At 37.0% G+C, this 144,179-nt stretch overlaps 1 pseudogene; it reads left to right on the top strand.

The window, feature by feature from the left end:
- Positions 1-67,467: 67,467 nt before the first annotated feature.
- Positions 67,468-86,283, top strand: LOC131922880 (collagenase 3-like; annotated as a pseudogene).
- Positions 86,284-144,179: the final 57,896 nt, after the last annotated feature.

The following is a 144,179-nucleotide window of genomic DNA, read 5'->3' as shown; positions in this document are numbered from 1 at the left end:
ACAAAGTTTTTAAATGATCATCCCTTCCAAACGCCTTTTTCGCCCATCTCCATCCTACTGCCAAATCCATATTATTTGCCCCCTCTATTGCTGTATCACATGTGACTTACTATCTCACTTTCAGCCCCTCTTCTACTCTAATACTCCTCTCTTGCTTTCTGGCCTTCATAACCATTCACTCTAACTTAGCACAGAAATGTAAAATTTCACAAGTAGAATCTACACATGAGAGAAAACATAGAGTGTTTGTATTTCTGGGCCTGGATTATCTCACTCAGTATTGTATTTCCCTGTTCTTTTCATTTTCCTTACATTTTCATATTTTTTTTCTTTGTTAGTGCTGAATAAGATTCTACTGTGTAAATGCATCACATTTTCCTTATCCATTCATCTGTTGATGGACATCTGGTCTGGTACATGGTGCCACTTCCTTGCTATTGTGAATAGTGCAGTGATGAGCATGAATGGGTATCTCTGTGGTAGGTCGAAACAAAGAATCCTTTGAGTGTATGCATCTGAGTGATACGACTAAAGCATATGGTAGTTTATCTTTTGAAGGAATCTCCACAGTGGTTTCTGAAGTGGCCGCTCCACTTTATAGTCCTACCGACCATGAGAGACAATAGCTAGGGAAGCCACAAACTATGTGGAACAATTTATTACTGATGCTTTACTAAATGAACCTATAATAAAATTGCCTACTGAATAATTATATTTATGTTTATAGACTAGTGAAGCTCTCAGCCTTAGTCAGAGAAGTCTTATTTTACAATGGTCAATGGCCGAAGTAGAGAACATAACCTAGTAAAGTGCTGAGCATAAGGGGCTGCTGAGTAGTCAGTTCTATCATCCACATCAAGACACAGGGCCTTTCAGGAAAGAGATGTGGAAAGATTGTAAGAGCTAGAGGATCGGGAGGAGGACTTTAAAGATGCTGCCTTCTGCATATGGCGTGGCTGTTGCAATAGTGAACGTAGCAGCTGTGACAACCAACACAGGATCTGCACAGATGTGAAAACAAGGAAGGGACTAGTAGGGACAAAGCATGAGGTCGGCAGGAGTGGGAGGGGAAGAGTGAAGCTGGTGGGGAAAATATGATCAGAAGGCCATACTCAGACAAAACTGTCCAAGGAAAAAGAGAACCTTGGTTTTATTGTTTTGTAAGTTAGCACGTCCTATCTCCCAAACATTATTGTCCTATCTCCCAAACATTATTTCTCTTCTTGAGAAAGAGTTGGTTGCTTGGAAGTTATTTCCTTCTACCCTGGTTCAATCCCTTTCAAACATGAAATGCTGAGTTAAAAGTGGGAGCTTCCGCCGGGTGGTGTTTGAGTTGCTCTTCCATAAACGAGCCTCAAAAGTAAGGGCACCCTATACTCACAGCTGATGAAAGTCTGTCCTAGTAAAGAAGATGTTGGTGATCCCTTGCTTTTAAATAGTAATTAAAGATGACAACACAAAGTGAGGCTGCTTATGCTACTTCTTCTTTCTTCCCTGTATTATGTTGCTAAATAATCCTTGCCCCACTGAATCCTTTGTGACCCCAATTGTATTATTTATTTATCAACCGCAATCTGTTTTCTCAGTAATATGTTTTTTGGAGTTGCTGGCAAATCGATTTTGTGTAAATAATTTTTTTCTGGCTAGTTTTATAAAACCTTTATCCTTTACTTTCTTTTCTTTTCTTTTTTTTTTTTTTTGGTTTTTCGAGACAGGGTTTCTCTGTGTAGCTTTGCGCCTTTTCCTGGAACTCACTTGGTAGCCCAGGCTGGCCTCGAACTCACAGAGATCCGCCTGGCTCTGCCTCCCGAGTGCTGGGATTAAAGGCGTGCGCCACCACTGCCCGGCCTATCCTTTACTTTCTAACTTTAAGCACCATAATGTTTTGGTGAATTTAATATGTTGTATTTTAATGAAGGTTTTGAAACTATATTCACATGAAGCAATTAATATTTGGGAATGGCACACATACAGTGCATTTTGAACATACTTTCCTCCTCCACCTCCTATCAGGTCCACTTCCATCTCTCTTTTTATTTTTTGGTTTTTCGAGACAGGGTTTCTCTGTGTAGCTTTGCGCCTTTCCTGGGACTCACTTGGTAGCCCAGGCTGGCCTCGAACTCACAGAGATCCGCTTGGCTCTGCCTCCCGAGTGCTGGGATTAAAGGCGTGCGCCACCACCGCCCGGCCACTTCCATCTCTCAATCCACACAACATCATGTTCTCCCCACTACCCTCCCTCTCTTAAACCCATCCATCCCAGTTTGTGTTGGCCAACTACTCTACAATGTAGAGCCTGCCCTGGGGTGTGGTTGATATACCAGGAGTCACACCATTAAAGAAAACCGACTCTCCCCTTCCCAGCACCTATCAAATGCAACAGCTCCTCAGCTAGTGGTGGACTTTATACCCACCTCCTTGCCTATATTCTGTCTTTTTCTGGCTTGAGCTTATGGAGTTCTTTTGCATGTCATTACAATCTCTGTGAGTTCATATCTGCAACTTCCTTATTGTATCTGAAAAACACCATATCCTTGAGGGCACCCATCACCTGTTATACTTAAGATCCTTCTGCACTCTCTTCCTCATAGATTTCTGAGCCTTGAGGGGAGGGGTGTAATAAGATGTCCGATTTAGGGCTGAGCACTCCCAGATCTCTTATTCAAAGTTTCTGCCCTTTGATCAGATGGAGGGGATGGTTCTATGCTAATTACCTTCTACTGTAAGAAGAAGCTTTTCTGATGAGTGTTAAGAGATGCACTGATCTACGAGCAAAACAAGAGGTCATTATGAGCCATTTTAATGCTATGTACATTTAGAAGAATAATAGTAGGTTCTCTTCTAGGGTCTATGGCCTCATTGACAGTGCCAGGGATGGGTTCCGTGTCGTGGAGCAGATCTTAAAGCAGTCATAATGTTGGATACTCCCATAATATTCATCACATTATTTTGTCAGTGGCCAGGCAGGTTTTCATTGTAGCTTTGCATAGTTCACTTTTTGGTGAAACTAATGATTACTTTTATCATCCAATAGTGTGAATAGCATCTTCCCAAACTGTGAAAGCTAGCCAGTAGAGATGGAGCTCCTAGATGAGTACCATCCAGATTTTTCTGTGTTCTATGACTCAAGTACATGGTGTCTTTAGCACTAGTGTCCTACAATCAAATTCTAGAGGGTAACAAAGAGCAATAGCAAAGATTAGTACTTGGAAGTGTATGGGACCCCATGGAATAACAACACAAAGAGAGGTAACCCATTCTTGATGTTGGAACTAATATTTCTATTTTCATTAATTAAAATAATGTATTGTGGAGATTTATCAAGGAAACTCCATGCAGTTAAAATGGAGGTATATTTTGGGGTAACTCACAGACAGTAAAAAGGTTGGTTACAGGATCTGAGAGAGTTGATGTGCAGTCCAGCAAGGTTCTCTGGAGAACTCTGACTCAGTCTGTCTTCCAGCACCCAGGATCGCCAGGAACCAAGAGAGCCTGCACATCCGGATCTCTGGTCTTAAGGGCTCCTGTCTCAGCCCCTGCCCCAGGATGCATCATAGGTAGGTGTGGCAGTTACCAGAAGCCTCACTAGGGGTAGTACTTCCAGGTCAAAGCTGCAACAGCTATCCACAACAATAATGTGCATACAATGTATTTCAATCATATTCTTTCCCCTTAACAGAAGTCCTCCCAGATCTCAGATCTTCCCAACCTCCCTAACAACCTAAATTCGTGTTTTTATCTCTCTCACACAAAATAGACTCCATATTTGTTATTGTTATTATGGTTTGGCTTTTTTTTTTTTTGGTCTTTTTGGTTTTAGCTTTGTTATCTTGGAGTTGCTATTCTTAATAAGTGGCTTTAAAACAAGTCACTGTGACAAATATAAAAATTCTTATATTTATGATATGAAAACAGTTTTTTAATGACTATTGAGGTTTGGGGCAAGTAACATTTTTTGCCCTTCTTTATCATCATGTACAAAGTAGAAGTGATGATATTACATCCCTTACAAATACTATCAACTGTTATTAGTTCTTCTTACTGAATTTGTGTGCTCAGTCTCTAATCCAGCCAATAACATTAGCATTGACTATGGCCAACGTTATAACAATTAAAGAAACACTAAAAATAACAGATTTTTCTCTTTCTTTTGTTTTCTCCAAACAAAATTATTTTGTACATAAGAAAATATTGTATGGCTTACTTTCATTCCTAAATTATAAGAGGCACCTTGATTAGGGAACATTTATATTTAAAATCAGCTGGTAGTTATATACTATTATGGGGAAATGAGTGTATTTTTCTTTAAAAATGACACAATTTTGAAGGAGAATCTAATTTTTAATGTACCATGAAGTTTCTGATTTTAAATGATTTCACATCAACACTGACAATTATACAATTTTCTTTGTTCAGACGCAGCAGATAACATGTGTTTATAGAATGTAATTTTCATACTAGATGAGAAAAATCAAGAAGGGGATTATTTTTTAATATAAATAAAAGTTTGGTTTTGATTCAATTTTATAACGAGGTGCCTAGAAATATAAGATGGTAAGGGCATATTTTCAAAATATTTAATTGGGGGTATGCTATTAACACCTGACCAAAATATTGATTACTACAGGTTGATCCTATTTAGGTTCAACTCAATTAAATAACTGTATTTTTCTATCTAAATGTGTTACTACTCAAATTAGTATACTCCCACTAACTATTTTGGCTGGGAATCAAGAATAAATATATTTAATTAGGTAAAATTATCAAATGGTTTATGAATGCAATAAATTGGCTAGAGAATATTCCTGGGGCTAGTGAATATATATGGACATTTTTGATATCCTACCAGTATAGCCAATTTAAACAGATGTCACAAGGACATCATTGTTTTTCTTTCAATTTTGAAATCTATAGAAAGAATACCCTTGTTTTTGTCAACCTACCCAAATATTCTGTCTAACTCATTTTGGAACCATATTTCTCTACTAAGCACAGTTCCCCAATAACTCTGTCACGCAGGAGTGTTCTGTTATTACTACTTTCTTCTTTATCTCTTACATGAGACTCCAAGTCCTGAGCATAGATGGTATCCTTTTTTTCTGACATTTCATGTTTTTTAAATACCTCCTCTCTTACAGAAGTTCAGTGTCTGTTAAGTACATGCTATCAGGATCCAGATGAAAGCCTTTAGTTGTAGCCATGTACTCCCCTCTCAATCATATCAATAGCAGCATCTTCCTCTATATTACTATGCCTGGGCAGATTATAATTTCTTTTATAATGACATATTGTTATTATAGAATGTCTTAATGCCTTATTCTTCATCCACTCTACTTTTTGTACATTTCACAGAAACATTTGAGGTATTTCCTTTAACAATATTTGTATCACAGCACACAAATCGATTTTAGTCATTGTACTCTGACCATCTACTTCTAGCTCACCTACACTTTCACAACATTCAGAAACTTGTAGCCTTCTTCAGTGTGGAGAATTCATGGGTTTTTGTACCATACAATCCAGAGGCAATCTGTAACATGTTACTAAAGTACCACCAGTAAAAATACCTTATACAGTTGTGCAATTTCTTTCTTTCTTTGGTCTCTACTTTCTACTGAAATATTTTGTAACTTACTTAAATGTTTATCTGCAGCAGTGGTTGGAGAGATGGCTCAGCAGGTAAGAACACTGGCTGTTCTTCCAGAGGACCGGCATTTGATTTGCAGAACCTACACAGATGCTTGCAACTGTCTGTTATTACTGTTCCAGGGGGTCTGTTGCCATCTTCTGGCCTTTCCAGGCACTGCACACATATGGTACGCAGAAATACAAGCAGGCGAAACACAAAACACTATTACATGTACAACAAAAATTGAAAAAAAATATTTAAAGTATATCTATACAGTTATATAATTTGTCAAGTGAGATCAGGCTCAAGTGAGTAGTTTAAGAACATAACTGTGTATTCGGCTACAGGTGGCTGATTGTTGACAGAATCCAGTAAAGAAGTAAGCAGTAAGCAGTTGTCTTTAAATATACTGAGAATAGGCCACCATCAAAAGGTGGACTGTTGAATCACCCTAGCTGGAGCTTGGATCAATTTATGGTAAATTATAGGAAAGAGTGCAAAGGAGTTGTGCTTATAACAATGAGTTGCGGGATATAATTAATTAGAGAGTTGAGTGAGCACATGAGGTTGGTGGGTGGAGAGAATGTGGACAGAAGGTCCCATTGGCCTGGTAAGTTTTTAACCTGATTTCTTCAGTTGTGCTTTGTGGGCAAGCATCAGAAATTTGAATGATAAGGTCAAGGATTTAGATGTGTGAAATCAAGATTGTGGATGCCGTGTAATTATCATTAACAAGGTTTAGTGAGCAGTCATAGGAGAGAAATGGAAAATAAATACATTTCAACTGATCTTTAAAAGCCTTGGTTTGTGAAAACATCTCCCTGACAACAAATGATTTAAGGAGCTACATGCTGTTTCATACCAAAACCTCCAATGTATTTTTTACTTTAATTATCTTGTACATCCTAGGGTAAACGATCTGTATTTATAATCTTAGTTGCTTATCATAGACTGTGGGAATCTGCTCCATTATGCACAATGCCCTGCAAATTGTGATTACATACAAAACAAGCACATGTAAAAAATGGGGGGATTTGTATCACTGAAACTTACTGTTCAGTCTCTTGAGATAAGTATCAGCTGTAGAAATGGCTCCTGTTGCATTTTTTCTAGTACCTTTTAGCTTTTGATGAACCAGCCATTTTGGTTTTTAAGCATCCTATGTTAAGGTGATAAAGGCACTTTGTGGTAAAAACCTCCAAATGAGATAAATTGCTCTATTTAAGCCATCGTCTCTTGATGAGAGTCCCCCTTAGAGACAGGTGTACAGTGAAACACATTTTCCTTTTTAGCTCCACATCGTGGAATTCCAAACCAAACTCAACTGCATAAATGAGCATTAAAATATCACTGCCAGACTCACAAGACTTGGAGCTTTTCTATTTCAAGCCTAACTCATATACATCCTTTACTTCTGAACTAAGGGTTTTGGTAGGTTTCCTTCCTTTCCTGTGACTTACAAAGCAGGTAGCTTCTCTGAAAATGCTGTGGGCTGTGACCTAAGAGATCTACGTTGTAGTCCTTTATCTTTTATAAGTGTATGTGTGTGTGTGTGTGTGTGTGTGTGTGTGTGTGTGTGATCCTGAAAATTCATATTTCATTTTATTTTTCTTAATAGTTATCACATTTCCTATTCCACCTAGTGAGTCTGAAAGATAATTAAAATGAATATTTAACATAAAAGTTCTATCATACCATAATGACATTGTTAAATAGTTTTCTTGATAATATACTGCCCATGGTCTGCATGCCATGAAAATATTATAAATGACATCAGTATTGATTATCCAATGCTTCCTAAGACCTCATCGATTTACCAACAGAAACCTTTATAGTTAAAAGGTTGAACATTGTTCAAATAACTAGTGTTCATATTGTCTCCATCATTTATTATGTTTAAGTTTAATTAGTTGGGTGACTAATTGCAAATGATGTTGAACAAGCTACTGATCCTCATATTGTGACTACATTAAAGATAAAGTATAAGTCACTGGATACATTTGCTAAGTTCTTATACTGTGTTGAGTGCTGTACTCTGTAGACACTGTCAGAGATACAAAGATGGAGAAAAAAATCCATGTCCTTAAATAGCATATGATCTATCTATCTGTGATTAAGTGCAAAATTATGTTCTTATATTTTGTTAATGTAGACCACTAGTTTTATTTAATTTACTTATATTGACCATGTTCTCAGGTTTTCAGGTGATGTGAATTATACAAGGCTATTTCAATAAATCTTTCCAGGAAAGATTGTCCAGGACAAGAGTTGTGCAGAGCTGCATTAGTTCTAAACACTCTATCACCACACATATGGGGAATTCAAACAATACATTTATAATATCCTAGTTTCCATGGGTCAGAAGTCCAGGCATTGTAAATGTGTCCTCTACTACAAACCTCATTAGAGTTGAATTCTAGAACTGGCCAGATTGCGTTCCTTTCTGGAACTCACAACTTTCTTCCCATCTCACCTGGTTGTTGACAGAACTCAGGCTCCCAAATTTGCAGGCCAAGAACCCTGTTGTTTTGCTTTCTGTAATGTCATGGCTATGCAGAGCTCTTAGAGCACCCCCCCCCCATTTTTTGTATCACCTTGTGCCTCAGAAGCTCTTTTACAAGGCACATCTCAAGTTCTAAAGGCCAGTGGGTTACTGTTCCACAGCAGTAGGCTAAATCAGAGTCCAATACTTAATCATTGGAATAATAAATCCATTATTCTTGATTGGTTAACCACATGGAAGAAATGTCTAATTACCGTGTTCTATAGGTGAAGAGCAACTCTGGGAGGACTGAATGCTGTGGGATTGTGACTCACTGGAGATTGTGTAAGATGCTTCCTATGACAAGACAAACAACAGGGAGAGGCAGTACAGCATCTCCCAACAGACATATTTAATGATGGGAAGCTTCATTTCACTGGTCTTCCTATGTATAAAAAATCAATTCGTAAACTTGATAATTAATAGTATTTTAAAGTGACATATGTGGGAGAAAGAAATGCACAGAGAGATAGAAAGGAAGGGATGGAAGGAGTGATGGATATAGGGAGAGATAGATAAATAGATTGATAGATAGATGGTAGATAAATAAATAGATGATAGATAGATAGATAGATGATAGATGTAGATAGATAAATAAATAGATGATAGATAGACGATAGATAGATGGTAGATAGATAGATGGATGGATAGATAGATAGATAGATAGATGATAGAGAAAATGGAAGAATAGTGGAATAACCATAATAAGTTTTATAAATTTGTTACTGAAAGACAGTGACTTTTCTAATGAAACTATCGCAAGTGAAAAGTGACAACCTGAATAACAGGAGCAGATTCAGCAGATTAGTGAGTATCTGAGGAAGGGACACATTGTTGGACGCTGATATTCAGACAACAGAGTTGGAGGATTTAGTGAGAATTTGGACCAGTTGAGCAAAGATCTGGAATTTATGACATAATTTATATTTCTGGATACTGAATAAGCGGGTTAGGCAAAGCTAACTAATGATCATATTCTGTGTAGTACTATCTAATTTAATCTCAGAAAAACTCAACAGTGACAACATCACTGTTCTTGAGGCAGATTATTATATTTTATTTCATGATCACACATTCTGAGAAAGGTGGTTTCTTTTCTGGAAGAAGAAAATCAGGCAAAATAATTTTATATTTATTTTGTGTATGTCCATATGTGTGTGTTGGGGGATGGGTGTTCACATGCCACAAAATGAATGTGGAGATTTGTCTTAGTTAGGGTTTCTAGTGCTATGATAAAACACCATGACCAAAAGCAACTTAGGAGAAGTTTTATTTGGTTTATTAGCCCATTGAGGAAAACTAAGGCAGGAACCTAGAGGCAGGAACTGAAACAGAAGCCATGGAGGAACATTGGTTACTAGCTTGTTCCCCGTGGCTTGCTCACTTTGCTTTCCTATATAAACCAGGACCACCTGTCCAGATGTGGCACTGCCCCCCCACTAAGCTGGGCCTTCTCACATCAGTCATTAATCAAGGCAGTCTTTAAAATTTTCAGTGTTTTAACAGATCAGCTTTGCTTTAAAAATTTAACATCTCCTTAAAAGTTTCAACTCTCTCAATTAGGGGCTTATTCTTTCTTCAAAAGAGAAGAAAGAAAGCACAGTCATAACCAAATGGAAGTGAAACCAAACTCTACCCATGACAATACTGCCCCGGCCAGCGGGGTGTCAACGGGGGCGACCCACCTGTGGGAGAGAATGAGAGGGACGGGGGAGACACGAGAGAACGACAGCAAGACAGTGTGTTCTGATCAAGCTGCAAATTTTATTCTCCTCAGCAAGGCTTATATAGCATGGGAGGGGGAGGGAAGGAGGGAAGGGGTGCACGACGTGCCGGACGTGCAGGTGAAGGGCTACGTGCAAGTCGTGCAAGTCGTGAGGCTGCTAGGTGGTAAGGTCACTGGTCAGGGCCCATTGTTCTGTTGCTATGCTACCTGGCCTGCCTGACCTGTTCCTTATCTTTGGTTTAGGGTAGGGGCTTGTTCTCTGGCTTAGCTAGTACTTTTCCATGGTCCATGTTTGGTCTCTGACACAATACCTTAATGGCTGAAGTCTGGGATGCTTTTCTGGGTCAGCCATGCCTTTTTTGGCTCCAATGTGCCCCATGTCTCCAGCTCTCCTACCCATAGTACACACTACTTGACTTGTAGGCTCAGGTGGGCTCCACTCCACACTTGCTACTGCCTTTGGCAGTCATCTCATGGTACTGGCATCACCAATATACTGGAATCTCCACTCCAACTGAGGTTGTACCTTCATAAATAGCGTCCCCTGGTCTCTCTTCAGGGGCTGTAGCTCTGTCCCATACTAACTCCAGGATCTCTCCATGACCCCTTTATGCCTTCAAAACCCCAACTACCTGTATGATATGTAAACATTACCAAGTTAGTCTACCAGCATGAGGAGCTTTGCTCCCTGAGTTCAGAGTCTAGTCAATGATTTCTGTATGCTGACCCTGGGGAAACAGTTACAGGAGACTTCACCTCAATAATACTGGTCTCTTTATAATCACTGATAATTTCTCAACTCCAGCTAATTAGCATCAATTGTCTCAGAAAATTGAAGGTTTCACTTCAATGGTTCTGGTTTCTTCTTAATCTCACCTGATTTTTCAGCCCCAGTTGACAAATCCCACAGAGTCTTAATATAAAATAGCAAATAAATGACCAAAATAGAGTCTTTATTTCCCTCTGAAACTTTACCAGCCAGGCCTCCATCATCTGCACTGCTCCAAGCATTAACTTCTTGGTTTCTACAACAGCTCATTAAGCTCAACCTTCCAAAATCCTTCAACAATCTTCCCTAAACTAATCCCACATCTGTCATAGCAATATCCCATGAACCTGGTGCTAATTTCTGTCACAGTGAGGAGATTTCCATTGTTGTAATAAACACCATGACCAAAATCAATTTGGGAAGAAAAAGGTTTAATTTCACCGCTTGGGTTATAGTCTATCACCAAGGGTAGTCAGGGCCACAGAGGAGCTCTGCTGCTAACTTGCTCTTGATGTTCGCTTACACCAGCAAGATCTACTTGTCCAGAGCAGGCACTGCCCACAATGAGCAGGGCCCTCCCACGTCAACTACTAACCTAGAAAATGCCCAATAGTTGTCTACAGGCCAAATTTATGGAAGTATTTTCTCAATATTCCCTTTCCCCAGATATATCTAGGCTTGTGTGAAATTAACAAACAAACAAACAAATAAAAACAACAGCACAAGTTTATATAACAACTTGTAGCTCTCTAGCGTGTAGGTTAGGGGCATCAAACTGAGGGCATTAGGTTTGGCAGCAAGCACCTTTATCATCGGAACGATCTTTCTGGTTCCATAACATCAGGCTTATGATTATGCTATTTGCTTGTTTCCTTCCAGATGTTGTTTCATGAGTGTTTCCACTTAATTTTAAAGAAATAAGTTCCATAACACAGTAGAATCGACTCCTTCTAGGACTAGTTTTTTAAACTTTGAAGCTTGTTTATATACTATACCTTCAGCATTTTTCTAGTGGAAATCTTTGATACATCCATTTAAACTAAATGCAAATTGGATAACATATATAGACAATTGCAAGAAGTCTCAGACAGATCTTGTAGTCAGTCGTCACTGTGGGAATGAACATCTGAACATCCCATTGAAAGGAAACATCACATCCCTTCTTATGAAATTACATATACAACTTGGTTACAGTTTTAATTTTAATGTATGCTTTCTAAACATCTGGAACAGAGTTACTTTCTGCTGATTTAGCGACTTAGAGTTTTTCATCATTCTTAACTGAACTATTGACATCTTTGCCTTATTGGTTCTGTTCATGCACTGTGGTTTACAAAGCAAATATTGCCTTAATTATACAGAATGATGAAACACTTTTCTTTATTCATTGTGTAGGGTGGTTATATTCTTTTGTCTTAGTACAAGTTAGTGTGGTTTTTATTTTAATTTAGTTTTAATGTTTTTATTTAAGTTCTACGTATTTTTAAATCTAGCTTAGAGTGTTTGTGTTTTATTATTGCATAGTATCCTAAGATCAATAGTTTTTATATTTTAAACATTAATTTTATTTGAATTGTTATATGTGTATCCTTGCAGCCACAGCATCGAAATGTTTCTTTAAGTTAACACACAGGTTTAACTTTTTCCATGCAATGAAACAATGGTGATAAAATTTTCAATGGAAACCTCGCTTCTGTTTAGTGAATGGAACCGGACCTTGACAAAGATTCATTTACCAAGTGAAAACAGTTGTGATTCAAATGTCCAACCTGTATTTTAAGAGACTTTCTGACCCTTGTGTGGGGAGGCTATGGTACAGATGTAGCTAGGTACATTTAGGGCTGAGCATTTCATATACACCTACTCTCTGTAATTTTGACTAGTTGTAAGTTTGTTGGTTTCTGCATTAACCACCAGCCACTGAACAAAAATCTTTTTTTTTTCAGACATAGATTAGCCAATCCTGTTCTCAAAGAAAAATTTAAGTTTCTTTAATTCCTGTGAGGTATGGCATCGTCTTTCTTTGGATATCCCTTCCACATATTTATAACGTAAAGGTCCACCCATAGTCATCTGTGAGTTCTATGATGACTTTCAAGTAATCTTTCTTATTGTTACACATACAAAAATTTAAAAGATCTTATATGAAAAGTATTGGAAATGTTTGCATATGTTATATCGACAATAATCTGCATTTCAAACTTGTGACTGGCTTGATTACTACTTTGACTTCAATTATTTGTAGGGGGACTAGCAGGGGACTTTCAACACTGAGAGCGACAAAAGGAGAACAAGGGAAGCTTAGAAAATATTATTCATGTGAATTACTTGGGGGGGAGTGAGTGGACTTCATATGTTTTGCTTCCTTGATGTCTTCCTTCACTCGCTGCATAATTTGGAAACGGCCACTCTCCATATTGATACTCTACTAAAAGTGTAGGTAGGTAGGTATCACTTCTCCTCCCAGGGCAGCAAAATGCAGTCTTACATTTTTGTTTTATGTTTAATGCTTTCCTATTTTTTATTCTCTGTCTTCTGACATCCTCACCAAGCCTTTCTTATTTGTGATCAAGAAAAGCTTTCACAACCAATGTTTGTCCCTCTACAGTTAAAATGTTGATCTTTCATGTGTCAGAGACTGATTGTACCTGATAGAATTAAACACGTAAGACTTCTTTCTTAGTTAGGGTTACGATTTCTGTGACAAAGCACCATCACCAAAAAGCAAGTTGGGTGAGGAAAGGGTTTATTTGGTTTACACTACCATATTGCTGTTCATTATTGAAGGAACTCAGGACAGGAACTCAAGCAGGGCAGTGTAAATGGAGGCTTTTCTGACCCTCCCAGTCCCACAGCCACTTTAAAAATAATCACTCAGAAACTTAATGTTAATTACAAACCATTTGGTCTGTTGTTCAGGCTTATTACTAACTAGCTCTTTCAACTTGAATTAACCCACTTCTATCAATCTACATTTTGCCATGTAGCTTCATGACATTACCTGTTCTCTAGTACATCTTGCTGCTCCAGAGGCTCGCTAGTATCTGCTCCCGACTCCAACCTTCTTGTATTTCTGCTTGGATTTCCTACCTGGCTCTATCCTTCCTTGCTATAGGTCAAAGCAGCTTCTTTATTAGCCATTGGTAAAACATATTCACAGCATACAGAGGTGTTATCTGTGGGAGGCCACAGAGGTTTCCTAGTGAGACCTTACTCAAGGTCAGATAATCTGAGCTTGCTTTACCCAGCAGGGCTGCATAATGGGATGATTTGACCACGGGCATGGTTAACAGGTATTTGGAAGGGTCTACACTTGGTTATGTTTTGATCTTGCAAGGGGGAGGTCTTTTGCCTCTCCCCTTGACCTGTTATAAAAAACTCTTTTCAATAAAGGATGAGGCTGTTTGGTATTTATCCAGGATCTCCCAAAGCAATCCTGTGTTTCTCTTTTTTTCTCATCATCTAGGTTTCTCTTTCTATCTTATATCTTCTTATACCTTTCTCCTCCTCCTAAGAACCCTAGAAAAGGTGGAAAAGGTAGGAGCTGGACTCCCACAGTCTCCTACAGTTATCCCACATCAGGGAAGGATCCTGGAGGCAGGAGGTGATGCATAAGCCATGGAGGGGTGTGACTTACTGGCTTGCTTCCCATGGCTTACTCAGCCTGCTTTCTTATAGAACCCAGGACCACCAGCCCAGGGATCGCACCACCCAGCATGGGCTGGGCTGTCACTCATTGATCACTAATTGTGAAAATGTCTTATAGCTGGGTGTCATGGAGGCATTTCTTCAACTGAGGAATCTCCCTCTCTGATATCTCTAGCTTGTGTCACGTTGACAAATAAAATCAGACAGTATTCCTATTTATTCAAGTCTCTTGCAATAGGAGAAGACTGTCCCCCACACTATTGACAGCAAAAGCCAGAGAGTATATAGAGATTCTATGCAGTCTTAAGAACTAGGAAGAAATGGTGGGAGTCAGCCCTGATGCTCTTGGTAATTCTTAAACACTAAGGTAAGCTACTGAGAAAGCATCAAATGACATTTGGATGAGACTGGTCCTGTATATAAAGTTATTAGTGTTTTCTCATTGATATTCATGGTAGTGGAGCTTCCACCTCCCCACAGAAACGAGGGCATATGGACTGTGAACATTTTTAATGATTATCTATCAAGAGGATAGATTCTAGGTCCTTAAGAAAGACATAATTGCCATGTAAAACTGGAAAGAGACATCTTATAACTTCATAGGGGCAAACAATGAATCTACAGTCACAAACGTTGTGAAACAAATCCTCTGATAAATGGGACATCTAGGGTCAGGCAGAAATCAGTCTAAACTTTAAACATGCTGAGGGGAATCATGAACTTAATTACTTTCTGTGGCACTGTGAACACTGGAGAGCTGAAGTGAAAGCTTGCCTGGGTCTGGGTTATAGTGACAAGTCAAGTATGTGTTGTCCTTTTCCTAAATGTCAGGTCTCTTTCAGTGCCTATGCTAAAATCTATGTTAAAGCTTTTTCTTAATAAACTCCAGATTTGCTTCATTTAAAAAAAAGAATCAGTGAATTAACTTAAGTGTATGAAAGTAAGTGGCCCTAAGGAGAAATTAAGCCAAAGAGGTTTTGGAGGATTTTTCTGAGAATGTTTCCTTAGGTTAGGTGAGGCTAAGCACCAACATCAGCAAGCCTAGTTTGGGTGATCTGCATCCAAGGGCTCTGGGCTATTTTTGCAAACATTTAAAATATCTTTCACTTTATTTCCTAGAATCCAGTTTTTATGTGAAGGCAGTAAATTTTAATTACTGGCTGTAGGAATTCGGCATTTTATTGTGCATATACTATCCGGTAGATCCACATCGTTTTATTAGCTGGCATAGGGCTGAGAGGTGTGAGTTAATGGTCGGTTAGGACTTTTCCTTTGTAGTTTTGTTTGCAGATGGATAGCCTGGCCTGCGGCTGCACATTAGATAAACTGTGTTCTAACCTTTGCTTGAAATGTTCATTTCCAGTATTTAGATGTAAATATTTTCTCGTTTGTTGGAAAGAAATGAAATATTTAAAATAAGGCTTTCCTAAGTCGTTTCGAAGAGAAGCCTTAAGTATAAAATCACTGAAGTTTCGTAGGTCTGTATAGTCTTTAACTGTGTGTGTGTGTGTGTGTGTGTGTGTGTGTGTGTGTGTGTGTGTGTGTTTGGTGATATAGACAATTATTCAAATAATGACAAATTTAAACACTGGAATTCAACTTCAACTAGATTTTTCTTTTATATAAGATGAAGTGCAAAATTCCTTGATCCTCTTGTCTTCACGAACAGTGCTAGGTATGTTTGAAGCACATTACAGTTCTGCTAAGGGTTATGTAGAAGATATGAATTATGTGGTTGCAGTTGCAAAATATTTTTCTTCTACCCTACTTGCTTGAGAGGCATTAGTTTTAAATTCCCCCTTTTTGAAAATCAAGGTTTACTTAGAAATTATTATTTTTATTTCAAAACAAAAGTCAATATGGCTAACTGTGGTGTTTTATTATTATGTGTAGGGGGATTGATTTACCTCCTTTGGTAGAAATAGCTTGGGTTGGTACATTTTAATTCAATATTAAAACATCCCTGATAAATATTATTGCTATATAGGCAAAGGTGCATGAAATAGCCTATGGCCAATGAAACCGATGAAGTAATTATTTTTATTGATAAAGCAGTTATTTTTATTTTCTCTCAAGTGACATTTCTTCAAAATAATAGCACATTCGTTTTTCTCTAATGACATCACTAAAACAAGAGATTCTTAATAATAGACACAGTCTCCCTTGGTGACATTAAAGTGGTCGTCCAAGGAAATTTATTGTGTGATTTTAGTTTTCTATGAAATATTTAAGGGTTTTTAAAAATAAACTCACTAAACTGTCTAGGAAATTGACACAAACGTACAACTAATGCGTTAGAAAGGACAAAATGCAGCAGCACTAGAAGGACTTGGCTTCTGTGGGAGCCTCAAGCATCCATCACTGCTTGTGTGTCAGGCATTTTATTGCCTGCAGGAAAGCTGGAACCTCAGAGTGAAGGACTTTGTCTGACCCTGTAATCGGTGCGGACCATTCAGTCAGCAGGGAAATGAAGTACAGTTTTCAATGTCACTACTTTCACTTTTACTTGCTCTTAATTATGATGCAAAATATCCCATCTTCAGTGAGTAAAAATAACCCCAAAGAAATAGTTTCAAAGTGTTTTCTGGATTTTTTTTTAAGTTGACAGTCACTTTATATCTGGTGCTATTGGTCTACTGAAGTATAGGCCTTCCAAGTGACTGATCCATAGGCTAAAATTGTAGTACAGGTGCTCACAGAGAAAAATATCCTAGTTAGCATTCTGAAGGCTCATCTGCATAATGATGCTGATGTGAGGATGTAGAAGGATGCAGATAAGCATCCTAATTTCAGGTAGTATTCCGGTTTGAAAAGTAGGCCAGTTCCTGTCATCTGAAGATCCTAAGGAAGTGGGAAGATTTGGCTGAATTTAAGATGTAGGCACTGCTGAGAACTTTAAAATAAAGAATATCAGCTTACAAATTCCTAACCCAAAATGTAGTTTCCCAAGTTAATAATATTAAGCTACTACAAGTGATGTGATAGCTTCTGAGAACTCAAATCACCTGCAGAATATTCTAAGCAATATGAACTAATTTCGTATTCTACCTCATGCTTGGCTTATAGGATAGGATTCCAATGAACTTATAAATACATATACAGTTGTTACAATTAGTATTGTAGAGTAAGCTGCATTTCCATTTTGTAGTTAGAAAGCTATTAGTTTCATTCATTCTTATGAAACAATGTTCAGATAAAGAAAGCATTAAAACTGTTCACATTTGAATTCTTATAAATTTTCCTGTCATGTCCTGCTTTGTAGCAACTCTTGGAAATACCTTTCTTTATTTTCTATACTCCTAATTCATGTTAGGTGATGCATCCTAGATCGCTCTTGTATATCACATATTCATATTGTTAGATATATTTGAATTTGGAAGCTTCAGAATTTGCATCTGTATCTCATTAATCAACTTTCATCTTTTCAGGTGTTAATGATGTAATTACTGCCAGGTGCACAGCCTGGCTTCATGGACTCTTATTAGTTGTGCATCACATTATCACCTTTACTATTTGGCTCTAATTGCATTTTCTTGACTACCTAGAATTCTATAGGCCTTCTTATTGCATTAGTATTATTATATACACTGTAAATTGCTGAAACTACATAAGTGGGTTAAAAGAAAATGTTGGAATCACATATCTCCCCAGAAGGATGACAACACAGTTTCTTTTGTATATCTCACTTTATGATCTCATCCCTGACTTTCCTCAAATGGAAAAAAAAAGACATCGTTACTTATTTAGAGCTTTTATGTGATTTAATTGAGGTACCTTGTTTTTTTAAGGTAATTACTATTTTCTGAAATAAAATATTATATATATATATATATATTTCAGATATAGCTTCAGATATAGAATTTCAGATAGAGTCTCACAATATAGCCCTGGCTGATCTGTAATGTGCTATGTATGTAGATCAGGCTGGCCTTGAACCCTTGAACTCTGTCTTTCTCTGCTTCACAAGAGCTGGGATCAAAATTAAGCACTACTACAAAAGGCGTAAGAGAAATTTTTGAAGATTTCCTCATCCATGGATGCATTTCTTTGATCCTAGTTGTCTTTATCTCCAATGTCAACCAATTATTCATGTAGAATTTACCTACCTAGTCATACACCTATCTCTTCATCCTTTCACTCATCTACTTCTTTAGGAATGTTCAACTCATATTGCCTTATTTTGATACCCATCTATTCATTTACTTGAGTATGGAAGGCATAAATGATTGCTAGAAAACATTCCATTAGAAAGTAATATGCAGTACACATTTGTCCTATGAAGTTCTTGCAATTATATCCATACTCAGTGTAATAATAGCTTCTGAGTCTTACTTTTAATCATGATATTGAAATAATGTCAATCTTCATTATTGCTTTTTCAATCATCAGTATCTCATTCATTTTTCTTTTCCTTGGAGTATGCCTTGGGAAATTGAAATGAAGTCACTGCTTTGTGTGGTGTTTCTGACAATTTGATATTAAATTGTTGTGTTCTGGGAGTAAAAATGAAACAAAGGAATTCACCAAATTAGAATATTTGTTTGATTCATCTATCCATTTGCATTTTAAATTTTTCTTTCACTTGTTTTTAGGACCAGTGCATTAGTCTCCAGACTGATGTACTCCATACCCACTGATGTCCTTTATCGTCCCATATTGACTAGATTCTTTTCTAAAGGCAAAACATCTATGTTCTAAAATTTACTCAAGTCGAAAGTTAATCATAAGTGTAACCATAATTTTACATCAAAATATTTAAATGAACTATGCTTATTATCACCATTCTATATGTTTTTTTCTTAAATATTCAGTAGCAATCTGAAATGAGGCAGAATCTTTACTTTCTATCTTCATGTGGCATGTTTTGTGATTTTGGGTGTCTCTCCCATGCTGTTGTATGAAATTGACAGTTTGGAGGAGCACTGACGCCAGATGTCTCTCCCTCTGCTGAGACTTGCCTGTCCTTTTCCTCCTCTTTAGATTGAGGTTATGGGTTTGGGAGAAAGGTAAAACAGGATTTCATCACACTTAATCGAGGTTGTGCTATCAAAATGATTTATCACCTTAGATGTTGACCTTGATCTTGTATCCGAGCCAGTGCCTATCAGATTTTTCCACTGAAGTTTTCTTTTTTTCCTCAACACACTGTACTCTTTGAAAGGACAACATGCCATACAATATATTTGTAAGATGTCTGGTGTTCCAATCAACTTCTTTAAAGGTGGAATAGCTGCATAAATAATTTGGATTCTGCTTGAGAAAATCATCTCTTCCTCATAATTCATGCAATTATTCATCATTTATTTATGTAGATATGGCCTCAGAGATGTTTGGTTTTTATTTTTATTTATTTTTTTGTTCTCGTGTCAGTCTTGACTGATGAGAATACTTTATCTTAGCCCTTTGTCCCTTGAGTTCTCTTATTTTATGATGCTATAAGATGCATCAGACTACACTTATGTATTTTCTGTCTAATCTGTAGAGTTAGCTACTACTCCAAGGAGCCCTTATTTCTCTTTCTTAATACTCTACAATTATAAATCCACTATATATCTGATGAATGTAATGTGTAGTGTTTACTGTGCTTTATCTAATCTGGTTTCCCCAAGATACTTTGACAGGCAACATTGTCTAGGCTGGTTTCTAACTCAACTGATCCTCCTACTTCAACCTCCTGAATAACTGAGACCATGAGCTTGTTCCACTGTGACTGGGTTCATTATTCTTTTGAATGAAGGTATTGCTGTCAATCCTAGGGTATATAAATTTCTTCAGGAATACAGAACCAAACCTTGCAGTCATACTGAAACCATTCTGGCATAAATGAAAGTATTCAAAACAGATACTTGTGGCTCTCACCTTGGCTATCAGCCCATAATGCAATACATCCAGAAGAGCCTGTGATTTCCCCAGGAATGGTACACTAGGAGAAGAAAAAGGCTGTAAAGCAGAAGGAACCTTTGGTGCCAGCCAGGAGAGGAACTAGTCTCTTGGAAAGCAATTCCACACTATTCTGATGGCTTCTTAGACCAGGAGGTACTGGAAACTAGACAATGTTATAAATGGAAGTCCTTACCAGACCACTTACGTGTTCATAACTTTCACTTTCTGTTTATACCTAAACCTCTTATCAGGACCTTAGAGATGGATTTAAGGAGTTAATGAATCTGTTACTTTACTCTTCTCAATGTGGCCACATTGCATACATTTTTTTTTTCTGATTTTCAATACTGCTTGTTTAATTGGCCTGCTAAGGATGGATGGCTCAGCCTGGATTGTTGGGGGGCTACTAGGGCCCCAGCTCTGATGTAACAACTTCAGCAACATCATAGCATCCTTTCTGGAAGGATGTTGCTTGAACATTCAAGAGAGACAGATATCCACAGCCCTCTTGATCTTTTTTTTTTTCCTCAAGATTTAATGAAAACTTCTGAGAATACGATAACATATGCATGTTTGGGTAATTAAAAAAGGAGAATTGTCATTCAAGGTCACTGCATGGAGAAAGTTACCTTGTATAAAGGGAGGGTAACCCGCAAGGAAGTTCCCTGGGCTGGAGATGGGAATTGGACTTTTCACAAAATTAACACTCCAAATCACACTTTGAAATTAATAGTCTCATGAATACTCCATAACTGTCAGATGTGGAAAAAGCTCTTGTATAATGATTAAATTCTCAGAAAACAAAAAATTAGTTATGCTAAAGGAAGAATCTACTTATTCTCCATTTTAGAAATAGCTCACATTAACTTTGCTTGAAGAAAAGTTTACACCTTCTATCAACTTTATAAACACAAATTCATCCAATAAAAAGCAAAAACTATAACATTTAGCATATGCAGGTATAGAACCAAATGAATTTGGAATATTGATGTGTTTGGAGAATATATATATATATATATATATATATATATATATATATATATGTATTTTAGAATTTTATAAACAACAAAAATCTGGTTTAAAATATCAGATATAACATTTGTGATGACTGAATAGTATAATGGACATATAAAACACAAAATCTAAGGTTTTTGCTTTACTCCTATGTTGGAACTCAAACCCAGGGCTTCACTATTTAGTAAAATGTTCTAGCAATGTTCTATATAAGTCTACACTAAAATATTGTTACAATATAAGTAGGTGTAGATTATTTTATGAGTGAGTGGATATATTCTTCCATTTAAAAACTACTGAGTTGTAGCAGGTTGTCCAAATAATGGCAACATTGATTGCACAGGTTTAAATAATTGAATGTACTCAAAGGACTCCGCTGAGTACACTAATGTACGGCCTCAATAAAAATGAATGATACAGTAAAGAAGGAGAAAGAAAACAAAGGAAGGTATCAGGGGATCTAGAAACTTCCAGGTGCAGTTCCCTAGGTTCCTCAATTAGTCACATGGGATGGACTTTGTTTTAGGATTGCAAAGCATATGGTCAGGAGTCTGAGTTTAAAGATAGCTTAGGCAAAAGTTTCCATCTGGGTTTTCCCATATCACTGGTGTAGCTTTACTGGGATGTGTAGTAGGTTTAACTGGTATAAGTCATGTTTCTGGTGATCTCTAAACAATATAGACAAGTTAGACCCCACAATGGGGAATTTCAAATGACATACACAGCACTTTAATTTGCTAGCTAGCACAGCAGTGCCCTTGGAGAGAAGTGAAGGCAGTCCCGGGCCCAGCTGTACAGTCACTCTACTGTGTGCAATGGCTGGCAACAGTCCCTGCTGTCACTGTCTGCAGGCCATGTCTCCTCAGGAGGAACACTTCACTTTGCCTTGTTCTGGGTTTTTGTCCTGTCTCCAGTAATGAAAGTAAATGAAAGTGACATCGTCACTATATTATTAGAGAGGGCCCCTAGCTTCTACATTTGCTTTCTTAGTCTGAGCTTCTATTGAGAAAAGTCATGCCTAACTAACTTCTTACAAATAGATGTCCTATGGTGCAGTTCTTGGCTCTAAAATAGATTTGTATTACCACACCCAAGGCTCAGGGAACTTCACCAAAGAGGGGGGAAAAAATGTAACGGCCAAAAGCTGGGAGTACTGCTGGGCCACAGTGACTTCTGGACACAGCATGGCTGCGTGACTTCTCTACAGCTGCGGTTACCTGCAGAAAACCTGAATAACATGGGACATGTGTCTATTTCTTCATGCACAGGGGAGGCGCCCATGTGTCACACCCCTCTCTGAGGGAGAAGGTGGGACAGCCACTTATATGTTGCCCATGTTCCAGTGAATAAGCCCCGACTCATGCCAACCAATGTAGTTAAATTCAATGGGGAAAAAAAAAAAACTGTAAAACTCAGAGTGGACTTGTTTAGATGAAGCAGGGTTCCAGCAGGAGAGAGGGAGGGATACAAGATGATGAAAGGAGAAAATCGTCCTAATTTAGTATATATGTTATATGAAATGTGTACGGAATCATCAAATCATTTTGTTTTATTTTTTTGAGACAGGGTTTCACTATGTAGCTCTGGCTGTGAGTTTTAGCTCAAACTCACAGAGATGCGCTTTCCTCAGCCTCCCAAGAACTTCACTTAAAGGCATGAGCATTATGCCTGGCTGTCACTTAACATTTTTAAAAAGAAAATGTAATAGATATCCTAGAAAACTAGAAACCCTACAAACAAAGAGATCATGTGGAGGAAATCCCCATAAACCTGTGCTGGCTGCCAACATCATTACCCTAGGCATGAGAAGGGACTTGGAATTCTTGAACTACAATCATGGACCAAGGTCCATCCAATGTTTGTTCCAGTGATACCTAAGTGAAATCTAGAATATTCACATACAGTTGTGCTGATTTATAAACTTTATTTAGCATTGACTTTGTCCAAATTTAGTTACTCATAATTACATTCCATAGAATGAAATTTTGTACATTCCATAGAGCATGTGGTGGTACTCAATCATAAAATTTAGTATTTGTGTACAAAATTCTATCATTTACATGGGGATTCCAAATTTTTAAATAAGAGAGCTTTTAGAAGTGTCTTCAGAAAACACACATATGTGATTGTTGGAATAAAAAGATATTTAGATATAAAATCAAGAGTATTGAGATCCAAATAACATTGGTTGGAATTGGGAAGATAACTTTTGGACTACCTAGTTTAGTTTAAACCTGTCAGTTCATGAATTCTTTCTCCCTGGTTTATACAATACTTTATAAACATTTGTATTCTTCTTACACTGTTAATGCAACTGTAGCTGGAGAGTTTCTCTCCAGCTCCCACCAACCCCCGACAGTCTGCAGCCCACTTATAAAATAAACACACAGACTCTTATATTATTTAAACTGTTTGGCCTAATGGCTCAGGCTTCTAGCTGACTAGTTCTTACGTCTTAAATTAACCCATTTCTATAAATCTATTCCTTGCCACATGGCTTGTGGCTTACCAGTATCTTACATGTTGGTACTCATGGCGGCAGCTGACAGTGTCTCCTGATTCAGTCTTCCTGTTCACAGAATTCTCTTCTCTGCTTGTCCCACCTATATTTCCTGCCTGGCTACTGGCCAATGAGCATTTTATTTATACAGAGTGATATCCACAACACACAAACTTTCTGTCTTTCACATACTTTGTTTCTGTACAGTACATACCAACTGTCATTGAATTCTTAGTGCATTTTCTTTTTCAAGATTATTATCACTATCAATTAATAATACAAAACAATGGGTTTCATTATGGCATTTTCATGTGTGTAAATAATGTACTTTGATGATATTCATCTCCCATTCTCCTCCCATATGCCTTAACTCCCCCTCCTGTTGGTCTAGTTCTGCTTTCCAAGTAATAGTCCCTCCTTTACCTCCATTTATTTTTAAAAATTACGTATATTGGGCTCAAGAGATAGGTCCATGTATCAAGGTAGTTTCTGCCAAGCCTGACAGCCTGAATGATCTCTGGGATATACATAGTGGAAGGAGGAAACCACTCATGCATGTTGTCTTCTGATCTCCACACATGGGAATTCATACACACACACAATAAATAAATAGATGTGAAAAATATTAATTATAACAAATACATACACTATATAGAGTGTTTTCAATGACCATTTAGTGAGTTTCTTAATAAGCAACTGATTACTGTATATTGTTCTATGTACTTGTCTGTAAATACAGAAATTCTAAATCAGATTTCAACAGGAGTAGATTTAACAAAGCCTATCATCCCTTTTGGACCATTCAGGTGAATATGTAAGCCTCTCATCATGAGGGATCCAACAACACTCAGGAATACTGTGGAGAGATAGCCCTTCCAAGGTAGCCTATGTCGGACACACAGAAATAAATATTTGTTTATTACAATGATGATGTAGTGTTGTGCTGGTTAATTTTATAAGACAACTTCATGAGGCCAAGGGATATACTGACATCTGATAAAATATTATTTCCGGATGTGTGAGGGTCATTCTAAGAAAGCTTGGCAGGCTATCCGTCTCCTGGTGGCAGCCATTATCTCATTGTGGATGGGCCTATGAGACCAGCAGGATATGGGGGGGGGGTCTCTCTGCCTGGGAATCTGCATGAATTGTAACACTGGTCTTCTTTTGCCCTCCGCTGAAACTTGTAACAGTTACTTCCGGTTTCCACATCTTTGAACTGAAGAATTACCAAATAACAGCCAATAACGTATTCTGCCAGCTTCCGTAACTGAAACAAGCACCTAGAAGCTGCCTTTGCTTTAAATCATTGTCTCTCCCTTGACTTAGAAGACAACTAAAAGTATGATAAAAACCTGACATCTCTGCTCCAGTCTGTGTCCATTACTTTGGGCCACCAGCTTCCTTCTATAGGCCAGCACGTTAATCACTCAAAGGGTGCCTGTGTATCCAATCTCATGCCCCCCTAGAATGCTGTCCCCTTTTCTCTTGAGTCATCTTACATTCCAAAAGAAGAAAAAAATCATACAGAACAACACCCATCTTTCCAGGTGAGGATAGTTATCCATGGTGTATAGGAGAGCTATACCATATGTCAGAAGTAACCATCTTATAGGAACCAGATTGCTTCTCTTGGGTGATGACAATGATAAACAGATTAATAATTTACCTCACACCCTTGCAGGGCCTGGCCAGAGACCAAATGAATAAAACCACACCTTGACCAGTTTTTAAATCTAACCTTCATGTCATTACCGCGAAGATGGATAGTGTCACTAGACTCCTTATTTGTTTCTCTTCCCAATGTGGCCACATTGAATCAATCTCCTTTCTCTGCTTTTCACCATTACTCATATGGTTAGTTGGTATATTGTAACCAGTGGCAGAGCCTCATTTGTTGGCAGTGCCAGAACCCAGGTTTTTGCTTTAAAATATCATGCTACACAATTGGCTGAACATATTCCTTATGATAAGTGTCATGTTGAGGGAGAATCCTAGTATAAGCACTTTCTGTCTCCAGCTTCACTGGATGATACAGATGGATTATTTGCTATCACAGATTCAGTTCAGTCAGGGTATGGTTATTTCACATTTTATGTGATCAGGTTCTGGATATTGGTTTCTTTCATAAAACTATTGAAACTTTTGGAGAAACTTGTCAATAAGAAGTTGTGAAGATTCTGACACGTTTTCAATTTTCCAGTATAAAGAGAAATGATCTTATAAATAATTATTATAAAGTAGATGAAGAGATAACAGCAGTTTTCTTATGTGAAAAAAGTGAAATCGCTCTATCAGAAAAAGAAAACATTAAAAAATTGTGATATTAGTAATGGCTGTAGATAAAATATTTTCAAACTGAAAATCACTCCTTGGTGAATTTTGGATTTTTAATTATAGGCATGGGGTACTGTGTACTCAGTACAGATGGATTCCATGGAGAACAGAGTTTGATCATTATCTTAGCTACTCTCATGCCTCCCCCCCTGATGGTGTGATCTATTTGTTTGTCCCTCCCTCCAGTTGGCATGTATTTATTTTGTTTGCCAAGGGAGAAATCACTGGGGCTGTGTTAAGGCTTCATGGACTATTGAGTGACAGGCACACTGAATAGTGAGGTCTAGTCATGGTTTGTAATGATTTTTTTTTCTGCTGCCTCTGCTGTTCCTTTATGCACTCTATGATTTAAAAAATACTGAGCACAAACATTTCTCTGTTTCTATACTGTTCACTTATGCTAACAGTGTTTTGATGCAAATATAGCCCCATTGCAATCCAATAAATAAAATGGATAAATAATTCAAAGAATCTATGTATTTTTCAGCTTTTTTTCATACAATGACTTTATTATTTTCCTGAATTGTAGACAGAACAAATTTCTTCCCTTATGGATGGAAAGTAGCTTTACAGTTGTGTCATAGGGATTAACTGCCATGGAGGTCTTTTTTCTCACTGTTGACTTTGGACACCACTTCTTGTTTCCATGGTAACACTAGAAAAGGAAGCTTATATGGAAAAACTGGAGGTATCTGATTTTTGTTGATGCAAAGTTACTTCCTCCTGATCACAAGAATATTTCCTAAGTTTTATCCCTTGCCTTGCCTTTGGTAGAGACCAGACACCTTGACACCCTAACCTACTCAAAACATTACATACTATTGTCTTCTCTTAAGAACTAAAAAATAAAAATAAAAATAAATAAAAATAAAAAATGTTTTAGTTCAGATGAGTCTGTCAATCACGTGTCCAGGAGCTCAGACTCTCCAGACCCTGAAATCTGTTTTACCTGAAGATCTAGTAAGAAGGATGGAGTATTTATCATATCCTGTGATACTTGCTGCACTTCTTTGGAGCACAGCTGCAGAACCTACTTGTTTTCTGAGTCCTAACTCAAAAAGGGTGACTTTCCCTTTTCCTTCTATCACTTTGTCTTTGAGATACTGGCCCAAACCCTAAGTATGCTCTGGGCTATCTCAGTCTTTTTCTGCCTTCCCCTCTGCCATGCGGCTGCTTTCCAGTCTCCATTTCAAAAAGCAAGACTTTCTCTCAGTGCCCCTCCTCCTGGCAACTGCCAAGACTTATGTTTGCCCACCCTGTGGTTGGTCTCTCCAACTGGAAATCTGTCCTAGAACTTCCTCCCAAGTCTTTTAAAAACTTCTTTTATTAACAAGACTAAAAACCCAAAAGGGGAACCTTTGATTCCCTAGTAATAGTTGTTCCTATGATTTGAAAGAGAGAGGGAGGAACAGAAGGAAGGAAGAAAGGAAGGGGGGGGGAGAGAGAGAGAGAGAGAGAGAGAGAGAGAGAGAGAGAGAGAGAGAGAGAGAGAGAGAGAGAGAAATAGAAAACAGTCAAAGTCTCCATCTAATATATAGTGTGAAAAAAATCAATAAGTAAACGTACTTTACTCTTGCAGTATACATCAAGCAAACAAACCATGTAAGTATAATTCATTTTTCTCTCACTTCAAAAACTGTAGGATGATCTATAAAGCCAGAGTGTTTGAACAGGAAGAAGTATATGTCCAAAAGGATGCTGAATTTGCATATTGCTAAGTCATACTTGGATGAGGGCGGTGAATGTATTTAGGGTGCTTTCTGGATAAAGGCATCATGTGTGAAATGACGTGGATTGACTTTCTAGGTCTGCCTCCCTGCTGCTTGCAAGTAGGCAGTAATGCTACTTGGCTGATCTCCTAATAAACTACAGGTGGCTGGGTGTTGAGGTTGTGCCATTACAAATCATCTTCTGTTAGATCAAAGTGCAGAGAGAAGGACAGCAGGTGTGTAGTATTAATAGCTACATTTATCTCTCCAGTCATTTAATAATTGGTTTTGGTGTGGCTTCCTTGTAACAGAGAATTGCATGGCCTCCAAAAGCATTTTGATGAGTTTTAATGTGCTCCATGCTGGCAGAGGTCTCCTGTGCTGAGTGTAGGGGGTGTGTATTTCATTTTCTAATGAGGCACAGGGTTAGCAAACAGATACGGGGAGCTAAGTGTGACTTCTCATTCATGCTCCTCTTCTGAGATCAAATACTAGGGAAGGCCATTTTGTTCTTCACATTTGAAAATCAAAGCTAGTTTATGAGTTACATTTTTATAATTTTTTCTGATATTTTGCAATTGCTGACCTATATCAAGTGTTTTCTGTATGCCAGCCAGATGCTTTCTTAGTTTCTATATACTTACGTACTTATAGTTTCTCTAATTTTTGTGTCAACTACTTTTAATTGAAAGCAATGCTATCATGAGTTATAATAGTAATCAGATATTGAAGACCAACAGGCTAAAAACATTTGCCGTTTTTTTGTCTTCTTGAATAACTTAAAACTTACATTGCTATGGATGAGGGAAGTCTTTTTCAGAGACATGAAAAATTTTTCTAGACTTTCGAGTACTTTCTAGTTTTATGTGCATGACAAATCAATAGCTGAGTTTTACAGCGTTTAATATGACTCTGATATAAAACTTGGGTGTCATTTGACTATGTTTACATGTTTGCATATGATTTTGTACATTATAAAGCTAAAGACAGCCCTGGCAGGTGAAAGGAGATGGAAATTGCAAGACGTGTACTGTGTGTATTTCCGTATACATAACTACAGCACAGCACTGCTGTGGTCTCATTGATCTCCAGTGAACAGTGTTTGTTTTGCTTGTGTTCCCTGTTCCCCATTCACGCTAAGTAGCCATGGATTCACAATTATGTTCTGTCTTCCTTGTTGCTGTTTCTCGGATAATGACTTTCTTGGCTTTGGAAACAGCAAGCCAGCTGTCTCATTCTAAGACACAGAGATGCAGACATTAGAAAACGTGGAGCTGAAATGGAAAGATAGTAGATTTCTTCCCAAAATGTGAAGTGATAGAATGTCATTGAAGAATTTGTTAAATGTATAAAAATATGAATTCTGTTAGTTCTTGAGGGGACAAGTCTATGAATATGTTTAAGATGTGAGCCGTTTTTATAAAATCACGAATGATGGATGTGTTTACATCATTTCATTTTCTTCTACAACGTTAATTGAATAACTTTAATGACTAATTTTTATTCTGCTCATTACAACAAGAAAATCCATCTTATTGGAAACTTGAAGTCTTCTGCGTTTGCTAGTAACATTTCTAGGTTATTTACATTTCTCTACATCACAGCATGAAAAGCAAATAAACTTTCTCTGGGAAGAAAAGATTATGTGACATCTTTATCTTTATGAAGAGGGAAGCGTGTGAGGGGTAATTGGAAGGAGGTGACCCACTCTCATATAATAGAGATCCCTACTTGGTCAGAGACAAGAGTTTAAGAATCTCGGTTGAAACCAGCACTGTCTCAACTTTTATTACCCATGAGAGAAGAGACAAGACCAAGGCTTGGGAGAGAATGGTTTTAAGATGTGTGCAATAATGTAAGCATGTAGCTATGGTACCCCAACCTCTGATCGCCTTCATGTAGAGTCAGCCCTCCTATTATTATTGGATCCTTTAGGTATGGACAGCAGGAATTAGGGGGACTCCAGCACTTCAACTTTTACCTTTTTTCGAGCCCACAAATGTTTATTTAAATTTCTAGTTATTCTTTAATATCACGGAAGAAGAAAACAAGCTTAAAAAGTATGCTTGAGATAGCACCTCAGAACTTGAAGAGCAGAATGTAGAACTTTGTTTGTTTGTTCTTTTCTTCCTTGTGGTTCCGGACATGAACACCAGAAATTTGTCTCATCTGCAATTTGGTACATTTTTATTAGTTGGAAAAAAATTAGAGTGTGGATTGATATTTGCTTTTGGAACATATATATATATATATATATATATATATATATATATATATATATATATATATCCTGTATTGATCATGGTTTCATAGAGTAATTTCTGTAGTATCCAAATAAAACAGTATATATGGTGCAAAAGTTCTACATTGCCCTTTCTTTCTTTTTATATCTAATCACTAAATGCTTTGTTTATTTGTACAAGGAATCATGTTTTCCAAATGTACTACAAATTAGCTATAATAGGAAATATCCTTTCTATTATTTCATTGCTTATACTCAGAAACATATTTATTAAATTTGTGTGTGTGTGTGTGTGTGTGTAAAACACAAAGCAGAAATGGAGGTCAGAAGACAACCTGTGGGAGTCAGTTATTTCTTTCTACCATATGCGTCCTAGGAATCAAATTCAGGCTTTTCTGTTTTATGGTAGCAAATGACTTTACTCTCTGAGCCATCTTGCCGGCCCCTAGAAATGATTTTATTGATAATTTGGTAAGAAGATAACTTCTAGGTCTTTTTCTTTCAATACCACCATTGCCATCTTTTTTTAAAAATTGAAAATAGATTTTTCATATGTTATATTCTGATTTCTGTTTTGTCTCCTCCAGGTCCTCCCAGATCTTCTTTGCTTCTCTACATACTCTAGTCCACATGATTTCTTTCTAGCTTTCATTAGAATAAAAACAGGCATCTTAATTGAAAATTTCTTCAACTTTAGAAATATAAGATTTTTATTTCAAGGCTCCTACAATAAAATAGTCACTTAACTTATATGTCGTTTTTTGTTTTGTTTTGAGGCTTGTGTACTTATTTATTGCTGATTATGTTTGGATTAACTACAACCAAAATAAGAAACAATAGAATTATCAGGCAAGTCATAGACACATCTTTTGTTGGCACTAGCAGATCTAGGTTTACTCCATATTTTTAGATGACATACTCTAGGTTTGCTCAAAGGGTAATTAAATTAAACTTCCCCCCCACTTCGTTTTTTTTCCTTCTTTGTATACTCCAACTTTTTGATAATATAAAGATAAGTCACAGTTGCTCATTAGTAATTGTAGTTTGTTTTCTCACACATCCACACTAGAGGTTCATGTGTCAATATCATGACAAAAGTTTTTTCTGCTAGGAATAGAAAGACAAGGAGAAGGAGCAGGCAAATGCAGGTTAGGATTCCGATAGATTTCTGGAACAGAAAAAGAGGACTAGGTACAAAAATTAGTGAAATTCAAATATGAGCTTAGATTTCATTAATATGTTAATACTGTGATCTTTATGTTTTAGTTTTACAGGATCCTAACACTTGGGAAAACAGTGTGGAGGATGTAAAGTGGGCTTTGTGCAATTTTACAACTTTCTTATGAATCTAAAATGAGTTTTCATGAAATTAAAGAAAATTAAAGTATTGAAATGCTTAGAAAACTGTCCTGACCTAAAATCATTTAGCATATCATTTAAAAAAACTTTTAAAGGATTTATTGATTTTATGTGGATGAGTGTCTGCCTGCAGGTATATATGTACACCAATTGCGTGCTCACGGTGCACAAGGAGATCAGAAGAGGGCACCAGTTCCCCTGGAACTGCACTATGGATGGTTGTGAACCACCATGTGGGTGTTGGGAATTAAAGCTGAGTCATCTATAAGGATAATCACTCGGCTCTTCACTTAAAAACTCTTATGCTTTTGATCTTCAAAGAAAACAATTCTAAACTATTAAAATGATTTCTCATATGCAGTTTCCTCCAAGGGACTCTTGGGGAAACAAACTAATCTGAAGGGTAGACTGCATGCCCAGTAGTAGATGACCCAAAGAAAGCAAACGTGGGGCATCTTTGGACGTTCCTTGTGTCATAATGTTGTGTCAGGGATTTCCTTTTTGAATTCTTTCTCTCTCTCTCTCTGTCTCTCTGTCTCTGTCTCTGTCTCTCTCTCTCATATATATATATATATATATATGTATGTATGTATGTATGTGAAGAAATAACCAACCGTCTTATTAAATAAGAAACACAGGCAATACAGAGATAAAAGCCAAGAGGTCAGAGCAATAACTAAGAGCTAAAAACCTTACCCTTCACTATCGCGGTGGTCCTACCTCTCCGAAAGAGACCTACTTCCTGTGTGTCTGTCTTTATAAAGACTTTCTGTTCTGCCTTCTCATTGGTTGTAAACCCAACCACATGACCTCCTAGTCACTGCCTGTCTGTACAGACCTCCAGGTCTTCTATGGTTGGTATTGAGATTAAAGGCGTGTGTCTCCATCTGGCTGTATCCTTGAACACACAGATATCTACCTAGCTCTGCCTATCAAGTGCTGGGATTAAAGGCGTACACCACCACTACCCAGCTTTCACTATGGCTTGCTAATAGCTCTGACCCCTGGGCAACTTTATTTATTAACATATAAATCACTTTTTGTACAAATAAAATATCAATATCAATACACACACACACACACACACACACACATTTTTCCTTTTCTCTTTTTACCCTACAGCTCCTTTGTGTGCATATTATGGCTTCTAGTTTAGTATGTTCATGGGAGAATATAGGGAGATAATAGGGAAATGTAGAAGTAGATGAGTTAGGGGACAGCAATGGTGACATCCCTTGTAGGGTGTGACTCTTGGCTAAACAAAGCTAGGAGGCTGAGTTTGCTCTAGGGAGTCTGCCAGTCGGGCCTTGAACAAAAGTCTGACTACGTAGTAAGGAAAGACTTGCCCCCGAGTCGCATGTCTCTAAGGGCTACTGGGCTGGTACTAGAGAGAACTGGCTTTCATATGAAAAGAGTGAAGAGTCATTGAGCTGTCACAGCAATCAATTTCAAAAGAGTAATTTGAAGAAATATATACATATATTATATATTATAAATATACAATAACATCACATATATTTATTTACCATATCTTTACCATATAACATCACATATATTTATTTACCATATCTTTATTTTATATATATATATATATATATATATATATATATATATATATATATATGACAAAGATACAGTAGACTTTCTTTGAGACAAGTCATCTTTTGAAGCTCATGCTGGCACAGAACTCAAAATTTTCCTGCCTGACCAGATATATAGATGTCTAAAAAGAGATTATCTGGTAAAGTCACCTTAGATTATCCAGGCATGTAAATAGGGTCTTGCTTGGTAGTGGTGCACTTTGTTTTCTTCCTGACCAGGAGAACATGAGCTTGTGCTGTCACTGAACACTGGTGGGTAGCCCATGAGCCCAGGTATCAGAGGCATCCTTCAGTACTGTACCCTCTGGAAATCTCATCTGTCTTATCCACTGTCTCTTAGAGCAGTGGTGTAAAAACCACTGTCCTTGGGCCAGGTATGTGACTAGCACCTGAAGACATATAGGCAATAACTAGACAGTATGAATCAGAAAGGGGTGGGACATAGTAGTTTTTCACCAAACTCTCTAAAGTGTTCTAATGCAGTCACGTTCCATAACCCTAGGCTACAATAATTTATTCCAGTCAACTATTCTCAGCTCACTAATTATTAACATTTCATTGGGTACCTACTGGGTCTTCTCTGAATTTCTTACCTACACGTTAATGCCAGGCATTCTTCAGTCTTGCCTGTTCATATTTCTCCCCTGAAAATCCTGACAAAATGACAGAAAACATTTTGACACTCTCTGTTGTTCTGGTAGAAAAACAAAATAATTGTGTTAGTGCAGGTTGTAAAAAAAAATAGGGTTATTTTCATCTCTTAAGTAACTGATTAAATTGAGGTCACAGAAAGCTTGCAACCAGGTCTGTGGAACACTAGTTGGATTGCATCAATTCAGGAAATAGTTGAGTCTTTCATGTGTAAGCATTCCTAGACAGACATGACTTGCACCTGTTCAGCTATTTCAAAGAATAAAAATGCTTATGTACTTGAGCCAGAAAATGCTACTCGTGGCCAACTCCACTGTGAGGTATCATATAATCTGAGACTCACAGACAGGGCAGTGGCCATTTCTTATCCCAAAGTGTCACAAAACAACTGGCTTTCTTTATTTCTTTCTTTTCTTCTTTTTGAATTCTCCAAACAGCTGTATTTACAGAAAGTAGCATACTGATTAGTTTCAGTCTTGATTTCTAACTGTGCAGTTTGGTGGTCTAATGATTTTAGTTTGTGGTACTCATAAAATCTGTATGCTAAAGTAGCTTGGACGTTTTTCCCTTTCTTCTTTTTCATGTCCCCATTATTTATAATGAGTCTTCCCAGAAAGTTTTCAGTGTGTTCCTCAACGGCATGGACATGGCCAAAGCAGGCGAGATAATCAACTCCAGGCTGGAGCCGCTCAGCAGCGCCAACAAGCTACTCATGACTCCTGCAGATGTTTCTGCTTGGGGGGGGCAGCAGAAATTTTATAGGGTTTTTCCTCCCTTTCAGGGAAAATTGCCAGAACAGTCAAGAAATGAGAAATATATAGGCATGCTCACATTTCCAAGTTGGGAGGGATATTATAGCCCATAAAAGGAATCCTGAAGGAAAGAATTTCTGAAGACACCATTTCATAATAACTATGTAAAATGTCCACCAGGAGGAAAGGGAACCAAAAAGAGTGTGCTTGCATCGAATTTCTCTGTGTATGGGAAACTGTGGGAGTGCTATAGTAGTTAGAAATGATATCCATTCATGGCCAAAACGCACCTGGGAGTCAGAAAGGATTCCCTCGTTCCACACATACACAAAACAGAGTGAAATTAAAACGAGAGGAAAAAGACACAGATGCAGAACTCTGAATCTCTGCCTCTTCTACTTTTGCCTCTCTTAAATTATTGTGAATTGTGAGTCTAGTGAAAGACAGGACACATGCAGCGCTCTGGGTCTTTATTGTAGCTTATCTACTGACTGTGAACCACACAGTATCATTTTACTCCAGAAATGAGAAAAGTAGCAACAATTTCTTTTTGAGTAGGAAGATTTGAAAATTTCAGCTACCCTAGAATAATTTCCTTGATTTTTGTGCTCTTTGGGATCTTAGAGGATGTGCTATGTGCCACGTGCCATGGTGTTGAATATCAGACAACTATTCACATGATATTCATGTGAGGGAATCCATGCAGCAGTACATAAACATAATTAGATAAAGTTAGAGATGCATGGAGGGGATGAGCGCTCCAAATTTTTTGTCTGGTTTGTGTAACAGGACATAACGAGGACTGGTTTGGAGAGCAGGGCTTTTGGGATTTCTGCTGTCCTTTCTGTGTAGAAAAGCTATCTGTATATAACGAGAGCACCGAGCAAAGCCATTCCTATAAACTCTTGCTACTGTGAATTCAAAATCACCCACAAACAATTAACACAGGGAATATGACTGATGAGAAAAGGTAGTCAAGCTTATCCGGTTCATCTTTCATATTTTCCCAGCTTATGCTTCAAACGCTTGACAGAATAAAAGTGATTTGAGATGATTCTGTTAAAGAATAGTACTATTAAGGAAATACATCAGCAGTCTATTACACTTCTGACAGGAAGGTGTCCACTTTAAAATCCATTAGCAATTTTATTGTGGGAAATGGAAATGCTAATTGAAATCTTAGCAAAATGTTAGGAAGCCCTTTGTGAGCTCCGAGAAGAGGCCACCTCAACCTGTAAGATGCTCTATCACAATAACAGTCTATACTTTTTAATGCAGTCCAAATTACTTAGCTTATCGCTGCACCTTAATTAACACTTGATGGGTGAATAGTATTTGGGTGACATTAAGGAGTAGTCTACCAAACTGAGAAAAAATGTGTAGAATAAAACCTAGAGTTCAAAAAAAATGAGATACTTTAAAACTAAAGTTAATACACATAAATATCACATATATTATAAGGGAGATGTGGGAGATGAAATGAATATTTTCCAGACATGAAATTTAAAATCTGACTTCCATTCCATAACAAATGCTTTGGTAGGAGAGAAGTCAGTTTCAATGTGGTGAGATTGTTCTTAACACATGGTATGTGGGGAAGTGGAAGAATTAGAGAGAAGCTTGTAGAAACAGAAGCTACTCAAGAGTTTTAGTTGACATACTTGGTCTTGGTCTTTGAGTGTGTGGAGAATGATTGGGAAGAGACCTCCTGGTTTGAACAATTGGTTGGGAAAGAGCCACCCTCTCAAGGATTTGCAGGTTTGAAAGAAATCGTGATATCCTTTGTGTAGTTTAACTGTAGGCCAATTATTTCCATGTATCCCAATTATGTGTATGTTCTACAACCCAGAACATACTTTTATTTCTCTCCACAGGCTTTCCTGTAGTTCAGGCAATTAATGGTCAGCTGAAAGAGAAATAACAGGGTCTTTCTCCTTAGTACCAGTGTGACTATGGCTGTCAGAATCTTTTTGACATACCAGTTATAGTTGCTGGTCTGTGGAGGTCTTGGCTTTTGTCCCAACAATTACTGAAGAAGCTGTTCAGCCTACCTCTGCTCTGCATTGTCACCAAAGGCCAGATTATCATAGATTGTAATGATGCTACTGAACCGTTAACTGCATGATCCTTTTGTTAGCATTTCAATAGCAGCTCAGGATTACAGACTGAAATATCATCTCATTCCTATCTTGCCAACATCAGCTCTTCTTGTGTGACTTTGACTTTCCTTCATTTCACACTAAAACAAAAAACATTGTACACTCATGTTTGTGTGGAAAATTACATATCCAAAGAGATCACTATTCTTTTGTTATACAGAAAGCTAACGCAGGGACTTTATTATGAGTTAATGTGGGCACTCTGCTCAAATATCAATCCCTTATGCTGTGTTTTCAGCCCAGCAACCATGGGTAATTGACAAAGATATTTTGAAGTTAATCTACATAGTGCAAACCAATAAATACAGCACTGTCCGCTTATAAACTAAATGAGAAAATGAAGATTAAAAAAAAAAAAAAAGAAAGCACAGTCCACATCCTTCTCACTATAAACCTGAGGATCCTTCCACATTAGAGTCTAAACAAACACCTGTTTCTCCCATAGAAACATCTCTGCAATGAAGATGATGATAGCCAACAGAAAAGAAAGCCATCTGTGATAGGAGTTTTATAGTTTCTCACTAACCAAAGCTGGTTAGATAACACTTTTCTAGTTGTCTATGCTACTGGATATGATAGTTTATTAAACCTTTATAAATGTATACACAACGCATTTCCTTAAACGATCTTAGTAGATGGTGTTTGATGTTCTGTATTAGTGATACTATTATTCAGCAATATGAGTGACTTCTCCTTTTAAGGTGTTTGCATAAAAATTACAGTATAGGGTCTGTTTTATTATGATTTTGCCATTTTCCCAGAAGGAAACTACTTGTTCAATTACAATACACTTTACTTTCACCTCCTGCCCTGGCAAAGCGATTCTACCCAGAAGAGGTCATGGGTCTTAAACCTGAGAGGAAAAGCAAAACTAGAAAAGTGACAACAGGGAGAAGTCAGCATCATTGGATTCTAACACTGGATGGGAGTGCACTCCTCCAACCCAACCATCTGGCAGTCAATGCATACCTGGATTTCTTTACATTTCATCCTTTCCCTGACCTTTTCCCTTCTTTAGGTTGCTATCCAAGTTTAAACAAATGCTGTCAGGGAGCAGATGGACTCCACTCCAGGATGGGGAAGAGCCAGTAAGACATAATGCAAGGTGTTCTCTTTTGACCTGGAGGTGACTGTAAACCTGATCAAAAGGGACCTTTCCCTCTAGGGAGGAGAGGTAATGCAGCCCTGCTGCTGGCTCAAAACTCCTTGCTAAAGGCAGCCAGTTCAGCTGTGGTTTCTAAGGGAAGTCCACCGGAGGATGTCCTGAAGCCATCAAATTCAGATCCCATGGAATGCCTCCCGGGATTCAAGCACTGGCCAGAGAACAGAAATGAAGTAGCTGTTTCCAGCAATTTACAGTTCTCTTAAATATGAGGAAGAAAATGCATGGAGACGTTTTAGCTCAGCAGGCTCTTCAGATGAAGACTTTAGAGAAGTTTCCATTGCTGCCAAGTGCATCGTATGACTCCACATGTAAATGGATGCTCTACCATCTGAAACATTTCAGGACTGCTCAACCCAGTCTGAAAGGATAAATCCATCCTGTGTTAAACAGCAACATGTAATATTTATTGAAAATCTTAAACTGTCTTCCCAAATTAATATCTGATTCAAAAAGGAGCCAAATGTGGAAGCAGCAGTCAGGATATATATGCATATATATTCTATTCATAAATCTCTCAAATAGAAGGGATTAAACAGCCTTCACCTCTATTAGAAAAGTTTGAGGGGCCTATAAAAATGGAAATGTATTAACTGTGTCTATGAAAATTTATATATACACATAGCCATGGGTTAAATCAAGCTCTGGACCTAATGTAGAATATAAAATACTCAATACTTACTTTCTCTTTTCTGAGCAACTTTAGTAAAGGGATCCATTCAGCATTTGGTAAATATGCTACTTTGGCTCAGACATATGAGTAGCAGAAAAGGGGGGATCAACAGTGGCTTTGAAAAAATGAAGACATAGCATTAGCTCATGGCAGTGGGTCCAATATGAAATTTTTTTTTACTACAGAGAATCTTAGTAAATAATCTGTGGTAATAAGCCCTTGCAGAAGGGAGGGAAAATTATTCTATCTAATAATTCATATACATAAAATTGGTATAATTTTTAAATATTTTGAAATATGAACACACTTAGAGAATATCTAGATCATGTTACTATTTGGAAATGGTTTCCTTTATGTGCAGGACCAGCCCCCACCTTTTACAGGGTTCCTATATGAGGAGAAGAGAGGAATAAAAAATATTAGGTAGAATGATAGGCCTAGCCGATGAGTGGAAGAAAGACAGAAACGCAGGATAGCTTTGGGAGGACCTGGGTCAATACCCAATGGCTCAGAACTTTACTCTAAAGGGCTTTTCATAACAATGCCAAGGGGCGAGGCAAAAGACCTCCCCCTGCTAGATACAACCAAGTGTAGACCCTCACAAACACCTGGCACCCAGGCCTATGGTCCAATCATCCTCTTAGGCAGTTCTGCTAGGTAAAGCAAGCTCAGATCTCACTAGGAAACCACTGTGGGCTCCCACACCTTTATAAAACTTAACTAGTTAGATCCATGGTGTTATCTCAGATGTCTTCAAACCTACCATATAATTTTAAAATCTGTGTTCTAGAAACTGTTGTGCAATTGTCCTGCTCTTACTAAAAATAGATAATTAAATAGGATTGCTTATTTATCTTTTTTTAGTAAGAGCAGCACAATGCCACAGAAGTTCCTAAACTATATATATATATATATATAAACACACACATATATATAAAATATATGTACACACACACACACACACACACACACATATATATATATACACACTGCAATTGTGTTTAGGTTTAGAAATTATTTTCTAGTTAATATAAGTTTTGATCATTCCTAATATTCTTATTCAGCTGCTTCACACCTTTAAATTACTTGCTTAGTCTGTGAGGGAATGTCAACTTGCCGCATGGCTTTGCTATCTGACTTCAAATGTTGTCGTCTTTCCCTTGATATTGTACACTCTTTGAAAGTGACATAGTACTTCCTTGATTTCCTTTAGCACCAATTATCACAGTTTCTTAGGAACTGGATACTTCTTTCCCATTTCTCGTGTGATCCGCAACTGTATACTGTGCATTTGTTCTGTTTTAAACAAGATTTATCTCGTTGGCTGAATGGTCATAAGCCAACGAGATAAATCCAGTTACCACTTTAATGAACTTTAGTAGTGAAGTGAGAGAAGCTTTGTTCTTTAGTGAATGAATTATAGCTGTATGAAGTCTTTTGTTATTATACCTTAGATCAGAAAAGGCATTATTATTATCATTCAATGAGTAATGATAAAAATGTATATGATGAATATTATCCCCAATATAGAGATTTTACAGCCTTCATGAACAGAAGGAGTTTAAATTCAGAGACAGTCTTTAAATAAGCTAAATGAGGTCATGAGGGTAGATCCTTATCCAAAATGAATATTTTTATAAGAAGAGGAAATTAGACACAGAAGAAGGACCGTATAAAGACATTAGAAAAAAGCACCCATCTTCCAGCCAAGCATAGAGGCCTCCAGAAAAACTGACATTCTTGACTCCTTGATCTTTTTTTTTGTTTTGTTTTGTTTTGTTTTTCGAGACAGAGTTTCTCTGTGTAGCTTTGTGCCTTTCCTGGATCTCGCTCTGTAGACCAGGCTGGCCTTGAACTCACAAAGATCTGCCTGCCTCTGCCTCCCGAGTGCTGGGATTAAAGGCGTGCGCCACCGCCGCCTGGCTGATGACTCCTTGATCTTAAGAATTGTAGATTCTAGAACTGTGAAGAAATAAATTGTGTTGCATAAGCAACTAAACTCATTTTGTGGAGCTGTGTTGATGATGGATAATAAGCTACATCGTGCCCTGGCCCTTAGTCTCAGGAACCTATGTAGTGGTTGGATATAAGGCCTTATTAAAAAGAAATACAAACCTGACTTAAGCAGTGGATTATAAGTTTATAGCTAAGTAGTCTGATTGCATAATTTGTGGAGACCTCTTTTTTGTACTTATTAACTAATTTAGCAGTCCTGGATTATCCAAAATAGACAAGCAGGGCAGGAACTGATTCTCCAATAGATATAAATAAATAATATGTAAGGATGCAGACAGTGACATTTGAATCTTCACTTTATTTCTAATATCTTACCTTAAGGACATTGTCAGATATTCATACAAAGATTTAGCCCAATGTTTTAATTATCTACAGAAGAGAATACAATAAAACTCTAGACTCCTGTCATTATATAACATATTATGCAACTGTATCTGTTGTATTGACAGATATTTAAAATAAAATCTTAGTGAAAATATGACACATGGTATATTTCAATTGTTTTTAAAATAATGCGATACAAATATACATAATAGCTAACAAATTTATGTATCAAAATATGCAGTGGTTATTATCTCTAGGTTATCATGTTAAAATACTTTTATTTAGTCATTCATATATAAGACCCAAATATGATCCAATAAATGTGTTATTTCAAAATAAAAGTCATTTCAAAACATTGTTTTATTAAGTGGAATTATAAATGCCAAAATTCCATTCTGTGGTTATATGTTTTTACTAGATCAGCCACAAGAAAATTTTCTAACTAACACTAGTTCTCAAAATATTATAAGTGGCCTGGCTTTCAATATTTAAAATGGTAACTTTGAAACTCTGATTGAAAGTCTATATATGCTTAGTCTATATGTGCTTAGATACACAAATACTTCCGGAAAACCCAAGGTGAGCTCCCAGTGAGTAAATAGTAGTGATTCCATTCTCAGTAACTGGTTGATACTCAGAAGATTAAAACTTCACCCAAGTGCGTGCAGACAAATGCTACCTCGGTGTTGGCTTATTATTGTGTTATTTTTCAAATTCAAAATACTGTGTTGTTTTCCTTTATAAACACTTTTTATGCAGTAGGCATCTGTTTAAAAATTCATTACACTTACATATTTATTTGTGTGTGTGTGTGTGTGTGTGTGTGTGTGTGTGTGTGCATTCATGCTAGAGTGTGTATGTGGAGATCAGAAGAAAAGTTGTGGGAATTAGTTGTTTCCTTCCACCATGTGGGACCTGGAGTTCATATTCGAACTGCTAGACTTGGCAGCACACATCTTTCTCCACTGAGCCACCTCACTGGCCCATGTAGAAGGATATTAAATCAATTTCTTAAGCATCTTTTGGTGGTTAGACATCAATGACTCAGATATACATTTACCTAGCTCCCCACTGGCTAAAACATGAATCAAAGATGAATAAAACATAATCACTGCCCATTCCAATATGTACCTGTGTGGTTAAAAAAAATAAAGACATATCCAATGTAAAATTTTATTTTCCTGAATTATTTTTGTAGTCAACTAAACCATGTACATGTGAACTATCTACTTCATTCAGATATATTGATGACATGCCAATTTATATCCAGCACATCTTTCTCCAAATTGTTCATTCCATCATTACAAAAAGTCTTGTCTCCCTACTAAATTAAAAATTAATATTGAACCAAAATATTCTATGGTGATATTTTATTTGTGCTGAAATGTGATTTTACTTGTATGTTAATAAATAAAAGTGCCTGGGGGTCAGAGCTAATAGCAAGCCATAGCAGAAGTCTGGCAGTGGTAGCACACGCCCTTAAGCTGATCACATGGCAGGCAGAGTCTGTGTGTTCAAGGACATAGCCAGCTTGGAGACACACGCCTTTTAATCTCAATACAAACCGTATAGACCTGGAGGTCTGTATAGATAGGCAGTGACGAGGAGGTCATGTGGTTGAGTTTACAACCAATGAGAGAGCAAAACATAAAGTCAATAAAAAGACAGACACACAGGAAGTAGGTCTCTTTCTTAGGGGAAGAATGACAGCCTCAGTGGGTGGTAAGAAGGCGGTCTTGGTCTCAGCTCTTAGCTACTGCTCTCTGACCTCTGAGGCTTTTAACTCTGCATTTGGCTCTGTGTTTCTTATTTAATAAAACCGTTCAGAATTACATCTACATATTCTGCTATATTTGGAGGTTTTTCAACAATGCTAAATCCTAAAATGAGTTTTTAAATGATCAAATAAATCAAAGAATCTACAGATAATAGAGTAAGAAAAATCATAGTAAAAATTAATCTATTTTTAAAAGCCGGGAGAAGACTTATTTAAAACTTGTTTTTTCAGCCTGGCAGTGGTGGTGCATGCTTTTAATCCCACTACTTGGGAGGCAGAGGCAGATGAATCTCTATAAGTTCACGACTGAGTTCCAGGACGGACAGGATTGTTACGCAGAGAAACCCTGTCCCGAAAACCAAACCAACCCAAGCAAACAAAAAAAAAAAAAAAAAAAAAAAAAAAAAAAGTTTTTACATTTAGTGTATGAGGATTGGTTTGGGACATGTGTCGTGGCATGCATATGGAGTTCAGAGGACAACTTAAGAGCCCAGTGACAAGAATTCAATCCCCAGGACATTCAGGGAAAGACTTTTGAGCTTTTGAAGGATGGATAAAGTTTCAGCTGAATAAGGAAATGATGATGTATATGGGTCAAATATCATAGGCAATGAAATAAAGGCAAGGGAATTTAGGGCAAATTATAGGCAAAATTAATGTCTTATTTTGGCAAAAGGAAGAATGAAAATGATGAAGCGTTGGTAAGAAGGTAGGAAATGTAAGCAGGAGATAGGAACTTGGGCCGAAACAGCTCCCTGGAGGATGCTTTGTAGAGAAGGGAGAGTCATGGAAATACTACTAATTTGGCATCATTTTAGAGCAGGCTCAGTTTGTGACATGGATACGTGAACAGTTCAACACACACATGATTTGATATGCAATTGAGAAAAACCATTTGTACAGATATTTTTGCAACAGAATCATGTTTAATTTTAATATGTTAAGTATACTAAAGCAACTGATACAAATTTATAGGGAATCATTTTGCCAATAAAAAACCCTTTAAGGAACTTTCCTCTATTTTATACAGTGTGGATTTTTCATTTTATATTTTTAACAAGTTTAATGTAATATTTGATTAATTTTGCAGATATTTAACATTAGTTTGTCCGTCTTCTTTAAAGATGAGAAAATTGTGAAAACGTGAACCTTGATGTTCAGACAAGCTTTTCTCTTTTAAGTTTTAAACTTTTGAATAGTGTGCAATTATTTTGTGGAATTAAACATAAGCATATATCCTAGATAGGGTTACTATTGCTGTGATGAAATACCATTGACGAAAAGCAACTTGGGAAGACAAGGGTTTATTACACTCCTATTTCCTTATAAGAGCTCAACATTAAAAGCAGTGAGGGCAGGAACTCAACCAGGGCAGGGACCTGGAGGTAGGAGCTGATGCAGAGGTCATGGAAGGGAGCTGCTTATTGGCTTATTGGCTTTCCTCTGGATTACTCAGCCTGTTTTATTATAGAACCCATGACCACCAACAGAGTGATGGCACCCCCAACAATGGGCTGGACCCCACCCCATCAAACACTAATTAAAATGTCCTTCAGGCCTGCCTACAGTCTGATCTTAAAGAGGTGTCGTCTCAGTTGAGTATCTCTCCTCTCTGATGACTCTAGCTTGTTTCAAGTTGACATAAGACTAGTCAGCGTGGCATATATTCTAATATAGAGTTATATAATTATTAACTTCCACAATATCTGGGGAATAATGATATCAAATAATGAACAACCTAAACATATTGCATTTTACATATAGGAATATCTGTTCAATCTGTATATATGAGACTAAGCAGATTCAAATGAAATACAAAAAGCTAAAACATTGTGTGTCTCATTCTTTTTTATTAGGAAAACAATAAACTTGACTGGACTTAGAAGAAAAGTAAAATAAAATAGGTTTCATTTTCCTGACAAGAAGGTGTTTAAACATCCTGTTGTCTAACATATGCTATTTCTAGATAATTCAGTGGTCATGTGGTAGCCATAGAGGAAAATGATTTCATAAGAAAATGATCAAAATTTAACTCTTACTTTCAATTTAGTCTATGTATAGAGCTTTATCTATTTTAGCAAAAATGGAATTTTTGATACACATGAAGTTCTTAGATTTTTTACAGTCTTTGCCATTCTCTAGGGTAAGTACACATAAAGTAAACATTACTTAGTTTTAAATTACATTTGATATATGTATGTGTGTATGCATCCCTGTATTTATTTGTGGGCAGGTGGTAAGCACAGCGTGTGTATGTGTAAGTCAGGGAACAACTTTCAAGTGTTGGTTCTTCCCTTCTGTTATGGGAGTTCACATGACAGAACTCAGGAGACCAGGCTTGCTAGCAAGTGTCATTATCCGCTTCATCATTTCACTTGCCCAACAACATTTGCTTCTAAACAGTATTTCACTCATGGCTCTAGAAATACTTTTCACTGCAACTTTTGGTTAAAATTATAAAATTGGATACTAAAGCACAAAATATGGCTTAATCAGTAGATGTTTACTATTTGAATTTTTTTAATTATTTCAAAGGGAAATATTTAACAGGTCAACCTGTTTTATTTTTTAATTAATTGGTTTTAATTCATTGGCAGTGGCAGGTGAATCTTTATGAGTTTGAGGCTAATTTGGTCTACAGAGTGAGTTCCAGGTCAGCCAGGACAGCACAGAGAAACCCTGTCTCAAAACAGAAAAAAGAGAAAGGAAGGAAGAAAGAAAAGATAAAAAAGAAAAAACAATAACCCCCCTTTCGCCAAAAATTAACAAACAAAACACCACAATACCTTCAAAATATTAACTATCACTCAAAATTTAGGACACCATTTTTGTTTTGTTTTGTTTGTTTGTTTTTGAGACATGGTTTCCCTGTGTAGCTTTGGAGCCTGTCCTGGAACTTGCTCTGTAGACCAGGCTGGCCTCGAACTCACAGAGATTTGCCTGTTTCTGCTTCCCAAGCGCTGAGATTAAAGGCATGCCCCATCACCGCCTGGGTAGGACAAATTTTTAACATGCAAAACGTTTTACAAAGACTTAATATACCCTAATCAGATTTTTAATTTTTCTTTCTTCCATATGTCCTTCAGAATTTATTATAGCTGGGCAGTGGTGGTGCATGCCTTAAATCTCAGCACTCAGGAGGCAGAGGCAGGTGGATCTCTGTGAGGTCAAGGCCGGCCTGGTCTACAAAGCAAGTTCCAGGACAGGCTCCAAAGCTACACAGAGAAACCCTGTCTCAAAAAAAGAATTTATTATAAATATTAATATGTTATATATAAAGATAATTATAAAAATTGCTATTATCTAACATTTTTGTACAATGCTCTTAGTTATTAAGCAAAGTACAACCTATTTAATTAAGAGAGAATGCCAGAATTGTACATATTTTGCTCTCCCTAAATTTCTAAAATTCTTATAAGTTTTCTCTGCTAAAAGTAATTTCTCTATAAATAAATTAGTACTTTCTTGCCAGTTTTATTTCATAGGTTGTTGGAAATACAATTGCTGAGCCAAAGATTATAAACATATCTAGACACACTGGTAAATCTTGTCAAAGAAAATTCCAAAGAGTTGTATCAATTTACACCAGTGGAGCAGAAAGTGAAGATCAGCTTCAAGTGATGTCGCTTCAGCATGGTATTCATTTCAGATGCAAAAAAATAATTGCTTTCACGACAGTTCCAAATGAAACTGAAAACCTGTCATACATTTATAAGCCATTTGCTTTTATTCCTCTATGAATTTTCCTTTTGATATCTTTTGCACACTTTTCTGTAAGGGCATATGTTTTCATCTTAAAGAGTCATATGTTCTCATAAAGGATTAATAGTGTCATTTGTCTGCCTTATATGTTGAATTCCTTTTAGGTTCACCTAGAAATTTTAATGGAGCTTGAGATTATTTTGATGCTCTAAAGTTTCAATTGTATATAGTCAGTTTTTTCTTTTTTCACATTTGATTAACATCATTTGTTTATGTGCTTAAAAGAACTTTTAGATAAATATTAATTTTTGACAAAGAAACTTCCATTAAACATTTATTGCACTAATTCTAGGTTCCCATTTAGTAATAAAACAAAAGAAGTTAATAATAATAGAGCAATAATTGAAATAGAGACTCCAGGAAAACCGAAAGTGCTTCCTCTTTCATGGACTCTCAAGCATTTGCTGTTCTTGTTATAAACTCATATCATATTATACCTTTAGGATGCCTTTTCCTAAAAACTGTAAGTTATGTTCAATGACCAAAAAGTTCTAACGATTACAGGACTACTCTAGGCTTCTGTATTGCCCACACTGCTTATGTAGTGTATATGGCAACATTAAACTCAAATATTCTGCTCTTGCAAGTGTTTTGTCAGGCCAGCATCTTATATATTAAGGCTGAACCGTAATTTCCTGAGCTTAGTCAGACCCATAGACAATTTCCACTGCATTTTTACAGTCTGTGTTATCTTGGTTGCATCTTCATTGGTATTTTATTCTTCTATGAGGATGGGAGTCCTGAAATATACATGATACATGCCAATTTTAGTAGAAGTACGTTTTCAAACTCATTGGCATTTTTCAAGGATCAAATTGACTATCACGTTTCTAGTAGACTCTAGAATAACAAATGTTAAAGAGAATGACCATTCAGAAAGCCATAGCCTTGATCTAGGAAGGGGATTGTTGTAGTTTAAGAGAGATCACAATACGAAACAGTAATGCAATTGGAATGTGGTTGTATTTTGGCTGTAAACCTAAAAATATCCTAAATATGATAAAAATTTCCTACCATCTCCAAAATATTTAGAGTGGCACTCTCTAAGGATAAATTGTCATTATTCTTATGGGAAATATTGGCATGATCAATTTATTCCATTGGAGTGATCAATTATTGAACAAGAAATTCAGTTTTGGACAGGATAAGCACAAAAAAAAAATCCCATCCTCTCTAGATATCTATGGGGACAACTAATCAGCAATGTGATAGTATCAGGAGGTGGACGTAGTTTTTCATCAGCACAGAGGCTGTGCTTTAATCTACTACTGTTTCAGCCAGCAATTGCAGCTCTACAGTTACTGGCCTGCTTCTCTGGCAGCTGTCCTGCCACTCTCGCCATGGCTGGGTGGGAATTCTGTTCCTGCAAGCACTGGTTATGTAGCTGTCGCCAAATATAACTTTTAATTAAATCTCTGTCATTCTATTTATCAATAAGACTCAGGAGTCGAAGGCTGGGGTGAAACCCCGCTGGCTCAGAGAGGTTGAGTAGCACCTAGCTGACTTTCTCTTTGCTGGTGCCTCTGAAAGAGCACGTTCTTGTGCTCTTTCATGGGTGCCAAAAGGAAAAAAACAAAACAAAACAAAACATGCCACACAAGTCCCTCCCTACTACTTCCTGTGCTTCTCTCTCTTGTCTTACAGACACCCTCTGACTCTTTATGGTTACTTTCTATCAACTGGTTGCTAACTCAGTCTCCTGACACAAGGTTGATTTTATTTAATTAACAAACACAAACTCAGGGTTCACAGTGTGATCAAATATCCCGCAACAGATGGCATTTGTGAGGAGATATTAACACATGAGGGTAGAGCCTTTATACATGGGAAAATATCTTGAGAAAAGGGACCTTAGGGGGCTATCATGACCTACCTATCGTTAAAAGAGACAGCTATAAGGAACATCTATGCCCAGAGAGTAGGCCATCCCCAGACACTGGTGTTAGCATCTTGGTTTCATTCTCTTTCAAATGCACAGCTGTGAGAAATTATCTTATTGCTCAGTCCCAGAGTTTATGGTATTGTGTTTCAACACAATAACAAAACATTTTAAATGAACTAAGAACAATAATATATTGATGTTCTGTTTTGGAAGTAAAATATTCCCTCAGGCTCATGTCTTTGATTCCTTTGCCACCAGCATCATTTGGGGAGGTCATGGGACCTTCAGTATTATGGTTACCCATGACAGAGGTTATCCAGAAGTGATAGCCAGTGGCAAAACTTGAAGGTGATATATATACCCTTCTTTTCACCCCAAGGTCTCTGCTTCCCAATCCACTAAGATATGAGGCGTGTCCCCTTCCTTGCCACTGGACTGATATTCTCTATAACTATGAGCCAGAAATAACAGTTTCATTCCTTATGTTGTTTTGTTTGGGTATTTTGTTCAAAGACAAGTAAATGAACTAACATAGAAAGTGGAGTCATGGCGACAAACCTGATAATGTGTTTTTTAAGCCTTGAGAGTTTGGAGATGTATGTTAGAGAAGCATTGCAATGTTGTAAACAAGGCTTAATAGGCCATTCTGGTGGGAGTTCTATAGGCTGAATGCTCATAAAGACTATATTCATAAAGTTTTAGAATACTTCAGTAACCCTTTTGTGAAATCAATAGAGGCCATTCGTATTACGTTGTGACAAAGAATTAGACTATGTTGTACCTGTGTCTCAATATTGAAGAAGGACTGATCTTAAAATTCATGGGTGCCCATTACACTGTGAAAATGCTTGGGTAAAGTAGGAAGATGCTTTATGAAATTAGGCTTAATATTGCCAGTTGGGCATAGTAAAGAGAAAAGAGCCATGGCAGTTAAGAAACCAAGGCAAAAGGCTACAAAATGACAAATCACTTGTTTAAACTAAATAAAAGGACGTGAGAAAACCCCTATAGCTTCACAGCCACCATCACGAGCTCTCTATGTCATCATGTGGGCTCCAAGTTAGTCCCTCTTCTACTACCCTGCCAACAGCATCACAAATGCCCCCCTTTGGGCCCAGCTTCCCTTGGTGCCTGCAGCTTTCCTGGGTAACAACAACATGGGTTCTCCCCTGCAACCTAGACTTCACCTGCACAATTCTGTCACTCTTAATTAACTTCACTCATAATTCTGTCCGGAATTCCGTATAGGAACTCCAATCACAGTACACTCTGCCTGATGCTATTATTTTTCCCTCAAACCTTGGTATAAGCCCACAACTCTTTCACCTGTAAACCCAAAACACAGCACATCATGGATGATGCCAGGTCCTGCTTCCATTTAAGGATAAGGCTTGACTGCCATGGCTGCAGAAGCCTCTGGCTTTCAAAGTGACAGGCATTGTTAAAGAGAAACATGCTGTATTCTGAATTGCATCTTTAAAATTGTTGTAATGATGGCATACATCAAATTAAACTTTGGTGCAATCAAAACACACTTGGTATTCTTATCTGGCTTAAATAAACCCCTGTACAAAAGGATTGTCTTACATCTTTTCTTTTGGTCTCAAACACAAACTAATTCTTCCTCAGTTTCCATTTTCAGTTGTTATCATTACATCTGATTTCCCTTAGATGTTATTAATACTATGAACGATAGACACCAAAAACAAGAACAAAACACACAGTTGTCACATGCTTTATCTGAGTAGATTTTCCAATTTAGTTCCCTCTGCATCTGGAGCCTGTTACATATTTTTTTTAACAGAACTGATGTATGTGCTGTATTTTTGTGCTAGATTTTATCCTTCTTGCTTTCCTAATATACCAGTCCTTCAATATATGATGTTCTGTGTTAGTATTTTCACATTCAGTGATAAATTTCAGCAACAAACATAGTCATACCATGCATATTCAAGGATATTCTCATGAATATACAATTAAGCAGACATCAACTGAAACAGTTGTATAACTTTCTCTCTCAAAATTCATCTCTCCCGTTCTTTCCTAAATTCATTCCAGTCAAATTCTGGAAGGAGATGTTTACCACAAAAGAGTATGTAGAGAATTCCTGAAGGGAGAGAAATGCCCTGTGTCTTATTCCTTGCTCCATGTACCTGCACAATTTGTTAAAACATTTTGCATTGAGCCCTTAAGAGCTATGGCTTTTATTATTTGAAAAGGATAACAAAGAAAACAAGAAAAAACGCGAAGAGAGGGCCATGGCCTCCCATGTGCTCTTTGCCTAAAAGAGGGCGCATATGGATAGAATCACTATAAAGAGGAGAAAAGCCAGAGAGAAGTGTGAGAAAGTGCAAACCTGAATAAAATTGACACGTGGCAGGGATAAAGCAACTAAGAGCAGAAACCTGTAATCTGCAGATATTCTAATTTCCAAACTATGTAATTTTGTCCTTTAGGGATTAATTATCTAAATTGGAGGATAAAGAGAGTAAAACATAACCACATTTATTCAGGGTAAAGAATTTGTGGGCAGTTAGGCAGGGGATGGACCCAATGAAATCCCTGAAATGATAGGGCAGTAATCAAGCAAAGGGTATTGTGTACTCATCCATGGAAAGCAGATGTACCAAGAGCACAAAGCCAGACTTCTCAAAAGAGGAAGCATTAGGATCAGAGGATAGAGTGTTAGGGCCAAGCTGTCCTCTATGGACAAACAGGAAGGAATGGGCATTAGCAAAGACATCTCAGATTCAGGCCATTTGCCAGCTCAGTTACCTTGAAGCCATGTTTCACCTGCCACAGCAAAGATATTTATGAACTCAAATTATGACAGTGACCAAGAGTAGTTACACTAAAATACTAGTCTATTGTGTCATGCATACATTTGGGGATTTCTGAAGGCATTTTTATTATCATCCAAAGCTTAAGATTACTTTTCTTTCATTTTTTTGAGATTGTAATGTAATTATGTATTATGTCCCTTTCCTTTCCTCCCTCCAAACCCTCACATATATCCTCCATTGCTCTTTTTTCAAATTCATGGCCTCTTTTTGTTAATTGTTCTTGCATGCATATATGTATACATTCCTAAATATAATCTGCTCCATCTGTATAATGTTACTTGTATGTATGTTTTTAGGGCTGGTCATTTGGTATTGGATAACTAATTGATGTTCTCTTCCTTGGGGACAGTCTCCTCTCTGGTTATCCTGTTCCTCAGTTGCCTGGAGTTTGCTGTGTAGAGTTGAGGTCTCTTGGGCTTTTCTTTACCAACTTTGGTATGTCACTAGTCTTATCTTTATTTAGTTCACAATTGGGCAGTCATGATGGTGATATTGTTTGTGTAACGAAATAATTCACTGCAACTATTTTGTCAAACCTATTTTTTTCTTTTTTGGTGTGTGTATACGTGTGTGCAAGTGGTTTTCACACATGTGTTCACAGGACTGTATGGCTGTGCATATGCTCACGGAGGTAAGAGGAGTGCATGGGTATCCTGCTCTGGCATTCTCCACCTTAATCTTTTAGACCAGGGTCTCTTGTTGAACAGAAAACAAGGCTGCTGACCAGTAATCCACAACATCCTGCCATCTCTATCCTACACAGAACAGACAGTGAACATCCAATCTCTAGCTTTCCACCTGGGTGTTGGGATCTGAACTCAAATCCTCATGTCCCCACAGCAATTGTTCTGACTTATTCTCAGTCTTCTACCCAGATTTCAAAGATCCTTTCCTCGGCTGCTTAAACCTGTCTTTTGAAATGTATTATGACACAAAGCCAATCACTTTACTAAGCCAATTGAAAACATATTTAGATTTTCATGAGAATACCTTAATTTTAAGAGATTTACATGAAAACAAGAGAAGCCAATGTCTTTTTATCCAAAACAGCACTTCTCTGCAGCAGTTCCTGAACAAAAGCCTCATGGCAGATGCTCATATAATCAAAATTGTGCTTATTAGAAAAACATTAACACACTGTATTAACTTGACGTCTTCTTTGATTAACAAGTACTCTCATAATCTAAAAATTACTCTGATGTTATTACCACAAATATATATGACATTTTTCCCTCTGTAAATGTAAGAGGCAGGAAGTGGGAGAAAATATTAAGCTCTTGATGGAAAAGTAAGCAACCTATAGACTATGTATTTCAGCTTTATCACAATAATTTGTCTTATTATGATTTACATTATGTTAGTCCAAATGTGAATCCAGCTATTAAATTGTTAGCTTAATTATGAAAGACATGGTTTCTATTTTGATTGTGTGAAAAAGGCACACATTTGTCTTGCTTAAAATACTTTTCGCATCTGTATTTAAGATGATTTGCTTTAATTGTGTTCTTAAGAATTCTGTATACAATAACATGATATTTTAAAAGAAGATACAGCAGATCCCTTGGCATAGATATTAATTTTTAGAGCTATTGTAACATACTTCTGAAAGCTGGGTGGTTTAAAATGAAAATCTATTCACACAGTTGCAGAGGTAAGAAGTTCAAAATCTGAGTGTGCCTCAGGCCATGTTTTTCTATTGGTGCCCAGAGGGATCCTTCCTTACCCTGTCCTGGTTATGAATGATAAATGTCACTCTCTGCTGTCTCCTAGTTTTCAGCTACATAAATCTGTTCCCTGGTCTGCCACCAGGTACTATTACCCCTCTTGTCTTTATCTTCCCTCTCCTTTTCTTTTGAGGTCTCCAGTCCTGTTGGGTTAGTGCCTTTTCAAACATTGTGTGGCCTCATCATAATTAGATTATGTCTGCAAAGAACCTATTTCCAACGGAAGACCCTACTACTCTTCTTCTTTTTTTCTGTCAAAGACATAGAAAGGACAGTTTCTATCAGGACATAGAAGCCTACAGTTTGATTCAAATTCTAGGTAGACTTTGAAAGTTCTCTAGGAAAGTCTGTAAGATGAGGGTCAGGAGGAATAATACCTGGCCTGCCACTTGGGGTTCAGCTGTAACATCTACTGTACAGATGCTAAGATGGACAGGGTGATTTTTAATCTTGTTTGACAGCAGTGATAAAACCATAGGTAGTTGAACAAATATTACAAGAAGTCTATATATATTTCACCTTGTTACATTATGCCTAATTATAATGTTCTATCAAAATTAGGAAGTTTATATTGCCACAATGGGTTAACTTCTGTGTTGTTTAATCTCATATGAAGATCCCTACAACCATTAATGCAAACAAGATACAGAACTGTCATCACCTCAAAGATCTCCCTCTTCCTATATAGTCCCACTGACCACCTAGCTCATAGATGATAGGATTCTAACACTTACAGAAAAACAGGATTTGGGGAACATCTCTGTGAACCAGTGTCTTTTGAACATTAAAGGACTGTTGCACTCATGAACTCAAGACAGCTGTGTTTGCCTATATGATACTTACACAAGATAAGTCCTACAAAATCCTAGCCTGCATGGGGAAGCAGTTCACAAAGGCAGCTGAAGAGCTACTGGCAGCTGGTAACTGCTGGGGGAAGAAGAGTCAGTTTTCTTCAGGGCAGTGTTTCCTGGTTGGTTTTCTATTCTATAATACATGGGCACATTCATATAGGCAGCATTAACTGGATTCAGTGGGTTTAGTAAAGAGGGCATGATATCAGAAGGGAATGTACTGGTGGGGTTCTGGGAAGAGTTTCGGGGAGAATGATTTATAGATATGATCAAAATACATTTTACAAATGTATGGAACTCTCAAGGAGGAAGTTAAAATGTATTTTTAGATGAATTAAATAAACAAAAAATATGATTTCTTTGAAGCACATAAAGAAAAGATGAAACAAATATATTAAGGGATGATGAGAGATAATACACAACTAATCAAATCACGCTAGGCCCAAATCCAGGCTATTTAGTCATAGAAACTTACTTAAACCAACCCTTGTTTTGTTGAATTTTAACCAACCCACTTTTCAGAATTATTGTGACAATGAAAATGGAAGTGTCCTCAAATTTAAATCACAATCCATGAACTTATCCTTTCTAGCAGTTGGCTAATGGTTGCAAGGCACCTTTCCTGTGGTCTCCACTCACCTGAGCTCATCCAGTTCAAACATGGAGCTTGAAGCAAATCCTTTTTATAGTCCCCATTCCCAACACTTTCTGATTCTCACCTTCACTGCCATCTCCAAATGTGTATGCACCGGTGGGATAAGAAGTGAACCTTGTGATAGTAACTTGAGAAAATGGGAATGGGAAGAGCAACAGTGCTTCAAGACATCACTGGTTTGCTGTTTTATCTTGCTATAAGTCAGTATCTCTTTAAAATAATCAAATATGGGTGAGACAGTTGATTGGCTTGATCTGTTTGGGAGGCATCCAGGCAGTGGGACCAGGTCCTGTGCTCATTGCATGAGTTGGCTGTTTGAAACCTGGGGCCTATGCAGGGTCGCTTGGCTCGGCCTGGGAAGAAGGGACTGGACCTGCCTGGACTGAATCTACCAGGTTGATCTCAGTCCTCGGGGGAGGCTTTGCCCTGGAGGAGGTGGGAATGGGGGGTGAGCTGGGGGGAAGGTGAGGGGAGCGGGAGGGGGGAGAACAAGGGAATCCGTGGCTGATATGTAGAACTGAATTGTATTGCAAAATTAAAAAAAAAAGATAATCAAATAAACAAGGCAAAGTTTTATCATATTGAAGGAAGTACATAGACAGAGATTGAGCATGAAGGACTAAAATCACCATGTTTCAGCCTAATAATTGATGTATTTAAATTTTATTTCTCTTAATTTTGAGATTATAATGTAATTAAATAATTTCCCCCTAGTAATAAATACATTATATAATTTCTATGTAGAACTCAATAAGCAAAGGACAAGCAGTAGTCTTTTCTCTTTCCTCATTTGAAAATGCAGGAATTAAAAGTTATTTTGTAGAGTATCAATTTAAAATAAATTAGACTGATACAGCCAGTCATGCATTGTGGCAGATAGAACATTTAATTTTTAAACCAAAATTCATAGTTTCCAGCACAAACTATTTCTTTGTCTTCTAATCCATTTTATGTGAATATCAGGTTTAGCAAATTTTTCTATGTTGACATATTCTTTCCTCAGAACTCTTGAAAGATACGTAGAAAATGGTGGGGAAAAACTCCAAAACTAAATTAAGAAGTTAAAAATAGATCTGTAAATGGACACAAAAAGACTCATTACTTAGCCATTTAAGAGAATCTTTCATGTCCCCATATCATTAATGAATGGCTTTCCCCAGAGAGTCCACAGACAAACAGGTTTCCTGGGTGAGTCTGCTAAAAAAATGTTCCTGCTTCCCTGAAATATCTAGTTTTGATCAATTTACCAAGGGAATATATAGTAAACCAGTTATATTTTATTCAAGTACACATTTTTTTTGTGTAGTATACATACTTCTTAGTTATGTTGTAGTGCATAATTATGCTAAAATAGTACTGTTCAACTGAAGTTAAAAGGTAAGAATGTCAAATACTTACCATCCAGCATCGTTTATAGGCTTCTTTTGGATCCCCTGTGAACTATTGTAATGAATTCACCTTTGTGTAGATTCAAAGCATATGGTATCCTTGAACTTGTCTCTAAAAGTGTCATGTGCCAAAACCCTGGGTGAAAAATGTTAGTGCTTCTCCAATAAAACTTCATATCTCTTTTCTTTGTCATCTTCTGTAACATAAAAAGAGTCTTAAATCAGACAGAATGTTCTCAAAACCAACCAACACATTTCTTACTATTTTGACATTTACAAGAAATGAAATAATTGTCATAATTGTCATGCTAACACAATTGTAGATTTAATTTAGTTATCCCTAGGGGTCCTTCCATTCTAACACTGGGTGTTTAGACTCCCTGAGGATGGGCTATCGTGCAATTAACCCATTTCTTAAAATAAATGTGAGAAAGAGCCTCACGATTTTGCTGCCGGTGTTGCTTTGTAGCCTTTATATTTTGAAAATAACTGAATCCTATTTAATTAATATGTGTTCACTGCTTGCGACTGGAATGTATGTATATGTGTCATTACATATGTGTGTGTGTTTTAAGACAGGCTTTGTGTTTAGTTTCACTTGCAAGCAAACTGGAATTGGGTTATAAATGTGCTATGATGTAAAGAAAAAAAAAACCTGTTAATGTGACATTTCTACTAGAGAAGCTCAGAGGAATGTATTCTTATTTGAAAAATAAATGCCTCCAATATGTGAAATACCCTCGTCACTTGTCACAAGCTCCTTCTGTGGTGTTAGAATATTTTTCCAGCTAATATTAAAAATGAAGCATCCCTAGTTTCTAGTTTCTTCTCTCAAGTTTTTAAGCACGAATGAAAGAAAATCAAACTTTCCCAAGCCTCTGCACCTCTGCCTTTTGTAGGACTGATCCTTATGACTCCATTGCCTGGTGCACACCCGACTCTCTTTCAATTTAAACATTAGTAATTGCGGTGAAGACTGAGAAAAATCATTTCCTATAATTAGAGTGAATTTCAATGTGGTTTAAAAATTCTCTGGATGTGTGACACACACACATGTGTGTGCATGTTAGACATCCTTATTCACACTCCATCTTACTTCTTGAGGTGGTTGTCACTGAACATGGAGAGCCTGTTTGAGCTAGACTAGCAGCCTCAGAGACCCAGGGGTCCCTCTGCCTCCACTTCTCCAGCCCTGGGATTATAAATATATGCTACAGTGCCTGATTTTCATATAGGTACTGGGTATCTGAACTCATGCTCTTATTCTTGCAAAGCAAGCAATATTGCCTACTGAGACATCTCTCAAGTTCCAGTATGTCATCTTACCCCTTGAAGATGATTTTATCCTTACTGAAACACTGTTTCTCTTTACTTTTGAATGCTGATTACATTTTTCCTCTCTCTCTCTCTCTCTCTCTCTCTCTCTCTCTCTCTCTCTCTCTCTCTCTCTCTCTCTCTCTTTCTCTCTCTTTTTGTTCTCTCTGGAAAAAAAGAAACCACATACCACTCACATTTTGTTTTTACTTCCTCCTCCTCTTCCTCCTCCTCATTATCATCACCATTTTGCAGGCCAGTTTTACTCAGAAATCACTAGGTAACCTAGACTGGCCCCAAACTTGTGATCGTTCTGCCTCATCTTTCAAATATTAGCATAATAGCTTTAAGCTACTATGCCCAGGAACACTTTGCTTTTATATGTAACATAGCTACATTAAGGTAAAATCCACTACAGAAATTGCTAAAATTGCCACATTTAATAATATATAATGTAAACATGCATGTATAAATATGCATTATTTGAGTCTATTATCTATGATGTGCAGGATATGAATATGAATCTGCCTTAGACTTTTTCATATGAAGCTGGGCATCAGGGTAATATGCCCAAAACTGCAGAATATCCATACCTAGTGATTTATAGACCTGTAGAAGGTCCTCATTTTAGAGCTAAAGGAAAATGAGCCAAACACCAACAGCACCTGTCTTACTCTGTCTGTAAGTTACCTGCTTTCATATAGCAGCTGTGAGGAATATGATCAAATATTTCCTAACTGGTCTTAGACATTTAATTTTGATAATTTCATGGTAATGAACTAATACAATTCAGTGTTAAAAACCAATGATTAGAAAATAAGAATAGGGGTACGATTTTTTTTCCGGAGCTGAGAATCGAACCCAGGGCCTTGTGCTTGCTAGGCAAGCACTCTACCACTGAGCTAAATCCCCAACCCCACGAAATTTTTTTATCCAAAGATGATATACAAATGACTAGCAGATACATGAAAAGGAACTAAACATTACTGATTATCAGGGAAATATGAATCATGATGATAATGAAGCTGTCACCATCAATCTATGGAGACAACTACTATCAAAATCCAAAAGAAAAAAAAATGATGAAGAGGAGATGGAGATAAAGGAGACTGAATTGTGTCAGAAGGAGTGTACATTGTGGTATCGTGTTCCCCAAAATATTGTGCATCCTAATAAACTTATCTGGGGTCAGAGAGCAGAACAGCCACTAGATACAGAGGCTAGAAAATGGTGGCACTCACACTTTTAATCCTAGCCTTCTGGAGGCGTGGATCTCTGTGAGTTCAAGGCCACACTGGAAATAGCCAGGCATGGTGACTCACGCCTTTAATCCCAGGGAGTGATGGCAGAAAGCAAAAAGATATATAAGGCATAAAGACCAGAAACTAGAGGCATTTGTCTGATTAAGCTTTTAGGCTTCTAGCAGCAGTTCAGCTGAGATCCATTCGGATATGTGGACTCAGAGGCTTCCACTCTGAGGAAACAGGATCAGTTGAGGAACTGGAAAGGTGAGGAAGCTGTGGCTTGTTCTGCTTCTCTGATCTTCCAGCATTCACTCCAATAACTGGCCTCAGGTTTGTTTTTATTAACAAGACCTTCTAACAACTCATGCTACAGTACGTTGATAATGGTGTAGGAAAGACTGTGGAGATGCCTTTAAAAAAATTAAAAGCCTGATGTGGGGAAGGCTTTACCCTGGAGGAGATTGGAATGGGGGGCGGGCTGGGGGGAAGGTGAGGGGGGCGGGAGGGGGGAGAACAAGGGAATCTGTGCCTGTATGTAGAACTTAATTGTATTGCAAAATAAAAATTAAAAAAAAAATTAAAAGCAAGACAACCATGCAGTCTATCAATCCCATATCAGGAAACGTATCTGAAAGAAAACACCATATCCTATTTATAAGCGAGATTTAAATTCCATTTTTAAAAGATCTTACTCTCTAATCCAGGCTACCCCGAACTCATGATGTAGTCAATACAATCTTCAAATTTTCATATTTCTGCGTTAGTATTTCAAGTTTTGGGCTTGTAAGCATTCATTGCCACATGGAGCTTAATGTCTTGCTATATGTGACAATGCTGATGAGCCTAAGGGTATACATGGTAATTGAAATACTTCAGACTAAAGGAATCAACAGAAACAATGCACCTGAGTAGGAAATGGTATCAGGAAAATGTTCTCCTTAAGAGACAGAAACATTTGAAGGTTTGTAGGTTGGTAGAATGATTCAGTACTGAGGTCTAACATGAAGTGGTCTGGTTAGTCATACCTTTCTCTAGGCCTCTTGCCAATATGATTTTGCTACCCCCAAGACATTAAAGTTCATTTTCTTGTCTCTTACCTACAACTTGGCCTTGGATTTATTTTGGCAATCCCACTCTTGAAGAAGTGACAGTCTAAGTCTTGCAGGTGCAGGTTTTAAGAAGTCTTGAGGTGTGCTTTCACCTCCTTTGCCCACTTTCTCCTTGATTTATGGGAGTCTTATCTCCCCTAGTGTTGGAGATGCCCTCAGTGGGGAAAAAGGCACGGAAATTCAGCTGACAGCCACACAACCATTAGAGACGTGAAACAAATCTCGCTGGGACAGTCCCATCCTGTCAGACTACCAGATGACACTAACTCCGTGAGTGTTCCCAGAAATGAGCTGCAATGCCGGTCTAGCTAATCTCAAATTGCTCAACCACAGAACTGTGAGATGTAAGGAATTCTTGTGTGTCTATCAGTAACTTTTAGATGATTCATTAACATGAATAGAGAGAAGAGAGGTGCCAAACACTTTTTAAAAAAACTTATACAGTTTTGATTTTCTTTTAATTGTTTTTATGCTCATATTAGATAAACTAAAGAATGTTTTATGCACTAAATTCAGTTAATACTTGAACATGTCTGTGTCATAACTAGATATATAATTTGTATGAGATACTTAATCAGTACATTATATGTGCTATAGTATAATGCCAATCACCGCCATCTATTTTAGGGCATTTCCCTACCTATTTACTATAGAATGAACAATTCAGGCACATATGGTCAGAGCTGAGATATTTCTCTGATAAGTCAGGTAGTAAAATTTACTTTATGAATATAATTTTGAAACTGATATTTTATATATGAGTGTTTAATAACAAAGAATACCATGTTCTAATTTAAATAAACATTTAACACTAGAGACCATGGAGTTATGATATGAAGGCTTAAAAATTAAAATTAAGCTACTGAAAATGAGTTATTTTGTCACACAATTTCATGATTTTGGAATAGAATGTCTTGATTTCTCATGGCCATGATTTTTCAAAAGCTAGGTTTGGTAAATAACTTTAAAGAAGGGTTACCCTATATTAAACAGCTTAAATGTTCTGACCAGTCACACCTTTATTTTTCTTCTATGTATATTATTTGAATTCAAGTATCTTCTAAACTTGCAACCTAAGCAGCAATAGGATTTATCCTCATCCATAAAATCATTATTACATTTAATTCATTTTACCTATAAAATATAAATGGATTTGGGGAAGTGCATTACAAAATGAAAGCTATGGATATTAGTTAATAGTTGTAGAGTGTATTGTCTTCAAAATAAATGTTTCTAACAGATTCTCCAAGAAACAAATGAAGTCACCATGTAGTGCTTTAGAGAACTTCCACTAAACTCTTGGGGAAAGGGTAGGAATGCATGGTTAATGATGACTAACCAGGCCCAGAGGAATTCATGACTTCATGTTGTCCCTATGCTGAGGTTGTACCACACATGTTACTGTAAGACATCTTGTGGCTGCTGTCCTAGATTGCAATTCATACTAACAGATGTTTGAGGAGGAAATTATTTGTTCAATTTGTTTATGAGTCAGAGGATTTTTGTCTGAACATAATTACATGAGGAGACCACAATTTATGAATGAATTGTATTCCAGCAGTCCATTTGTGAGTCAGTTGTTTGGGATGAAGAACATATATTTTATGTATAAACTAGTTTAAACATTAGTGCTTCCCAAGAAGATCACAAATAGCTGCTTTACTACATTACTTGGCTGACAGAATCTTGGTCCTGAGACCCCTGAGAAAGGATTTGGAGAGAAATGTCCCACTTCTTGCTTGACCAGTTTGTTTGTTTTGAATCTACACAAGAGAGACTTTTCTCTTTCTAGGTTGACTTTTGCCATCTTTTTATTTTCCCAAAATCACTTTGAATGACAAGTCAAATCTAACCCATCCATGACAAACTTTAAGCTATTCTAAAATAATGGGTCTCTCCTCAGTCACCAACAGGACCTGTTATCGTGAGGCAATAAAGAATGTGTCTTAAAAAAAAACTTAATGAAATTAATAACTATCCAAATAGAATTTCTAACTTTACAAATATAACATTTGTTCATGTAAATTCCTGTACTTGGTGAACTTTGTGATTTAAAAGGTGAAGAAAAAATCCCAGATGTTTGGAGAGAGGACATTACTTGGTAAAGGCTGATATTCAGGTCCTCCTATGCCCCAAATCCTGCTTAAGTCATCTCCTCTGATTAATTTTATGACTTACTATTTTTCCTTTTGTCCCTTTATGAACTAAGACATTCTCTAAAACTTTCACCATTCTATTTCTATTTTATAACGAAATATGAATATTTAGTTAAGAAAACAATGAGCAAAAAATGATGTTATTGGTCTATAAATTGCAACTTCTCTGATTGTATTTTTTTTCTTCTTACAACCCAATAGAGGCCACTATTAATTATTTTGTTTGTCTGCGTTCTAGGTAGTGTATTGCCATGATCAGTCTAGCACTCAGTATACTGGCTGAACCTAGTTAATCCTTAAAATGTATTTAAGAAATAAACTTTTAAATTGGTCCATATTTCAAACATATAATAATAGAGACATGAAAATACTTGAGTTAAAATATGCTCCTTAGACTTGCCATATATTTGAGGAGATGGACAACATGGTCCTTTGGCCATTTTACTCCAGGCAGTTTTTGTTCCTGTTGATAGACATAATAATTGACTTTAGCTTTTATGACAAATAATAACTATGCACTGTTTCTGTGCATAAAGTCATTTTGGTTTGCATCTGTAGCAGCAGAGAGAAGTGAAAAGTTGAGAAAGGAAACTACTATTGTTTTCTGAGCAAATCCCACATGTGTTTGAGAAAATTTGGCATGTTTGTAAAGACAACTAATTTAAATAGGGAGGAATACATGGAATGGGAGCTCCAAGCTTGCTTCCCACATGTGTTAGTGAAACTGAAACACATGAAGTATGGTTACAAGAAACCTGAGTTTACAAACGTAACCTGACATGAGGGCAACGTGAAGTTCTATCTAGTGAGCTAATGCCACACAATGCGGTTGCGATGAACTTACCATTTGTGCAGTCATGCTGCATCCACTTTTACAATTTAAACAACTCTGCAGTTTGCAAAGTGTTTGGGTGGCCCTTTCTGGTTTGCACGTGGACCCTGACATATAAAGCACGGATGTGTGAGGTCTGGTGAGGGCAGACAGCACAAGACACATGGAGTTACTTGTGTATTAGCAGGGATCGGTTAATAACATACAGCCACCGCAAAGCCTCGCTCTCCATGCAACCCTCTCAAGACTGTTTAATGTTATTAACTTCAGAAGTCTGTGGCAGATGTCAATATCTGGTAGATTCTTTTCTAATGAGATATCTGCTCTTCATTTCCAGTCATTGTTAAATTAATTCTTTAAATGCTGTTTTTGACAGAGCATGCTGTCTAAAGAACCCATCAGGATTAAATTCATTGCACCAATCAGTAGCTTATTTGTTCGAAATATTTGCATAAAATTTTGACCTTACACAATAAATTACTTGTAAACTAAATATTCCAGATTAAAAGCTGTTCTGTCCACACATTTTTATAACAAACATATCAACATTTGCTATGAAAAGTGAAGTTATTCTGGATTGGTCCCTCTAACAAATTACAAAAACCAGAATTTCTCATTGGAAGCATTTCTATACACTAAATATCTGCATGTGCATAGTTATGCATATACGTGTGTGTGTGTGTGTGTGTGTGTGTGTGTGTGTGTGTGTGTGTGTGTGTAGGTACAAATGCATGAAAGTCAGAAGACAACTTTCAGGAGTGAGGTCTGTTTTCCACCTTGTTCATTCATCCTCTCTCTTTTTTTTCTGTGATGTTTAGCTTGCTTCAGGCTCTGAGCCCAAAAGGATATTTCCCAGTCCCACCTCCTATCTTGAAACAGGAATGCTGGAATTACAGATGTTCACCATTGCATCTGGCTTCTCATATGGGCTCTGGGGAGCAAACTCAGATTATGAAGTTTTGTGGCTAGCGTGTTTACCCACTGAGCCATTCTCCAGACCATTGAGGGCCAATTTTAAATCAAAGTCTGAGACAATTCCTTTGGGTCTTAGAATGTGTAATTCTTTATGCATTCTACAAATCAAGAAGTATTCAAAGTTGTTGATCTGGGATATCAGTAAGAGCAGATAAGAAATATTTGTCTAGATCTATTCTTTTCTATCTGTAAATGTGTTTCACAGGAAAATCAGAACATGCACACATTAATTACCTACTAATATCTGAAGGTTTGTGCAAAATGATATAACATCCCTGTGCTGCTCATGCTACCCCAATTTGTGGCAGTAGGGCTGACTGTCCCATCTGTTTCATGGGTGGTAACATAGAGGAGTTAGTGAGTAACACAGCTAACCCAAAGTCACTATCAGTCATCATAACAATGAATCTGTATGGAATGAAATGAGGCTCCTTTATCCATCATAGTCGCTATTCTATAAATATCTGTGGTTTGATTTTCAGTCCCAACAATATAAAATTTATCTTAAAGTCTGATCTGTAATTCTAAGTTGACCTGGAATTGAACTCTGACCTGTCATCCAGTTCTAAGCTCCCTATGTTCTGTTACATTCAAGCTATCTGTGGAGCACACTCCTGTTTTTGTATAATACAATTACACTGTTTCTACCACTTCTGGGACCTTACTTCTGCAACTTATTTCAATATCAGAAAACAGGATTTTCTCATGCACTGCCATTGAATTAACTATGTGGTTTCATAAAATATCCAATTCCTTTGACAGGGGTATAATCTTGTGAGGCAAACCTGATCAATAGAAAGTAAGGTGAGCCAGGCAGTGGTGGCACACACCTTTAATCCCAGTGCTTGGGAGGCAGAGGAAGGTGGATCTCTGTGAGTTCGAGGCCAGCCTGGTCTACAGAGTGAGATCCAGGACAGCCAGGGCTATTACTCAGAGAGACCCTGTCTCAAAAAAAACCAGAAAAAAAAGGAAGGTGATGTCTGAGACCCAATTTCCTTGAATCTCCTTGCAGTCTTAAAAAGGAATGCAAACAGAGAGTCCCTTAATTTTTATACTTTTTTGAGTATTGTGAAGCCACCAAATGTTACTGACCCAAATCACACAAAGTTGTTACTTGGCCAGTCTGAAGGCATATTCTAGAATCCCTTTGTGTGAACTGATAAATCATAGATTGAAATCTGGTTTTTCAGCCTTTATTTGGATGAGTCTATGCAAAATGCAGACAAACTGCTTAACAAATGGTCAATGGACACTCGGTGATTGGAAAATATCTTGGTGCTATGGCTTTTGTATATCTAATAGAGTATTGCCACTTGGGGGAGTTTGTATATATCGTTCTTTCCTCGGTTCACAAAAGTGAATAATTCCTGAAGAAATAAAATAAATTGTTAGCATGAAAGAAATTAACAAAGGAAATGTCAAATGGGTAACTAAAGAGAAGTTTACATCAGTTGTTTATTACAGAATGCTGTGAGTCATTATAGGATCTACATAATAAAAGATGCATGTTTGCCTGAGATTTTGTTCAAATTGTAACATATGTTTCCATACAGAATGTTGAAAATTTATGATTGAACAAAGCATTTACGGTGATCACCAAACACGTTTACAGGGAAAAAAATGGAAAAATGCTCTTGAGGACTAATCAAAGCAAGATGGCCTTGATCTTGCTGCATTTACTTCCTTCCAAATACCAACTGGAGCTCCCTTGTTTTAGTAACTTTGGACTCTCAGGGAGAAGATGAACAAAGCAACCCCAGATTTGTGGATCTAGCGGATCTTGACAGGTTGCTGTGCACAGCATGATTGATTAGCAGGATGGGCATAGAATTGAAAAGCAGGATGAAATCTTGCCAACCTGTGGGAAATGAAGGCTCTATTAATGTTTTAATTAAGTTTTGAATACAATGAGCTGATTTTTGCTTTTTAGAGTTTGTTCATCACTTTGATAAATTTAAAACATTCAGCAAAAAAGACATAAAATTTGTTTAGTGTATAATCATCAAGTCTGCCCCATGGCTTATAGGACAAATACATTGCATTTTTCTTTGAGTTAGCTAAGCAATTTGATTATATTCCTTCCTTTATTGTAGAAAAGGAGTCCTTTAATTTCTTGCCCTAATATTCTTAAATTTTTATTATTTTTTCACTGATGGTGACATGACTTTGAATAAGTTAAGTCCTTGAGCTTCATTTAATGCATTTTCAAAATGGGATAATGTTACCTATATGTGAGCATAATTGTTTTTAAATTGCTACAGACCTGAGTTACCTCTTCACAGCAGGCCTCAAATCTGGTCAGAGTCCTGGTCAACCCACATGACTAGGCAAGTCAGAGACCCAAGAGGGGACCATATTCCTGTTGTTTTGTAAAGTGTAAATTTTGTTAACTGCCTTCTGAATATTTATGTTTATACGAGTAAATTAGTGTTGCTTTCAACCTTGGTCATTTGCAGTGAGATGCAGTTAGTGCAGAGACTCAGACGTGACCAAAGCGCTTATACTAAAACGATTGCTGATGGTCAAGCCCTAAATGGGATCTTGTGTAGCAGCTCCCATCCCCAAAGCTCAAGGAACTTCACAGAAAGGTTGTAGAAAGAATGTAGTAGCCAGGGCATAGGCAGCAGTGTGGTGAAGCACTGTTGTCGAGACATGACACAGCATTAAACTTTTACATTTATGAATTCACTTACTGTGGGGAGGGGATGAAGTTGTGAGTGAGTGTATATTATTCACATGAACATGGCCATGTCGAGGACCCTAATGCCATGGACCTATGGAAATAGCAAAGCCTTCCCTAGGTGAGGCTCAGAGCCATGGCAAAGCCTTCCCCTAGACCATGTCCACAAACAATGGACATTTAGCTGAAACTAGTGTATGCAGAAGCTATCACGAATGCTTCCTCTCCCTTATATCCATAATAGGAGATTGCTCCCTTACAGAGACCTTTACTGAGATCAGCTAACTGCCTCCTCTTTATGCTCCATACAATACTAGTGAGTTTCCAGGTGGGTGCTGGTGCAGCTCCATCAGAGGGCATGGCTCATCTTGTTCCCAGCTCATCTGGACATGTGTCTGTCTTTTATTTATTCTCTCATAGCCCCAGTGAAGTCAAGTCCTAAGCAGTACAGATCAGGCCAACACATCGAGCCTGTGAGTACCTATAAAAAAAACCTGTACAAGTTTGGGCCTGTCAATCTTCTGTCATGCGTGGGAGAGTGGGAGAAATATTCATGAGGCCCCATTCCTTTCTGAGGGTCTGTAGGCAGTTAATGGTTTCTGGGGGAGGGCCTGCCGTTTTCTTTAGTGTTATAGTCACTGATATATTGCCTGTGCTCTGGTAAATGACCTCAGTTTGTCCAGTTCGTGCAAACAATCATAATATAAATCAGCTAGTCAATACTATTCTAGTTTACTGTCCATTGCTGAGGTAAAATGTTGACAAAAATAAACTTGGGGAAAGAACATGCTTATTTCCTTTTACAGCCAACAACTCATCATCAAGGGAAGACGGAGTGGAAGCGCAAGGCGGGAACTTGGAGGCAGAACCCGAAGCAGAGACCACAGAGGACTACTGCTTTCTGACTGACCCGAAGCAGAGACCACGGAGGACTACTGCTTTCTGAATGACCCACTCCCTCCGGCTTACTCAGATACCTCTGTTTTATACAGCATAAGCTCACTGATACCGCCCACAGTGGGACTGGCCCTCTTTCATCAATTAGCAATCAATGAAATGTCCAGAGACAGATCCACAAGCCCATCTGGGAGTGGAAGCAATGCCTCGGTTGAGACCCCCTCGTCCCAGATGTATCCCGTAGACAAACAAGGCTAGTTATTACTCTCTCTCTGTCTCTCTGTCTCTCTCTGTCTCTGTCTCTCTGTCTCTCTGTCTCTCTGTCTCTCTGTCTCTCTCTCTCACACACACACACACACACACACACACACACACACAGAGAGAGAGAGAGAGAGAGAGAGAGAGAGAGAGAGAGAGAGAGAGAGAGAGAGAGAGAGAGAGGCTCAAAGACATTGATTCAAGTAGAAGGGGGACTTGGAAAGAAGAAGGCTTATACTGGGAAAAGTGATGAGGAGAAGCATAATGAAGAGTATGGGAGGGGCACATTAAGTATACGAATGTACAAAATTGCTACATTCTAATTAAAAAGAAAAGCTGTATTTCATTGTGTTTGGAAAAATGTGAAATTGACTATGCAAGATTTTTTTAATCTGATAAATTGATTATATGCTCTATCGTATTGATGCGCTTCATGGAAGCCAGAAGAAATACACCTTACATGGCTGCGGTACGAAGAAGACTTCCAGAAGTGAATGTTATAAACATGAAGAAAACTGTCACAAATGAGAACGAACACATGTGAAGTGAAATAGCTCATAACATGAAGAGTGTATGAAAAATGAAAGATATTTATATGGTTGGAGCTAAGTTTCTAAGTTATTTTTGTAGCAGATTATAGTCCAACATCCTCTTTTTAAAAATAAATATCAGCTTGTAGGTCCTGGTGGTTCAGAGGAATTACAGACAATGACTTAAGGACATTATGATCAATGAAAATCATGAAGCAACACCATAAAAACATATCTACTCAACCCAAGAATGATACTAAATGACAATAGAAATGCAATTGTCTTGTGTGGAGTAGATCGAGTGATCTTAAAAACAGTGTGAGTGGCTGCCATATCTCTGTGAGTTCGAGGCAGCCTGGTCTACAGAGTGAGTTCCAGGACAGCCAAAGCTACACAGAAAAACTCCGTCTTGAAAAACAAAACAAAGCAAAACAAAACAAAAACAAGAAAACAAAAAAAAGTAATTTAAAAATAGTGAACTTCTTTTAAAAATAATAGTAAATTTCTTTTTAGTTGTAACATACAATGTTAATTTCTATGGCAAATTATATGATAATGAGAAGCAAAGTGAGTGGGTGGTACATTCCTGCAGTCCCACTATGCAGGAAGCTAAGGACAGAGGATGGTAAATTTGAGATCAGCCTTGTAGACATAGTGCAGCTGTGTCTGAGAGGAAAGAGAGAGAGAGGTGCTCAACTTCGACTCTCAGTGAATGTGAAAAACCTGTAGCAAAACTGGAGTCAATGAAATTATCCTTTAATTATATAAACTGGTACAAGCAATGCCAACCCTCCCGTAAGCACCACATTGAGCTGTACCTTTTACTGGAGTCCAGGAAGGAGCAGAGATACCAAGTGAGAATACACTGTTGTGCAAAATGGGATCGATGAGAGCATTCTGTTCCTCCTGTGCAATGGATCACCATGGGGACTAAGGACGGGGCAAACTAGGGCCCTATGGGTGTCACTTCCGTTTTTTATACAACATGTGAAATGAAAACGTAGTCAAGGAACAAGAGCACGATCACACTCCCTTTACTGTTTTCATGGGAAACCAACATTTCTAGACAGGCTTTGTGTCTCCTAAGAACAACGTATTATGAAATAAAAAAGTGCTCATTTAAATTTTGCCAAGCTTGTTTGGTTATATATGATAAACTGTTATGGGATTTTATTTCCATGACTCATTAATGAAAAAGAAAACAGTAAGATACTGTTCAAGTACAGAAAACATGCTGGGGAAGTGTTGTGTAAAATCATGGTGCTCTCACATGATTTTTAAATGAAGGAATCAAAAATGATTGAATTTGACTTTTAAACAAAAAAGAAAGAGAAAGGAAAAAGGAAAAGAAAGAATAATTATTGATATATAAAATGCTTATCTGTTTCTTTGCTTTGCAGGAAGGGCTTTCCCCTGATCTTGTCTCTTTATCATCTAATGATGATTTCTGAACTGTAGGTATGTATACATATATACATACATACATACATACATACATACATACATATATGTATGTACCAATGTGTGTGTGTGTGTGTGTGTGTGTGTGCATGCATGCGCGTGCTCGTGTGCTTATCTGTGTTGACTGAACTACTAATTTGGATAACTGTACATGCAAACCAATTCTTTTCTTGAGAACCTTGTTGTTGATTTGAATAAAAACAATTTTAATTAAATGTTTGGCAAACTGATAATGATTATATCATATATTGCTGAAATACAAATAAATGTTAGATTTAGCATGTGCTGTTAACATTAAAGATAATTTTTCAATGATTTTTAAGTTATTGTACAAAGTTATAATAACAAAAGCCCCCCCCCATTGTCTATTTAACAAAACTCTATACGAAGAGAAATAATTATTTTTATTCCTATGGCCAAAACTATGACTAATTTGTCAAAGTGATATTATGGTTAAAAATAATTAACACTTCATTCAACTTAATAATCAAACAGACCACATTGTTGGATATTATCTCAATAGCTCCCATCCTAAATAATTTATTAAGTGACAATGATAGACGAGGAGGGAAACCAGATGCAATGTTCAAGACGTGTGTGCTGCGAGGAATCCAGAGAGCTTGTTCTCTATGCTTCCCCTGTAGTTACTGTGAACATCCTTTGCCATAAATCACACTTTACCTGCAGTATATCATCATCATTGTCATCCAAAGACAGTTAGAATCTACCAAACTATAAATTACTGCTCAAGAGAAAGTTAGCCACACTGAAAACTATCTTCATATTTCTGAGCTTCTGATGAAAAATTAACCAGATTGTACATGGTTTGAATATTTATTAGGCATTGGAGTGAATGGGTATCAATCTTCTGTCTTCATTTCTAAAGTGCAGATAAATTACTTGCTAGGTGCCTCCTACATTTAAGGAACTTTATTGAGAACAGATTTAATTTCTTTATGCCCTCAATATGAATTGTGAGAATAATAGGTATACAGTTTTTCTTTAAAGGGCATTCAAGAACAAAACAAAACAACAATCATGTAAATCTTTAATTCATTCAATAAATTAAAATCTATTGATTCATTAGGGAAAATATGTTTACTTGATCTTCAGAATTTAACATTTCTCCCTGGAAAGCATTTTTGAGTTCAATGCATAGATTATGTCTTCACTGTGCTTACCAGAGAGTACTGTGAATATAAGTATTGCTCATTTAATTCATGAAAATCCTTAAGACAGTGGGAAAAGATCTTTAGATTTTGCTTTTCAGACTCAAGGCAAATGCTATCTGGATTCCAGCCAGTATTTAATGAATGAATACAATGAAACAAAGATAAACAATATGCCCATTTTGATTCATTCACTCTGAACAAGTTTGTGACTAATACTGAGATTCATTTAAAGGAAACTCTTTATTTTGACCAATTTTAAATATCTAATAGAACTTGTTACTGAATTTTAATTTTAAAACATGCAGCAGGTGTGAATGTACCTGTGGCTTTTATTAAAACATATCCTTGTTTTGAATTCATTAGATAATGACTCACAAGAATCTAATGGAAACACACAGCTTCAAAATAAAACACTGTATCTTCTTATCTATTCTTACCTTGATAGCAATTTTACAATGACTTAAAAGTTATGTGGATAAAAAGCCAATAATCAGGACATATATGGAGGTTTCTGCCTGCAATCCTATCACTAGGAAGGTTGTAGGATGAATGTGAGTTCAAGGCCTGCCTTGGTTATAAACAATAAGAGATAATAATAGTAGTCAGAGGTCAAGACATGAGGCTATATATATAAGCTTATAAAATTGGGTTCTAATAGAACCATAATAAATTTTGCAAAGACCTTATTAATGCAGTGTGGGAAAACTAGCTGTTTCAATAAATAGCCATGGGAATGTTAGGTATTAACACATGAAACGTTGATATTAATCATAGGCTCTGATAGAAGAGTTGAACTATAAAGCTTGAGAAGTCAAAAGAAAGAGGAGATAAAAAGTGACTCTGAAGCCCGGTGATGGTGGCACATACCTTTAATCCCAGCACTTGCAAGGTGGAGGCAGGCAGATCTCTGTGAGTTCGAGGCCAGCCTGGGCTACAGATGAAGTTCCAGGACAAACTCCAAAGCCACACAGCAAAATCTTGTCTCGAAAAACAAAAACAAAACCCAAAACAAAAATAAGTGACTCTGCATTAGGTAAATATTTTTAAATAGAAATCCCCCAAAGCTATAAATTACATGAGAAAATACATTATTCTTTACCTGCGCAAAAACGGCACTAATTTGTAACGTGATGGAGAGTGAAGGAACAAGACAAGTCACAGATCAGAAAAAATACTTGTGAGACATACATCTGATATTAGACTTGCATATGAGGTATATGAAAAATTATTACAGCTCAAAAGGAAAGCATGTCTGCGCCAGGCAGTGGTGGCCCACATCTTTAATCACAGTACTCAAGAGGCAAAGGAAGGCAGATCTCTGTGAGTTCATGGCCAGCCTGGTCTACAGAGTAAGCTCTAGGTCAACTAGGACTATATAGTGAAATCATTTCTAGAAAACAAACAAACAAACAAAACCCTAAAAAACAAAAAACAAAAAATAAAAGAAAAAAATATTTGAACAACCACTTTTTTTTTTAACCAGAGAAACAATCAAATGACAAAAATCATTTAAAAATATGCTTTCTCAATATATCTCTTACAGCTGGGCAGTGGTTACTGACTCCTTTAATCCCAACACTTGGGAGGCAGAGGCAGGTGGATCTCTGTGAGTTCATGGCAAGCCTGGTCTACAGATTGAGTTCCAGGACAAGTTTTAAAGCTGTGTAGCAAAACCCTGTCTTGAAAAAAACAAAAAAAAATGCAAACAAACAAAATATATAACAAGATTCATTGCTCTCCCTCTCCATTCCTCCCCAAACTCTGCCATCTGGAACCACCTCCCATCCCCTCTCCTTTACTCATCCCTCCCAGTTTACCCAGGAGGTAAACTTTCAACTTCCTGGAGTGATCCATGTGTGTCCCTCTTAGGGTTCTCCTCTTTACCTAGCTTCTGTGGGGTTGTGGATTGTAGCCTGGTTATCCTTTGATAAGATACAAGAGGTTACTCCATTTTTTTGTTTGTCTATTGAGATTTGTTTTGTTACTGAGTGTGTGGTCAATTTTGGAGAAGGTTCTGTGAGGTGCTGAGAAGAATGTATATTCTTTTGTATTTGGGTAAAATGTTCTATAGATGTCTGGTAGGTCCATTTGAGTCATAACATCTGTTAGTTCCCTTATTTCTCTGCTAATTTTCTGCCTGGCAGACCTGTCCAGTGGTGAGAGAGAGGTGTTGAAGTCTCCCACTATTGGTGTGTGAGGTTTGATGTGTGATTTAAGCTTTAGTAATGTTTCTTTTACAAATGTAAATGCCCTTGTATTTGGGGCATGAATGTTCAGAATTGAGACTTCATCTTGATGGATTTTTCCTGTGATGAATATGAAATGACCTTATCCATCTTTTTTGATTAATTTTAGTTGGAAGTCTATTTTGTTAGACATTAGGATGGCTATACCAGCTTGTTTCTTATCCCCAGGAACTCACAAGGCAGTCCCTAGCTAAGACCCATAGTAATGGTGGAGTGGGTACTTGAACTAGCTTTCCCCTGAGCTCAGATTGGTATCTACCCTGATTATCATCATAGAACCTACATTCAGATGGAAGCAAATGCAGAGATCCACAGCCAAGCATGTAACCAAGCTCCTGGAATTCAGTTGGAGAGGAGGAAGGATTATAGGAGTAAGGGGATTCAGGATCATGATGGGAAAAAAACCACAGAGATAGGTGACCCGAGCTAGTAGGAGCTCATGGACTGACAGCTGGGGAGCCCGCATGGGACCATACTAGGCCCTCTGGATGTGGTTGACAGTTGTGTGGAGTGAGGTGTTTGTGGGTGCCCTGGCAGTGGGACCAGGATTTATCCTGGGTACAGGAACTGGCTTTTTAGCACCCATTCCCTATGGTGCAATGCCTTACTCAACTGTGATGTAGAGGCATGTGGCTTGGTCTGGCCCCAACTTGATATGCCAGCCTGTGTTGATTACCCAAGGGAGGCCTTACTCCCATGAGGAGGAGGTGGGGTTGGATCCGGGGGAGAAGCGGGGAGCGGAAGAAAGAGAGGGAGAGGAAACAGGGGTTGGTATGTAAAATGAAAAAAATATATATAATAAAAAAGGAAAAAAAATTACAAGTGAAAAGGGTATTAAGGTAAGAGAAAGAAAAAAAAGAATCCAATTAACAAATGTAAGTAAAAGTCTTGTGTGGTATGAGGAAGGCTAATATTTTTAAAGGGCAATGCCCAATGCCCCTTACAATTAGGAGCAACTAAAAATCTTTCATATTCAGAATGCTGAAAGCAGGAGAAATGGCCTTCTCCAGGGAAGAACATACCAAGTCCAATACCAAATGACCAGCCCTGAAAATAAACATACAAGTAGCATTATACAGACTAAGCAAGTTGTACTTAATCTTGTATATAATATACATATATGCATATAACATATTTTTATGAAAAAAAGAGGATATAAATATGAATAGAGCATGGAGGGGTATATAAGAAGGTTTCAGGGGAAGGAAAGGGAAGGGAAACATGATGTAATTATGTTACAACCTCAAAATTAAAAGAAATAATTAGAAGAGTAGTTTATAACCCTTCCATACTACTCTTAGTTCTTTCTTAGAGAAATGAAAATACGTGTTGACACAGAGGCCTGCATGGAAATGATCTTACCATATTTGTTGTTAGTAGTTAAAAAAAAACCATGCAAATACTCTTTAGACAAATTTTAGTATATTCATTTAATAGAATATTATTCAGCTGAAACGAAGATCATTTTCATATTAAAGAGGGATTGTTGTCCTAGCTTGTCCTCTTGGAATTTGAGAGCTGAGATCAGGAGTATCGAAAGTTCAAGATCATCCTCAGCTACCCAGTGAATTATGGGCCAGCTTGGGCTACTGGATAGGCCATCTCAAGAAAATAAACACCTTATTAATTTCTTAATATATCTAACAGCACAAATAAATCAGCCAAAAATTGTTAAGTAGAGGAAAGCAAAATACTGCATATTACATGATAATGGATATTCATCCTAGAAAAGTCAAACTTTATAGGGACAGAATATAGAAGAATGGTTTGTCAAGAATTTAAGATGGGAGCAGGAAATTGACTGAGAAAATTAAAAAAAAATGATAAGACAAGGAAAATGCTGTCAAAATGCGTTGTTAAAAAAATATATTTACTGTAGCTCAAAAAGTTGACTTTTTCTTTGAATCCATTGTGCTTTGTTTGGCTTGAGTTGTTTATGTTGGATAATAGGAGCGTGCAGGGTGGTGATATTCTGCTATGAACTCCAGGAGTGGTGTGCCAGTGATCAGGTAGTTGGAGGGCCTACTCATCACCACCTCTGCTGGCTGCCTGATTAAGGTTTTTCACACATTTCCTTCAGATTATAGCAAGTTCTAATGGAGGAAAACTGAAGGAGCCTTAGGACGTTGTCTTGCATTGTGAAAATGGGACTGAAGGGTCACTTGACACAATTGACTTAGCCCACTGTGAAGTAAAGTGGCCACCAATGTGTTCTAGGAAGTACCATGCCTAAGGATGCAAATGCTGTCACTGCTTTTGTTCTTTTTTTTTTTTTAATTTTTATTTTGCAATACAATTAAGTTCTACATACAGGCACAGATTCCCTTGTTCTCCCCCCTCCCGCCCCCCTCATCTTCCCCCCAGCCTGCCCCCCATTCCAATCTCCTCCAGGGCAAAGCCTTCCCCACAGACTGAGATCAACCTGGTAGACTCAGTCCAGGCAGGTCCAGTTCCCTCCTCCCAGGCCGAGCCAAGCGACCCTGCATAGGCCCCAGGTTTCAAACAGCCTACTCATGCAATGAGCACAGGACCCGGTGCCACTGCCTGGATGCCTCCCAAACAGATCAGGCCAATCAACTGTCTCACCCACTCAGAGGGCCTGATCCAGTTGGTGACCCCTCAGCCATTGGTTCATTTTGACAGCATTTTCTTTGTCTTATCAGCACCTGGAACAAGGCAGGTTCTCATTACCAGTAGCTCACCCTCAACTCTGCCTCTGCTCCTGAAGGATCTGATAAACAGATAGTCACTGTAACAACACTCTAGGGAGCAAGACACATGATTTTTGATGGAGAAAACTGTTGAATATTAACTAGCAGTGCTCAGTGAGACAATAGTTAAGAAACTTGCCCTGGAAAATACCCTACAGGAAACCTGCTCCTGGAGAAGGAAACGCTCGAGCTTGACCAAGGAGGCTTCTCTTGTTACAGTCTAGGCTTTCAGTGAACTCCTCATCATTAAGGTCCTGTCATTATTTCCCAATTTAAATGTCCCTCTTTACATTTTAATAAACTCAGAAAAAAAAATGTTTCTTTGGTATACTTCAGCCTAGAATTAGCAAGCTGATTTGAAGTCTATGAAGCTCTGGGCTTTACACTTCCAAAGAATTTAAGGTTTTCTGATTTATTTTACAAATTATTGTTGTATCTTGTTCTGATTTCTCAAGAACTCATGAAACTCATTGTATGTAAAGATAAAATTGATTTTTAATCTACATAATAAAGCAGTTCTTCTGTTCAAACAGCAAAAAAAAATGATTTGTGTAAGATAGTATTTCTATATCCTATATAACTGTGTTTTAGAACCAAATACATCTGTCAAAACTTGAAACTATATAAATAAAATATCAGACACACAATATCATCATTAGCAGCATATCCTTAGCTGGCATAATGAACTTGGTCCAGCTACCTACCCTATAGTAGTGAAATATATCCCCACCCTGATCCTCCTTATATGGCTTAACCTTTAATTAATTTCAGAGTACTTACAAGTTTATACTATTAATTTACTCATTTATTTGATTTGTAAACCACATCTTCTGCTAGAATTGATCTTTTAACACAAATACAAGTAGATGGTACCTAGCTTCTCCATATATGGTAGACTGACTATTGTAAAAATCAGTCTTTCTTTATGATTTTACCACAAACCCAAGAGACAAGTCTAGGTCCTTATCACAACTTACTTTTGAGGGAAATAAACATTTATTCATTTTTTTCAGATCAGTAAAATATGGCTCATAAACAAATCTGGTCTGAACACCCTGTGCATAGGACACTAAAGGTAAAAATGCCTCTGCTACATTTTTAATTATCATAATAAATAAAGAAAGATGACACAGAGGAGAAGAAAGAATATATGACAGATAATGGATGAGATAAAAAAAATCCTGAAATATTTAGTTTTCTTATAAGAAAAACAATATGTTAACTCCTGACCAAATGATTTCCAAGGGACAATGGACCTAGCCCATCACAGACACACAAGTAATATATTTATTTGTTTCTTATTTACTCCACTTATACATTATACTCCACTTATAGCAAGTGCACAGAATACTCAGAATCATACAGAGAAAGCAGAATGGTGCTTACTCCAGGCTGAAGGGAGAGAAAAATTGTTCTATGGTTAAAGTTTCAACTTGGTAAGTTGAGAAGAATTCTGAAGGTGGGTGGTGGAGATAGTTGACCAGCAATAGGAGTTTCTTTAGGGTCCAGGAATAGTATAGTAACAATGGTTAAGGAAATAAATTTTATGGATGTATATTTAGCTACAAAAGCTTTTGGAAAATTTTTCCAAAGCAGCATGGCTACCATGACAATAAAGAGAAGGGAAAAAAAAGGAGATCTTAAATGTCCACATGTATTAAATCTCTACAAAGAAACATCCGGTAGCATGATATCTGATAATGGCCTTTAGAGGAAATTGCTTATTAGTGACTTAAAGGGAGCCATGACATCTCTTGAATTACTTGCATTGTATCCTCTTGCACCTGGGTTTTCTTTGGAGGTCACCCTCCCCAACATTATCCAGAGTTGACCCTGTTGAGCTCCAGAGCTCTGATGAGCTCATTGCCTAAGGTGGTGTAGGTTTTAAGACTACATTGCAAAGGAGTTGAGCTGTCACAGAAGAAAGTGCTGGAGTGTATTTATGTCTTCATGTAATCCATACATTTCTACTTTATGAACTTAAATTTCTCCAGGGAGTAACACAAATTCACATAATGTTCCTATGTGTTACAATTTGTATTTTGATCTCTGCTTTAGCTGACAGAGGTTTTAATAATAACCAGAATACTCCCCAGTGAATGTACACATATAGACATTGAAAAAAAATTACCATAGTAATTCAAGTTAAGTATATAATTTCTTACTCCGAATTATTTTTTATTTCATTTGCTCTTATTATCACTGAAAAAATGAGTTTTCAATTTTTAAGTGTACTAGCTCTGGCCTTCCTGTGGCTTGATTTTAGATGAGTCACCAATGAGTTGCCACCTTGAATATTCTTGATTAATTCTCCACAGGCATGAACAATACAAAGGATATTCTTTTAATACACTAATATACACAATATGCAATAATAATTTATGTAATAATAGGATAACTTTCAATATCATTCTAATAGAGAGGTAAAGAACTTAGTGCAAATCAGATTGATAGGGGAGTTTGTAAGTAGAGCACCACACTGAGAGCAGCAAGAATTGTTCCAAGAATGCCCAATGAGCCCAGCAGATTATATGGAATAAACATGGGAGGGAGAATTGTATGAGTTGAATGCTTTGGCTCTGGGAATCAAAGCTCTCATGGAGTAGGTGGTGAAGGCTATTCTCAAGCTCTCATCACCATCAGAAGTTCCTGCAGGATCTACACCAACATTCACTGGTTCCTACAGGCTTTGCATCACCATCACATGCGGACACGGCCACATAATGTGTTGAACAAACCAGGGGGTAGTAAGGTCAGCTATATGATCACTGTAAGTGGTGATCATCTAGAATTCTTGAAAAGTAAAGTCCTTCCTGGGGTGAATGCTCATATTAACGTTTAGTTCCTATGCTTAATAACAAAGTCAACTTAGTGTTTCCACATCTCCTCTTGCTGTTAGCTAGAGATTCAGCTAGTGACTGAGGTGACCAGATACCCTTAGACATTTTCATAGCAACTCTGCTCATTTTCTCCCCAGGGATTTGTCTACTACATTCCTCAAGATTACATTTATATTTCCTAGTGACTAAATCATAGTGCATTTGAGGGTACATCTGTTTATATTTTGCTTGTTTTAAGAAAGTGAGTTGATTTAGTTTAGTTTTCTTTTTGAGGTTAGCTTAGTCTGGCTAGCTTTGTCACTGTTAATGACTAAGTATAGAAATAAGTTGCACTTCTGCCGCTAGGTAGAAGATGATCGATCTAGTGAAATAAACCTTCAAATAGTCCATTGAAACTGAAAAATAAAACTTTGCAGACACTAAAATATGTTAATATAAATATTTAATTCCTACAAAGGCAAGATGGAAATATTCATGTAGTGTTAATGAAGAACTGGTTCCTAAGCATCTCTGTGAATACTGAAACTTTGAGCAGACAGTAGAACGATGTTCATAGATATATGGGAAATATGTCTGACATGAAAGAAATTACAAAATGGAACAAAGACCATGTTGAAGGAAAAGAAATTAACCATGTGATATGAGAACACAGATGACTTTGAAAAGGTAGATTCGTGGCAAGACTGTTTAGGATAGTGTAAGATTTTATAGATTTTATTTAGTGGGGAGTTATTAAAATTTTAGAAAATTCCTTCAATAAACGGCATCTGGCAAAAAAAAAAAAGAACTGAAAAAATCTGCTTAAAGCCAATGAAAAGCAATTAAATCACCACCACCTCCAAACAAGTTATATTTAAAAAAAATTTAGAAAATTGGAAAAAGTTGACTTGATATCTTAAATATTTAAACCTCAGTGATGTGTGGTTCAATGTTTAACAACATGCTACCAGGAAGATAAGGGGCAGGGTCAGTGGAGAATAATCAATGTGAAAATGTGCTCAGCATAGCCGAATACAAGCTACCAGTGTAGAACTAGGGATTTTGATGTTGGGAAGAGATGCTCCTTTTGGCTGTCTGCAACTGTAAGAAAAAATGCAACGTCTCCTTGGGTATTTTTACTTCCTTAGAATTTGCAAGGTTCTTTATCTTATTCTGACACTTACGCAGCATAGTACCACTGTTCTTCCTTGGTCCTTGTTCTAAGTCCTATTTTCCTGATTTGTGCTTTTCAATATAGCAGACCACCAACAATTTTTGCTTCTTGACCACTATGGAAGTGATCTGAATATTTAATTTTCCTTAACTTTAATTCATTGAGTTTTAAATTGTTTTATTTATTTATTTATTTATTTATTTATTTATTTATTTATTTATTTATTTATTTATTTATTCTGTGTGTGTGTGTGTGTGTGTGTGTGTGTGTGTACATGTCCATGTATGTTACTGCACATGTGTGACACAGGCACGTGTATACCACAGTACATGTGCAGAGATCAGAAGAAAACTCTATGGAGTCATTGTTTCCTGCCTCCTTGTGGGATCTAAGGGCTGAACTTCGAAGCACTGTCACCCCTGAGTTACCTAGGTGGTACTTAGTGAATTTTTAAAACATGAAATATGACCATTGTAAAAAGTTGGAGTTAGTAGCAATCAACTCAGCTAGGCAAATGCTTTCTTTTCAACTGTAAGTTTTATGAACTCTGAAGATCAATTATTTCCAGTGAAAATGTAGAGTTGAAATTGAAATATGTTGTGTGTAGAAAAGCCACACTGGACATGTAAGATGTAGCATGAACAAAAGAAGGCCCATCATCTGGAAATGAGTGTTTCAAAAAATTGATAAATTGTTGAAATGTCTGTAGCTGGAGCATTTCTGTGTCCACCCAGCTCCCACAGCCACTCAGACCCAATTAAACACACAGAGACTTATATTACTTATAAACTCTATGGCCGTGGCAGGCTTCTTGTTATCTAGTTCTTACATCTTAAATTAACCCATTTCTATAAATCTATACCTTGCCATGTGACTCATGGCTTAACGATATCCTTACATCTTGTTTCTCATGGCAGTGGCAGCTGGCAGCATCTCCCGCCTCAGCCTTCCACTCCCAGCATTCTCTTCTCTCTTTGTCCCACCTATACTTCCTGCCTGGCTACTGGCCAATCAGCACTTTATTTATTAACCAATCAGAGCAACACATTGACAGCATAAAGAACACCCCACAGCAAATGTTGAATCAAATGTTAATTTTAAATAGGTCAGATATTAGAGTAATATGTATGTCAGTAATTTAGTCTTTGAAAATACAGCTGCTAAATAAAGATATTTATATACATGGATTGAATCTATTTTATTTTATATTTGCATGAATGTTTTTCCTACATGTGTACCTATACACCAGGTATGTGCCTGGTGCCCACCAGAGGCCAGAAGATGTCCTGGAACTGGAGTTACAGATGGCTGTGAACTGCTATGTGAGTGCTACAAATTGAACTGGGGTCCTCTGCAAAAGTAAGCAGTGATCTAATTGCTGAGCCATCTCTCCTGCTCTGGATTGTATTTCTATCAGTGATGATCTCGACTCTGACCCTCAATCCATGATCCACTCACCCCAGCATTGACATTAAAAAATGCAATGTCATAGGGCCATCTGTTAGCCTATAAATATAAGCTTAGCTTTAATAGGTTCCCTGTGAGCACATTAAATCTTGAAAACATTAATTTTGACAAAGGTCACATTGCAGTTTGACACATTCCCCTTCCAGCTATCTTTCCCATTACTGCTCTACCTAAAACACATGGAGCCTTGCTTGGGAGTTGTAAGTGGTACAAGTCCTTCCTTATCAGACATGTACATGGCCTTGCTGTGGTATCTGCACAGGCCCCTTGTTCATCTACCACTTTAGACAGTTATCACTCACGTCTTTGCTGTTCTCTACAAACACTTTTCTGTTTCTGCCACGTCTTTTCCTAGTCTACATGGGAACATATTCTTGTTCAGAACCATTTTCCATACTTTTAAATAGTGTAAAAGGAAAACTGCAAGTCCTTTCATATTGAGGAGCCCTTTATTAGAGCTACTGAATGATTGCTTAGACTTTTGTGGAGTTTTTGTTTGTTTGTTTGTTTATTTTCTAAGACACTTATCCTGTTGTTTGGCAGAACTATTATTTAGCAATTAATGGCTCAGACCCTCTGAAATTACATGTTAACTTACATGTTTGTGACTAGTCATTGTGACAATGATTTTTATCTAATGAAAAGATGACTGTGAAGTTTGTACATACCTACATGGGGAATATTAACGTTTTGTCTGTCTAGTGTGAAATCACTGTCATATCTTCTTTCCTTAATTAAATAAGCTTCTTTTCATTTTTCATTCTCTGAACATTTTTACCAAGGATTTTCTGAAGTTGTGAAAGCTGGTCCACCCCCTGGGCGTTCTCACTGCTCCCAGCCCTTGAATGTCTGTGACTCTCCTGTTTCCTTAAGTGTTTGTTTGTTTTGTTTTGTTTGTTTTCTTTTCTGGAACCTGGGAACTTTAGTTCTTACTTTGTAGCAAATGTGGGCACTAATTCCATCCTGTGTCGGAAATGTATTTCTAATTCGTTTGGCTAATAATTTAATGAGACCTATGTTCCTCACAGTGTGACACTTGAGTCACTCCCGAGGATGGTTTTGTGGCCAGGACATGTGTAGTTGTGATGGCCATGGTAGTAGTTGAGCTTCCTTGGATTGTCTCCTTACTGGATCTTGGCTCACCCCTCTGGCTCCCGGCTCACCCCTCTGGCTCCCGGCTCACCCCTCTGGCTCCTTTGACATCACCACGGCTGATAGATAGCCCACTGATTTCTAGGTTCAGGTTTATCCCCATCAAGTACTTGAACCAGGAGGTGCTCTGTGCTTTGATTTAAATATGGGCCCTCGTGTAGGAAAAGATTTTGAGGTTTGTTCTGAGCTACAGGGTCCTTCTGAAGTGTCTATTCTCTGGTAAATATCTGACTTACACTTCTGCTTGTTCATATGGAGCTACGATCACCCTTCTAATTGCATACTGCCAGAAACACTACGGACTTCAAGAGTGACTTCCAGGGTGAACTTTCTTGTACTCTGTTGTACGGTGATTTCTTTTTGCAGAAGTGGGCACTCCTTTGCTGCTTCGGACTCCTTTTCCTATTGGTAAAATCTCTGAGCCGTGTTTTGAGAGAGGATGTCAAGGACACTGGAGTGTCCTTCTCTTGGAAAGATGTTCTGATTATGAGCAGAGGCAGGCAGGTATACTGACACATACTCTCATATTCCTTATTTACACACGGTCACTGCAACTGAAGGGGGCTGGAATATGACTCCACCTTAGACAGGGGCCACACCGTGTGTATAATGACCTAAGCTCCAATTCAGGAAACTCCCCCAGTCAAGTTTGACCAATCAGCCAAACAGTTTTAGAACCTGACCCTCTAGGGCAGAAGGTCTCAGAGTTACAGGACACAGCTGTTACTGACCATCCTTAACCAAAGCTTGTCTTGGGGCCAACCCAGCCCAATCAACACATGCCTCGTGTAACTGTGCCCCGACTGCCCAATAGAAACTGAGATACTTCGAATTTCCCAAGGCCTCCTTTAAAAGGCCAGCACCTTTGTCCCTGGTTGTCATCACCATTTTGGGTGAATGATTGACCCCTGCAAGCTGGCTGTTTCTGCAGAATAAACTCTTCCTGCTTGTATACTGAGTCTGAAGTCTTCCTTCAGCAATCCTCTGACGCTTATGAAACTTAGATTTTCCTCACAGCTGTGTGCCCCTATGCTCTTAGAACAGTTTCAGAGACTTTAAAACTGTTGATTTTTTAATCTATTTTATTTATTATTATTGTGTGTGGGGACGTGCACATGTATACGATGGGCAGGGAGTTTGTACATGCCACAATACAGTATGAATGTCAGGGGATAACTTTGTGGAGTCGGTTCTCTCTTTTCACCTTCATGTAGGTTTTGGTATCAAACTTCGTTTCATGGTCCCATGAGGTAAACACTTTATCCACTGTGCTGTCTCATTATCCCTTAAATAATTTAATCTTTTTATTTTTTCAAAAGCCATTTTTGTTTGTTTGTTTCCTTGCTTTATAAATCTCATCCTAGCATTCTGGAAACAGATTGCTAACCCTGATTCTGAACTCATCATACTGAACGATGTACTTTAAAAGTAAAAATGTCCTTTCTGATGGTATCCATAAAACTTTATTTTTTTTTTCAATGGCTATGGAAAATCTTGGCCATTAGAAAGGTTCTCTTATTCGCAATTTAAAAAAAATATTTGACACATTTGTTCTTCATGTTTAAAAACCTAGTACCAGGATTATGCTTTGGTATTATGATAAAGCATGCAAAAGTTCCATTATTTTCTGTGTTCTTTTTGCTTATTATTTAATCTTTGGTGTTGCTATGTCAACGCTTATTAAGCCACCTGAACTTTTCTTGTGAAGAGGATATCCTGATTCTTCCTGCAGAATAAAACAATCCTGCTATCTGCTAACTTAACCTTGTTCAAAGTGTAATTGCTTTTATCGTGTACCGTGGTAACAGTATACCTACTTCTGTTTATGCTGATGGCATGCGATGTTAGAGATTATAACACACTGAAGTAACAGTACACCTATGTCTATTTGTGCTGATGCAATGTGATGTTAGAGATAATATTATGGTCATACTGCTTTGGTTACCTTTTAATCCAAGTTTCCAACTTTTGTTGTATTTCATCTATATTGCTATATTTGCCCTTTCTGTGAACTGTCTAAAATAATATTTGGAGGAGTTATAAACACAGGGTTATAAATTCAATTGGATCAGTAGATACCCTCTCTGGGACCTAATTTCCTCATTTATAAAATGATGGAGGTGAACAAGGCCAGAGACCACAGTCTGCTCATCTCTTCCCTAACAAAGTTTTGATATATTATTTTGGCTAAAAAAAAAAATCTTTCTTTAAATTACTTGAACAGATATCTTCTTTTCTCCAAGAATGACAAATAAAAGAAAAGAAGGAGCTGAAGAAGAAAACATTTCAGTTCTAAGTTACACACATATAAAAACCAGTTGAGTCACAAGACTAAAAATGCACACAATAGCAATATTGAACTCTGAATTTTAATTGTATAGCTATCCAGCACAAAACCACGTGCAGCTGATTGACTATTTTGCCACTTACTCTGAGTTTAGAATGATGCTTTCAAACACTCGTATGCAATTGTTTCAATATCCAATCAGTAAATTTATATCTAGAAGAAAGCAGTGAAGTAAGGGCAGGTCACCCCCTACTGTCTGCAGAGGTCATTGTGGAAGCACACATGTCTGCAAAAGGCTGAAGGACTAATCCCCTATTATTAAGAGAATAAAACTTCTTTATAAACTTAGACATTTTAAAAAATTTCTTAATGAGGTGAATATTCTTACCACAGGTAGCTTGCTGGAAAGACACATTTAAAAACTTTAATACATAGATCATATGCTATTTACTGTAAGAAAATGTTTGGGTTAATTGTCAAGTCCTGGTACACAATATTATGGGGAACACAATACCACCACAACTGTAAAAGATGGAACACTTAATCCCTTTAATAACAATTATCTTTCTCCAACCATATAAGGGCCAACTACATATGGTGGGCTGTGATCATCATCATAACCTCATCGTGTTTACGGTGTCCACCTGCAAGGATTTCAGGATTTTACAGGATGGATCTGGATCTTTATAACACTAACAGTTTTGTTTCCATTTTAACACTGTTTTATTTAACTAGCATGGCATAGTAGCTGGACCTCCATTTGAAGCATCTTTTCCAAAAGACCCTCTTAGTTAAGTTTTCTAGTTCAAACAAACGTTATGCTCAGGATTTTAATCATTTGCTTTAACTTTGTAGTAATTTGAGTTTTCATTAAAATTAAGTATCAGATTTGATGGATAATCTTTAAGACTATGTGTTAATCTAATATCTATATCTGTCTAGTATATACATTATTTAGACAAAGAGATGGAAAGATGCCGGAATTCTGAAAAAGTCTGCAGTGACCTCCACAGTTGATAGGCTCCGAGAAATGCAGTCTTTCTTTGGCCTAGAAGTGACTAACAAACTTGATGATCCCACCTTAGACATCATGAGAAAACCAAGATGTAGAGTCCCTGATGTGGGTGAATACAGTGTTTTCCCTCGAATGCTCAAATGGTCCCAGACGAACTTAACTTACAGAATTGTGAACTATACTCCCAATGTGCCCCATTCTGAAGTGGAGAAGGCCTTCAAAAAGGTCTTCAAAGTCTGGTCTGATGTGACACCTCTGAATTTCACCAGAATCCATGATGGAACTGCTGATATCATGATATCTTTTGTAACTAAAGAACATGGTGACTTCTACCCATTTGATGGACCTTCTGGTCTTCTGGCACATGCCTTTCCTCCTGGACCAAATTATGAAGGGGACGACCATTTTGATGATGATGAAACCTGGATGAGCAGCTCCAAAGGCTACAACTTGTTTATTGTTGGTGCCCATGAGCTTGGCCACTCCCTAGGTCTGAACCACTCCAAGGACCCAGAAGCCCTGATGTTTCCCATCTATACCTACAATGGCAAAAGCCATTTCATGCTTCCTGATGATGATGTTCAAGGAATCCAGTCTCTCTATGGTCCATGAGATGAAGACCTCAATCCTAAACATCCCAAAACACCAGAAAAGTGTGACCCAGGCTTATCCCTTGATGCCATTACCAGCCTCCGAGGAGAAACCATGATCTTTAAAGACAGATTCTTCTGGCGTCTGCACCCTCAACAGGTTGAGGCAGAGCTGTTTTTGACAAAATCATTTTGGCTAGAACTTCCCAACCATATGGATGCTGCCTATGAACATACATCCCATGACCTTATGTTCATCTTTAGAGGTAGAAAATTCTGGGCTCTCAATGGTTATGACATTCTGGAAGGTTATCCCAAAAAGATATCTGACCTGGGATTTCCAAAAGAGGTGAAGAGGATAAGTGCTGCTGTGCATCTTGAGGACATGGGCAAGACCTTCTTCTTCTCTGGGAGCCAGGTGTGGAGATATGATGATGACGAAAACTATTCCTGACTCATAGTAGAAGAATTCCCCGGAATTGGTGATAAAGTAGATGCTGTCTATGAGAAAAATGGCTATATCTACTTTTTCAATGGGCCCACACAGTTTGAATACAGTATCTGGAGTAATCACATTGTGTGTGTCATGCCAACAAATTCCTTATTGTGGTGTTAAGCATCTTTTCAAAACTGTTACTTAACTCCTGGAGAGCATTTGGGATGACAATTTCAGATGTGTGGGTGGGGTCGGGAGACAACAGAAAGCTTATTTCTGGGAACAGGCTTCTGTAGCTTAAGTTTTCCTGCCTGGCCCACAGTCAGGACAAATCTCTCTCACCTGCTAGTCCCACAGCCACTCAAACCCAACCAAGCAAACACAGAGACTTATATTGGTTACAAACTGTATGGCCGTGGCAGGCTTCTTGCTAACTGTTCTTACAGCTTAAATTAATGCATTTCCATAAATCTATCCCTTGCCACATGGCTCGTGGCTTACCAGGATCTTCACATGCAGCTTGTCATGGTGGCGGCTGGCAGTGTCTCTCTGACTCAGCCTTCCACTTCCCAGCTTTATTCTCCTCCTTGCCCCGCCTATACTTCCTGCCTAGCCAACGGCCAATCAGTGTTTTATTGATTAATCAGCAACACATTTGCCATACATCCCACAGCAGGCTTCAGTAAGATATCTTTGAGCATGCATTATCTATATGACTATTTGTGGCTGGAATCACATTGAAGAATTTTAAAGTAATGAAATTGAGAACCCCAAGGATCACCTGATTCTTGGGTGCTATGAAAAACAAGATTGATATTTTCTACAGCAAACATGGGATCCATCTGTTGATGAGAGTGAACATAATTATTAACATATTTATAAAAATTCCTAAAAGGAATAAAATAAATTGTATTTATATAACTGTAAATTGTCTTTACAAAAATATATAAACTTACACACGCATGGAAATTTTGGGGAGTGTATGGTAGCCACAGGTGAACATAGATAGAGGGAAGTTCCTGTAAAATACACATTAGCAGACAACTTTCCAAAGGAGTGATTTGGGCTTTGCACTGTGAATATTCAGATTTAAACCCATTTTCACATAAATGCTAAGAAAATATCGAAGTCACTACAGGAAGGGGATAACAGCCACTTTAAGTATAGATGGCTTTGCATTAGGCTTAATTTTCATTTTGGGTCATCACTCAAGGACTGTGCACATTGATAGACGATAGAGACACAGGGGTTTTCTCTTTTTATTAAAGGATTTCAGGTCTTTCAAAGGCCATAGAGTAAAAAATTAAAATTGTTATAAAATACCTAAGCAATAGCATAGCTTTTTCATAAATCATTTGATTATTTGAGAATAAAACTAGTGTTTCAACCCTATTTATCTACCTAATTGTTTTCATTCCCCCGTTTTGATACATGGACACTTTCCAATGACTTACATGACAGGGAGTAAGGCAGACATAGTGGTTAGAAGTAGATCTGCTATGATGGCCAGAATAAAGACCGTGTCAGCTGGCCAGTAATCCTTCTGCCTTTGTTCCTTAATTCCTCATTGCTTATTTAGTTTCTGACACTTGTCAACTACTGATATGTGGTGGTCACCAAGAAAACAACGATTTTGCTGAGGGATGGTGCTTATCACAATGGGGCAATGGAATAGAAGTGTGTATTTGCACAATGTGTTAGACTGTGTTTATGTTGTTTCTAATAAAAAATGTGTTTTCAGCTGAAAAAAAAAGAGATGGAGAGAGAGAGGGGTCTGATAAACTGTAGCATGAAAAGACTATATGCAGAACTAATGATTTTTTTGAGACAGGGTTTCTCCTTGTAGTTTTGGTGCCTGTCCTGGATCTCCCTCTGTAAACTAGACTGGCCTCAAACTCACAGACATCCGCCTGGCTCTGCTTCCTGAGTGCTGGGATTAAAGGCGTGTGCCACTGCCACCTGGCCTCAGAACTAATGATTTAACATTTGTGTTTCTTGATTCAAATAATGTATAAAATTATCTGGTCAGTAGTTAGTGGAATAAAACTTTTGAGGTGTCATCTGTGTCCTTTTGCTCAGCATTAGCCGCCATTTCTGAAATTCCCTCAGGGGCAGATAACTGCTTAGGTTTCAGAGAGAGAGATTAACAAAACAGAAAACAACAAACAATTGAGAACAACATGAAGCCCTTCTCAATCTCTGGCTTTATTTGCAAAACCTTGAACCCTTTGTTCTATATGAAATTCAAACGCATGGAAGGACCGAGGGAGGTCGTGTGAGGTGCTGTGGATGACTGATTGATAAATAAAACACTGATTGGCCAGTAGCCAGACAGGAAGTATAGGCGGGACTAACAGAGAGGAGAATTGAGAGAACAGGAAGGCAGAGAAGGAGATGCTGCCAGTTGCCACCATAACAAGCAAGATGTAAGGTACCGGAAGGCCACGAGCCATGTGGCAACTTATAGACTAATAGACATGGGTTAATTTAGGATAGAAGAATTAGATAACAAGAAGCCTGCCATGGCCATACAGTTTGTAAGCAATATAAGTCTCTGTGTGTTTACTTGGTTGGGTTTGAACAGCTGCGGGCCTGGCAGGTGAGAGAGATTTGTCCTGGCTGTAGGCCAAGGAGGACTGGGAAAAACTCTAGTAACAGTGAGGAGAAAAGCATTCTTATGTATGATAAATAGGAGTGGAAGGTTACTAGTAAATGGCACATAACTGTCTCAGTTTTGTTTTTTGTTTTTGTTTTTTGTTTTTGTTTTTGTTTTCCAAGACAGGGTTTCTCTGTGTAGCTTTGTGTCTTTCCTGGATCTCACTCTGTAGACCAGGCTGGCCTCCAACTCACAGAGATCCGCCTGCCTCTGCCTCCTGAGTGCTGGGATTAAAGGTGCGTACCACCACCACTCAGCCCTGTCTCAGTTTTAAGAGGTATTAAGAACAAAACAGAAGAAATAGGTCTGCTCCTTAGGTAAGAAGTGCTACGTTGGCACTTCTTGGGTTTTGTTTTATTGTTAGACATGTAGGCAGAAAGGGATTTTAAAATCCAGATTTTTAAAAAAAAAAAGAAATGGAAATTTTAGCACTGGAGATGTAGGTCATTGCATGTGCAAAACTCTGGGTTAAATCCCCAACATTTCATAAAGCTAGGCATGGCAGTGCACACAGGTAATCCCAGAAGAACGAAGGTAGAGGCAGGAGGATCAGAAGTTCCTAGTAATGGGTGCAGCTCCCCATCACATATAGAGGATACCATCTCACCATAGAACTCGTAGTGTTCCAGCTTTCCATGCACACCCACTTCCAACATGTTCCCTGCCCTTAGGGGTAGTGGTTGTATGTGTATAAATTGGGTTGGGCTCATCCTGATCAGTTTTCACTGCATTTAGACCAGTTTGTGGATTCCTGAAATACTCTCCATCTGTTTCAGAGCTTCTTTGATGAAGAGTGAGAGCTATACTTAACCTGAATGTATATGGAGAAGTATTTAGAATGCAGTTTAGGAATTATACTGGCTTAGGAAAATGTCAATAGTAGGTTCTCCTCTAGGGTCCACAATCTCACCAGACATGGATAGTTAGGTTTACAGTGCCAGGCATGATTTCCCCCATGTTGAGTGGGTCTTAAGTCCAATTAGACAGCTCTTGGTTATGCAGAGATTGATGTATCAATATTGTATCCTTGGGCATATCTTGCTGTTCTCATCGCTGCTTTGGTTTCTGGGTTTTCAGATGGATAGGACTAGTAATGGCTTTTCTCCCTGGAGAGTCGGCATAGCAGCCTCAGGAACTGTGGAAGCTAGTCTTGATGAAGAAAGCGTCTTGGTTGGTTTGAGCTCAAGTCGTCCACATCAGGTATGAGAAGTGTGTAACATCTTCAGCAATAGCGTCTTATCACCAAGTGATGGAAGCAACCAAGGGGAGTGGCAGCAGCCCACCTTATTTGTTTTATACATATTCACTATGAATTTTAATAAGAAGACTAAAGCTTTGCACAAGTTAAGTGAGATGAGGTCTTGATAAAATAGAGTTAGTGAGAGCAAAACAAGTTTATCTGAATTTTAAAATGCTATATCTAAGATATTTATAACTTGTTGCTTGTATATACTGTTCTTATTTTTCTCTTCCTACATAAAGAATGACTCTGGGCAATGTAGTAGCTGGAAGTTTTCCTGTGTCCTGGCTGGTGGTCGGTCGGGACAAATCTCTCCCACTCGTGTCCCCCAAGTAAACACACAGAGGCTTATATTATTTATAACTGTCTGGCCATTAGCTCAGGCTTATTACTGACTAGCTCTTACACTTAAATTAACCCATAGTTCTTATATATATTTAGCCACGTGGCTTGGTACCTTTTTTCAGTTCTGCCTTGTCATCTTGCTTCCTCTGTGTCTGCCTGGTAACTCCTGACTCAGCCTTCCTCTTCCCAGAATTCTCCTTGTCTGCATATCCCACCTATACTTCCTTCCTGGCTACTGGCAAATCAGTGTTTTATTTATTAACCAATCAGAGCAACACACATTCACAGAGTACAGAAAGACATCCCCCATCACAGGGTAATTTGTTCAATCTAAGAATATATTTTTGTTTTAAGGTAATTTTAAGGTTCATGTATTGAAAGAAGGACACAGTAAGCCTATAATGGCATAATGATGAACCTTTTAAAAGTGCAAATTCAAAAGTAAGAATGCTGATATAAAACATGAACAAAGTTACAGAAATTAATGTAAGGAATATTTCTGACAGAAAGCCACAGCTACATAGGAGAAATTGTAACTGGAAGCAAAAAGAGGAAACAAATCATGAAATAAAAACAAAAATACAAATACAAAATCAGTCTCATAATTATTTTCTTTCTGTTATACACACACACACACACACACACACACACACACACACACACATGCACACACACAAAATGTTTGATGGTTCTCTGAGATCTATTGGATTCCTAGAATAATTTTTCAGTTAGTATACAGATTTTATTAACTATTTACATTTTTTTCTCTAATTCTCCTACATAAGTTTTAAGACTGCTTTGTCTGAAATAGTACTTGAACTTTTCTTGTAAGGCTAATGTTAATGAATAAAAAAATGAGTTATGCAGATATTAAAAAACCCTAATCTATGAGCTAAGAAGTTTACTGGCTGTGTTTGCTGTATTGATTATCATGCATGGGATCTTCCCAGAAGACATGAATGTTCAAGGGTGTGGGAGGAGTTCAGTGGTAGAATACCTGCAGAGCACATATGAGACCATGGTTCAGTTCACAGCACCATGAGAAAAATAACAAAATAAAATGGACTTGTAGCTTTAAGGTTGTAATTAATATATATGTATGTGTGTATTCATCCATAAACTAACAAATACTACTGTGGAACGATGTATACTAACTGAATCCTGTGATACTTAAGAAGGACAAATAATGGTTTGACCAGTCAAATTTATCATGATACACAGGGGGTAGTAGTCATTCAATGACTCTCTTCCCTTGACCAATTTTTGAAGTTTAATGTGTTGTTATTCTTTCATTTCAGATTGGCTGTTTACATGGGTCCTTTCTCTGTTATAAATTACTTATATGCACATGTATTCCTTCTATATCAAAGTAAAATATTTTCTATTTCATTGTCATTTTTATTTGTACGAACTCCTATTTCAATTGTTGATTTTTTTTAAAAATCTGCTCCTATTCTTCATAGCTTAAATTATTAGTTTACATTTTTAACAACATTACACACCTTCATATTACTGCATATAGTAAACTTAAATATTTTGTGTTATTCTGCATATTATATACCCAACCTTGATCACATTATATCACCAGCAACAATGACACAATGTTTAGAAGGGATATAAGATATGGACGTGCAGAGTGGGATGCCCATCTGTGTGAAACATGTGCACACCAGTAACCGTGGACGTGTGTGGTCAACCAAGTGGCATTTAATAACATGTGTTTACAGGATACTAAATTTTAGTGCATCCACAGGGTTACTAAAACTTTCTTGTTACCAAGAATTGCTATTAGGGTCGCCAAGTCCTCAAGTTTACTGTTATAACTGCAGGAAACGCGTCCAGCTGGAGCCAACTGGAAATGAATGTTCAACATAGTGGCAAGGCCAAGTCTGGAGTCTGGGCTTCCTGCTTGTTACTGATGAGCTTGCAGCCGAGAAGCAGTTTGGCTGGATTCATAGAAAACTAAGCTTCTAAACAATGCCTGAAAGAGAGGGGCCGTCTTGCTAAAATTAACTTCAGGTGGGTATTTCAAAGATTAGATTGATGATAGATATATGCTTTAATGAAGTAGAAATGTGTTCATTTTCTGACTAAATGCAAGGCCCAGAGAATGGAGTCATGTTTTTTTTTTGTTTTTGTTTTTGTTTTGTTTTTAACAAACACTTTAATGTTTAGAACCAGTCTGGCAAGACCTGAAAATTCTCTGAGAAATAGTGGACCAAACCAAGGCAAGGTGAGTGGTTGCTTCTCTCTGAGGTAATGTAACTGATTGAGAGATTGATTTGCACTCAAAATGATTGACTTAACACATATATCATCTGCTACCAGTCATTAACCTCCAGAGTTTTGAAAAAGGAAGATGGTCATTTGGTTCAGGAAATAAAATTCCACCAATCTTACCCCAAAGTAACAAAATTCTCAGTCTCCTGGCCATGTTGCTTAAAAATTCTTCTTCCCTTTGTAGTGAACTTTGAATTCCAGCCTTTTGAATAGTATCACAAGTATTTAACCCAGTGATAAAATTATTTAATGTAGTTAAACTTAAGGCAAATTAGTGCATTTAAATCACTTAAACACATTGTTTTATAAAAATGTTCAACTACTGAGTTTAATTGTGAGGACACCTGATGAGCAGCAAAAAAGATAGCTACAGACATAACATCACCATCGCTCTTGAACTCACTGTAGCTCCTTATTGACACAAGACTTGCATACCATTGTGCTTATCAGCATTTCAACATAGATGGGGGAAGGCTCATTTTTTCAGTGATGTAGACTCTGCAGTTACCTTTGCTCCAGTAAATAAACTCTTACCCATACTCAGACAAGATACTGAACCAGTGGTTACACACATACTCATAAAGACGTAAAAGTAAAAGAGGATTTGTTAGAATACATAGGACAGGGAGAAAGATGTCAGAGAAGAGTGGGGATGAACATGATGGACACTCGTTATAAATATATGACACTCTCAAACAATACCATACAATTTAAAATAAATGGCAACAAGAAAAGGAAGTTATTGTTTGAATTATTCCAGCAGTTATAATTTTAAAATATTTTAGAATTTTTTTTTATCCCACTAAGTGAACTTGGTTCTTTTTATTTCTGCTTTATCTCCTGCATTATTTCAGATGTAAAAGAAAAAATTTAAATGTACAGTTTGTATAATTTTCTTAGTTTTCTGAGTAGATATAGCTAGACACAGGGGTATTGGCAAGCAATTCTTGAGGGATTTGCTTTTTGTTCTTTTATTTTTACATAATTATTTCAAATGCTCTTTTTTAATCATCTATGAAATACTTGTATTAATAAGAAGCAGTATATTTAATAATTATTAGTTTTGATATTTTTCTCTTTTTTTCTGTTTGTCTTTTTTATTAGCTTTTCACAACTTTTTCCAAATGTGATTTCTGATGAAATTTCATTATAAAAATAATTATAGAGATAATAAAAAGATTATTTTCTCCAATTACTCTAAATAACTATTTTATAACATTATTTTGTGAAGAAAAGGAATATTACAAATTTAAATCACATCAGGAAAAGAGTTTTTCAACATAGAAGCATTAAGAAAATAAAATGCTATAGAACTTATAAATAATGAAAGCTTAGTTGTTGCATTCTCTAACATTATTAAATGTCTTTACTTAGAATAACATCATTGAATTCAGAAAATAATATGACTACATTAGTGTGTCTGCATTAACTTTTAAGAAGGGTGATCTCATTAAATAATTTGTGTAGTATGAGTTTTACACATTAAAACACATTGCCTTATTATGGTTTGGGTATGATGTTACCAAAAGGTCATGTGTTGGATACTTGATTCTCAATGTAATATATGTAGAGATGCTGGAACCTTCCATAGGTGAGCTTAATGTGTGATATCTGATAATAGAATGCCACTCTTAGGAGAGGTTAATGTCTGTATCAAGGGACTAGGTAGAGCCAGGAGAGGGTAGAGTAGACACCATTGCAACTTGCTGCTCTAAAACAAGAGTGTTACCTTGTGCCTTTTCTCATATTATGATACAGCCTAAGGCCATTCCCTAGATATGGCCACACAAACTTGGTCTTCTGTCTCAAAAACTAAATAAGTATAATTCTTTTATAAAATCGTCAGTCTAATTATTTTGTTATAATAATACAAAATGGACAAAGACATATAGCATGAATCTTAGAGAGTCTTATTAATAAAATCAAACCTGAGGCCAGTTATTGGGGTGAAATGCTGGATGGTCAGAGAGACAGAACAAGCCACAGCTAACCTCACCTGGCCAACTTCTCAGCTGGTCTTGTTTCCTCAGACTGGAAGCCTCTGTGTCCTCATATCTGAATGGCTGTCAGCTGAACTGTGCTGCTAGAAGCCTGAAAGCTTAACCAGCCAAATGCTTCTAGTTTCTGGTCCTCACACCTCATATACCTTTCTGTTTTCTGCCATCACTCCCTGAGATTAAAGAATTGTTTTTGTTTTTGTTTTTTTGTTTGTTTGTTTGTTTTTCTGGGATTAAAGGAGTGAGTCACCATGCTTGGCTGTATCCTTGAACATATGGATTTCTGCCTCTGGAATGCAGGATTAAAGGCGTGTGCTACCACTGCCTAACTTCTGTTTAATATTGTGGCTGTTCTGTCTCTGACCCCAGGTAAGTTTATTAGGGTGCACAATATTTTGGGGAACACAATACCACAACAAAGACATGTTGTCAACTGTCTGATAATTTTTAAGTTTGTAGGTTCATGTAAAGGATATAATGCCTAGCAATTGGTAACAACAAAGGATTAAGCATTATATTACTGTTTTTCACGTTAGTTACTTTTTCTACCATTGTTACAAAGTATCTGATTCAAACAACTTAATTGAGGAAGAATTTCTTTGCTTTATGGCTGCAGGGTACATAATTTCATTATGGCAAGGATGGTAGGCACAGTGATCAGCCTGGTCTTTGGCAGGAGAATTTCTATGTTGTTCATATCAAGGCTAACCAGGGAGCAGAGAGATTGAACAGCATTCTGGCCAGGCTAATATCTTCAAAGGCCAATCTCAGTGGCCCACTTTTACTAGGAATGCTGTCCAAACCTCCTCAAACAGTGCCATCTGCTAAGAAAGAAGTATTCAAACACATGAGCCTGTGGAGGGAGAATTTCACATTTAAACCACAGTATTTTCATACAGCTGTGTTAAGAATATACAATCCAATGCATCTGAGCTGTCCAACCTCTGGGTCCTGGCCCTCCAGAAAGTGTCAAACCTTCTCATGGTTTGAGTTTCAAGCTGGACAAGACTTTGGTTGGTCTTTCCCATAATTTCTGCTCCACATTTACCCCAGCATATCTTGAAGGCAGGGCAAATTGTAGGTGAAAGGTTATGTGGCTGGGTTGCGGTCCCTATCCCACCACTGGAAGTCTGGCCTGGTTATAGGAGAAGGTCGGTTCAGGCTCCATATCCCCCACTGATAGGAGTTTTGGCTAGGGTCACCCTCATAGATTCCTGGGAGATTCCATTGCATTAGGTTTCTGGCTCATCCCAGAGATGAGCTTGATTCTAGGTGTCTTTTCCAGTACTCTGTCCCTCCATCCTTCCCCCAGCCTGATCTCTCCTGTTCCCATGCTCACCCCTCCATACAGAGCTCCACCACCTGTCCACCTAAGATGTCTATTCAATTTCCCCTTAACAGTGAGATTCATGTGTTCCTCCTTGATCCTTCCGTGTTACTCAGCTTCTTTGGGTCTGTGGATTGTATCATGTTTATCCTTCAGTTTATGGCTAATATCCACCCATAAGTGAGTACACACCATGTTTGTTTATGGGTCACCTCACTCAGGATGATTTTTTTTTTTTTTGGTAGATACATCCATTTGCCTGCAAGAACCAAACATGACTGGAAAAAAAAAGTCAATGAAATGATTCCTAATGATATTCTGCTATACTCAAAGACTGTTGCTTAGCCCAATTGCAATCAGACAGGTTTCACCCAGCAACAGATGGGAGCAGGTGCAGAGACCTGCAGCCAAATATTAGGTGGAACTCTGGGAATCCTGTGGAAGAAGGGGAGGAAGAATTGTAAAAGCCAGAGGGACCAAGGACATCACAAGAAAACCACAGAATCACTTAAGCTGGGCTCATAGGGGGCTCACAGAGATTGAACTGCCAACCAGAGAGCTTACATGGAACTGACCTAGGCCCTCTCACATAGGTTGCAGTTGTGTAGCTTGGCCTCCTTGTAGGGCTCCTAACAGTGGGAGCAGGGGTTATCTTTGGCTCTGTTTCCTGCTTTTGGGACCCTTTCCTCCCACTGGCTTGCATCGTCCAGCCTCAATAGGAGAGGAGATATCTAGTCTTACTACAACTTAATGTACCATGCCTGGCTGACATGCATAGGAGGCCTGCCCTTTTCTGAAGAGAAAGGAGGAAGAGTGGATGGGAGGGGAGAGGAGAGGCTGAGGGGAGGGACTGTGAGGAGAGGAGGACGGGGGAAACTGTGATAGGCTAGAAAAAATAATTAATTAGTTAATTAAAATTAATTTTAAAAAGAATATGCAATCCAAATTCTAAGCAGAACTGGCCTATACCAATAACTAGAACTGTTAAGAAATACATGCCATACCATAATGAATAAAAATACAACCTGAAAATATATTAGGACAAATTTCAAAGCATCAAATAAGCCTAGGGAAAATCAAAAGTTCCTAATTTGTTTTTTCTGGACAAACTATTTTCTGCTATGGGAATAATTTAAAGGATTAACACAGTGACTTTTTAAAAAAAAAAAACGTACAATAAATCTTTTCCTACTTAAGACATAGCTAGTGACAAATTTATTTTTGTAATGAAACTATTCTAGGGAAATTAAAGATTTCTTATAAGAATCAATATAAGAACTATCAAGTGATATATCCAGAATCCAAAGCCATAGTTATGATGCTAAAAAAAACTGAAAATATAGTAATTACGTGTATTTCTTAATTTAAAAAAGTATGTTTATGCATGTTATGTCTGCATGTATGTGTACCATGTGCATGCCTGGTACCTGTAAATGCCAGAAGAGGGCATAATATCCCTTGGAACGGGAGTTATAGATTATTGTAAGCCACAGAGTGGGTCCTTTTGAAGAGCAGCCAGTGCTCTTAACTGCTGAGCCCCAATTCCAGCCCCGATTACCTGTGCTTTTAAACAAAGTAGTCCTTCTCCATGTTTTCATTTTCTGTGGCCAATAGCAGTTTGAAAATATTAAGTAGAAAACTTCAGTAAAAAGTAATTCATCAGTTTTAAATAGTTTTACTACACCAAATGGGTACTGTCATCTTGTGTTATTATTAGTTTGAATTGGTAATTTCTTATTGAATACATTTTAATTTTTAAATTAACTTTTTCAGAGGTATGTATACACCTAAGAAACTACAGTGTAGGATTTGATGCAATCATGATTTCATACCTTCACTAGTGCCTTAGACCAAATGCTCCTTGAATAACGAGGTTTGCTGTCAATCACAGTGATTCCCAAAGCATGTGGCCTTGGAAATACTGACCATCTATCACATGAAGTGGGGATGTTTTCTTTCTAAATTATTTTAAGCCTTCTGTGTGAAAACATCAGTATCTACTTTGGAGAAACAGTTCAAAGTTTTCAGGGTTATTTTGATTTCTCACGTGTCTTAGCAGGAGATATATCAAGATCCTCCCCTTCCTGCCTGACAGTTCACATTAATTCTATCTTATTTGAAATTTAAAAAAAAAAACATGATTTTTACAAGATAGGCAATCCCCCAAATGTCAGCAACATGGCTTGGGAAAAATATTTTTAGTGAATACAGCATTTATGTTTCCTTTTCTTTAGATATATTTGGTATTAATCACATTCTGCTTGAGAAGCTACTGTGGTATTTTCCTCTTCCATTGAACTTGATTAAAATTCTTGGTAAGAGGATGAATTTGTGGCAGTTTGATTGGTTGTGAAATTATATTATGCAATATCCAGTTAAGATTTGTCAGTTGAATTATCATTACTTAGATTTGTATAGGTATGTATTTATGTAGCCAATCTGTAAACTCAGATATTTTCTGAATCACAGATTGTTTTAAAATAATGATAATTTCTTTCATCCCTAAATGGAACACCCAGATTTGACAAGATTTTCCTGATAGTGTACCGTTTACTATACCAGCACCAAGAGAAATAACTGTGTGCGTATCTCTTAAAAACTTCCGTTTAAGTGCTTTCTCATTGGTCCCATGAGACCAGCAAACTCTCTAATTCAAAACGCTATATTTGCTGGGTAGTGGTGGTGCACACCTTTAATCCCAGCACTTGGGAGGCAGAGCCAGGCAGATCTCTGTGAGTTCAAGGCCAGCCTGGTCTACAGAGCGAGATCCAGGACAGGCACCAAAACCACACAGAGAAACCCTGTCTTGAAAAGACAAAACAAAACAAAACAAAAAACCCAAACAAACAAACAAACAAAAACCAAAACTGCTATGTTCTTCCATGACAGCCATTATTAAATGTTTACCAGCACACTTTTTGAGTCCCAGTCTATTTGATTACTGTACGATGCTCTGCAATGTGGAGACTCAGAACTGCATCCTGATAAAAGAGTCAAGAAAATACCATGAAGACTCTGGGTAGCTGGTTACTTGTCATTTCTCCAAATCAGTAGGCCCTCTGTGAGGGCAAATCATCTTTACTCATTCTGCTGAAACACTCTCATATATACTCAGACACAATGCTTTGACAGCGAGCAAATGACCATGCCTTAGTCTAGTTTTCCAGTTAATATTTACCACAACAATTCCTATTCAGTGCTACAGTAAACAAACAAAACAAAACAAAACCCCCGATTTTGAATGTTATTTTACCTAGGACAGAGAAAAAGTACTTTTCAAATGACTAAATATGACAGAATCATCTTCAAAGAATGATGTCACAGGGCAGAAGATCATGTTACCCAGAGCATGAGTGGAGACTAGAGACCCTCTACTTACTGATATGGTGTGATATCAGTAACAGTCTAGTGCCTTGCCTGACCTGAGCCCTGCTCAATGAAATGTGATGTGTTACAGGTTTCTCTTCTAGAAAGTAGTGGTGAGTTCTAAAATGCAGTATAGATTTCTTCCATGCTGGAAAACCACTGATTCCGAATGTTTCCTGAAAGAATACGAGTGACATTTGCAGTCGGCGTTGAAATGAATACAATTTCACCTGACTGTGAGGAGGCCAACTCCATAGAGCTCCTTTCATGCCTTCAGGATTAAAGGCTAATGTTTGGGAGCATGGATGGTGCACAGCTATTCATTAACATATAATTGATTTTGGAGAGGAGGGAGAGAGGAGGCATTAAATATTTCAAATCACATGTGGAATTATTCTCCCCCAGAGCCACTTAATGGAGAAGGTACACAGAAGGATAGCTGAACGAGGAGAATGCAAGCATAAAGACAGCTACAACTTTACGAACGCTATTATGGACAAATGGCAATTAAGATTCTCTTAATTAGCCTGTCATTTTGTATTTGTCATCATAATGTTTGTTTTACAATGCTTTATTAAATCTGGCTTTATGACAAACAGTCTGTTGGCAAGGCACCCTGCTGCGCAGCATATGGGGTTGCACCTAATGAATATTAATGCTGTGAAGTGGGAACGGTCCTCGGGGACAGGGCTGATGGCTGGGAAACTCCCGCATATGATATTATTATTCAGAAAGTTTAACTTTGTATGTTTCTCATCAGCCTTTTTCTCTCATTGAGGCCTACTCTTTTGCCTAAGAAACCTCAAACATGCATTCAAAAGCTGAAAATGCTTGCCTTTTGGCAGTATGAGTCCTGTTCTTCCAGGTCCTAATACTGTGCTGTTTCTTCCCACCAACTGATTTCTCCTGAGGATTCGCTTCATCGGCATGCTTCCTACCCAGGTGTGTCTGTTGTCCCCAGTAATCCACTCTCAATTAGACCAGATGTTTCACTTTTATACCTATACAGTGTCTGTATTTTCAAATTCAGCAACAGGTTATTATGGATTCAATCTGTGTTCCGCCCACCTCCAAAGTAATGGTATTAGGAGGTAAAGCCTTTGGGAGAAGTTAGATCATGGGAACAGAGCCCTTGTGTATGGGATTTGTGTCCTTATAAAAGGGCCCCAGATCTATCTCTCTCTCTCTCTCTCTCTCTCTCTCTCTCTCTCTCTCTCTCTCTCTCTCTCTCCCTCCCTCCCTCCCTCCCTCCCTCCCTCCCTCCCTCTCTCTCTCTCTCTCTCTCTCTCTCTCTCTCTCTCTCTCTCTCTCTCTCTGCCATGTGAAAACAGCTATCTTAAAATGAGATAGCTCATCTTCACCTGATACAAGATTTGCTGATGACTTCATCTTGGACCTCCTATTATCCAAAATGCAAGCTATTTCTGCTTTTCTAAGTTACTGCGTCTGTAACAATTTCATGTAGCAGTCCAATCTGCATAAGTAAGTAGTCACTTACAGAATGACCTCAAGCATTATATACTCTAGTTATACCATTTCTTTCCTCACACTACCCAAACATTGAAATTTCCAACAATTTTTAAATATGTTGATATTTCCTAATTAGAAAAGAGGAAAGGAGGAAATGAACTGAAGTCAGAAACGTCACAGTATAAGGAATATTTTGTTCCACATCATTATCTCAAACCACACTTTGGAAATCAATTTGTGTTTTCGTAAACAAACCATGTTCAATTCAGGGACCGCAAAGCATTTCCAAAACACACTGAGTTTTCTCCTCTAAGAGTACAGAAACATTTGGATAAGCAGTTGGAAAAAAAAAAAACAGTTTTCTTTCTTTCTTTCTTTCTTTCTTTCTTTCTTTCTTTCTTTCTTTCTTTCTTTCTTTCTTTCTTTCTCTCCTTCTTTCCTTCTTTCTTTCTTTCTTTCTTTCTTTCTTTCTTTCTTTCTTTCTTTCTTTCTTTCTTTCTTTCTTTCTTTCTTTCCTTTAGTAATATAGACAGTAGTTATCAAAGACTCAATCATGAATTTACGTGATAATATTTAGACATAATAGTCTCAGATATATTGAAAATGTTCAGGCTAAAATGTGGTTTCAGATAGCATGGAATATGCCATCTTTCAAATAAATCTTTTTGTGTAGTGTAGCTTTAAAAGTGCTCTCATGTACATCATGAAAATGGATGCAAATTGTGTGTATAAATCAGCTTCGAATAATGGGGGATACCATTTAACAGCCTATCAGTATTCCAAAGATCTCTTGCCCCAAAGATATTCACAGACCTTCCCCCTTCACTGAGATGCCAGTTAATTTACGTCAGATACTCTGGAGGTGGGAGGGGATGGCATGCATTCCAAAACTTGATTTCAGCATCACCCAGAACTGAAAGTCATCTCTCAATTCAATATAATGTAGAAAGAGATTTTTATCTAATGATGAATAATGATGCTTTTACTACTTATTGGCCATTTTCTGTTTACTATCTTCTGTACACTAATTTAATTTTAATAATCATGAGAAGTAAATGTTTAAAAGCATTTCAAAATGGAATTCTCTTATATAAGACAGTCACCATGATGTTGTGTTATGGTTAAAGGACAGAAGTATGCTTCCAGAAAGCTTTGCTATAGAGAGCTAAAATGAAATTTCATGGTGTCTTCCACATTTCCACCCTTCTTTCAGATTGGTTCTTTATCTGAGAGCTACTATTTCTAGGTCAAGAACTCTTTGTGCGTAAATTTTATGAATTGTGCAGTGTGTCCTACTGGTGGGCAATGCCCAAGAGACAGAAACTCAAAGTCATGAAACAGATGGAGAGGAGCTATTCCTTAATTCAAACAGGAAAAACAAAGATATCAAACTGTGGATATGGGGAACTGCCTTTTAAACAAACCAAATTATGTTCTGAAAAGTGCAGTAGTGGGGGGGGGGTGAGTCAGGTGAGAGTGGTAGCCTATAATAAATTGTAGAACAGCATCAGGACCAATAGATTTCAGAAAATGCTGGAATCTATTCTCTGAGTCATACAAGATTATTTTTTCCCAACAGGATACTCAGTTTGAAGCATTTAGTAATTTTATATATGACAATAGAATAAAGCTGCAATTATGCAATGTTATCTATTAAGCTCAAATCTTTTCAGTTGAATGTAATTTTTGTTACCTTGGGGACAACTTAATTTGGATTTTTGACCCTAAAATATTCTGCAAAACTTATAATAAAATGTGTACTAACCTTTCTTACAGTGTGAATTTAGTTACTTTAAGTAAATTTGCTTGTTTCTTTTTACTTCTTTCTAAATACACCTCAAAGATCGTTGATGTCATAGGTATGTGTCTAGACAGGTGAATCACAACCAGAGATTGTGTTCTGATGCCTGAAGTGGCAAAAACTAGCTACATAACACTGATCTTTAATTGGACTTAGATTTTCACTAGATACTTTAGTGATTTTTCCACATTTAAACATCAGTTACTTGGAGTATAAAAGAGTCGTAATTTATTTTCTGAGTCTGATCATGGAGAATAATGCACAATAGGGCAGCATACAGCTGAGGACTGAGTTATGAAAGAGTGTGAATGTTCAGCAGAGAGAGGGTGAGCACACATTCATAGAGCGTGCAGGATTAGGAACAGCAATGTTACCAAAAATGAGTGTTCCAGTGGTCCATGCTTGCTGCTCAATGTGCATGTGTGGTCTGGATTTCATAAGCATACTGTCAGGAGCTTCTGGATCCTTGCCTAGGAGAGAAGTAAGGTTGGTCCAGCTTTAATGTGTTTCAGAGAGAATGTGCAAAAGAAAAAAAATTGTACCTTTTATTGTGTTTTTGTTGTGGTGCAGAGTAAGGACTGACTAACCTTCTGGAGCTCCATTCCAATAAATACAGAAATTAAGCATATTTTTTTTTATATTTCCCTTAGAAAAACTTCCCTTTAATGTCTCTTGATTAACAGAATAACTAGATAGTAGCAGTAAATTATGCTCAAACACCGAGTACAGAGAGGGAGGTACTAGTGTTTTCAACTTGTACATTGATTTGATGACAGTGTTTTATTTTTAATAGTTGTAGTATGGATTCTTCTCACATTTTCCAGTGAGTTGAAATACCACTGGAGGATGACTAAAAGTTGCATACTCCATATAAATCATTGAATTCTTTAGATTCAGTTTCCAGCAAATAACATTTTGGGGGTAATAATCAGCAATCCTATTAATCTAAATGGATTTACACTCTTTGAGAAAATTTTCATTCCTCCCAAGTGTGGCCCAGTACAACACACACACACACACACACACACACACACACACACACACACACACACCATATGCCCCCCCACCTGTTTTTGCATGGATTCTGAAATCCCACTCCAGTTCACATGTATGCACAGTAAGTGTCTTATCCTATTTTCTAATATTTCTATCTTAGGAAACAACAATATAATACAAATATATTCAACTATCTCTAGAAATTCATATCTCACTCTTTTTTTTTTTTTTTTTTTTTTTTTGGTTTTTCGAAACAAGGTTTCTCTGTGTAGCTTTGTGCCTTTCCTGGATCTCACTCTGTAGACCAGGCTGGCCGTGAAACTCACAGAGATCAGCCTGCGTCTGCCTCCCAAGTACTGGGATTAAAGGCATGCTCCACTCAGTATTTACTCAAGTTGGTCTTATAACAAAAAAGTCTTTTTTTGTTGTTGTTTGATTTTTGAGACAGGATCTCACTATGTATCCTTGACTGGTTGAAACTTACTATGTAGACCAGATCTCTGGTTCACAGAGATCCATCAGTTTTTGCCTCCAGAGTGCTAGGATGAAAGGGCATGCACCACCATGCTGACCCAATAAACTCTTAATATAAGTAGAGTATGAGGATAGTTTTGTTGTGTTTTGCTTTGCTTTTCAAATGAGTTAATTTTTGCTCAGTATGTTTGACAAATAATTCTCAGGACATTGGTTTAAATCAAGTAAAGCTGACTAAAGTAAGTTTAGGTCAAAATGAGATATATTATTCATAAAAACAAAGCACCCAAAGTGACAGGCACAAAGAAATTCAATCAGAAACGAGAAGAGGAATGCTTCAGGTTTTCCTTGCATCCCTCATTGCCAAGTTCAGTCCTTCATTGCACAGACGAAAGTCCACCCTGTGGCTGTCAGAGACAGAGATGTCTGTATCAAATAAAAATGTGCATTCACTCTCCAAGAAGGACTACTTTTCTTCCTGTAGTCCAGTTTCATAATTCCTCCAGGTGATATACAAATGCACATCCCCAAGGGCACATACAACCCTCTCTAACGAGAGCCGATGGATGGATTTGTAACTTGTGAGCTCTTATTGAAGCCACAATGTTGAAGCAGTGAGAGATGGCAGACAGGAGGGTAACATTTTCCCAAATAGTGGAAGAAGTAAGTATAACATAGCATGAGGTCTAGCTTAAGACTTTTCTGATTTTATGAAGTTAACAAAATTAATTCTCATGATTTTAAGGGAATACATATTTTTCTATATAGCTGTAGATAAAGAGAGTCTAGGTTGACACATATTTTGAGAACTGCAGTTTTCATCTATTAGGAGCCATGATAATATCTTTCAATATGTAAATTATTGACTTTTCAAATAAATAAAAGTTTCTGCACATTGAACATTGCCTTGAGAGACTAGGTAATATTTCAATAACTTTAGATATATCACTCATTTGTTTGTAAAATTACAAATTATTTGCATATGAAATTTAGTCTTAAGGAGAATTTATAGGTTTTCCAAAGCCAGAGTTAGTATTTATTTTTAAATTTTAATAGGTCTAAATTGACTTTAATTATTCCACCATAAAGTTGTACTTTGGTGAAATCATAAAATCCTTTGTATGTTTCTAAACCACAAAGCAGAAAACACTATTAACACGTATTTATTTTTATTTTAAAGTATAAAATTTGTCCTGAGACTATGTCAGTTTCAAAACACAGGAAAACAGTGGTTAACAGAAATTGATCATTTTCTTCAATAACAATTCTTTTTTTTTTCTAACAATTTTTTGATTCCTTTGAGTAGGTTGAGATGGGTTGTGGGCAGGAAAACTTTAGCCATGTGTTGAAGGAAAATGCTTTGTTTATCTTTGCTCCCGCCCTCCCACAATGATTCATTATATGACTTGCTAGACATGCATTTAAAATGTCCCACCAGTCATTAATCAAGTATTTATCAAATGGTTACTATGTGACATGAACAATTCAACATGCTGAGAATGATATTGAACATGATATACAAGAAACTTATAGTTTGGAAGAAGAATGACTGGAAAGTAATTTCAGCTTGGACCCTTAGAGAAAACCTTAAGAATTAAGACTGAGACCTAAATGATGGAAGGGGCTAAGTAACAAAGTATCCGATGGGAGCATGTTCAAGGAAAAGCAAAATTAAGTAATGGAACTATAAAAACTAATCTCTTACGAAGAAAGATACACACTGAGTATTTTCACAATGGTAGTCCATAAGCTTGTACAAATACTCTAGGGCATTTTGAATTGGGCCAGGATTTTAAGCCAGGCACCAAGGCAAACGTACTGTAAAACACAATTTTATTTTGAATCCAAATTGTACAGAACTATTTTATTTGGATAAATTGTATTGGTGGAAAGAAAAAGAAAATTAGAGGGTTATTAAGTAGGGGAAGGTATGATAGAGACTTGCAGTCTAATAATATTAGAATTGGGCTAGCATGTCTAATCCCTACAAACTGAAAAGGGAAACACTTTAGTTGGAAGCTGGCCAAGCAGGTAGCATATCAACACTTCAGTGAAATGTACTACTTTCACCAGAAGACACAACCTAATTCCAGACAAGAAGTGGAGCTGAACTCAGTATTAAAGTAGGAAAGTAAACTCAATGGGGGCATAGTTGGGGAGAAAGAAGAAAGCATTGTTTGGCCAAAGTGAACAGGAGTGTGTTAGAATTCCAAGTGGATAAAAACCAATTTGGAGTTTTAGAGAGACAGATCACATGGTGATGGTATTTGATGTTGCTGGATTTCTCTCAGATCACATAGAAATGGTAAGAGACTTGTGGTTGAGGAAAACTGGGAGCTCGGGAAAAGCACTGTAGTGCCATTTAGAGACTGAACAGGGCAGGGCCAGAGGTGGACAAAGATGAGGGTCAGAGAGGAACACCAAAGGTTCAGAAGAACTGGTATTACAAGTAGTGTTTTATCGTGGGTTTAACAACATGTGTGTCTGTGATCATTGGTGGGAAAGCTGGAGCCCTATCATAATGGCATGAGGAAAGAATGTCAATAGATAACGGGCAGTATTGGCCACCAAATGAGGCAGTTATAAAGATCTGACTCTTCCTGTGACCATCTGTTCAGGAGCAGAACATTACTAAGCAGTGACAAGAGTGTGAAGGCTGATGATAGGTCATTATTGCAAGAAGTCTTTGCTTTTTATATTTCTTTCAAATAAACTAATACATGGGTGTGCTGTGTTAAATTAAGTCTCTTCATTGACAACTGCCAGATCGCCAACTAAGGCTACAACTCCAGCTTCAAGAGACCTTGCAATTGTCATATACTGCTGTAGGCAACCTGTGATGACATGGGAAGACTCTACTCTGAGTAACATAAACCTGGGATAACTCTTCTTCACCTTGCTCAGGATAGAAAACTATAGTCAGAAGGTTTTTTTGTTTGTTTGTTTGTTTGTTTGTCCTGCCAGGCTCTGTGGTAGGTATGAATCTTTCCCACCCACATCGTGCAGCTGCTTGGCCCCAAGTAAACACACAGAGGCTTATATTAATTATAACTGCTCAGCCATTAACTCAGGCTTATTATTGACTAGCTCTTAAACTTAAATTAACCCATAGTTCTTATCTATGTTAGCCACATGGCATGGTACCTTTTCTCAGTTCTGCCTTGTTTCCTCTGTATCTGGCTGGCGACTCCTGACTCTGGCCTCTCTCTTCCCAGAATTCTCCTAATCTTCTTACCCTGCCTATACTTCCTGCCTGGCTACTAGCCAATCAGCATTTTATTAAACCAGTGTACAAGAGCATTATCCCACAACAAAAAACAATATATCTTCTAACAATGCAGCCAAAAGTCGAGTGTGACTGGTAGATTGTGACACAATTGACCATTGTTGTTTGTCTTTAGAGCATCTCACTGTTGCCTAGGCTAACCTTGAACTTGGGACATTTCTAAACTTCCTGAACATAGACAGGAGTCACCAGGTAAGGCAACGGATTCTTCATTATGAAGGCCCATGCTTCATTATGTTTAAAGCTTATGATTGGAGGATCTTGACCTGTAGAGCAGAACTAATATTGGTGGAATTACAATCCATTCATAAGCATGCCACTCACCTCTTCCTGCTACATGAGTAGATTATTACTCAGTTATTTTCAACTGTTTTTTGGGCTATTTTATGAGGCTTTTTCCCCCCTGTATTCTACAGATATTACTGTATGAATCATTCCAAAAGGTTTGTCATGAATTTTTTTTCAAAGGTGTTCTTTATTATGGGTGAAGCAGACTGATCTGTTTCCATAAGGAACAGAGAAAGAGAAAGAGAGAGAGAGAGAGAGAGAGAGAGAGAGAGAGAGAGAGAGAGAGAGAGAGAGAGAGAGAGAGAGAGAGAACCCTTCAGGGCGCCTAACTCTGGCAGTGTCTGAGACAGTGGAAAGTGCAAGAAGATGCTTAAGAGTTCTAAAGAGTCACCAGCTGCTAAGGGCCTAAAACTAAAAGGTTGAAGCTGTAACACCAAAATGTGGGAAAGAATTAAAGAAAGTTGCAGAGTGGTAAGTTAGTGCCCCATACCCACATCTCTAGTAACCCTAAGAGATGGCTGAAGGAAAGAGAATGAGAGGAAACTCTGAAGGAGTTAAAACTACAAAAGACAACAGGGCTACAAAGAAGATGGACAAGTGATACTGAGACTGTGGAAGAGGAGATCCTCCGAAGAGCAGAATGCAGTGCTAATATTTCAAATATTGAATGCCCTTGCTGCTAACTGAGCTTAGGAGAACTGTCTATGGTCAAAGAGCTAAGGTCCTCAACACTCAAAATTCAGAATCTCCAAGCAATCACTGGCAGTGGTACTCTACGTTCAGAGCAATGATATTCTACTTCCACGATGTAGAGTAGTAACAAACCTTCAGCTATCAGCCCCCAGGTGTAGCTGCTGGTTGTCAAAGCTTAGAGTTGCACTCCTCCAGATTTGGAAGCTGAGCTTGTAAGCATCTAGAACTCAAGTCTGTCAAATTATGGAAACTCTATTTGTCTCTCTGTGACTTCTATCTAGATAGAGCAAAAAAAAAAACCTCCTGGCAATCTATTTGTGACAAATAAGTGAATAAATAATAAAACACGAAAAGGTTTTCTTAGTAAGTTTTGCTGTGGGAGCAACAGAGAAGATCGCAGTGAAAGTCAGGATGGAGGAGTAAGGTGGAGGTCAAGCTGTGTTTTGGTTTATTTCTCCTTTTGTTTTGAAAAGCATTTGGAAGTGATCTATCATTTGGGAATCTGTATGCAGAAGCCATGGAAAAGCTATGGTAGTGAAATCTTTGCATGGCCAAAGTGGCTCCTAAAAGAGCTTCGGAGGATGTGATACTTTCCATGGTCTAGCCAGTTTCAGCTAAAGAAAGGGGACCAAGGGAACATTTAGAGCAGCGTTAGGCATATCAGTGCTGTGCTGTTGACAGAGGTGCTTTGTGAAGGGCAGAGTTGAAGGGTTTGGGAGTTAAGAGATTAGAGGAGATTAATGGACATGCAGTGTAGTGTGGGAATGTGCATTCACTTGATGATGGATGGCAGCGGAATCTGGGGCCTCCTCAAATGGCTATGGAGAATCAGAATGTGAGGAATGATGGGATTAACCCTGAGAGTTTCTTGAGTGAAGGTAGGAAAAAATTCAAGCTGGAAAATGCAACATTGTCTTGCACGTTCCACCTCCTGAAGCTCTTACAGTTTAGTAGCTGAGGAGTAATTGAAAATTCCTCGGAGACCTTCTCAGCTGGCTGAAGGATGAGTCTATGTGATGATGAACTGTGTCTTTTATGCAGTAGCATGGGGATGAAATGGCTGAAAACAAAGAGAATAATGAGGAAAGAGGTGGCTACCTGACTGAATGAAGAACAAATGAATGAAATAAGTTATTAATAATTCATATGCATCCTTTCAGAATGAACAGGACATTTCTTTGGGGTCTGAGCAAAAGTATTTTTAAAATATTGATTAATCATCTACTTTTGTGGCCTTAGAGAACAAAGCTATAGAATTTCTTTAAGCTTTCAAAAATCATCTGACTAGTCATTTATGAAACATAGTATGAAATCTATACTTATTCCAAGAGGAGTGGGGTTGCTAATTCTATCTATCTATTTACAAGGTTTGTCTTTATTCTCTGTATCAATCAGTGACATGTCACCTGCAAGTCTTCCTTTGTTTTCTTTTTTTTTTTTGCTACTTCTTTCTCTTCTTCCCCATCCTTCTCTTCCCCTCTTCCTCTTTCTCCTCCCTCTTAGTTTTTCTCCATGTCAGGTTTTTATTATTACCAGTTTCCTTTATGGGGACTGAACCTAGGACTTCATGTCTCATACAATGGGCTAGGTGAGTTCTTTAACACTGAGCTATTCTAACAGGTCCATTTTACTTTTCATTTAGAGACACAGTAAGTTTCTCAGGCTTTCCTTGTGCTAGCCCCATGATTCAGGCTGATCTCATCTTCCTGACTAATTACAGGTCTGTGCCACCAGGGAAACCAAACTGTGATTTTCTACTCTAGGATTTTTGAAACAGGAGGTATCTTTCTCTGTTTAATTTCTGTTTATTTTCATGATGATAAAATTATGTTAAAACTGCAGTATTAAAAGCAGTTTGGAATATAATGAACACTATTGTTCTCTCAGATATTCACCCATCAGAAACCATTTCTGAAATGGCTAGAAATATTTCTGCAAGAAACAAAAACTCAGGATTTTGTAGTCCAGATAGAAGGAGGCCATTTTACTTGGTTAGGATTTGTTTTAGACTGTTTTTATGAGTGTAAGGGTTTTTTTTTTTAAATCAATCATGTCAATTTTATTAATATTGTTTGATTATTGCACATATCATTTGTTCAAAATTTATCTGTTTTCCCATTTTCTTCACTTACATATTCCTATAAAATATTTTTTTGCCTAATAGGTCTTTAAATTAAAACTTTGATTTTTTTCTATTTAATAATGTGCCACAAAACACATTATACCCTCTAAAATAAAATACCTACATTTGAAAAAAATAATTTTAGTATGAATATATAACCAAAAACTATAGAATGAAAAATAAATTTATTAATGGAATAATATCATAATTTTAATAAATAATTAGAACTTGAAAACATACCTGTTAGGTATGGAGAAAGATAAAAAATATTCTAGGTGCTTAAAAATAAAAGGTATCACCTAGTTTTACCTTAGGATCTTTCTGGAATTAATTTCTATTTTGTTGTAAATCAGAACTACAATTCTTTTCATAACTGGGATAAAGTTTATTGTAAAAGTCAGAATCCTTGCATGTTATTCAGAAGGGAAGAAGTTATCATTAGGAGTTTGAAATGCTAAGGGAATTTGAGAAACATTGCAGATACCATAATAATCTGAGAAAATAGTGTTTAAAAAATACCATCTTTAATATGAGACAGTGAAATCACAGCACACCTAAACAAAGGCTCATTTGCATTAAATATATTAAATTCTGAAAAGAAATCTTTTAAATGATTAAAAAAAGTATTACACTTCTGGCTCATTGTCTGGCTTAAACTAGACAAAATTCTCAAAGACATAAAGGTTCCTCAGCACTGGAGCTCAGTCAACAATAAGAGCAGAAATAGTCACCCAACAATTCTACAAGTGTCCCAGTGTGTTTTGTAGATGACATGTCTAAGACACAGGACAAGGAGAGGGAATCCAAGCAGTGCATGACAACTTTCCAGAATCTGAAACAGAACTGAGTGTGTAAGGAGAGCAAGACAGGTGTTGTTACAAGGGCAGCATGAGAGAGAGAGAGAGAGAGAGAGAGAGAGAGAGAGAGAGAGAGAGAGAGAGAGAGAGAGAGAGAGAGAGAGAGAGAGGTCTTGACCTATGTACAGAGACTGCAACCAAACACACTTGAGTACAAAAGTGAATGGAAAATGCCTGAGTCTGGAGAGAGAATGGAAGACAGGAATTAGAGAGATTGTGACGTTTTCTTATATCATCTTCAATTTCTTTCTTCAGAGACTTAAAGTTCTTGTCATACAGGTCTTTCACTTGCTTAGTTAGAGTTACCCCAAAGGTATTTTATATTATCTGTGGCTATTGTAAAGGGTGATGTTTCTCTGATTTCTTTCTCAGTCTGTTTACCATTTGTATATAGGAGATCTACTGATTTTTTTTTTTTTAGTTAATCTTTTATCCTGCTACATTACTGAAGGTGTTTATCAGCTGTCAGAGTTCCCTGATAGAATTTTTTGGGTCACTTATGTATACTATCATATCATCTTCAAATAGCAAAAGTTTGACATCATAGAGCTTTCCTCCAGTATGTGATAGAAGCAGATGCAGAGATCCACAGCCAAGCACCAGAATAAGCTTCAGGAGTTCAGTCAAAGAGAGAGAAAAGTGATTCTATGAGCAAGGGACATCAAGATCATGATGGGGAAATCTACAGAGACAATCAAACCAAACTAGTGGGAGCTCATGAACTTTTAAATAACAGTTGTGGAGTCTCCATGGGACTAGACTAGGCCTTGTGCATAAGCAATACAGTTGTATAGCTTGATCTTCTTAAGGGGCCCCCTGGCAGTAGGATCAGGATCCATCCCTGGTGCAAGAGCTGGATTTTTGGAGCCCACTACCTATGGTGGGACACCTTGCACAGCCTCGATGCAGGGGGTGGGGATTGAACCTGCCTCTACTGAATGTACCAGTCTCTGCTGACTCCCAATGAGATACCTTGCCTTGTTGGAGGAGGGAATGGGGGATGGGTTGGGGAGAAGGCAGGAGGAGAAGGAGGAGAGGGGGATCTGTGATTGGTACGTAAAATGAATTTTAAAAATCCTTAAAAATAAAAAATAAAAAAATATAAAAAAACAGATTTTTAAAAAGGGAAAGATTGTTACCCTAATTTCACAAACGTGTTAGGGAATTGTTTTCTTTGCAATAGCCAGCCCAGAAAAGTCTCACAGTTCCTAAGAAAGATATTAGGCAAAGAAAGAATAGTTTGGCGGGGGGAAAGAATTCATCCTAGACTAATGGCTGCTCTGGGCTTAACCAACAAATGTTCTATGTTCTATTCTTTAAAAAGTTCCCAAAGAAGCAAACTGTCTCCAACTTACTTAGCATCATCCCAAAGCTTATGAGTGTTTATAGAAATATATAGATCTGTGTGGACACTAAATCAGGTAAAAATCACAATCAAAATCATTATGAATGCAATTAAACAGAAAAAAGTAACCCATGGTGAAGTTAAAATTAATCCAAGTTTTAATAAATTACAGATGGAGCTGCAGTGATATTAAATAATTCAATATACTCATTAATTAAAAGGAAAATTGAATATGGTGAGGAGCAAAACGGGAAATATAAAAGAAATCAAAATCAAAAGTCGAGGCAAGGAGACCAGAACATCTGAGATGAACAATTCAATGCACATGATCATTTTAGAAAAATAATACTGAATTTGAAATTAAAGAAACAAAAGCTATCAACAACAAATGTGGATGCATAAACTGTTAAGGTACTGCACACTGTTAAGTGGCCTACTGACAGTGTAATGGGGAGCCTTGAGAAAGAGGGGATACATGAACTAAATGAACAAAAATCATGCTGATCCCAGGAGTGGTGGCCCACGCTTGTAATCTCAACACTTGGGAAGTAGAAACCGGAGGATCAGGGGTTCGAGATCATTTTCAGCTGCATAGTAAGCTCTAGGGCCAGCCAGGGCTGTGTGAGACCATCTCTAATCAAAACAAACAAGAAAAACGTCCTAAAGAAAACTGCACTAGGCAAGGGGGACTCACATTGCTGAAAATAAGATAGGGTCCATAGGGGAACAGTGTAGCAGAGCCACAGAGAGAAAAATAACAACAAACAAACCAAGAAATGTGGCAGCTTACTGTAGGGGCGGGCAAGATGGCTCAGCCACGACAGCCTAGTCTCCTAACCAAGATATCAAGAGAATCCTGTTTTTAATTATTAAAACAAATAAAACCATAATCCCTGAGACAAGTAGTAATACACAAGGCAGTTGTATATCTTAATATAAATTATTGAAGATTATAGATAATACAACAAAAGTGATAAAGTAATCATGAACATTCTCTATCACAAAGAAAGAAAAAAGGAGGAAAATATGACAAAGAAGACATAGAGCAAAATTAAAAAAATAAAGAATGGTAGGTGTGCTATCCATCCATCCCTTTCAGTGATAATACAAGAAACAAACGCCCTGCCTACCTCAAATTGAAGACAGAAATACAACTGAAAAACAGCACTCAGTATACGTCACATATAAGATATCCAAGTCAAATATATTAAAACCATAAAAACACAGATATAAAGCAAATGTTTAAAAGCAAAAGATGGAGAATGATATATTTTTTGTAGAAACTAAAACCTAGTCAAAAATAAAAAAAATATTCACAACACTTATGGAATAACAAACCATACTTCAATTGGATTCAAGGCCTGCTCCACAAGATGAAAACCCATACCTTGTACTGTAAACTTGGTCAATGGGGAAAATGTCATAAGTCTTATGGGAGAACTTGAGTTAAACTTATATGGCATCAAACCGACACATAAGTATCTAGACTCATAGATAAATGATACCCATAGCCTTAATCAGAGTAGTCTCCTTTTTAGGGAAGGCAATGCATGCATAGAACCAAAGTTGCTCGTGGTGCTGAGAATAAGTGAAGAGTGAACGCTCATACTAAAATAAGACATTTACACCACCTCCTTTACATGTTAGGGAACACTTTAGAACTAGAAGGTAGAAAAAGGGCTGCAGAACGCCATCTTCTTGGCATGACACAGTATTGCAATTTTGAACTCACAGCAGTGTCAGTGGGTCCTGTCAACAGTCAATCATGGATAGGGGAGGGACTCATCGGCCCTCCCTCTCCTTGCTCATCTGTTGGTTGCTGATAGATTCAGGAAGAAGGGATGTCTTTGCCTTGAGTTGTGTGTCCACTAGTGAGTACAGAAAATTCACAAATCTTAATAGATAATTTCAAATTATCATAGTAATATCATAATAATTTCAAATCTGATTACTCTTGGTAAAAACTCGAATCAAAACAAAAAGTGCATGAATATGGGAAGGGGTATTATAGGAAGGAAGAAAGGTTTAACTAGGGTGGGAGGGACAACAGAATGCAGAGGAATCTGAGAGTAATTAAAATTGCAGAGCTAGCCTGGCATCAGTGGTGCACGCCTTTAATCCCAGCACTAGCGGGGGAGGCGGGGGGGGGGGGGGGGCAGAGCCAGGCATATCTCTGTGAGTTCGAGGCCAGCCTGATCTATAGGGCAAGCTCCAGGACAGCCACCAAAACTACACAGAAAATCTCTGTCTTGAACAAAACAAACAAAAATGTGCAGAGCTAGAGTAATAGCTAGGTAGTTTAGAGCAGCGGCTGCTCTTGCAGAGAACTCAGCTTCTATTCACAGCAACTCCATGGTGGCTAACTTCAGTTCTGGGGCACATGACCCTTCTTCTGTTCTCTGAAAACACCAGGCATGCATTTGCTTCACAGACATACATGCAGGCAAAACACATACGCACATAAAATTTAAAATAAAAATTAAAGATTAAAAGAATGCATAGTCCAAAGTTGTCAATGAACAAATTTTTCTTTCAAAAGGTCTCTAAATAAAACAATCACGCCTATACTTTTAAAATATAAAAGTTCATCAGATGTTATTATAATATGAGGCTAAATTAACAGTAAAATATTTTAAAATGCTGATACAAAATTATCAATAATAGTTGTAGACAGATAACTTAGTAATGTGATGATGATATAGCATCAAGATATGGAGAAACTCACTGCTAGTAAAGGTGATATATAAATGAGAAACTGCTCTAACATATTTACACAAGTTTAACAAATGCTTTCTTTGCCTTTCAAATATATTTTATCTGATAGTCATGCTAAGCTACCACAGAAATGAAATTAAGGCAATGATAATTTATAAAATAAATTTTATTATTCACTTTTGCACATTTTAAGTTGTTAAATTTAAGAAAGATGAATTTTTTCTCAGCTTTTTATGGCCATTATCATCAAAATGCTTAATGCTGTTGTATTTATAATTTAAATATTCAGCTATATTTCCAAAGAACTTTGCCAGGACTAAAGAAAAACACACAGATTAGTATATTAAAATAATATTTGAGACTGAGTCAAAACTGAAAAATTGGTCGGAAAGTAAATAAAAATATACCTGCCCACATAAGTTACGGAAGTCACTTAAAATGACACTTTACAGCTGTCAATGTATCACAGTAAAACCAGTGCCCGGTCCATATTGGGTTCACTGAAGACTGCATTAGAGAAATGTTGTCTTGATTTTGACTTGAATTTCCCTCTGTGACATGGTATTTAACCTGAGTTTAGCGTAGCCCAAAGCAAAAGCATAACCTAAGTAATTCCAAAAAGGACAAAAGACATCCTTTCCAATGGAACCCACAGAACAAAGGGCAAATGATTTACACAGAGTTGCAATCTGCAGGTCAGAAACCCTTCAGAAGTAAAAAAGGCTCTGCGGGAGTTCTAAAAATTGTACTGAATTTGATTTTGTTGCTTTTGCTAATCCAGGGTCCAACATTTTCTTCTCAAAGGGATATAAAAAAAAAAAGGTAACTTATTCTGAGTGAGAACACACAAAATTGCATGATTGATTAAATGCTGTCTTCACTTTCTGTTTTCCAAGTAAGCAACTCAAATGAAAGTTCCGCTCTCTCTTTCATCTCCTCACTATAAAGACTTTCCCTGGTAGAAATGAGGTTCCCTTGAAAAGTGGATCGGAGGCAGATGACAGAAGCGTGGCTTAGGGTCATAGGCAAATTTTCAAAGACATACATTTCCTGCTAGTTTTAATACATAATCCAAAAGAGGAAACCTCTTTAGAAATAGGTCAGAGGATACGGAGCAGCTCATGTGGAGGACGAACAGGTAAGAGAGATCTAAGTTAAATTTCAATGTGAAGACTATAGGTACCAAAATTGTATAGTGTATAGAATTCCCTTGAAGAGATTAGAATTCAGCTATTCTTTTCACAAAAGCAAAATGAACAGTAGTTAGGTAAGTTGTTGGAACATTTGCCCATTTCTTCTATTATTCTACAACATCATGTTATATCTTCAACATACATTGTAAATTGTCTACATTTTATTTTTATTTGAAAATAGTTTTGAGATTATATTCCAGCAGGTAACACAGGTCTCAAATGCTCAACACTCCCTGCCTCAGCCTCCTAAGTGCTGGGTTTACAGGCTTGTATAACCATATACAGCTTAGATTGTCTAGTACTTAAAACATATAAGTGGTTATCATCACTGTTTCAAAGGTTATGGACACAGTATTTTTGGAAAAGAGATCCTCTATGCATGAAAACCAAATCTACCTGTAATCAGTTTACATTATGCTGCAGAATGAAGAAAAGCCAGAAGAGGCACAAAGAACGATATGGAAAATTCTCTGTTTTTTATGTGTTTCAAAGTAAATCTGTTGATTTCTATGAGCTTATATGTTTTTATTCAGGACAGAGATGTGATGAAATTTGAAACAAGATAAAAAATAATTTCTGGACCGTGTTGTAATTTGCAGAGAAAAGCAAGTTTATAATGTTAGTGGTCCAGCTTCAAGATGGAGCTGGTCTGGCTAGAGATTTTTTCAGATGTCCCCCTCCAATAGGTAACCAACACCTCACTCTAACTTATGTAACAGTTGGTTAATAATTTTTATTGTGTTTTTAAAAATAATTTTAATATTGAAATGATGTAGCACGGGCTTGGTTGGTTTGGTTAGGTGGAATATTCTTACTGCCTAGCCTGACCCCGAAACCGTGGCAGCACTCCTGCTTTAGTATCTAACATGCTATAACTACAGTTGAGTGACTACATCTAAAAAATGATTTAGCTTTAAGGACCAGCTCAAGCAGTCTCTAAAACAGAACATTCCCAATTAACTTTCCTTTAGATGGCAGTCGTAGACCCTTTCCAAACTCTCAGAAACTGTGGAGAACAATCAAAAGCTGATGCAAAGTGGACCCCTATCTGAAGTAAATGAAGTAACAATTGCACCTGCACCAAGTGATTCTATTCTCTCTTGCAGATATGTGTGTATATATAATGTATATCAAATTATTATTAATTTAATATTATATTAATAAGTTAATATTGATTTATTATAACTAATTTATATACACATATATCTATGGAGAGAGACACACAGGACTGACGAAGTATGTATATTAGTGTGTATGCATGTGTATGTGAGGATGCACAGGTGTGTGTATGTGTGTGTGTGTGTGTGTGTGTGTGTGTGTGTGTATGTTTATGTGCATATGTGGAGGCCAGAGGTCAATGTCAGGTGTCTTCCTCAAATTTTCTCTAACATATATTTTAAGTCTCTCATAGAACCCAGAACTCACTAATTTAGCTAAACTGCTAAATGTAGCCAGAATATCCCAGTGATCTTAAGAAATGATACAGTCATCTGTGACTTTAGAAATAAATGAAAAGAATTGGGGAAAAGTGGTTTATTTGAAATGAATATGGTAAATTAAGTTACTCTTATCTGCAATATATGAATTAAAATCAACATAATAATTTAACTATCCTCATCACACTGTCATTTGGCTTTCCTAATGTATTTGATACAGTACATATGAAAATTCTCACATAATAAGAAGGACATTGTGGAAAATGGGCCCTTATGATTGTAAGGGACACAGCATTGTATAGAAAGAAATGCCAAGACATTGCAATCTAAAAGTAAGCACTAAAATGCCATGCAGGAAGGGTTACCTAAAAGCCACTTGATAAATTAGAACGCAGTTCTAAGTAATAGCAATAGAATTTAGAATGACAGCAGAAAAGGAGAAAATAGAAAATGGACATGAACAGTAAGAGCAGAAGAGACCAAAAAGTGGGTTAAAGTATATCTCAAATCTGAACGTCAATGATGATATTGTGTAATACGACACACGTTAACAGGCAAAGGTTGACAGAACATGCATGAAAGCCAACTATTAACTCTAAAAGTCTTTCAATATGTTCAGTTCTTATAACCTGGATGTGTCGAAAATATTTTGTCTTATCACAGTCCAGTGTACTTTGAGCTCAGGTAGGACATGAGTTACCTGTTTCTCTACCATTGCATGTTTCTGACTGCTTCCTGGACACAGCCCAGTCTGAAAAGTTCATAAAGGATTGCTTCAGTTTTAGGGGTCTAGCAAGGCTTTAAGTTATGAACTAACTGGCAAGAGAATGTAATTTAATATTTTAGATTAAGTTACAACCTCTCTCAGTCCAGGAAAACCTTGAATATGAAACCATATTTTTGTTTTATTTTTTTAGAGAAATCTAATTAATAAGTAGGCTGATTCATAAAAGCTCAGCTCAGGTGATTATTACTTAAGAAGATATAAGTAAACAGAAATGATTAGTCTTTGGAAAGTCTCCAATACATATACAAATATATTAGGGTATACTTTTTCTTGTACTTCCTATTATGTCTTAATGATAACAGTTCTCTTCAAGAATTCCATATACTTAAGTTAACCGCTTTTGTTTTTATTATAAGTTTCTTCTAGCTACCAGAACACTGGGACCCATCAGTTCAGCCCAAACGAAGCTTTTATTGTTCTTCTGTCTCACAGTATGACCTATCATGACGGTGGGCAGTAGTGGACACTCCCACTTCAGCTAAAGAATACTGAAGATGCTGAAAAGATCAACTATCTTCTTTTAGAACTGTACTCAAAGGCTTTTGTTTCTCTGCTGGTACCGAGTTAGACATCTTCAGGGAAGGTTTTACATATATAAAAACACTTGCATGTGCAATTGCACAATTGCTTCTTATGTCTTCTCCTCAGATACACAAGGAACAGTTGCACATGCAAGCATTTCCTATTCGTATGTACCCTCTTCCAGTCTCTGCCCATTCTACCTCTTTCCTTTTCCATAGAATCTTGTAACAGAAGCAAGTCTCAGCAGTCCAATCTCTGGCTGAGAAATGGGGTCCCTTTAGTTAGATAAATCAAGACTCTAAAGTTCCTTCTTGCAGGCAGTTATTAGAAGAAACTGTAATGAGATGTTTATAATCCTAATGAAAATTAAATACATATAATAATGCTTTTTAAGACATTATTAACAATTTAATTTTTATTCTTTTCATGTAATATTTTATGTGCATTGGTGTGGGGTGTCAGATTCTCTGGAACTGAGCTACATACAGGTGTGAGCTGCCATGTGGGTGCTGGGAATTGAACCTTGGTCCTCTAGAAGGGCAGCCAGTGCTCTTAACCACTGAGCCATCTCTCTAGCCCCAACAATTTAAATTTGAAAAGTTTGTGTGTGTGTGTGTGTGTGTGTGTGTGTGTGTGTGTGTGTGTGTGTTTGTGTGTGTGTGTGTGTACGTGCATGCCTGCAGAGGCCAGATGATCATAAGATCTCCAGAATCAGTAGAAATTTGTGATACAGTTTCTGGGAACCCTAACTTGATCTCTTAACAACTGAGCCATCTCTCCAGATCCATAAATACTTTTCTTTTAAAGTTCTGTAATTGTTTATGCCAATCCTGGTCACTTGTATTTATTGTCTCTCATCTTCTTTGTAAAGACTATTGATCATCTAATTATCCTCCCTCTTTAATGTAGCTATTTAGGGAAAGATGTACTGCCAGAATGACGGCCTAGTCACTTGCAAAGTCTTAGGTACTGCAAAATACAACCAAACATAGTAAATAAAAAGAACCCTGCTTTTAAGGCACATTTCTGTAATTAGTAATTTGAATGCCCCTCTGTGTCTCTTTTTAGCTGGGTTAGCTCTGTTAATACATCTGTTGTGAGGACTTGCCAAAAGCTGAATATCGTTAAGTGATAGAGATAGAACTGTGTGTAAGATGATGCCTTTGACTCCAAGGAACTCAGTATCAACCTGGGAAAAAGTAAGATGTGTTGAGAGAAATAAAGTATTGCTGTGGCAAAATGTAGAGTAGAAATATTCTGCAAATGATGCAGATTGGCTATCTATTCAGTTGTGGCAGATGCTTAGTGATCATATTCTTGAAGCTTCCCAAATATCCTAAAGGAGAAATAACATGAGATGGCACCAAAATCTGGACAAAAATCAAGGAATTTGAATTATATTTAATGAAATAATCTTAATAATAATAGAAAGTGCTGTTTCACACATCAGTATATTTTACTACATTAAATGATTCTTATTTGGATGAAAGATACAATATCTAGGATTTACTTTTGTTTCTATGATACAATTTTCAAATTTGTCTATAACATAGTGGAATAATGTTATCAACCAATTCTGAAGGTGTAATCAACTCCAATAATCTGAAAAGTATTTCCTAATGTATATGTTTATTCTAACTTGATTCGAATTCTGTGGTTATGTCATTTCCAAGGCCCTAGAGTTCTTTGTGAATTGACAGTTGGAAAGAATGGATTAGCCAGTACAGGAGAGCCATGAGAGAAGGTTATGGTCACAATACATTGTATACAAGTAAGAAACTGTCAGAAAGAAAGAATTGTCAAAATTACTAGAACTATTTTGTGAATTATATTTGATCAATATATTATTCAATAATTCAATTTTTTATAGCTAAACAAATCTTGAAGGATTCTGTTGTCTTTTATGTTTTATTATTCAGGGAGATACTCAGTACCTAAGATTCAAATGATGACTGCATGTTAGTTACTACACAGAAGATTAGACAGAACCAAATGGTCCTTCCAAATTTAAAGCTATAAAATAGTATATCTTCTATATTTTGTGTCTGTCATCTCCACATGCATAGACTTTTAAAGACAAACACAGACATGCATACAATGCACTAATTCCTATTCTTGCCTACTGAGTTACCACCGTTTGATTTAGGAAGTCATTGCCTATGTCTAGACATTGAAATGTTTCTCCTATGTTTTTCTTTAGGATTTTAAAGGTTCAGGTCTTATATCAGGGTATTTGATTCACTCATATTTGATTTGTTAAATAATTTTCATTTTTATTATTTGGTTTATTTTCTCCATATATCTCTGGCTATCTTGGAACTGGCTCTGTAGACTGGTCTACTAGACTGGTCTAAAATACAGAGATCCACCTACCTCAGCCTCCCATGTGCTGGGATTATACCTGTGTATCACCACACCTGGCTATATACTTGAGGTTTATATAGGGTGAATCTAGACTCAATTTTTTTGGAGATTTGCAATAAGTTATATGGTAAATTGCTGCGTGTTTCTTGACCTTGTTGAAAGCAGAAGCTGGAGGTGAAGAGGTATCCATTGTCCTAGACTCCAGCATGTTATTTAAGAGCTCTTTGAAACTCCCTGTTCTGTTGTAGCCTGACTAAAAGGAAGAAAGGAAAATGCTAACAGATAAGACTATTAAATGCCAAGCTAAGGTCAGGCATTCATAAGAAAGAGTAAGCCTCCCTGTATGACTTATTTGGGTGGTGAGCCCCCAAACAAAGACTAAAGAGCAAAAGAGTAGAAAAAGTAACCAACAACAAAAGCATTTTGCTAATTTCCATGAATTTGAAGATTTTCTACTTTATTGACTTCTATTTTATTCTGTTATAGTAGAGAACACACCCATTATGATTACATGTATTTTGAATATATTAATGTTTGTCTTATTTCTAGTATATGCCTATCATCATCATCATCATCATCATCATCATCATCATCATAATCATCATAATTAAATAGCTCCATGGGCTCTTGCCTCAAGGACACTCACTGCTGTGTAACTGCCTGCCATATCTGGTCTCTAAACACTCCTGTAGGGATGGAGAGAGTTAGTTAGCACTTGTGGCAGTATAGGTATGATCTTTCGCTCTATGGTGGCAGATGATGCTAGTGAGAGATAGAAAGGACACTTGTTGTCACCTTGTGGGGTAACTCCCCTTTCTAGAGCTGGCTCCTGATTCTGGATTCAACCTTTTCTGACAGCACTTCTAGAGGAAGCTGAGGTGTCACATCAGCGGTGAATATTGATATCTTGTTTACTCACTACCCTTTGTTGCTATAGTTGGAAGTCGAGTCTTGTTTTAGTGTTTTGTAGATAAGGATGCTCATTATCTAAAAGTTTTGTCTTGCTTTGCTGTGGGTTTCTGTGTGCATGTTTTTCTATGTTGTATTTGTACCTGTTAGCATTTTGAGTTTCTGATTTTTTCAGCTTCAAGAAACAGTATATAAGGTGTACACAGACACACAGACACACACACACACACACACACACACACACACACACACACACACACACACACAATCCAGGAAACTAATTACTATGATGTTTCTGAGATTCCATACTCTTTTCAACTACCAAACTTCTTTCATGTTTGTCTTATTATACACTGTCCATGTTTTTAATTATTGATAATGGCAGTGTACATGCCCCAGACCTTAGCACAATTGGTGCCATGTTAGAGGCACAAAGGCACCATTCTAACTTAAGAGCCCAGCACATAGATCCCAACACCTGCCAAATTGAGAGCAAAGACATAATCCATCACAGTTCATAGTTCAGGGTAAGTCCCTAACCTTGCTTTCTGGCTGCTGAGGCTCCCTTTATTGTTAAGTGTTCTTGTTAATTGAAATGTGTCACCAAGATATGATTTTTGTTCAAAAAGTCCAAGAACAGTAAGGCTTGTGGTTATGCACTTTGGCCAAGTCCCCTATGTAGTCAGCCAGGCCACAAATAGAAACTTTGTATTTCCTTTAAGAGTCCATGTGTTCTCTGAATGAGTTACACCCCAAAATAAGAGGAATAGAAAATGTAAATTCATCCCTATTTGTAGATGCAAAAGTCTACTAAAGCATTTCATTTAAAATTTGGTATATTCTGCACCCTTGACACTTGCTCTTCAACTCAGAAATGTGTTTAGAATTAGAAAAAAAATATTTTATGCTTATGTACACTGCATGCTCTATCTCATTTTGTATTCATAATATGTATGCATGTATATACATACATATTAACAAGCTGATATTAGATATGAAAGCATGCCTAGTTCTCCTTCCTCTATGGTTAAAGAGTAAAGCACCAATACAACAGTAAAGCAACACTACTAATTCTTTGGAGAGGAATCTACACAATGTCTGCTCATAAAGCCAAATACACCAAAAAAAATCTTTGTTGAATGAGTAAATGGGTATACTAGGAATTGCATTGTGCATTTTACATCTTACTTTTTAAAAATGTCCTAAAGTGCTGTTAGTTGTCATCATTTTTAAGGTTCGAGAAACGAGGTTTTAAAGATATTCCATAGTATGTTAGTGGACATGGATATGTACAGAAGTAGTGCTCAAATTCTTGTTTTTAAAGCCTATGCCCTTTCCATTACCTGTATGCTGCCTCCCAGAGGGAGAAAGAAAAATAATCAAGGGATTCAATTTTGCAAAATGCTCCTTCTCAATATTTCCCTGTTCTTCAGACCTAGAGATGCCTGTCAGTCAATCATAAGTATTCCCAGCGAAAAGTTTTGTATTATTATCCTGGGAAACAGATGAAAAAATATACCAAGAACCATGAGGCAATAGGAATCAACCCTACCGTAAGTTCAGGGCCTTACACCTCCCAAAGAAAGTATTCTTTTAAATCTGATGTCTTGGACTTGACATGGAAACTGGATGACATGACAATAAGTAACAGTCAAAATTAGCCACTTCTTTATTTTTTTCAGATAACTGTTTCTTGATTATATGTATATATATATATGAATATAATATATAACTTTCTCACTTTTTCCCCCTATTAAACACTGCCCACTCAAATAACATCTGTATCCTCTTTCAAGAGCACGTGTATGGTGATAGTGGGGAGGGAATTAAAGTTTATCTAGTTTATCTGTGTTTTCCCAAATCCAAAGCCTCACCACATTTTCTTGAGCCCCTGTGACAGCTGTATCTAAATCCAGATTCAATCAGTGCTTCATGTCAACTAACACAATCCCTTAAGCACAGCTTATGTGAGTTTATATTACTCCAGTAATGACAGACAAAAGCACATTTTCTGCCAATGATAAAACACTATGAAAAGATCAAGGCCACAGATAAAAGATTCTCTCCTATTCCTTGGCCATGCTTTCAAGATAACGTTGGTCTCACACATAATACATAAAATTGCAAGTTGAACATTATCTATTCTGGAAGACTATAAAGTTAAGAGCATCCTAGCAACATATTAAGTCTAAAAGATGAATGTTTTGCAGTGTGTGCCTTTAAAATTTGTGTTTTATAATTTATTTGCTTTCCTATAATTTTAAGCAGCACAGAGGCAGTGATTTCTGTGTCATCTAAAAGTAATTAGCAAACAAATATTACATGATATGAATTTCAGCAAAGCAAAATAGAGTTATTCTGACTAATCAAACTGGATTGTTGAAAGCTGACAAAGCTTGAGGCTGATAGTGTGAGGCTGTCTGGTCCAAAACTTGTTGTCTTCTCTTTAATTTGAGGGAATGCAAAAAAAGTCCTTAATAGCTTACAATTCCTGTAAAGTTTGTTCAGTGACTGAATAACAAATGTCAGTGCAATCCAAGAGGAAGGAAAGACTCCCTGTCTACATGTGGCATAGCAGGAGTCTGCAAGAACAATCAAGACAAGAAATGCTGTCATTTTGAAAATACAGTCTGTGGCTTCCTTAGAAAGTAAGATTCCCATTGTCAGAGGCTCTGTTCAGATCAGCCATGTATCCTTTGGCACTTACTTACTCAGCAAACTCAAGCAAATGTTTTAATAATAAATAAAGAATGGATAAAAGCTAGAGCTAAATAAAGCAGGTATAAATCTATTGTACATAGTCAGTGCTTTTGATATTTAACAATAATAGAGAGATATGCACATTACCATGAGCAGGGGTAAAAATGAGATGGCAACTCTTTACTTAATCATAGTACCACTTAGTTGTTTTTGTATATTTAGTCAATATAATCCACCATTTGAGGGAGAAAAAGCATGTTGTGAATCATAATTTTTAGGATGTACTATAATAGTCCTTTAAAATATCTCATTTTGCAGGGTAACCAAGTTTCTATATTGAAATAATTTGTTATTTTATCAGAATGCTTTTATTATGCAGCACATTTTCTTTTGAAGTGCCTGAGCTTCTTACTGCTATGACTTAATCAAGTTGGTTTCTCTCAGTCAATCAGCTGGTAAGCAGTTTAATCCACTGGAAGACTAAATACGAACTCTAATTAGTAGCTGGATGTGTAATGCATTCCTTGGCTTGATTGTGTGTTTTGTATATGTCTCATGAACATCTGGTGGATTAACAACCCCTGTCAAAATGTGGAGTGTGTCCTTAGATGTACCTGACAATAGGCCCAATATAGCCGGCATTCCTTTCAAATGCCAAAGATTAAAACTGGAAGAAGATTATGCAAACAAAGTTGCACAAATACCATCAACATGCTGCGTGTTACTCTGCCCTTTAAGGAAGTGTCTTTCAGTAGGCTTATGACTCTTTTTAAGTATAAAACAGACAAGAAACTGGAATATATAGGATAGAGCTTTGCTGAAATAACGTTACCTGAAGGATATAGAAATATAGTCTGGCTATCTATAAGTTAAATGATAACGGAAATCCCAGCTTATCAAGAATCAAGTACCTGCAAAATGCTTTGGGGATTTTATTGTAATGAGTGCATTCAGTTTTCTTGTGACATTTTTTTTTCTGTAAATTATATTCTCTGAATGTCTGAGATTTACTGTCAACACTGTTAGAAAGAGAGAACTAGGTAATTTCCTTCAAAGTTTAGATTCATTTAAAAATTTAAAATGTGTGGAAATATTTTTAAAACCATAAGAAATCAATCAATTATTCATTTCAAAAGAGAGTGTACTATCAAGCTTAAAAGAGACAAGGTTATGAAATGGCAAGTAACTTATCTCACTCTTTTAAATAAAGACAGCTAATTTTGGCTTGTTTTCACGCTGTTGGTTGTAGGAAGAGCACTACAGTTGAAGAGTAAAAATTGAAGTGTAGAGATGCTTCTCTCATGCAGTCTCCCTTTCCTCTCTATTTCTTGTGATGTGCCTTTTCCCTTCCCCTCTCCTCTCCAGAGCCAATTATCTTTGGCTTGTAGTCATGCTTATGTAAAGAGATGGATGCACACTAAGACTCTACTGTTTCACAAATAAACATCATGCTATAATTGCATGCAGCATAATTCCCACTGTCCGATGAAGGGGGATTTAGTGACTTAGAGTCCATTCCAAGTATTTGATGTTGTCTAAATAGAAAAACATGTGATTTCATGCTTCTTGTTACATCAAGTTTAGCTAAGTACTAACTGGATATTTGTTACAGGTATTTTTTTTTCTGTGTATGTTCTAACTTGCTAATTTTCATCCTTTTTATTTTTTAAAAAACAAGGGGCATCTCAGGTTTTATTTAATTTTTTTTTTTTTTTTTTTTTTTTTTTTTTTTTTTTTGCTTTTGCTAGCTGTTTCAGCCAACATAATATTGCAAGCTTTTAAAATGACTTTGGCAAGGCAGCTACAGTTAAAATCCCATTTCAGCTGATGGGTTATTTAAGAAATTTCCCTTGGCATTTAGAGTAGTATAATTCACCATAATGCTCAAAGTTCAATAATGAGATTAGCAGGTTGTCCTGAAAAACCAAATAACAGCTTGAAGGTTTCGTTTAACTACATCAGCAATGTGGTGAATTTAGCTAAAGAAGATAGTAATAATTAGAAGCTCTTTTTGGATATGAATGTGGAATGTCTGCTATGTAAAAGATTTGTTATTGTTGCTATTATTATTATTATTACTACTACTATTATTATTATTATTATTACTATTATTTTGGTTTTTTCGAGACAGGGTTTCTGTGTGTAGCTTTGCGCCTTTCCTGGAACTCACTTGGTAGCCCAGGCTGGCCTCGAACTCACAAAGATCCACCTGCCTCTGCCTCCCGAGTGCTGGGATTAAAGGCGTGTGCCACCACCACCCGGCTATTACTACTACTATTATTATTATTATTCATTAGTGTGTTTGATTCCTGCTACAGCAGGACTATAGAGGTAGGAGAATAACTTTCAAGAGTATGTTCTTTCCTTCCACCATGTGAACCAAGATCCTACATTAATGTAGAAATGCTTTCACTGGCAAAACAGTGTATAGATAAGTATACTTTCTTTGAACTTGGTTCTTGGCACAGGTTTCTGAAAACATTCTACAATTAAATAATTCTACTAAAGACTGAGAAATAGTACAGAATAAAGCATGAAAATGTATAACATTTATGAATTAGAAGAACTCCTATTTTAACCATAACAATTTGTTCTATATAGATTTAACATAATAAAATTACAATTACAATAAATTTGTCTTTCAATTTGGTGTGATACTGTTTAAATTGCTAAAAAAAAAAAAAATCATAAGGCCAGCTCTACTGTTTTGCCCAGGTGAGATGCAGGGCCTGCTTTCCCAAGTGCTGCAGTTAGTGAGGTAGAGAACCAGCTCTCCTACTCTTCTGACCCTAAAGCTAGCATTCCTTTCTGCCACAGGTGGCATGAGGCAGATGCCAGGGGGGCATCTTCCCCTCACCCACAGCACCACATGGCAGACGAGGGGGTGTGGGATCAGCTCTCCTGATCTCACAAAATCAGGGCCAGCTCACCTGCACTCTTGCCAACAGAGTCAGCACTACTGCCTTGCCTGGGCAAGATGCAGGGCCTGCTTTTCCAAATGTGGCAGCTGGTGAGGGGCAGGGCCAGATATCCCACTCTCAAGACCTTAGAGGGATGGGGAATGGGGCAGGATCTCCATGACACAAGGCAACACCAGGATATCCAAGAGGAGTTCCAGTGAGGTCCAAGTATGGAGGGTGTAATAGAAGCTAGAGGCCTTCAGACAGATGAAGGACTGACTGCAATGAACACTTACAAGTAAAGATGTATAGACTAAAGTGTAAACTATATGTCAAGTTACAGCTTTCACGCTGACTTTTCTTCTTCCTCCTCCTCTTCCTCTTCTTCTTCTTCTTATATGCTAGTTTGATTGTTTTCGCATTTTGTTTTTTTCAAATTTTATTTTTTTTTTGTGGTGGACAGAGTTTATAAGGGCAGAGTGAGGGTATGAAGAGACCAGAAGATGAATGGGATCAGGATGCATGATGTGATATTCACAAAGAATCAATTTAAAAAATAGAACTAAAGAAGCTATATGGAAGTATAGTAGATTATGTATGAATAACTGAGTGAGTCTCAGGTTCTCAGAAAAAAAATGTTGAAAAGATTTCGTACAATTTTGCAGGGCTTATTATGGAATTCTAAGGTGGAAACACTTAGTTTGGTGTTGAATGTTCAAAAGAACTAATCTATATGTAGGGAAACATGCTGTTTGATATCCTAGCACTTGAGAGATTGAGGCAGGAGGATCACAATTTTGAAGAAGCTCTTCATTAACTATGATTTTCAAACCAGCTTCAGCTACAAAGCAAACTTGTCTCCAAGATGAGAAAAGTACAATCTTTTCCATGAACAATGTTAAGTCCATTAAATATTTAAAATTTGATCTGTCTTACGTCATGCATAATAAAATTTTAATTTGATTGTACAAGTAAATAAAAAAACTACTAAAAATTCTAAAAATAATATGAGAACATTTTTTTTCCAGTTGAGCAGAAGAAAAGACACATGAAATGAATCCAAGAAGTGTTCACCATTAAAAAGAATGGTGTTGAGCACTGAGGTATGTGTTTGAAGTCCCAGCTAACTGGAGGCTAAGAAAGAACTGCTTAAGCTTGAGAGGAACCAGGGTAACATACTGAACTCCACTTCAAAGAAAAAGAACAAAGGGAAAACAAGAAACAAACAGCAGAAACAACAACACAAGAAACAAAGGTCTACGTTAGATTACACTCAAATTGAAAAGTTCTAGTAATTAGAAACTAATATCAATTGTGAAAAGCCAACTTAATCCATAATTATGATACTTATCATTGTACATTATTTAATAGACACTTCAATTCGTAAAGGTATATATGAACTTACATGGAGCATATTTAGTATATAATTTAGTATTTACCATTTTTACAACTATGTATGTAATATGTTTAGATTATATATTGTATGTATCTTAGAAGTACATATTGTATATAGCTTATATTATAGCATAATGAGAATATAAATCTTAATATACTTAAAACAAAACAAGTATATTAATTACATGAAAATTCCCAATTTACTAGAACTATACATTCATTATATATATGTATATATATATACATTATTTCTAAAACTAGCAGCATAGTTGATATATATTTTTAAAGTGGATTGGAAAAAATATGACCTAATAAAAATAATTTACTGATAGTTCATAGGACAAAATATTTCTATAGAAAATATTTTAACATTATTATTTATCAGTGAAATGTAAATTAAAACCACATTGAAGTTTAGCTTTGCCTTTGATAATGACTGAATTTAAAGATGCAGATGTTAGTGTTGTCTATACAAGCTAGCGCTTATGCGGGCCAGTTGGAATTCTCTACAAAACCACTTTGTATAGCTTGTATATTGGGGCCTAATTTTTAACATATTTATACTCTGCTTGAGCCCCATACTCTTCAGCATACCTATGCCCAACATAAATACTCAATTTGTCCATCTAAAGAAATATATTGAGAATGTCCACATCATTATTTATTGTACCTCCAAACTGAAAGCAATGAAAAAGCACATCATTCATATAAAAGTATGAGTTGTGATGTAGCCATAGAAAGAAATACTACTCATAATGAATGAACAATAGTGGTGGTGAAATTTGATCCAAAACTCTAATGTCAAGCTCCAAATGTTAGAAGTATATTTAGCTATCGGATGGTTCCACATGTGAAACGTTCTAAAACAGGTCTAAATAATAACTGATGTTAAAAATTGTGTTCGGCTTAGCCTTGAGATGGGGCATCCCTGAAGGCCTTAGTGAGAGGGGCACTGACGTGGTTACGGTTCAACCTTTTGGTTCACTACTTCATTTTTGTGTGCGTGTGTGTATTCCACATTGAAATGAAAATTAATTATGTATACTTGTGGTTTGTCTGCTTTCTCCTACATTTTGCAAAAGATGGGGTTTGGTTATACTGTGAGTATAGGCCAGTGAAATGTGGTATACACTTCTTTTTTCTTGTGCTACACGAGAAGTATGCAGGCAGAGCCTTCACTGAAGTGTAGAATATAGAGTAAATGTAGTGACTGTGAAGAATCAGGCTAGTGCTTTGTGTTGGGGGCAATACCTTGAGTCTTCTAGAAAGAAAGGTGAGTGTTTACTGGATTTAATACTACTAAAGTATGTCATTGAACAGGATTTATGGTAATCAAAAGATATGGAAAAGAAATGTCTGTCAGCAAGGACTAGTACCAGTGGGAAGAAATCTCACTGAACACAGCATGGAAGTTAGAGTTCTACATATATTCGGTTTCACAAATCATAACTTTGATAAAGCCATGTAGCAATCAAGTTTTGCATAAGTGATATCCCACCACAGATTAGGTAGATCTAGTCCAATAATACAGGTGATCCTTTGTAGCTCAAGAATTTCCTTTTGTCTCACAACTAATAAAAAAACCTCTTGAAAATTTTCATTAATTCTGCAAGTTGTACCTTTAATTAACTTTTACTTTCATAGTTTTCTTTGTGCCATTCTCCAAAACTTGCCGATTTTAATGTTTTCCCTGCTAATGAAAATGACTTATTTTATTTGTCCTTGTTTCTTGCATTTTCCTGTGTCCCTAATTCCAACTAATGAACTGATTGGTTTAGAGTCCATTTTCTCATAAGATTCCTTTCCCTTCATACAGCTCGGAAAAAAAAATAATTGTATAGGAAAATAAGTTGTAGCTCCAGGCATTTTCTAAAAGTGTAGTGATTATTATTAATTACTATTCTTGACAGAGTTCACTATGTTCTGACAATGTCAAAAACCACCTTGCTTGAAGGAAATAAAAATCATAAAATAAAATCCAGAATTTCCATTATGCTTTACATTTTATACATTTCTGTTACATGATCTTTAGAAAAATGTGATGCTATAGAGCCACAGTATTATCATGTATACCTGTATCATCGGCCAATCAAAAACTTTGTCATTTTCCATACTATATTACTATATTTCAAATCAAATTTTAATTATTTAAGCCACACACAAATATCTTCATTATAAAGTATCAAAAGGTTGCAGGGCGGTGGTGGTGCATGCCTTTAATTCCAGCACTCAGGAGGCAAAGCCAGGCAGATCTGTATGAGTTCAAGGCCAGCCTAGTCTACAGAGCAAGATTCAGGACAGGCACCTGAATCTACACAGAGAAACCCTGTCTCAAAAAACGAAACAAAAAATGTTAATTAGATTGAAATTTCTTATAATGATTAATCTTAACTTCATTTCTTAATGAAAACCTGATGCTTCTATAAGTTGAAGTAGAAGCTCACTTGTAATCCTTTAGTAGCTCTGGGCTATTTAAAGCTAAAACTTAGCCATATGACCCTATGAAGGATGTTAACTGCATATATTTAATCACAATGCAATTAATGTAAATTTAATATAATACATTATTAACTTAATAAATATCTATATATTGATAATATAGCAATATATTTTATGATATATGACTATGGTAACCAAATGTTTTATTTGCATAAAGATCTTGTATATTTTTCAGCTATTTCTCTTGCTATTTATTACCTGCATTTTATTATTTGCTTTCCTTCCATATTAGCACTTATTTATCTTCATCATTCATCATAATTATGACATTAACTAATATTTTATAAATATTAATGCATCCAAGTTTTTGCAATGGAATCAGCAAATTACCTTAAGGACTTGCTGTATGTTGATCCAAGTGTTTCTCCTGGCAGTTGTTAAGATATTTTTATTTTACATAAATAATGAAATGATTATGACTTCATTAATTTTCCAGGTATCTGTTATATTTTAATGCCCACAAACCATGTATATTTCCATAAACCTTAATAGCATATGTCCTACATGTATGATTTATATGAGTAAAAGATTATTTTTACTTGATTTCATTCACATTTTTCTACTTGGTTAGTGAGACTAGACCTCTTCCATTTACCAATTGCATCATTTTCTCTAAAATTATTATTCTTTACCCATTAGATTTTTATTATGTTATACAAGAATTTTGGCTATGTTTAAACTTTCCATTTTGTAAGGGAGCTCTTTGAGATTCATGATGATCTCAAGGAAGGTAAAACATCCAATCTTGTTTTAAAACTCAGGGAGTAAACAACTCAAAAGCTTCAGGAATTCCTTGAAACTGACTAGATGAACTAGGCTCCTCCTCCCCTTAGGTAAAATAAGCAGGAAGGACATTAAGAGACACTCTCAGACGAGTCAATCTGCGAGAAGAAGATGTTCTTCAGCCTGTGAAATTGTAGCTAAGTGATGCATTGAGCTCTAGGTGTCTAGCTTTGGAGTCATCACCCAGGCTGAGACAGGTTTTAGTGTCACACCTGTCTTGAGTCATGCTACGGTTTTAAGTAACTCATTCTCCTATAAATAACTCCCCCAAAACTCATTGGTACCACTTAGTTGGTGGTATCTTTACTTTGGTTTATTGTCAGTTTCTTATCTTGTGTAAGCAGATTGTTTTTATGTCTCCCTGGAAATACTGTCACATAACAGTCGTCATCTCCCTAAAGATTTAAAGTATGCATATATGCTGGATATAAATCTTTGGTGATATGGTGCTAATATATTCCCCTAGTCCTTTTTTTTCTTTTTTTCTTTTTTTTTTTTTTTTTTTGGTTTTTTCAAGACAGGGTTTCTCTGTGTAGCTTTGTGCCTTTCCTAGATCTTGCTCTGTAGACAAGGCTGGCCTCGAACTCACAAAGATCTGCCTGCCTCTGCCTCCGCTAGTCTTTAATGTGTGCTTTTTTTTTTTACATTAAGCACATAAAATGTGAATTTTAAATTCCTTTTTGTTTTATATATTATATAATAAATCTCTTCATTTTTCAAAATGATGAACATTTCTCATATTTTTCTGAAAACAAGATATCTGGAATTTACTTACACTTTTTTTTAGTAATATAAAATAGCTATATAAAAATATTTGAAGAATAGTCTCTGTGACTGGTTGAGTATCATCACTGTTAGCAAAGAGAGTTACAAGTTACATTAATTTCAGAATGACCAAGATGAATAGGAAAGAGGATGACAAAGATTAAGAAACTTTGGCCTGGAATACTCTCTACGAATCTACAAAGAAAATTATGGAACAAAATGCATAAGTTATAAGCTAAGTCAGGGTTCAACTCTGGAATTATAATTGAAATTTGGATGAGGAAGGAAAAATTCTAGCAAAGAACAGTAGAAACAAAGCTAAAAGAATGGACAGTTGCAAGTATAGTTTTGCTGAAATACAGCATTCATGAAAAGGAATGATAAAGTCCTGGACAGATGGGTCAGTATTCTAGAGGACCTATATTTAAGTACCAGTACCCAGTTAACAGCTCACAACCATTTATAACTACAGCCTCTCAGCATCCAACACCTTGCTTCATCCAGCACCATGTATGCAAGTGGTGCAGATATATATATATATATATATATATATATATATATATATATATATATACATATATATGTATAAAGAAAACACACACACAATGATAAGGATATCAAAAAGTGGAACAGTAAAATATTTTATTATGCCTTTTATTTATTCGTTGACAGGTTCTTGATCATTTCAAGACTAAGTATTATGGCTTAGAGATGTAGATGAGTTGGTATCGTATGGTAAATAGATAGTTGTCAGTAAACACTCACAATAGCACCTGAACTGGAGCAGGAAAAGAATGCCAGAGAGAAATGACCTTTATTGAGATCCATTCTGCATAAGTTCAGAGTGCCAGAATGCTGTTGACCACAAAGAAAGATATTAGCCAAATTTTATCGTGTCACTACCTTAACAGACTGATTCAAATATATATTACAATATAAACCACAGAGAAACAGATGGGGGTATTTTATGCCCTAGGAATTCTCACTGTCAATAGACAATTAATTCAAAGACCACAGAAGTAAATTTCTTGATGTCATAGATGCTTTTGGTTTGAGTGGAAAGTTTGGAATGTGGAAAACATTTAGAACAAGAAAGACAAAAGAAGAAAATGTTTATGTGATTCTCTACGTGGCCAAAAAGAATGAGAAAAATCTTGAACATACTTGCTATGAAGTGAAATGGCTCTGAGGTGGAGGTAAGTGCTAAGCATAGCAGGAATGTAATGTATATTATAGTCTGAAAGGGAAATTCCATAAACATTTAAGCAAAGTGGGAAAAGATCTATAAGATGTTACTGTTCCTTCTGCTTTTGTTCAAACAGAAAGCTTGGCTAAATCTATTCTCAACAAAATGATGACAAAGAAAAGGAAGAGAAAACAGTCTTACAAGTGTTACAACACAATTGAGAGAGAACATCAACTCGAGAATAGGCAAAAGAATTACTTAAATAATTGTGAAAAGAAAAGTTCAAAATAACTAACTGAGATTCTGGTGCATATAAAATTGAGAAACAACAATTCTTTGTGATGATCATGGCCACCTTGTAATTATGAACTTAGTGATGTAACATCCTTTTTGCATAATAGTGTGGTTCAGAAACACTTGCAACCGTTTCTCGGGAAGAATTCAGAAAAAAATAATTGTAGATTCATGCAGTAATTCTAGTAAAGACAGAGAAGATCAGAATACTGGTGAAAATGTTTCCAATAAATATTGCATTTGTGCAGCTTCGGAGGAAAATGAGAACTCTATTACTTATTTGAGAATGGGTCATTCATGTCACCTTTTTGTGAAGTACCTACCTGTATTTTGTCTATGCCTTGATAATTTGTAGAAGGATAAGCTTAAAAAATATAAACGAATAAATTTGATATAGGAAATGTCAAGACAGTACAGTATTCATTGTGACATGGATATTGCTGATATAGCAAGATTTGCACCAAGATTTAGAAGAGTAGCTGGGAGGGGGGCTTGAGGGAGAAGAGAAAGGAATAAAGTGACATAATTTTCTTCCTATTAGAAACATAATGAAAAAAAATCATAAAAAAGAAAAATCTACAAACTTTATCTAAGGACATTTTAAATTCATACCAAAATTGAATGAAAATAACATATAGAATCCATCCCTAAACTCCCTGTCCTAATATTTTTACGACCTTCCTGTAATAGTCTTAACTTACACTTAGAATCACCATGGAAATTACTTCTAAGTATTTCTTTGAGGATGATTCTAGAAAGGTTTAGTTGAAGAAGAAAGACTCACCTTGGATATAGACATCATGGTTCTATGGTTTGTTGTATAAAGCTGAACAAGAAAAGAAAACAAGCCAAGTACCAACATTCATCATTGGCTGAAGAAGTCATGTGACCTGCCCTCTCAGGTTCTGCCACTGTGCTTTTTTTCTTCATGCTAGACTATACCCCCATCAAACTGTGACCCAAATGAAACTCTTTTCTTTCCTTAAGTGGCTTTTGTCAGGCATTTGTTTACAGCAATGAGATCTAATTATTACCGAATACTGTTACCAGGAGCGGGGTAATTGCTGTGATAAACCTGACTGTGTAGTTTGTAGGCATTTGAAACTGGTTTGCAGAAGGAAATATGAAAGAGTTTTGAGAGAGAGAGAGGAGGGGGATATGAGCAACAGAAATCGAGACCATGATTGGAAAAAGCACAGGGACAAATAGCCAAACTAGCGTAAACACAGGAACTGTGAACCAATAGGTGAGGAGCCCCCATGGAACTGGACCAGACCCTCTGGATAAGTGAGACAGTTGATGAGCCTGAACTGTTTAGGAAGCCCCCAGGCAGTGGGACCCAGACCTGTCCCTGGTGAATGAGCTGGGTTTTTGGAACCTAGAGCCTATGCTGAGACACTTTGCTCAGCCTTGGTGCAGGGAGGAGGGGACTGGACCTGCCTCAACTGAATCTACCAGGCTGGGCTGAATCCCCAGGGGAGACCTTGCCTTGGAGGGGGTGGGAATGGGAAGTGGATTGCGGGGGGAGCCTGGGGGGTGGGAGGAGGGAGGACAGGGGAATCCGTGGCTAATATGTAAAATTAAATTAATTATAAAATAAAAATATTTATTAAAAAAGAAAGAGTTTTGATTGTTATATATATAACAATCTCTAGATTGTTATATATATAATCTTAATTCAGTGTTATGATGGGGGGTTGGAAGACCAGAATGTTAAAAGAAACACAGAGTAAAGGTCCAGATCAAAAGGTTTCAGATAGAAACAAGGATGCTTATAAACTGGGCTAGAGGCCATTCATATTATATTCTAGTAAAGAACTAGTTTCCTTTTGCCTATGGCCTGAGAAACTGAGCCAGGTAGAATTCAGAAGTAATAAATTAATTTCTTGACAGAGGATAATTTATGAAACAGTAATGTTTAGACTTTGACATGGTTATGGCTCACAGATCTGATCTAGGTCTATAGTGAGAGACAGCAAGGAGATGGGGAAATGTGCAGTTGGTGGGAAAAGGAGCATAAATTAGTTTAAATTTGCAGACAAGGCAAATGCAAAAGCAGATGAATTGTTAGAGAAAGTAACTCCATTAAAGACTGTGGTGATATTTTATTTGTGCTTTAATAAATAAAGCTTGCCTGGAGATCAGAGGAAACAGCAAGCCATTTTAAGTAAACAAAGAAGTTGGGCAATGGTAGCACATGCCCTTAATCCCCTTACTTGGCAGGCAGGATCTCTGTGTGTTCAAGGCCACACTGGAAACAGAGCCAGGTGTGGTGGCACATGCCTTAAATTCCAAAACTAGCTAACCATGGAGGTCTGGAGGTCTGTATAGCAGACAGGAAGTGACAGAGCTGGGTAGGAAGAAGAAGTGATGTAGCTGAATGGAGAGAGCAAATCAGATAGCAGAACAGCAAGGTATATAGACATGGGTAGACAGGAAGTAACTCTCATTTGGAAGCTGCCCAGTTGGTGAGGTGGGGTTAGCTATGGCTTTCCCTATTTCCCTGATTTCTCCCAATCTTTTACCCCTATATCTGCCTCTGTGTTTTTTATTTAATAAGACTGTTTAGAAATTCATCTACAAAAGATAAAGCTAGTATTCTGAATTTATTACAATGGAAAGATACTTTGAGGCCAAAAACTAACCCACACATCCATCCATCCATCTATCCATCCATCCACCCATCCAAGGTTCCAATTTGGAAAAAAAAAAAGTGTAAACATACTTTTAAAGAGAAAGCCTGCACTGAGAATGGTGGTGAAGTGTTTCTCTGCTTGAAAATACTGTCAAAGAAATTTTTATTTTGTTTTTCAAGACTGGGTTTCTCTGTGTAACAGCCCTAGCTGGCCTCGTACTCACTCTGTGGACCAGGCTCACAGAGATCCACTTTTGTCTGCCTCATAACTGCTGGGAAAAAGGCATGTGACATCACCTCCTGGAGGAATATGTTCTCTTGGATTAAGAAACCAAGGCATACAGAGGCTGCCATGGGCCATGCAAGAGGAACAAGGAGCTTTGGAACTCATGGAAAATGGCCCATTGGTTAGCAAAATATGGTGGGTGTGCCTCAGAGTGGCAGAGCCTGAGGACTATGTGTCCTGAGGAACTCATACTGTTATGGAGAATAGCTCTGCTTATTACCCCTGTGGTCACCACATCCCTCACAATCTATGAGTAGTATAAAATGCTAAGGAGGTTTCTAGACCCTCACTGGGCAGTGTCACTGGTACTTAGAGCAATAGTGATTGACTTTTTCCAAGCATCACTGATGGAGCAGTTTGATGATTCAACCACCACCCTTAGAAAGAATTTAGAGATGTGGATTGTTAGTAAAGTTAGTTTAAAATGGTTTTGTTAATGGCTTTGATGTAGAAAATCTTACAGAAAAATTTAAAGATTGGAGAGGCACTCTTTTAAGAGTTGAACAAAGGACTCCTTGATATCAGGTACGAGAACAAAGGCACCCTGGTTGTGTTAGTTAGGATTTCTGTTACTGGAAAAAGACACCATGACCACAGCAACTCTTATAAAAGAAACATATAATTGGAGTGGTTTTCTGGTGAAGGATTACAATGAATAAGAGTGAAAAACAGCATGTCCCCTGATACTTTTACATGATTAAACATTTTAGGTAACACAGGTGAAAAACAAAATCTTCCCAAGAATCCACATACACTCAAGTCTAAGCAACTTGTTACAGATTAACAAAATGTAAGCCAGCAAGGTATTCACTCAGCCAGTTCTATACTGGCAGGCTGCATTTTGCCAATACAAAGAAAGGATCAATGATTTTATTATTTGTCTCAAAAGGTACTCTTACAAAAAAAATCTTTAAAAAAATCACAACTCTAAATTTTAATACATAAGAGCAATCAGTCATTTCTTCTTTAAGTCCTCAGAGTACACACCTCCTCATCAACAATTTTTCATCAAGTCATACCAGGAAGCTGAGGGCAAAAATGAATATAAGAAATTAATCATTGCCTTTGGTCATCAACCCATCTTCAGCAAGAAATGCACATCAAGCTAGTAATAACCCATGTGGTGACTTGAATGTAAATGGCCCCCATAATCTCACAGGGAGTGGCACTATTAACAGGTGTGGTTTTGTTGGAGTGGGTATAGCCTTATTGGAGGAAGTGAGTCACTGTGGGGTGGGCTTTGAGGTTTCCTATGCTTAGGATACTGCCCAGTGTTTCAGTTGACTTCCTGTTGCCTACAAGACATACAACTCTCAGCTACCTCTTCAGCACCACAGCTGCCTGCATATCTCCATGCTACCTGTCGTGATGATAATGGACTGAACCTCTGAAGCTGTAAACAAGCCACTCCAGACCCACACGGGTAACTCACAACTGACTGTATGTAATTCCAGCTCCAGGGGTGTTCATTGCACTCTTCTGGCACCAACAGGAACTAAACTGTGCACATACACACACATACACATAATTAAAAAATAAAATCAAGAGGAAAGAAAAATTAGGCGATTTAAGAAACTCAAAAATTATTGCTAATCTCCTAAGGACAGAGGTGAGGAACCTAAACTGTTCTCAGATAAAATGATTTTTGAATCATCCAGTTACAGAAAATAGGACTTTTGAAAGACAACATTTGGAAACATTATTTTAATTCTACTCCTGGTTACAGAAGACTTTAATTTTGAAGGCAAGGGTACATAAAAGATCAATTCACCCAGTTGGAAAGTGGTTTACTATAAATATTGTTCACTTTATCATTTTATTTAACATTTATTTACAGATATCACCATTTGTTTTCCTTAGAATAAAGTAAGAACTTGACACAAAGGTCCAAAATTTAAACGTGGGTATTTTCAGAACTGTTTTGCATTTAACTTTTTGACTAAGAGTAATGTGAGTCACTTGCTTTTTGTACTACTCTGGGAAGTTCACTTTCCATTATAAACTGGAAAACATCAAAAAACTTTTGTCAACAAACTTCTGGATTACATAACTCCCCCTGCCTTTTCCACTTCACTTTGGCTTGAGGCTACTTTACAAAGAGAAAAGAAAAGCACTGGGAAACCAGGAAATCTCCAAACATTGGTTTTAATTTCTTATAAAAGGTATGTTGTTGATTAAAGAACTCAATTTTCTCTAATGAGAACCTGATCTGCACGAGGACCAATCTCTTCATCGTTACTCTGTGATGTCAAAAGTACAAAGTGAGCCATGAGCTGAAAACAGTCAAGAAGGTCTGGGAAAGCAGCTAAACAATGTGGATTTTGTTTGAAAGTTGGGTTATCACAGGTAAACAGAGCTGGTGTGCACTTCAGCATGGCAGGAACGTGGACAAATTGCAACAGTGATGTCAGCTGTGTTTACTATAGGCATTCCCTAGAGAGAAATTCACAAACTCACATCTGAATATTTGGAGTGAAATTAACAGGCAACCGTTAAAAATGCACCACTATGGATTCACCTACTTTGAATGGTTATGTGGCAAACCAAAGAAACACAATTCAAGGACATTGTGGAATCTCTGGGCACATAGCTTTCCCTTTAAAGAAGAATGTGCATTTTCCATAAGCACCTGTCAAGTTCACATTGTACCAACTTAAGCACCATACAACAAGATTAAAATTTCTTCTGTTTGTTTCTTTAGGATAAGATTGCAAGACTCCTGTTCCTTTTAATAATAATCTTATTTCACAAATTTACTTATATGGTTTAGGCATTTAAGAGACAATGAATCATTTGTTCAGATCTTCTAAACCTTGATGCTCATCTTGTAATAACTCACTTTGTAGTGAAGTCATTGATTTTTGCAGAAACTGTGGAAAACACTTTTCATAAGAGGAAGTAACAAGAAGTGGCAAAATTGTTCAAGTACCCTATAAATTTGTGACATAGATTGATGCAAATAAAAAAAAATGAAACTATGCTTCCATATGCTTTTTTAAAACAAAAAAGTCAAATTTCTTTTGAATAAGAAGAATGTTTATCTTTACAGCTCTTCACTAAGATAACAGGGGGATGGAACTATCATTCTCTTTCACAATCTTTATTTTCATTAGATGAAGCAACTTCTTGCTATATTTCTTGGGCTGCCCTTGAGTCCTGGGTTGAAATGCATCTCTTGTCTCTGCTTCCAAAGTAGGATTGTGTGTGTGTATGTGTGTGTGTGTGTGTGTGTGTGTGTGTGTGTGTGTGTGTGTGTGTATGTATGTATGTATGTGTGTGTGTATCTCTGTTTGCTTTTTCTTTTCTGTATATGCACATCTATGTGGGCCCATAGATAGCATGGTGTATGAGTAGAGGTCAGAGAACTAGGAGTCTGTTTCTTAATTCTATCATGTGAATTCCAGGGATAGAATTCTTGGCAGCCTATGCTTTTACTCACTGGCTAATCTTGACAGCCTAATTTCTTCTTTATTAAATTAGCAATACAGGAAAACCCAAGGAAAGCGTCTGAGAGCTACCCTGAAATTTTCTGCTGACACAGGATGTCTTATTACATATAACTCTTCAAAGTACTGATGTATCATGGAAGAAAGATGAGCATGTTTCTCTCATTCTTTTGGGAGTGTCTCTGTAGTAGAAGGAAAGAATGGATGGACTTTGATGTCCAAGGGAATAGTAAATATGAGAACAGCTTTCTATTTTCATTATATTTTTTCTTATCATCAGTTTTCTGAGGGTGAATCTTCATGATGCTCATTAATCCAAAAGCATATGTTTGAGTTCCTTTTTGCTTCCCGAGGTAGAATTATTTTATACTATATTGAAATCTCTTTGGAAGTTGTAGATATTCACCAGATCTTTGACTGTTCTTGTACAGGTTAAAACACAAGGTAGAAAAATCCCAGGTTGCTAGAATCAATTATAGAGAAACTTGTGTTTCATTATTTATTTAAATTGCAATTGGTGGCATTTGATATCTTGTTTTAATTATATAACAGCCCTGAGCTTATCACTTGAAACATGAGAGGTGTATTACCTTTCAATTATTCTTTTATTTTTATAGTTGAAGTAATTGAAGTGAAAATTATCATCATAATAGTTGGCAATATTTTTACATATTTTCTTTTTTTTGTTTTTTGGTTTTTGTTTTGTTTTTTTTTTTTGAGACAGAGTTTCTTTGTGTAGCTTTGCGCCTTTTCTGGAACTTACTCTGTAGACTACGCTGGCCTTGATCTCACAGAAATCCACCTGGCTCTGCCTCCCAAGTGCTGGGATTAAAGGCGTGCACCACCACCGCCCAGCTTTTTTTTTACATATTTTCTTATGTAAAAATAATTAAGTTTAAAGAGAAGTAATAGGCTAAATTCCATTAATTTCTGCTAGTCCAATTTTAGCCCAATGCCTGTGATCTGATTTCTATAGGACATTGAATAGCAATTCAGTGATTCCATAGGAGATATTTACAATTAATTATTGGCAGAAGACCTATGTACCAATATTTTTGTGATGCTCATTAATGAAATCAGATCACTAAATTGGTGATAATGTTTTTTTTTAATTTCCATTGAAATAATGCTCAATTAAAATTTGGAAAATTCATAAGTAATTTGCATTTATTGTTTTATGTTTTAATGACAACAATTTATGTTACTTTTATTTAAAATCATAATATATTGATTTATATGGATAAATTTTAATAACAAAAATTTTCAGGAACCATTTTATCACTTTTCAGTACGTGAAACCAGAAAACTTTAGCAAAATCTGATAATTTCCAAGTGAACCAAAAAATAGCTTTTCAACTGCAATCTTAACATAGATGTTTTCTGAATATAAACTAAAATGTAACTAACTGTTCTTGTCATTTTAGTTAAGATCAGGGCTCTTCATGATCATTAAGGACACTACAGCATAATTTTCCCAAGAGACTAATGACATTTTATGACAATTCTTGCATAATGATCACGGAAAGAAAATGTTCATTTGTACATACCACAACCTTGGCAAAACTCCCAGTTTCATATGTTTAGACATGATAATGAGAGCAGTATCACTAACGATTGTATCACTGAGTTAATATACTTTTTAAATAATCAGAATCCATTAAGGGTTATAATAAATCCCTAATCTACACTATCTTAACCAACATTCAGAATAACTTGGTAGTCTAGGCACAGTAAACATTCCTGCTCCAGTGAAGGAAAATTGGCCTCAGAGGTTGAGCTACTCTGTCAGAATACATCTTTCCAGGACTTGACTCCAAGTTGTTTTGTTTTGGCACCAACATTATAACCATGGTATCTTCCTATTCTATCTAGATAACTCTGTGTTTTCAGAACGAGAAGTTAGCCAAATTTCAAGATATTATCAGAGATTATTGTTCTAATTTTCATTTTTATCTCTAATAATATTCTTTCCAAAGCAATTTTATGAGTAACTGCAATTTAGCTGAGCAGGAAATAACATGTATTAAGTTTCTTGGGTTTAGATACCGCCGTGCTCTGGACCGTGTGATATGCAGGAATGATACCTAAATCTTTAGTGAATATTGAAATAAACTTGTCCCTATGCTGGCATGATTATCTCTTTAAGAAGACATAAAAATATAAAGCCTAGCTTCCAGTTTTATGCATTCCTCTGATAATGAAATTTTCCACAGTTTGAGCTTGGGTGTGTTCACACTCTCTTGATGCACTGAAAACCCACACATCTGGTCAGAGAAATGGAAAAGAAAATTGAGGTCTAGAAACTAATGAGTAAATAAGTCCCAGACAAACACATGACTTCTTTTTCTAGAATGAGTGAAACCAAACAACAGGTTTAGAGTTGAAGGGGTTCACAGGTCCAGCTGAAATAAGAAGCTGTGCATCTTGTAGTCATCTGAAGACTTGCTTAAGATATACAACCATTGTGCTCTGCCACACGTTACTCTCACTCCATAAAGAGGGGGTGAATCCGTTCATTGATGAGACTCTGCATCATTTAAGTAACACTCAATCAGATTTTGGCTCAGAGCCAAGGCTAGGAAACACTACATCAATAAAATGACTGCATTATAAGGAGTGTATGGGTTCTATGTTGAATACTTCTGGTGGAGCTTGCCCATGGCTGCACAGGGAATGTCTTTGTTGACTTGAGCACAGGAGGAGTATGTATGTGAGAAG

This window comes from Peromyscus eremicus, chromosome 12 (assembly GCF_949786415.1).
Source record: "Peromyscus eremicus chromosome 12, PerEre_H2_v1, whole genome shotgun sequence".
In the NCBI taxonomy this organism is placed as follows: Eukaryota; Metazoa; Chordata; class Mammalia; order Rodentia; family Cricetidae; genus Peromyscus; species Peromyscus eremicus.
This window is presented reverse-complemented; position numbering and strand designations above follow the sequence as displayed.